Genomic DNA, 142,784 nt, shown 5'->3' on the forward strand with positions numbered 1-142,784 from the left:
AATGTCCAAATCAAAAAGGCGAGTTGACTAAATTCTTCCAAAGTCTTGGATGAGACGTTAGCATCTGTAGACATGCTCTTGAATCTGAGAGCAGTTCAATTCAGCTTCCCTCTTTAAAATCTGAACCTCATCCCTCTCCCACATCAATACGAATCAATTGCCAGGCACCTCACATGGCTTAGGAGAGCCAAAATTAAAGCTTTATTTTAACCTTTGCTTAACCACTGTTTGCTTCCTTCTCTCCTTCATAGGGTGACAGTGAAATGTAGCCAGTTCTAGCTCCCGGATACCTGGGTTTGAAACCTGACTGTCACTAACTGTGTGACCTTGGTCAAGTGACTTCACCTTTTAGTTCGTTCCTTCTGTAAATCAAGAAAAAAATAACAGCCCCTATATCGCAAGGTTGTTGGGAGAACTGAACGGGATCTGTGGTCAGTGCTCAAAGAATGCCTAACACACAGTAAGTGCTTTGGATGCGTTAGCTATTATTATAGTAAAAATTTGATGAACTCAAAGCGCTTAGCATGAGATAACGATTCTGTCATCATCGCCGGTTTCATGCTGGGATGCACGTTGAGGGCAACAGCGCAGAGACGTCTCCAAGATTAGGACAACTTAAAAGGATTTGGGGGGCAAGAGAACATAGGTTCTCACATCTTCTGAGATGCGAACGTTCGTCACCAATTAACAAGAAATCCGTCCCCCGACCCCAGAACCACGAAAAGTAAAAATAAAAAAAAAGCAAGCAAGGAAAGAAAAAAGCCCCCAAACCCGGTGGAACTCATACCCCCAACAAAATGCTTTTCGAGAGGACGAGTGCCACAAACTCCCCCTCGCAGAGGAAAGCACGGCACATGCCGTCCAGTAGGCTGGACTGGGGCCCCCCACCTTCTCTCTCCAGAGACTGGTCCAGTTTGCGGGGGGCAAGTGGATAGAGGCGGGAAACGTGGGGGTGGGGAGCGGAGTTTTCAAATTCCACGGCCCAGAGGAAAAGCAGCTACATCCGTATGCAATGAATGAGAGGAGCCAGGACGGTCGGCGGGTGGCGCCAAGTTCGGGACCCCGGGCGGCCTCCCTCCGGCTGCAGCCTCAGCCGGCGGGCCAACTCGCGGGGCTCGCTCCCCGCGGCGCTGCAAGCCCAACCGGCCTCCCAACTCCCCCGCCTCGAACCCCCAGGGCCGCCGGCCGCCCGCGGGCCCGACCCCGCCAGCCCGCCCGCCGCCCCCCTCACCTTCCAGCAGCCGTTGAATGATGCTGTCGATGTTGAGTTTATCTATATCCGCCATCGCCTTCCCACTGCCGACCCTCCCGCAGCGGCGCCGCCGCCGGCTCGCGCCCGGGACTCACGCCTCCTTTCCCACGCCACGAGCAGAGGCGGTGGTGGCGGCGGTGGCAGCAGCCGCGGCGGGTCCCCCCCCAGCCGCCCCGCTCCCTGCTTCCTCCTTCTCTCCCCACTGGAACCACGAGAAGAACAAAATGGCCGCCGACTCCTTAGCCAGCCTCGGGCGGCGCACGGATGCGCGCGGGGAGTGCGGCGCCCGGCCGGGACTTCTTTATGGGCCATAGGGCGCGAGGGAGGGGGCGGGGCCAGGGCGCGGGAGGGGGCGGGGCCAAGGCTTGGGGAGGGGGAGGAGACGGTTGAGCGTAACTGCGACCGCGCGCGGGATCCTTCCGCCAAACGGGTCGAATAAATAGGTCCCCTGGCCGGAGTGTGAGTTGCAAAGTTGCACGTGGAAGCTGGAGCCGGAGGAGTAAATGCAGCTGTGCACTGCGAGGATTACAACCTCCGCCGGCTTGTGTACATTGAGGCCAGATGTTTGCAGACTTGGCCATTTTGGAGCCCACCTAGGGATTTTGGGGGTCCTGGAATTTAAGCCTTAAAATAAACTTGGGGTGGAGGTGGAGAGGGAGAATAATAGCGAAGTAGGTTGACTTATTTTGGAATCAGATATCCTGGGACTTGGGAGACAAGGAAGGTTTATTTGGTGACTAAAAAGAAAAAAAAATCTCTTCCAGATAGGTCAAAGTGATGTTGTGCATTGTTGAATGGTGAGAATAAGGGTGTAGTTGCATATATTTTTTGTGCACTTCTGTAACTTTACCTTTGGGAAAAAATGTGCATCCTCAAAAAAAATTTTCATCATCTCTACCTTTGGATTATGTTTCTTGAACTCAGAAAGTTATATAATCATCGGAGCTGTTACCCTGGTTCCAGCCAGGGCGAAGTTGAACCAGCGCGTGCAGCAGATAAAAGGGGAAGTTGCAGATTTCTCGCGTCCGAGCCGGGGCGGGAAGAGAAGAGGGAGTTTACGCAGCCGGACTGTGCGGGCGGGCCCCGGGTTGTACAGACACCCCAAAAACTTCGGCGCGTTCCCCTCCGGCTTCCATGCGTCCCCAAGTGCACTCTTCTCCAGGGGGTCCCCAAATCTGTGACACCTTTGGGGGCTGCGCGTCACCTTTGGCTGGGTTTGGAAGTGCAGCCCACACTCTGCAAACACATCTGCTCTCTTTTCTGACCTTCCCATTTATCTGTTTCTTCCTGCAGCGCTTTACAGTTTGCAAAGCGCTTTCCCTCCCCGGAGAAATTCATTTTGTTTCCCAGGGCACGCAGGACGCACGAATTCCCGTCTCTGGATACCGTCCAGGTGAGCGCGCCACCTGGGGGCTCCGCGCCCGCTCACTCGTGCGGGCTCGCTGCTGGCACCGGGCCGCTGAGGCTCAGGGATCAGCCTGTAGCTCCACTCTGCCCAGCCACCACCTCAGTCTCCTGTGCTAATAATGCTCTGTCTACCAGAAGTCACACGAGAGTGCTGGTTGGTCAGGCCAAGGCACTGAGCCCAGGTGGTGACATTCGGAGGCAGTGCCCAGCACTGTGATCATCTGGCTGTTCAGGGCAGGATGGCTCTTGCTGGAGTCCCTGAGACCTTGGGCTCCTCCAGGGCCGGTTGCATCATGGAAATGGCATCCAGGGCAGAAATATGAAAGACAGTGATTCATTCGGCAGACAAATATTTATGGAGCACCTACTCTGTGCCAGGCATTGTTGTAGGCAGGGAAGCAGGCGTGAGCAAGACAGACGGGGCTTTTCTCCGCGAAGAGTCATTTAGTAAGCCTGGTGGACAATAAACAGAGATGCAAAAAATATCAGCTTCTGCTAAGAGCAGTGGAGAAAAAAAAAATACTACCGCCTTCATTTTCTTAGTTTGTGCCAAAATTCATCTCACTGAATCCCCAAGACAGTCCTAGGAACGATGTACTATTCCTATCACCCCCATTTTACAGATGAAGAAAGTGAGGCACAGGTAGGCCAGGCTGTTTGCTGAAGGTCACACCGCAAGTCACAGAGCCGATGCTGGAACTCAGGACAGCCAGAAACCACAGCCCTCGTTCATATTCAATAAACCGCATAGTGAAACGCGGGCAGCAACACAACCCTGGCACATACTGGGCGCAGGATCACTGTGGAACCCAATGGAATGATCTAAATGTGTCTCCGCCCACAACGGGAGTGCCTTAATTCCCATACGCAAAATGGCAGGTGTGTTGACCTCTGTCCACATCGTCAGGGCTGGAGGAGGACTTCAGACTGAGCTGGGACAGGGGAGACTCTGTCCTCGGCTGCTCTCCACTGGTCTGCCGGCACACCCTACGTGATCGGCTGGCTCCCGGCCCGAGAGTGGCGGAGCTGGCAGGAGTGGGCCTGCACGGCACCCGGAACCGGGCAGCAGCTCGCAGGGGAAAGAACTCAATGCCCATTGGCCTTCCCTGTCATTGTCAACACTAGTGTCTTCCCTAAGGACCAGCAGATTCTGCCAGAAAGGCTACTGCCTAATAGCTGGAGTGTCCCTTCCCCTCTCTAAGCCCCCGATTGTCTGTAAAGCGAGGAGAGTGGATTAAAATGTACTTTTCAAATGTGCTTGCTGTCTTCTTCACTGGCTCCACAGAGCTTTCTTGGGGGGCTGCTGAAGATCTCGGGGAACCGATGATTATAAGAGAGGGCCGGGGCTAAAATATTTGAAACCCACTAGTATCTCTAAGGATATTTAGGTGTTGAGGGGGATCCCAGGGCCTAAAGGGACCAGGATGGTAATATGCAAGAATTCCGCTGGCTGGGCCCGGCTGGGTGGCCGCATCCTAGCTCCAAGCTACTGGCGCCATGTGGGAAACTTGGGTCCCATGTGGCCAGATCCTCTGAGTTTTCAGTAGCACTTACAGAATTCTATGTGAAATGTTCCAATTTTTAAAAGGTGGTCATGAGAAACTCAAATTGTTCTAAAACATAGTGTGAGGCAGACAAGGCATGTCTGTGGGCTACATTTGGCCCTGGGCCAACAATTTGGAGCTCTGTTCTAGAAGGTTGGAGGTGAACTTTTTCCTTTCCCTGCCCACAATTTAGTGAGCATTGGGATTATTGTTAAATAATTGAAAGAAGTGTTGATGATGAGGTTTGCCCCCAAATCTGGCCCTTCCTGGACAGAGTAAAGGTTTTATACAAAGTAGGGAACCCCGAGGAAAAAATATGGGTGAAAGCTCTTTGACAAAGTCCACAGCAATTTCAATGTCCTGTGGTGTGACCAGCAGACACTGGTGTTCTTTTTGGCAAATGTTTTCGAGGCCTCACTTGGTGTCAGGCACTGTGGGGACACAGCAGTGAAAAAACCAGACATGGTCCCTGTGCACGTGGAGCTCCCAGACCAGCAGAGGAGACAAACAGGAACAGAGAAACCAATCAAAGAGGATAATTTCCGAGAGTGGTGAGTTTTATGAGAAAATGAAAAGAGGTCATGTGACCACATAGGCGAACTCTGAGGATTTGACATTTGAGTCAAGAACTACAAGATGAGGAAGAACAAGTCATGGAGGGAACTATTAATACATAGGGGAAGATCATTCCCAACAGAGGAAACAGCAAGTGCAAAGGCCCTGAGGCAGCAACAACCTTCCAGTGTTGGCTGGAGTGCAGTGTGAGGGGTGGGGGAAGAGTGTGAGGAGGGGAGGTTGGAGAAGGGGACAGAGACCAGACCACTCAGGGTCTTATAGACCATGAAAAACATTCGGATTTTTTTTTGAGACAGAGTCTCTGTTGCCTGGACTACAGTGCCGTGGGCTACTGTGTTGTCCGGGCTAGCTTGCACCACCATGCCCAGCTCTGATTGCATTTTTAAAAGACCCCTTTGGCCAGGTGAGGTGGCTCACACCTGTAATCCTAGCACTCTGGGAGGTCAAGGCAGGAGGATGGCTTGAGGTCAGGAGTTCAAGACCAGCCTGAGCAAGAGCAAGACCAAGACCCCATCTCTACCAAAAATGGAAAAAGTTAGCCAGGAGTGGTGGTACGTGCCTGTAGTCCCAGCTGCTTGGGAGGCTGAGGCGGGAGGATCGCTTGAACCCAGGAGTTTGAGATTGCTGTGAGCTGTGATGACACCACTGTATTCTAGCCTGGGCAACAGAGTGAGACTCTGTCTCAATAAATAAATAATTAATTAATTAAAAATATTAATAAAAGATCCCCTTGGTGTCTGTGAGGAGAATGGACTCTAGGTGGGCAGGAGTGGAAGCTGTCAGACCAGGCAGCAGATTGTTGAAAGATGTGACTTTACTGTTGACTCTTTTCTTATCTACAAAATGGGGACGGTATCACCTATCTGAGAAGCCTGTTTGTTGTGAGAATATACCTTCCAGTGTACTCAGAGAGCCACTAGGAACAATGATGACAGTGAGGATGATGATAATAATCATAGCTAGTGTTTACTGAGTGCTTACTATGTGCCATTCTCTGTGCTCATGGCCTTTCGTGCATGATCATATCTAACCTTTACAGGAGTGAACGTTAGGGGTTAGGTAAGAGTCAGAGAGGTTAGGCGGTGTGGCCAAAGACACAGAGCTAAGAAGCTCCAGAGCCTGGATATGAGCTTGAGTTTGAACCCACATTTGTTCTGACTCCAGAGGCCACGCTTTCTAGCCATTCCGCTGTGCTGGGCCTCCCAAGCCAGTGACGTCAGCAGATCTAGGAGGAAAAATGCTTTATAAACAGTAAAGAGCTGTTCGAGAAGCCACAGGGAGGAGGAGACTTGCTCTGGACTCACAGGCCGGAAAAGCCAAGTTCTAGCACAGAGTGCACGCGCGGCTCACTGTGTGGCCCTACCTGACTTAGTAGGTGAAACTCGCTCGACAAGCCCGGCCTCGCCCTCCGCAGCAATGGGCGAGATGGCTCTTTGAGCAATAGTGATACCGGCCGGGCTCAGTGCTGGGAGCTTCCCATCCATACATGTTCTTGTTTCATTTCATCCCCAATAACTCCAGGAGGCACAAGCTCTCCCCACTCCATTTTTTTTTTTAGACATTGAGGTGAAATTTACATAAAACTAACCATTTTAAAGTGTGCAATTCAGTGGCACTTAGTGCATTCATGGCATTGAACAAACATCACCTCTGTCTAGTTCCGAAACTTTTTCATCACCCCAAATGGAAATCCATGTCCCTTAGCCATCACTCCCTTCCTCCCAACTTCTGGAAACTACCAATGTGCTTCCTCTGTCTCTGTATTTGTTTCTTCCTGGTATTTCATATAAGTAGAATCATACAATATATGAACTTTGGTGTCTGGCTTCTTTCACTTAGCGTAGTGTTTTTTTAAAGGCTTACCAACATTATAGCATGTCAGGACTCCATTGCTTTCCAAGGCTGAATCATGCTCCTTCACATGATAGACCACATTTTGTTTGTCCAGTCCTCTGTTGATGGACATTTGGGTTGTCACAACCACCACCACCCCCCTTTTTTTTTTTTTTTTTTTTTTATCAGATGAGGGACCTAAGGCCCAGGAAAGTCCAATGACTTCCTCAAGATCAGAGAATAGACAAGGTGGCAACTCTGAATTTTAAACTACAAAGACCACACTTTTGCCTGGTTTACCTGTATTAGAAATTCCCTCATCCTGGTTGATGATGAAAAAAATGTAATGAACTAATTAAAGCTTAGAGCAAAGTACCACACATAGATGCTCCCATTCTCACTCGAGAGTTAACAAATGCTAGCCTGTGGCCATATTTAACTTAGATTTTCTTTTTTTTAGGTAACAAAGGAAACGAAGCATTATGACTGAAACTGAAGCATTACGATTGGATCCTTTCTCTGTCCTTTCTCTGTCCCACTCACTTCCCCTTCCCCTCCCCAGAGCTAGCAGCCAGCCAGCCCAAGATTGTTGTGTAGGTGGCTATGTTTCCACTAAGCTACAGCAATGCATAAACAAACTAACAGTCGACAAGGAAGAAATTCAACAACCTTAACCCCCAGGGGCAGATGGAATGGGTTTTTATAAAGCCAGATTTATTCAATTTCAAAGACAGTCTTTGATTCTGAGAGCAGGACTTTGCGACTTTATTTATATTTAAATGTCCTTCCAAGTATGAAATGGTGGTAATAGAGACAGATCGCTATTTTTTAAATGTCCCATTCGGCAAAAGAAAAAAAAAAATCCAAACATGGGAGGATGGAAAAATAACTTGTGGCATGTTTAGGCAATGATGGAAATGAATGAAACTGAGCTACGTGTATCAACACGGAGCCATCTCCAAGCTAATGTCAAGCCAGCAAAAGCCAGCTGGGGGAAGGATTAGGACTGTGTGATGCCACTTACATAAAAGTTTAATATGCCAAAACACTATTACATATTTAGGGTAGTGTTTTTCAAGCTTTTCTGGGGCCACGATGTGTTATAAGAAAGATATTTTACATTCCAACCCAGTACACATATACGCAGATGTAAAGGTTGAACCCAAAATTCACAAGACAATGCTTACTTTACTACATGTAACGCACTCTGATCATGTTTTAATCCTATCCTAGCTTTTGTAGAGATGGGGTCTCACTATGATGCCCAGGCCACAATAAACCTTGGTGTGTCACTCGATGTCTCTCTCCTGCTCACACTCCACACTCCCCATCCATCGGCCAATCCAAACGCGTTCCAAGTCCAGCCCCCTCGAGTCCCAGCCACCCCATCTCTTGCTGGCAGGACTAAGGCAAACTGTTTCCACTCTTGCCCTCCCACCATCTCTTCTCCACCCGACAGTCCAGAGCGATCTCTGAGAAACAGAAATGTAATGGCACTCCCTGTTCTAAAGCTCCAGTGGCCTCTTGTCAACTTGGAATACAATCCAGACTCCTGCCTGTGGCCTATAAACAGTGCTGTGCTGGCAAGTCGGCGCTCCAAGAAGAAGAAAAATCTGCCCGCCCTGATTTGTAGCTTTTGCCAATTTCCTTGTGTTAATGCTCCCACCGTGGTTGGTTTCAAGCTACCGAGGCACCATCACCCAGCTCTCGGGAGCCAGTAGGAGCTGCCTCCTAGGACAGAATTGCTCTTCTCCTCTCATTCAGGTCTCTGCTTACCTGTCACCCTGCCAGGGAAGCCTTCCCTGACCACCTGTCTAAAATATCCCCCCCCTTTTTTTTTTTAGAGACGGGGTCTCACTCTTGCTCCGGCTGGTTTCGAACTCCTGAGCTCAAGCAGTTCTCCCACCTCGGCCTCCCAGAGTGCTGGGATTACAGGCATGAGCCACTGTGCCCACCATCTTTTTTGTTTTCATATTCCACTTGGTACAACAAAAGCGTGGGGATAAACCAAACCAACCTGAATGTAGGTAGATGAGGGATCTTGCTATGGTGCCCAGGCTGGTCTCAAACTTCTGGCCTCAAGCAGTCCTCCTACCTTGGCCTCCAAAAGTGCTGGGAATTTATAGGCGTGAGCCACCACACCCAGCCTGAATTTTTAAAGTATCTGATAAACATTTCTTATCTAATAAAAATTTCGGGTTAAAATGTTGCTCATTATTATTAGTCTATCTTTTCAAAGTATTTAGCAGTTTACTGTCCATTTTTAAATAATATATGTGCTAAGGGCTGAGTTCTGTCCTCCCCAAATTCATATGCTGAAGTCTTAACCCCCAGAGCCTCAGAATGTGACTGTAGTTGGTGATGTGGCCTTCGAAGAGGTAATTAAGTCAACATAGGGTCATTGGAGTGGGCCCTAATCCTATATATATGGCGTCCTTCTGAGACGAGATTAGGACACAGATATACTCACGTAAGAAGAACCTGTGAACACACAAGGAGAAGACGGCCATGGACAAGCCAAGCAGAGAGGCCTCAGAATGAAACCAACCCTGTTGGCACCTTGATCTTGGACTTCCAGCCTCCAGGACTGTGAGCAAATAAATGTCTCTGTTTAAGCCACCTCATCTGTGGTGGCTTTATTATGACAACCCTAGCAAACTAATACAATGTGTTAAACATATGGAAAAATATAAAAACATGGAAAGGATAAAATGACACATAATTCTACCAACCCATAGGAAGATGCCACTTCTGACTGTGAATGAAAGCAAGGGGCTTTGGGTCGCCTCTCCTCACCTCCCCACTGGGGAGGGCACTTCTGGCCTTTTGCCTTCAGAACTCCTGGCTTCAAGTGATCTTCCCACCTCAGCGACCTGAGTGGCTGGGATTACAGGTATGAGCCACCAGGTCCGGCTAATAAATGGCACTTTAAAAGGGGGTGAAATCAATAATTCCCAGAGTCTCTGGACACTCTCTTTTAGGCTGAGAACACAGGTTCTTTCCCCTTTTATGTTCTATCATCTCAGAATATTTGCTGCCTTGTGGCCACAAGATAGCTGCCATAGCTCCAGACATCACAGAAAATTCCAACAATATTCAGTTGGAGGCATTTTAAAACATACTTTCTTTGTTTTTAATTTTTAACTTCTATATTGAGAGTCAGGCTCTGCCAGCAAGGGAGAAGGTGGGTAGAAGAAATATTGGGAATGGCTGTTGTGTGGGCAGCCCACCAACACTGTCTCTCACAACCGCACTGGCTCTGCTTCTTTCTAGCTATATGACTGCAGTCTCTCTGAACCTCAGTTTCTTTCTCTGTAAATTGGAATTATAGTGTCACCTACTTTGGTGGGGGATGGAAAATTGAATTCGACACGGGAATTCATTCAGAGGGCTGAGAGTTTCCCTGGCAACAGCAAGAGTTCAGTAAATATTAGTTGTTATGGTGACTGTGTTGTTCTGAGCAGGATAAAGGGAAATTCAGTGCAACATCATGTAAGAGCAGTGGACTTTGAGCCAAAAGCTTCCATGTAATTGTTAGATTATCCATTAATTAGGTCAGTCACTCTGGACACATTCAACTTCTCAGCCTCAGTTTTCCCTATCTATAAGATGGGGGTAAGTTCCAAATGAGGTTTTACGTATATATAGATATAGATATATGATAGTTCCTATTCAGGACTCTTTATTTTTCTATTCAAAAAATATTTATTGAGCACTGGCTACGTGCCAAGCACTCTTTTGGGCAGTAAGTAAAACAGAAACTACCCACCTCCAGCCCTGCAAAATAAAAAAAGAAAAAAGAAAAAGAAATAAAAAGTCACTGCCTTTATGCAGCAGTTGGGGGGAGGTAGGGACGTAAAAGAAAAATGACAAACTGTATAGAATGTTATATGGTGATGTCATGAGGGAAGGGGGACAGAAAATTGGGACTGTTTTTTGCAAGAACCAGGAAATCCAACTTCAAGTGGCTTAAGCAAAAATGTTAATTGATTGATTAATGAGGTAAAATGTGAATGCATAATGAGCAACATTCAAGTGCGGCTTGATCCAGGGGCTCAGATGATGCCATCAGGGCTCGTCTCTCTCCTCCCATCACCAAGTTCAGCTTCCTTCTGTGCTAACGCCACTCTCTCAGTCAGATCGTCTCCCCAGCTGGAAGAGGTGGCTGCTGGCAGCTCCCACCCTCGGTGAGACGGAAGTCACGGGCCTGCCTCAGTGGTCCAACCTGAACAGGCAATCTCTGTGGCCAGGGGCGTGTGGGACTCTGAGTGGCCAGACCCAGTCACATGACCACACTGGGCACCGGAAGTCAAATTGCCATCACCCAGGCCAAATGAACTAGTAATGGGGGCAGGGGATGTCCTGAGGACAACGGAGGTGTTGTGACTTGACGAAAGGCGATAAATGGGGCGGTGGGTAGTGACACAGAGTAGGTGGCCAGTGTCGAGCAGCTGAATTTGAAGGAAGCCGCTGGCCTCCTGTCTCCGCGTTCTAACCTGGCTGCCTTTGCTTGCATCAGAAAATTATTTCTGAAAATTGTTGGCAGTGCTGGCCTGGTGTTTCCTGCCAAAGAAACTCAGCCACCAGAATTAAAGGTCCAGCGGCCCGGCAGGAAGACGGGTCTGTCTGTGGTGAGCAGCATGGGTGCCGAGGCGCCTGGTGTGGGAGCAGCTCACAGCTGTCCTGTCTTTGGTGGCCTCAGGCAGGATCCGACTGGGACGGATGGCTCTGGTTCACGTCTTTAGGGAAAGCAGGAGCTTCCCAGGCTAGAGCCGAGCCAGGGTTGAGGGCTGCGACAGGAGACAGAGACAAGGGACGTAGCAGGGCAGCAGCACCCTGTGGGAGTCATCCTGCAAGCTGTCTTTTTTATTTTTTTTTATTTTGCAAAACTTGAGACCTGTCCTCTGCAACCCCCAGAAAACACAATTTTCCATCATGCCATGTCCAGAGCATTAAAAAAATATTCAAATAAGAAGGATGTATACCATAGAATTAATGTGGGCTGAATATTGATATAATAGAAACTCAAGCACATATTGGTTTGTTTTTCTCTTGCATTAAAATAAGTTCATCAGAGGCAGCTCAGCGCTTGTGTGGGAGATCCACAAAGCCATCAGGGACCAAGGGTTTTTTTGTATTTGCTTACGTGTTTGTCTTCTTTTGTATTTGCGTAGTTCTCAAGGTTGCTGGGAAGTTTTCATAGCCCACTCTAGAAAGGAACCACAAAGTCACCAAGCAGAGGGGATGGATGTGTGATTCTATTAAGGGAGGAATGGAAGATTTCCACTGCAAGGACCAAGACACAGTGCTAACATTTCTTTTCAACAGCGCTCACTTCCCATCGTAGTGCCTTGCGTCTTGCAGGTGTGCAAGAAATGTTGCTGACTGAGCTATATCCTCCCGGCTGCTCCAAGACGGCAGCAACTTCCTGCTCGCGTGGAAAATCAAAGATGCAACAATCGGACCTCTGATTTATTGCACACTCGACTTCAAGCCGGGCACAGTGCTTAGGGAAACACCCTGCGTGCATCTTTTCATTTTATTTAAAACATTTTAAATTATGGCTAACCATCTTATTATTGAATTATTATTTTATTTTATTATTTATTATTTTTTGTTTGAGGCAAGGTCTTGCTCTGTTGCACAGAGCTGGAGTGCAATGATGCCATCATAGCTCACTGCAACCTTGAACACCTAGGCTCAAGTGATCCTCCTGCCTCGGCCTCCTGAGTAGCTGGAGCTACAGCATGTACCTTCATGCCTAGCTAATTTTTCTATTTTTGTAGAGATAGGGTCTTGCTACATTGCCCATGCTGGTCTGGAACTTGTGACCTCAAGTGATCCTCCCACCTTGGCCTCCCAAAGTGCCAGGATTACAGGCATGAGCCACTGTGACCAGCCTTAATAATGATTTTAAACATTAGAGACTTGAAGCCCAGAGAGGGTAAGTGACTTGCCCAAGGTCACACAGTAAGTGGTAGCTGGGGGACTTGAACCCTCATCTGCCTGATCAAAAGGCCCTTTTCTTAACCGCTTCGGTACGGCACTCACCAGCCACTAAAGCTTGCTCACAGCCAGCACTCATAGTCTGCACAATAGTTTGTGCTGTGCATTGGTGACGAATCTGTTTTGCTCTTGTGTGATGAGGAAAGCTTTAAAGCACTGAAAGCTAGTTTTACTTTGCAGGCAGCTTTACTTGTAATGTGAATCAGAATAGGTAACATATACGTATATGTTTTTATTACGTTATTTTTAAATGCTCACAATTTTATTTTGATAAATGAAAAATTAGAAAAGTCATATCACGGCTGTCGGCTAAAGTCGCCGTGCGCGTTCATCTGTGGCTGTCGCCTATAGTCGACGCTCGTACCGAAGTGGTTAAACATTAGGTGATCTTGCTTCCTTGATTTTCAAGAAACTGCCAGGATGGTGCACTGTGATGCTCACTGCAATGTCATCAACACTGACACTCATGGGAGGCTTATTTTGTGCCCAAGTCTGTTCTCAGCATTGTTCCCGAGCAGTCCTGCAAACAGCCGTGTGAAGTTAGCACTGTGATTGCCCCAGGGCACGCATGTGGACGCAGAGTCGCAAGCGAGTTGCGTGAGTGGCCCTCGAGTGGCTGAGCTAGGATTCAAACCCCGGCTGCTCGGTGCAAACCAGCCTGATGCCTCAAACTGCCCACTCTGCACCTGCGCAACTCCAGGGGTGGGCGCCTCCTTACGTTTTGCACCCTGGACACCTCCCTGGACGCCTCTGTCTGTCCCTGACCCGCTGCTGGCACCTGCCCACCCAGGGCCTGCTCAACAAGTTTGGGAGCAGATCCGGAGTGCCAGGAAATTAGCTTCCCGGGGAGACATCCTTCAACCACTGGCAGAGGGAGTCGGTGGAGAAATACCCTAGCTCGCTCGCCCCCCGATGGGGGATTCTGAGTGGTGTCCTACACGGTCCCCGGCGGGACTGGGCCCTCATTGCCCCCAGCGGTAATTGGCTTGATAAAATATACCTTTGCCTTCCCTGTCTCTCCTCCCCATTCCTTTCCTGATCTTTCCTGGCATCACCTCCCAAATATACAACCTGCAGTGCAATCTTTGTCTCTGAGTCTGTTTTGGGGGGAACTCAAGCTAAATTAGAGCCTAAAGTCCCAACCGCTACACATACTGCCGACAAATATCAATGTCGTTTGTAACTGCAAACGAGACAAGCAACTTAGCAAAAACCTGGAAGTCCCCTGAACAGGGAACTGGCTACATAAATCTGTGTGCGAGCATCTAAGCGGTTGTGTACGCCCGCCTGTGTGTGTGCATGAGTGTGAAGTTGTGTGTGTGCACAGACCTCTGGGAGGGGCCCCTTTCATGCCATAAAAATATGCTTGAAAGTTCAAGGTTATTCAATCAAGCCAAGAGCAGGCAAACTTTGAAGCGTGGATCAATTTCTCCTTGCAAACAGCCTAGCGGGAAGCGCATCTATTGATAAGATCAACACAAACGAATCTGGCGTCTGCTGTGAATCATCAGAGTTCAAGGCAGCCTTGAGCAGCATCGCAAGCTGCAGGATTCTGTTCTTCCCAGGATTCTGTTCTTCCGGGGATTTTTTTTTTTTTTTTTGGTGGGGGAGGGTTTCCTTCAGAGGCCTGAGGCTGGGAGGAGGAGTGTGGAGGGGAGAAGCTGATGCAGCTTAAACTGGAGGCTGTTGCAGGTTCTTGTCAACCTAAATTATATTAATGTGTGCATGTGTGTATTTTAAAGTGACTTAGCCCGGATAACTCAACAAGGCTACAGTCCCACTTGGAGGCACAGGATCAGGCATTGGTCGGGCCTGAGATCTGAAATCTAAGTGGAATTGGGTCTTTCGCCTTCTATTAACAGAGCCAGCATTAATGGTCAAGGTCACCCAGCATTAGATTAGGTCTACCTTGGTTCGAATCCCAGATCTGCCTTCCTTGACAGCCCTCAGCCCTTTCTGGCAGCCTGGGGTGGATGTGTCCGTCAGCTTTGCTGCATAACAAGCAGCCCGCACTCCCCGGTGGTTTACAGCAACACACACGTTTCTTGCCCTTGTTAATGTTAGTGGCTGCAGCTGTGGTTCTGCTGAACTCTGCTCCGCACGTCTTTTCATCCTGGGGCCCTGTGGGACATGCCCATTCTTGTGACAGAAGGGAAATGCAAGAAAGCAGGAGAAAACTCTAGCAATGCCTCTGACAGCCCCTGGTTGGACAAGACATGCGCCATTTGGACCCAGGCTACTCCATCTTACTTTTCTTCAACATGTGCCTGCCGTCTCGAGAAACAATATGACTACTGCAGTCCCTTCCATCACGTCTGCATTCCAGCTACGGAGAAGCTTGCCCAGAGAAAACAAAGGGTGTGTCCCTTATTTTTCAGGACATTTCCCAGAGCTTATACGTACCATTTCCACGTGCATCCCACTGACCGGGTGGGAATCACATGATCATATCGCTGCAATGAGGTGTCCCTGCTATTCTGGGTGGCCCTGTGTGGTTTTATTACTAAAGGAAGAAGGAAGCATGGACGTTGGGGAGCAAGTTTCCAGGGAAGGCCCCACCAGGCCTGCGGTTGTTCCAGACTGGGTAACAGAACAATCGCCCTTCCAGTGTGAGCTCCGCGTTAGTTCAGAGCAGAGGATGCGGCTTGAGGAGCAGGGAGTCGTCTGCTCGGTTTCTCCTCCGGTCCCCAAACTCACAAAACAAAACCCCTCCTTAGGAGGTCACAGGTGTCGTGGAAGGTCTCCCAGACGCCCCAGCAGCGCCAGGCTTTAGCTCTATTACCCAGGAGGAAGGGAAGGAGGGAAGTTGCAGGGAAAGAACTTTGAATCAGATGACATTAAAGGACACAAGCGGGGGCTTGTGCATAGGGTCCCACGAGGGGACATACGGGTGCACACACGTGTGCGTCCTCAAATAGACATGCTGTGTGAGACGCCCCGGCGGCGGGCGGGCGTTCCAGGGAAAACAAGAACGTTGTTCAATTATCCAGCTGTTCTCTCTGAATGTGTTGCACATCTGGTGGCCTGGAAATCTCTGGGTGACCTTTCACTTTCTATTTACTGTCTTGCGGTCTGCACCCAACCGCAGGGCTCTAGAGGAGGGAAAAGGGAGGAAAAAAGGGAAATGGGGGTGGATTGGAAGCAAGAGGTAGGGGGGGAGGGAAAAAAGAAGATTCACAAAGAGAGAGAAAGAGAGAGAGAGAGGAAGGGGGAGAGGGAGGAGAAGAGATTCAAATAGGGAGACAAAGAGAAATTGACATGGAGAGTGAAAGAGAAATACAAAGAGACAGAAAGATAGAGAAAGTCACAGGCTGGGCATTCTGGGAGGTTGATATGGGAGGGTCACTTGAAGTTGGGAGTTCGAGACTACCCTGAGCAAAAGTGAGACCCCGGCTCTACTAAAAATAGAAAGAAATTAGCCAAACAAATGAAAAATAGAAAGAATTAGCTGGGCATAGTGATGCGCATCTGTAATCCCAGCTACTCAGGAGGCTGAGGCAGGAGGATCACGTGAGCCCAGGAGTTTGAGGTTGCTGTGAGCTAGGCTGATGCCACGGCACTCTAGCCCAGGTGACAGAGTGAGACTCTGTCCCCCATCCCGCCCCCAAAAAAAAAGAGGGAGAGAAAGAAATTCATACACGGATACACAAACATAGAAAAAGAAAGATAAGATAGACTCACATGGAAAAAGTCGGTCGGATGCAACATACAGCAGAAGAGAGAGACGTAGACAAAGGCTGAGAGCGAGAGACCCACATACAGAGACGGAGACAAAGAACACACACACACACACACACACACACACACATTCCCAGCGGGAGACTCACTGGAAGTGCCGCCTGCCAGTCCCCCAGGGAGAGAGGGACAGAGAAAGAGACAAAGAGACTGAGACTGACAGAGACACACACATTTGGAGATATCAAGAGAAAAAGAGAAAAGAAAGAGGGAGAAACAGAGCAAGGAAAAGGCACAGAAACAGATCCACCCAGAGAAGGGAAACAAACCATTCCAACAAAAAGAGCCATCGGGATTCTTTGTTCTGCCAAAAATCCTGGGATTCAGAGTGTGTTAGGCCTTAATGCAAAACATCAATCTCTTCAGAGGAAAGAGTGGGGTTTAAAAACGTGTTGTTTTTTTTTTTTTTTTTGAGACAGAGTCTCACTTTGTTGTCCAGGCTAGAGTGAGTGCCGTGGCGTCAGCCTAGCTCACAGCAACCTCAAACTCCTGGGCTCGAGTGATCCTTCTGCCTCAGCCTCCCGAGTAGCTGGGACTACAGGCATGCGCCACCATGCCCGGCTAATTTTTTTTATATATATATATCAGTTGGCCAATTAATTTCTTTCTATTTATAGTAGAGACGGGGTCTCGCTCTTGCTCAGGCTGGTTTTGAACTCCTGACCTTGAGCAATCCGCCCGCCTCGGCCTCCCAAGAGCTAGGATTAGAGGCGTGAGCCACAGCGCCCGGCCATAAAAACGTTTTTAATATAAGTAATTGCTTCCCAGATGGGAAATTATTTTATTCGTTTTTTTTTTCTTTTTATAACATCAGAACTTTCTGAGCAGCACCAAAAACACTATTCGAGGGTTGTTTACCCACTTTCTACAAACATCTAACGTCAGCGGAAACAGGAGAAGAAAGTTTCCGATCAAGAATGAGGCTTCTTGATGAATGTTGTGGGGTGGAGAGCAGGCTGCCACGTAGAAAGTGCTAGAACAAGGAAGGAAGTCCCCTTGCACCTTCTGTGCCGATGGTTGATTAGTAGTGGCTGCCGGGGGTGCTGAGAGAGTAGTTCTGAGGCCACACCTGGGGGAAAGAGTGCTGTGATCCATTATTGATGCCTGCCGTGATCTGGGAGGGGCAGTCATGGTGGGTTTGTCATATATTTGCCATTCCTGTACCAGAATCCCAAACCTGTCTGAAACACCCTCACAGTCTGGGATAAGAGTGCCAATGGAGCTCCACACAGCATATGTGTAAATATATAAGTTAGAAAAGCTGGAAATCCAGTTATTTCCATGGCCTGGCCTGGGCTCTTGCTCCGTCCCCTGGGTTTTCTCCCGGCAGTCCAAGGAGCTGGGCTCCTCCCTGGACCGGCCTTGTGCCCCAACATCCTGAGTGGTGGCTGGATGCACAGAGCAGGACAGGGCAGGACGGATGCTGGGTCCAGGCCTGGGATTCCTGGGACGCAGGGGCCAGACTGTGGAATCCAGTTGCAGTGACTGCACTTGCAGGAAGCTGCCATGGGGACCTGCCATGACGATTAAACTCAGGATTTCCAGACAGTCCTGAATTATACTCCCTGAATAGAGGTGAGGAAGCCAGCTTTATTATTTTATTTATTTATTTATTTATTTTTGAGAGAGTCTCACTGTTGCCTGGGCTAGAGTGCTGTGGTGTCAGCCTAGCTCACAGCAACCTCAGACTCCTGGGCTCAAGCAATCCTCCTGCCTCAGCCTCCCGAGTAGCTGGGACTACAGGCATGTACCACTGTGCCTGGCTAATTTTTTTTTCTATATATTTTTAGTTGGTCAATTAATTTCTTTCTATTGTTAGTGGAGACAGGGTCTCACTCTTGCCCAGGCTAGTTTTGAACTCCCGACCTTGAGTGATCCACCCGCCTTGGCCTCCCAGGAAGCCAGCTTTAAATTGAAGGAGCCACTTTCCCCTCAGTGTGCAGCTCAATGTCCGTCCGGCACATAGTAGGTGCTTAGTAAATATTTGTCTGAAAAATGAAGGAACCCTTCAGATACATTTCTTTGTACAGGAGCTCATTTGGGTCAACGTCAGGCCCTGCAACCCCATCGATTCCTCCCAAAGGTGAGGGACCAGGCAGTGCCGACAGGACGGGGGTGCTGGTTTTATTTCCTACCTAACTTCCTACCTAACTTCTACCATACCTACCTGTTGCTCCTCAACCTCACCAGTACTTGAGATTGTCTTGCTTTTACCTCTTTGCCAGATTAGAAAATGTGTTCATCCCCTTGTACTGATGGCTCTTCCGTACCTGGCCCAGGGCTAATCACGGGGACACAGAAATGAGTCAGACAACGATCCTTGACCTCACGGAGCTCACGGATGGATGGGCGAGATGGGCACATGAGTCAAGTGCTGTGACAGAATCGATTCTGGGGTATTTCTGGAGCACTTGACCCAGCCTGGGCAGGTCAAGGTGGGCTTCCTGGAAGAGGTGACACTTCAGTTGAGACTTAAAGGATTAAAAGAAGTTAGGTAGGAAGGAAGAATTGAGGACATAGGAGTGAGTGTTTCGGAAAGAGAGACCAGCAAAGACAAAGGCCTGGAGGTCTGGGACAGCTCGACCCAGCTGAGAAATGGCAAGTAGCTTAATGTAGTTGGAATGGAGGGTGGAGTAGTTGAAGAGTGAAGGCTTTCTTTGTGTGATCCGCCAAAGAGTCATAAATAAAATATGAATTCAAAGCATATATATTTTTAAAGGATTCATGATTGAGTGCTTGTAAAATATTCAAATATATTACACACTGGAAATCAAAAGCCGACCCCCATAATCCCAGCTGTCCCAGAAGATGATCACTTTTTTCCCCAAATTATATACACCTCAAGATTTATTTTGAGATATAAATGTACCCATTTAAGAGATAACATTCTTTTTTTAATTAATTAATTTATTTATTTTATCGTATTATGGGGATACAAGTGTTAAGGTTACATATATTGCCCATGCCCCCTTGCCCCCCAGAAGATGATCTCTAAGCATATTTTGGGATATATCTTTTTTCCTTTAAAAAAATTAAGATATCACTATATATACGAATATGTCTGATTCTTAAGTACAAATTGATGAATTTTTACCCATGCCGACACCCATGTTTACACGACCACCACTAAGATCAAGAGGTAGAACCAGCAAATTTGGGGTCTTTCTAGGTTTTTTTTTTTTATTTATAAACCAGCAATCTTGTGCATATCCATGTTGACACTGATATATCCGTGGATCTATACCTGCATATGCTAATATGCAATAAAATTTTATGTAATTATCTTATTTTTCAAAAATGAGATCACCCTTGACATAATATTCCATACTTTTCGGTATCAATACACAAAGATCAAAGACTAAGATCCCATTCATTCACACATGTATTAATCTACTCATTCCATCAACGAATCCTCCTTTTGAGCTTATCCAATATGCTCAGCTGTGTGTCACCAAAAGGATTTCAACAGAGGAGCACTGTAACCTGCTTTCCTTTTCAGAGAGAACATTCTGGAAGAAATGTGCCATCCCTCACCTTCTTTAGCGGAAGAGGAGGGATAAAGCAGTCCCCGAAGGTGGGTGGCAGCTGCATTTTCCTCTCTTTGTTTTCTTTTCAAGTTTTGAGTATTTCTTTTTGAATAGGTGTGACATGCAAGTGACTCAACCTTCACAAGGGATGAAAGGACATTTTAGTGAAAAGTCTTCCTTCCATCCCGTCCCTCAGCCACTCATTTCCGCTCTGGGGATGCAGCCGCTGTGACACGCTCCTTACACACCCTTCCGGAGAGGGTGGCGGTACACACAAGCAGATGCACGTATCACTTCCAAATTCATCTTTTCCCACTTCACAACATGCCTCCGAGCCCACTCGTATCGGTGCGTGAAGAGCACCCTTATTGTTTTTTGCCACTGCACAGTATTCCGTTGAACGGAAGGACAGCTTCCGTTTCAAACCTGCCTGGCAGCCTGGTGTCTTTCAGTCTCTGCCAGGCTCCTCTCTGTCCGGCCCAGGCCACGCGCAGGTGGGCTGGGAGAGGTGGCTCTGAGGGTTGGCCACATGGCCCGACCTGCGCGTCAGCCTGCCTTCCCGGTTATTTGCCCCTGCGAGACATCCTGTGTCCCTGGGGCTGTTTCCACACTGTCATTTCAAGAAGCTGCCCTGGCTTGTGTCTGGTCCTTTTCTCCCTCGTTCCTGTGGCCAAGTGGGTCACCAGCTGGCCTCAGGGTCCCCCGCCCGCCCCACATCCGTGCTCAGTCTCCCCCACACGCAGGCTTGCAGCTGTCCGCAGCTGTGCCAGAGCCCCCAGGCCTGTGCCCACACTTTCCGGGGTCACCCTTAGCCATGGGACAAAGGGGCATTTAATGAGAACCTACTGTGTGCCAGGCTGTCTGGTGGCCTTTTTTGCTTTATTTTTGCAAACATGTTTAATTCTCATAAGGGTATTGTTCTCATTTTATGGGTGAGGGAACAAGCTCAGAGAGGGGAATGTCAGAGCTGGGTGACAGTGGAGCCTGAATTTGAAGCCACTGATGCCAGAAGTCTTGGTTCCCTGAGTTACTAAGCAGTGAGCCTCAATAACTACGTGCAGATTGAACGGATGAGTGAATTTGAGAGATATTTCCCGAGCAAGTCCCTTATGTCAGGAGCTGGTCTAGGGACAGCCTTCTCGGAGCTGAAATTCCAATGCCGAAGACAATCTAAACAAATCAGCAAGCAAACAAAAGTGAGGTAGTGAGAGTATCTGTGGGGGAAATGTGACAAGATGAGGTAGCAGCTAGAGCTGGGTGGGAGAGGGCAGGTGGGACAACTTTAGATAGGGATGGGGTCTCTAAAGGGGTGACCTTTGGACTGATATCTGAATGGTTAAAAAAAAAAAAAAAGGAGCGAGCTACAAAAATAGGTGAGAACATGGAGAGGACTCCAGTTAGCAGGAACAGCACGTGCAAAGGCCCTGGGGTCAGATCAAGCTTGGTGCATAGAGGGAGCAGGAAGAATGGCAGCGTGGGTAGCACAGAGTAACAGGGGAGAGCGAAGTTCGAGATGCAGGCAGGGGCCAGTCCAGCAGGTGCATGTCAGCTGCACACAGACTTCGAGGGTTTAAGCAGGGGAACACTATGTTGTCAGGTGGCTGTGTGGAATAGACTGTGGCGAGACCAGAGAGGAAGCAAGACGCACAAGAGGGAGCGTAGTGAGGAGGTTACTGCATAGGCCTGGACCAAGCTGGGAGCCATGGAGACAGAGAGAAGGAAACAGATCAGGGAGCCATTTGGAAGGAGCCAGTAAGCTTTGCTGATGGGCAACAGCTGGGTGATGGGAGCAAGAGAAGAATCGAGGAAAAGCAGCACAATTCACAATTGCAAAGATGTGGAAACAACCCAAGTGCCCATCAATACATGAGTGGATTAATAAAGTGTAGTATACATATACCATGGAATACTATTCAGCTATAAGAAACAATGGTGATATAGCAGCTGTTGGATTTTCCTGGGTAGAGCTGGAACCCATTCTACTAAGTGAAGTATCCCAAGAATGGAAAAAAAAAGCACCACATGTACTCACCAGCAAACTGGTTTCACTGATCAACACCTAAGTGGACAAACAGGAATAACATTTATTGGGTGTCGGGCAGGTGGGAGGGGGGAGGAGGGGATGGGTATATAGATACATAATCAGTGCGATGCGCACCGTCTGGGGGATGGACACGCTTGAAACTCTGACTCTGGGGGGGAAGGGGGAAAAGGCAACACACGTAACCTAAACATTTGTACCCCCATAATATGCCGAAAAAAAAAAAAGAGTGGAGGATAACTGTTGGTTTCTGGCTTGAGCAACTGGGTGGGTGGCATGGAGCCGTTTGTTGAGAAGGGGAGGAGGGGAGAGGGGGCTCCATTCTGGAGGTGGGAAGCTCGCTGTGCCCAAGGCACACCCCAGGGCACGCATCAGTTAGCAGCTGGATAGTGGGTCAGGGGCTCAAGGGAGAAGGCAGGACAGGAGATTGATGACTCCTCTTATGGGAGATATTTAAAGTCACGAGACTGGCTGAGACCAAAGAGTGGAGGCCTGTCACTCAGGGTGGAGGGCTGGCCTCCACGACGGTGATCCGGGAAGTCCAGCCGCTCAGCCTCATACCCACTCCCTGAAGGGCCCTAAGGAGCCCTGGGTGGGGTTGCTGTGGTGTTCTGGAAGCTGGATGTTGGGGACACTGCCCGCAGGGTCTTTGACCTTCTACTCTAATGCCCTCATTCTGAGAGGCCTCAGATGGGCATTATCTGGATTTGCTGTTTACCTTCCACCTTCCTCCAAGAAGATCAGAAGTCTGGCTGGGAGCTGCTCTTCTCCCCTAAGGGCCTTTGCCAGAATGCAGGACAGGAAACTGGGACAGCAGGTATGTCATTCAAGGTCACAAGGGCTCGGGTGGGGCTGCTTTGAGAACCAGGGAGGACAATCCCTCTTCCACCCACACTCACGTGGGTTTGGTTTCTCCTCAGGCTTTTGTTGTGCCAAGTGGAATGTGAAAACAGAAAGGATGGCCTGGCACGGTGGCTCACGCCTGTAATCCCAGCACTCTGGGAGGCCAAGGTGGGAGGATCACTTGAGTTTAGGAGTTCAAGACCAGCCTGAGCAAGAGCGAGACCCCATCTCTACTAAAAATAGAAAAATTAGCCTGATGTGGTGGTGCCCACCTGTAGTCCCAACTACTTGGGAGGCTGAGGCAGGAGGATCGTTTGAGCCCAGGAGTTTGAGGTTGCAGTGAGCTAGGAATGCCATGGCACTCTAGCCTGGGCAACAGAGCAAGACTCTATCTCAAAAAAAAAAAAAAAAAAGGCCGGGTGCAGTGGCTCACGCCTGTAATCCTAGCACTCTGGGAGGCCAAGGCAGGCCGATCGCTCAAGGTCAGGAGTTCGAAACCAGCCTGAGCAAGAGTGAGATCCCGTCTCTACTATAAAATAGAAAGAAATTAATCGGCCAACTAAAAATATATATAGAAAAAACAAGCCAGGCATGATGGCGCATGCCTGTAGTCCCAGCTACCCAGGAGGCTGAGGCAGGAGGATCACTTGAGCCCAGGAGTCTGAGGTTGCTGTGAGCTAGGCTGACGCCACGGCACTCCAGCAGGGCAATAGACTCTGTCTCAAAAAAAAAAAAAAAAATAGAGCTTGAGGACAGAGACGTTTAGTACAGAAGTTTAATATCATTTGGTTGGTGCTATGTGATGTGATACCACCCTTGGTCTCCACTCTTGTAAACCATTGCTTTGGGAGTTATGGGACAGCACAATGTGCTGAAGCCAGTCCCCGGAAGGTTCTGGAGTCTGAACTTCATATGGGGTATGTTGGCAGCAGTCTTGAGGGAGCTGATGAATACCATGGGGTGCTTCCTGCTCCAGACCAGAGCTCTGGGTTGGGGAACACAGGAGTCCCCAGTAACCAGCATGGGACGTGAACAGAGCAGGGGATCAGGAATCGCTTGCGGAATGAATGAATGAGTGAACAGAGGAGCAGGTGAGTGAATGAGTGAAGTGTAGAGAAGGTTATACATGGGAAATAGAGGGAAGAAAAGCAGGGACACAAACCAGATGGGCACAAAGGAAAATCTCTGACAATGCTAAGTTTTGGTAGCCACTCTCCAGCCCCCGATAATTCTTGCCTCCTGATACTGACGCTGCTATTCATTTTCTACTGGTATGTAGCAAATTATCATAATGTAGCAGCTTAAAACAACACCCATTTATCCTCAGTTTCTTTTTCTATTTTTTAGTAGAGACGGGGTCTCCCTCTTGCTCAGGCTGGCCTCAAACTCCTGACCTCAAGCGATCCTCCTGCCTCAGCCTCCGCGAGTGCTACGATTACAGGCTTGAGCCAATATGCCCGGCCCTATTCTCACAGTTTCTACAGGTCAGAAGTTCTCCTCGCAGGGTCTCGCCAGGCTAAAACCAAGGCGTCGGTGGGGTTGCAATCTCATGTGAGGCTTGAGGGCCACTTCTAAGCTCAGTGGTTATTGGAGACGTTATTTCCTGTGACTGTGCGATGGAGGTCCCCATTTTCTTGCTAGCCGTCAACAGGGCAACAGTCACCGCTCCCAGAGACTGTTCCGGAAGCCTGGCCACACGCCCCTCTGTAGGCAGCTCCCACATAGTTATTTGCTTCCTCGAGGCCAGCAGGAGAAATCCTTTTTGGCTTTGAATCTCTCTGACCTTTTTTAAGGGCTTACTTGATTAGGTCAGGCCACTGGGAGTATTTTCTCTTTTGATTAACTCACATTTAACTTATGAGGGACCTTAATTAAATCTATAAAATCTCTTTTCTTTCTTTATAATGTAACATAGCCATGAGCGGGATATCCTATTAAATTCACAAATCCCACTACATTCAGGAGTGGAGACTGTACAGGGTACGCATACCAGGGGCTGGGATCTTGGGGGCTATCTTACAATTCTGCCTGGCCTGGTGTAGCACCCTCCCACACAGAACAGGGCTGACCTGTGTGAGGAAAGGGACAAAGCAGACATGATGGTGTGTGACTTCCAACACTAGGTCATAAAAGACATTGTGGCTTCCACCTTGCTCCCTCTTTCTTAGATCACCTGCTCTGGGGGAATCCAGCCACCATGTTGGGAGGATACTCAAGCAGCCCTGAAAATCGCAACCATACACACACAAAGAAAGAATTTATTAAAAAACACATGGGGGCCTTTGTCACTCAGAGTCTCGGAGCCTGGTACCCAGGGCTGTCATAGCACAACCTGGAACCCAAAATAGCCACTGTCAGGACTGATACCGTTCAGACCGCAGGGAAAAGCTTCTCCACGTCCCTTAGACTGCGTCCTGGAAATGACAACTGTGTCCCAATGCAGTGAAGGTTCGCGGCTTGGCCTGCTGCCAACACCGGAGATAGACGCTCTCGTAAGGCAGGGCTAATTTGAGAGTTGGAAGCACTTAGATAAGAACCAAGACCAAGACCAGTGAATTAACTTGCCAAGTCCTTCCTCTCTGATAGCATAAATGCACAAGGAAGCTGAGGCTCTCAGTCTGGCAGCCCGTAAGGAATTAGACCCAGAACAAAAACTAGAAACAAATCCTTCCCCACGCGACGCTGTGATGAGACCCCAGCCCTGGCTGACACCTGGTTTGCAGCCCTGTGAAACCCTGAAGCAGAGAACCTGGCTAAGACATAGCCGGATTCCTGACCGCGGAAACTGTGAGATAGGAAATCTCTGCCATTTTAAGCTGCTAAACTTATGATAATTTGTTACACAGCAATATGTAACTAACACGGCCACAGAGGATCAATTTGAAATATTAAACAATTTATATTACTCTTAAATTTGAATATATGTAGATCGGAATGTAAAATGCACGAAATGGGATACATTTTCTTTACATTGACTACTAGACACTGAACGCTAGAACTGTTAGTCATTGTATTTTTAAATATTTATTAAGATCTAATTAAATTTTTAAATCAAATTAATGTTTACAGCTTTACTTAAATTGTTTTAGAAGGTTATTTTGAGTTAACCATTTGTATTTTGCCTTCTGCTAAAAGATAATTTCAATTAAATAGATAATTTAACTTTAACAGAAACAGTTAATAGCATATTTTGGGAGAAAAATAACTTTTAAAAGCATAAAATAATCTTAGTTAATTTTTTACATTTCCTTTAATTTACATTTCTGATGAAAATATGTTCAAATTTTGCATACTTTGAGCTGATTACGATTATGTTTTATTTCTTATTCCTTTAGATCATCAGTGTCAATAGAAGACAAATTATGTAAAAATCTTGATTATAACAACACGAGTGATTTTGATAAAATGAAGGCAAGAAAAAGAAATCATATGAGTAAGTACACAATAATTTATTAATATGTATGTCTTTAAAATTACTCATTTTGACATCCCTGGCCCATCAATGAAACAGCCAGACATGCACAATCGTAATTTAATTTACTCATCTTTGATATTTTGCCAATTTTCAGACATATAAAAGCTATAAGAATATACATGTTTTTTTACTTTGTTGTGATGAAGGTCTATGTGTTAAAAGAGGAGGTTGGAACATATTTTTTTTGAAAATTTGTGAGTTTGATTTATGCCAAGGTGATATTTAGACACATGGCCTGGGAGCCTCCATTTGCTCTCTCATCCGGGGCCTTGTGGAGGTCGAGGCAGGCTGGCCCAAGCTCTCACAGGGCTCTTGTGCCCGTGTGAGCTACCTTGCCTCCCCTCTGAGTCAAACCCAGGTGAGAAGGCCAGTCTCGTTGCTGTCTTTAGGCAGAAATCCACTCACTCTCAGCATTTAGTATGCATAGCAATTTTGCGGAAGCTTTGAAAGGTTATGGAGAAGGATCACGAAATGCACAAACTCCCACTGTATTTATGGCCCCACTATTCTCCCATTTCTCTCCAGAGACAGCACGGAAGGCTTCCTAGGAGAGGTGACCTAGGAGAGGTGACATTGGACTAGATCTTGAAGGCTGAGGACGCGTCAGGCACAAGAGAGTGGCAGGTAAGAACATTCCAGGCAGAGGCAACAGCATTGGGCAAGTGAATAAACGCCTGGTATAGTTGAAAAAACGCACGTCGTTGGCCTGGCTGGAGTGGAAGACATGAGCTGGGGGATGAAGCTAGAATGTTCCACGGGCCCATGAAGTGGCTTCTTCTGTGTCCAGCTAAGCTAGAGCCACTTTTCCAGAATTCCCTTCTACATATGGTTCTGGGTTCAGATCAGCCACGTGAGAAATTCATGTGAGATTTGGAAGGTGGGAAGGAAACTGAGTTGTAATGTTTATGCCCTGAAGGTCAATGCAAAGCCCCAGGCCCTGCGGGCACAGCTGCCATTTGGTCCTCTCAGTTGTCCTTGTAGCTCCAAGTTCATCCTCAAGATTCTAATTTGTCCTGGCTCTCTGTCCCGTGCACCCTCCTTCTTGACAACCCATCTAAGTAACCCAGAGACGACGTCAGTGAAGAGACTCCTCTACCAGCTCCCACAGTTGTGTGAGGTCGAAGCCCTGCAACGAATCCTTTCTCCTCTGCTGCCCACAGCGGTTCTCTGATTCTACACGGAGGAGTTTGGGCTTCCTCCTATAGACTAGTTTTTTTTCCTCACATTTCAAGTCATTCGAGGACTGCTGTGGCAGAAGTAATGGGAAGAGCCCACCAACCGCCCCTTCTTCCTGGGCATGTGGCTTTAGTGCCCGCCTCCCTTGCAGCTAAGTGGAACCGTGTGATGAAGTTCTAGCCAAAGGAACAAGGGCTGAAGTGAAGTGTGTGTGTCTAGGCCTGGCCCCCAAATTCTTCCGTGTGACACTGCAGCCTCTCACTGCTCTCGTCCGCCAGCTCAACGTATGAATAGAAGGTTCCACCGTGGATTCCAAAGCCTGGGGGCGTTTCAGAGCCTCTAGCTGGGAGGAGCCTGTGTTTCCGAATGACTCCTGGGGACAGAGGCCTCCGCTGATGTGCATTGGGCTGTGACTTGAGAAAAAGGACTTCATTATGTGAAGCCAGTGACATGTGGAATTGTTTGCCAGAGCGGGTGGCCAAGCCCAGTGATGACAGCCACCTTCACGGTTTCAGCCATCACCTTTCATCATCCGTACCATAACTGATGTAATCACTTTTTTAAAAAAAATCAATTCACTTTTTATAGCCTTATTCTATTTTTTTTATTTTTATTTTTTTGAGACAGAGTCTCACTTTGTTGGCCAGGCTACAGTGAGTGCCATGGTGTCAGCCTAGCTCACAGCAACCTCAAACTCCTGGGCTCAGGCAATCCTTCTGCCTCAGCCTCCCAAGTAGCTGGGACTACAGGCATGCGCCACCACGCCCGGCTAATTTTTTCTATATATATTTTTAGTTGGTCGATTAATTTCTTTCTATTTTTGGTAGAGACAGGGTCTCGCTCAGGCTGGTTTTGAACTCCTGACCTCGAGCAATCCGCCCACTTCGGGCTCCCAGTGTGCTAGGATTACAGGCATGAGCCACCGCGCCCGGCCACCTTAATCTATTTTAAAAGAGAATTTTGTATCACTGTCCACACATGGAGAAGCAGTGTCACTTGTGCTAGAGTGAAGGTAATGGCAAAAATTAAAAACAATGAACATCAAACACCGATCTGATATTCTTGTTGTATTTTGTTCCTGCTAAGAGCTTAGAGCCAAACCTGCTGTCACTCTGTTACGAAGGGAGATTAACAAGGGCTTGACAGGTGTTAAAGACAGGATAGCTCCAAACTGAGACTTTCTCTGTAATGCTCTTGAACTACCACGTTATTATGATTATGTAATCACACCACACTTTATGAAACTATTAATACATGAGGAAAAGAAAGCTGATGAATAATTTTTAAAGATTTCTCATTATGGAAAAATCGAAACACACTCACTTAAATGTCGTGAGAATAGCATCATAAACTCCCATGTATGCATTTCCCAGCTTTAGCAGCTACCAACTCTCTGCCATTCTTATTCTATCTCCTACCCCTACACATACCCTACTTCATTTTCCTGCTGGAATATCTTTTTTATTTTTATTCTTTGGGACGGGGACTCACTGTGTTGCCCAGGCTGTCCTTGAACTCCTGTGTTCAAGTGATCCTCCCTCCTCAGCCTCCTGTGTAGCTGGGACTATAGCCTCTTGCTGGGATATCTTTAAATAAATTCCAGACATCATATAATTTCACCCACATATACTTTAGTATGTTCTTCTAACAATAAGGGCATTAAAAAATATTCACAATATCATTATGGTACTTAAAGAACTAACAATTCCTTATTACCATTTAGTATTCATTCTATGTTCAGTTTGCCCTAATGACTACAAAAATGAGGTTTCACAGTTACTTTGTTGAAGTCAGGATCCGAACAAAAGCACACATTGCATTTGGTTGATGGGTACTTAATCTCTTTCAACCCTGTGGTGAATTGGTTGCCAAAAATGGCCTCTGTCTGTCTCCTTGCCCTTGGTAAGGTGACCTTGTGGCTTCTCTTGTTGAGAGGCGGAGACTATTTCCAACCTCTCAGGCTGGGTCATGTGACTTGCTTGGGCCAGTAGGATTCGGCGGGGGTGAAACTGAGTGATTTCTGGGTCCAGGCCTTGATGTGTCTTGTGGAATTCCACACGTTCTCTTGGACCCCGGCCTCAGCCACGACAGCAAAGCCATGTGGAGGAGAGCTGTCCCAGGTGAGGCCATCCTAGACCTGCCCATCCCCTCTGACCAGCCAGCTACCCATGGAGTGAATGCAAGTCTGGCACAGTTCAGCTGAACTTGGCCCAGACCAAAAGAGCCATAGCCTCATGCGTAGTCACAAGTTGTTATTTTTAAATCGCTAAGCTCCAGTATAGTTTATTATAGCTTTACTGTGGCAAATAGGTAATCAATACAAGTCTGCAAAAGTTTTCCTCTTTTTAAAATGTCATTTACTTGCTGAAGACCACGGGTCTTGGTCCTCTAGTTTCTGACATGCTAGATTTTGCTAATTACATCCCATGTGCGATGTATTGTTAGCACTATTCCTTGCAAACTGTTAGTTAATCTGCAGGCTGGATTAGATGCACGTTGGATTGTTGGCAAGAATATCTTGTAGGGACACTTCCTATATCACAGCAGGAAGCACACAGTGTCTGATAATCCCACCTGGAGTGTTGTTAAGTTTGGTCAACGGGTTCAGTGAATATGTTAGGCAAGGTTGGGATACCCAGGGGAGACTTCTTGGGGGAGTCAGGCTTGGGTGGGACCTCTTTGAAAGACACGGGTATTTAGATAAGTAGAGAGAAGGAGGAAACGTTCCAAGTGAGGAGGGAGGGATGGGCAGCATGAGTCAGAGAATGTTCTGGAAGTTTAGAGCAATAGCTAGTCAACCCTCACTGATATCAGTTTCCTTTATCTGCTGGTATAGAGGTCAGGGCAGGAACCAGATTTTATCTCAGGTTCTAACTCTAATGAGTTAGTAATGGGTACATGGAGTCCTGCGTTGAGATACCTTGTGAAACTGCATTCCTGCTTGCCGCAATCGACTAGTGATGTCTGTCCTGGATCCGGGATACTGGATGGCAGTATGATTGCTGTGACTCTGCCTTGGAGCGATGACTCTGCCCCCACTTCAGGGTCTTTGACATGAGACCCTGGAAGGAAATAAGGGCTGAATAGGATTATCTGACATGGACTGTGCAGACCTTTCCAACATTCATTCACCTTTCTGTTTTTGCTAATGGAACCTTAGGTCTAGGATGGCAGAGATTGGTTTAGACATGAATAATGACCCACTTCTGACCAAGGAGACATATGGGGAAGTCTGCTCCTGGGGCTTCTGCAGAATTTTTATTTTTTTCTGAATTAAAAGAAATGTGTGAAGAGGTGCTCTCCACCCCTGCTTCCTTTGGAAGTCCTTGTATGAGTACATGATGCTTGGCAGTGGCAGCCATCTGTGACCGTGGCCAGCATGTCAAGGATGTCGGAGAAGAAATACAAAAAGAACCTGGGTCCTTCATGAAGTCGTTGAGTCACGAACTAACTCTGCAACCACCTGTTGCCAAATCTGTTGTTATGCAAAAAATGAACCCTTCTTATTTAATCCATGTTACCTGCAGCCAAAGACACCCAAAGGACACACTGCCCGTCCTTCATGCTTCATGGGTGTAGCCCGGGCTGGTGTTCTCAAACCGACGGCTGAGTGAGTCACGAAATCCACTTAGCAGGTCGTGACCAACATTAAAATACATGAAACAGTATGGATAATATGGATGCATGACAGACAGAAAGGATCAGTATTGCTTTGTGTCCGTGTCTCCCGGGTTAGGTTCCCAGGAAGCAAGCCCACTCTGAGACAGAATTTAGTGCGCAGGAGGTGGCTGGGGGAGCACTCCTGGGGAACGGAGCAGGAGTGAGCAGGGGAGAAGCCCACCCAGGGTGCAGGTCCACCAACTCCCTTAACTAGCCCCACAGGGCCCCTGGGAGTTACAATGTTGCAATGGCTGGGTGGCCCTCTGCAGGTGGCACAGGGCCCAGCCCAGGGGCTCACAGCTGGAGGCTCTCTGGGGACAACATTCCCAGCAGCTGGGGCAGTAGGGTCCTCCCTGAAAGGAAAGGGAGCACCGCAGCAGCGTGTGGACTGTGTTGGGATGCAAATGTCTTCTGTATCGTGGGTCCTGCTCAAAGAGGTTTGCAAGAGCCTGGGTGAGCTGTGTCGTGCCTCTGCCTGACATGTTTTTCTCCTAATTGCCCCATGGGGTCTTGTCACTTTTTCTGAGGCTTTGTTTGAGAGAAGCAGTCCTGTCTTGGTGAGACTGCCCCTGCCTGCGCCCCCCCTGTCCGCCCCCCCTCCACCCCGCCTCCCATCCCTGGCAAGGCGTATTTGAACTGCGACCCCAAGCAGAGCTATTGGTGCCTCCCATGTATTAAGAAATGGCAGCTGCTGCCAGTGTCCCCAAATGAAAATGACTAAGGAGGATTAAAGCCAGCAGTGTCACCATTATCCCTGGTGAATACACACACAGGAGCCCTCTGGTCTTCCGGGGTCCCCCTCTGACATGTCGTGGCTGCCTCCTTCTTTACCCTCAGTTTCTGTCTTCCTGTCTCCCTCCCCGGAAGATTGTCTTTAGCAAATTGTATTTTAAGTCATGTCATTATGAGCGGGTTACAGGCTCAGAGCAAGCTCTTCTGCCTTCGCAAAAACCTGGAAGAGCCCGCGGTGCTGCTGGTTTGCAAAACCCTCCATCAGCGGCTCTTTGTTGCCTGGAACAGCAGGAAAGGCGTGTAGGAGCCACAGGGGCTGTGCTTCTGTCCCCTGATTGGAAACAGAGGCCCAGGTTTCTGCAGAGCTGGAATGAGTCAGGCTTCCCGTGTGCCAGCGTGCCCTGGGGAGTTTGCTACAAATGCACATTCCCGGGCAGCTCCAGAAGTCCAGTGAGTCAGGTTTGCCAAGAATCTGCATTTAAAAAAAAAAATCTCGGCGGAGCACGGTGGTTCATGCCTGTAATCCTAGCACTCTGGGAGGCCAAGGTGGGCAGATCGCTCAAGGTCAGGAGTTCAAGACCAGCCTGAGCAAGAGCGAGACCCTGTCTCTACTATGAATAGAAAGAAATTAGCCAAACTACTAAAACTAGAAAAAATTAGCCAGGCACAGTGGTGCATGCCTGTAGTCCCAGCTACTGGGGAGGCTGAGGCAGGAGGATCGCTTGAGCCCAGGAGTTTCAGGTTGCTGTGAGCTAGGTTGACACCACGCACTCTAGCCTGGGCAACAGAGTGAGACTCTGTCTCAAAAAATAAATAAAAAAATTTTAAAAATCTTATCACTGAAATAATTTCTCTTTTACAAAAGTTGCAAGAATAGTTCAAAGGAGTCACATATACACTAGAGTCCTGTGTGCTCTATGGTTTCTCTTTCCACATATAAACATACGGATCATTTTTTTTTTCTGAATCATTTGAGACATTCCAAACACGATGCCCCTTTACCTGAGCTTACCTCCTGAGAACAAGCAAATTCTCTTACATAACTCAGCATAATTATCAAATTCAGGATATTTAGACTCAACACAAATACTGTTTTCTAACCCACAGGACACGGTACATTTTCTTAGTAAATTTTGCCATAATAACTTTTCCTCCTCCCCTTTTTTAAATGATCATGCTGTGCTTTTTGTTGTCTTTATATTAATTTATTTTTTTTGGTCCCTTTTAATCTGAGAGAGTTTTTCAGCCTTGTCCCCACTCCCGTCATTCATGACCTTGACGTTGTTGAGGAGTCTGGGCCAGCTGGTCGGGCAGAATGCCCCTCGCTTGTATCTGTCTGGGGAACAGGGCATCGGCCTCGAAGAGGATCGGGCAGTCCTGTCTAGGTACACACATTCATGACTCTCACCTCTCAGGAGTTCAAAGGACTTTATTGAAAAAAAAAAAAACAAACAAAAACCCAAACCCTTTGCAGGGCACCAGCTTTAGTTTCTCAGAGAGGTTTCAAGTTGGGGACTGTTTTTTTTTAAGATCGGATTTGCTCAGAACTCAAATCCGGGAGATTCTTAATTGCCTGGGTTGCTAAGCTGGCTGCGTTTTAAGGGATCCCTGCTGGGCTTTTAATTTCTCTGACTTTGATCCTCTGGAAGGCGGGAGGGTTCTGGCAAGGTGGAGGAGCAGGCTGGTGGGTGTGGAGCAGAGGGCAGACAGAGGTCAAGGTTGAGTGGGGGTAAAAACTGCAACTGAGGCCGGGTGGTGGCACGCGCCTGTAATCCTAGCACTCTGGGAGGCTGAGGTGGGAGGATCGCTCAAGATCAGGAGTTCGAAACCAGCCTGAGCAAGAGCGAGACCCGTCTCTACTATAAATAGAAAGAAATTAATTGGCCAACTAAAAATATATATAGAAAAAATCATCCAGGCATGGTGGCGCATGCCTGTAGTCCCAGCTACTCGGGAGGCTGAGGCAGGAGGATCGCTTGAGCCCAGGAGTTTGAGGTTGCTGTGAGCTAGGCTGACACCATGGCACTCTAGCCCGGGCAACAGAGTAAGACTCTGTCTCAAAAAAAAAAAAAAAAAAAAAACAAAGCTGCAACCGAGTGCAGGGCCCTCTGGGCAGATCTGCTCCCTCGGGACTCTCGCCTTCTTTGTGGTGTGAAAAAGCATTAGGTCCATTTCACAGATGAGGTGACTGAGGTTCAAAAAGGTGGCATCACTTATTCCTCATTGTTTAGTTAAGAAGTGGCTGAGCTGGGATTTGAACCTAAGCCTGCCTTACTACGAAGCCTGTGTTTGCCTAACCGTCACGGCACCTCTCTCACCAGGGAACAAGTAAGGTCCAGAAAGCTCTGGAAGGAAGCCGAAGTTGGAGGCTAAGGAGCATGCAATTAGACGCAGCCACGGTGATGTGTCAGTGTCGGGTGTGTCCCCAGTCTGGCAGGTGGTCTTTAGACCTGGCCATCTGCAGCTGTCGTGGAACATGCTGGAACCAGGCAGCTTGAGTTTGAATTCTGGCTCTGCCACTGACTAGCGGGGTGACCCTGGGTGATGATGTCAAGCAGAGGCGATAAAGTGTCCCTCTTGGGGCCGTTGGAGGCATGGATCCATGTAAAAGCCTCAGCACGTGGCTGGTACTCCATATCACCAGAATTGCTTTGTATAAAAAGGGATCGGCTCTGTGCCCTGGCTCCAGCCTTTCATAAAACTGTTCTCTGGGGCTCTCTGGCCAGAATCCTTCCTTGATATGAGAACACAGAAGGCCCCAGGAAGCCCACTGGCTCCCAGACTTACGCGAATGCACCCTCTGGAATGCTGGGGTCTGTCTGACTTCACAGCCCCAGGCCTGTAACCACCACGTCCTCCTGCCAATGACCGATTTACCAAATCTGCGACAGTGCAGCCTCCATGGCTGCTTGGGTGTTGGGAGACTGTTGGCACAGTGTAGTCCCCCTTACTCCCCAGCTTGCCCCACAACAAATGAGCTCGTTCCTGCAGAAATCTCTAGCACAGTGCCTGGGGTGCGGTGGGCATTGGGCTGAAAGTGGATCAGGGTGGAGGAGGAAGCCGGTTGCTGGGAGGTTGTAGCCCGCCCTGAAGCTCAGTGTGAGAAGGGAAACCCTGAAAGAGAGGTGACAACAGCACTTTCAACAAAAGGGACATATGAGTCCTTGGGCCTGGGCAAGAGCAGCCCTCTCAAAGGGGCTGAGAGGGCTGCTCAGCTCTTACAAGGGCTGCGGTCCTCCTGCCTCAGCCTCCCAAGTAGCTGGGACTGCGGGCACGCGCCACCACACCCTGCCAATTTTTTCTATTTTTAGTAGACATGGGGGGTTGCTCATGTTCAGGCTGGTCTCGGACTCTTGACCTCAAGTGATCCTCCTGCCTCGGCCTCCCAGAGGGCTGGGAGGCGTGAGCCACTGCACCTGGCCTAGATCAGCTTTTATTTTCGGGGACATTGAATTATATGGAATTTGATGGAACTTTAAAATGATGCAGAGTCAGGGCAGGGTGGGTGGCTGGGGACGAAGGGTGAGGCTTCGGTTGTTTAACTACAGGTGGCCTCGGTGGTGTTCAAGCAATAGATGCTCCCAGATGGTGCCCCCACACTCCCTGCTGTTATTAATCAGCAAGCATCCCAGGAGCAGGTGCGCATGAGTGAATTTTGGGGTCACGGAGGGTAATCCGGTCTGGCCAGGCTAAAGCAGGTGACCCGACTGTCCGCCTGATCCTGCACTAGGCTTATCGGATAAGGGGATTAATCTAAACCTGTCTGAGGATGGCTTTTCGAGAAAGCCTGGGACCCAGAAAACGAAAGTTGAACTTTGGACCTCAGGCTACATTCCCAGCCCTCAGGCCGGTGTGATGTCACACTTGCGCGCCTGGGGTCCTTTGGGACCCAGCGTGCGGGGACAGAAAACACAGCCCGAAGGGCCCTGGGAGGAATGGAAACATAAAATTGGGGTATAGAACCAGACAATCTGCGTTTGGGTCCCGGCTCTGCCTCTTACTCATTGCGTGATTTTGGGCAAGTCACTCTCCTCCTTGTGCCTCAGTTTCCTCATCTATAAAACCAGACAATAACTGAGCCTCTCTCATTGAGTTGCTCTAAGGGCTAAATGAATGAATAGATGTTTGCAAGTGCTTAGGATAGAACTCGGCACACAGTGAAATGTGCTATATATAAATGTTTGCTGGAGAAATGAGGTAAATAGGGACGTGAGTCTTTTGTCGCCAGATTTTCCAATCTTTCAAGGAAAGTAAAGCTGGAAATCCAAGTTTTAATCATCATATTAATGGCAAACAGGCAGTTCCGAAACACCTTGAGGTGTTAAATATCAATGCAACATTATGAGGTAGATACTGTTATTACCCCATTCTACAGATGGGGAAACTGAGGTACAGAGGGGCCATGTAACTTGCTCTGAAGTTACACACTGGTGAGTGGTAGGATTTGGATAAAGGGTTACCAACTGTCCCAATTTTCCTGGGACCGTGCTGGTTTTAGTGCTGTAAGTCCCACGTCCCAGGAAACTCCTCAGTACAGGAAAACTGTTCATCACCCTGGATTCAAACCTGGTCTGGCTCCAGCACCGTGTTCTGGAACACTGTATCCTGTTTTCTCTCGGACGAATGCACAGAATTTACAAATGTTGGCCATTGTGGGCCAATTTACAATTCCTGAAAGAATCCGATGCTCCATGGTGTCAGATTCCCTACTTGTTATAGAGATGTGCCTCAGTTTCCAGCCTTGTAAAATGGGAAAATAATAACACAGACCTCACGGGGTTGTTGTGAGGATTGAGTTCATAGTTGCAAAGCACTTAGAGCCATGCCTGGCACTGGAAAAGTGCTATAGAAATGTTTGTATTTATGATTGGTATTAAATACACATTCTGAAGACCCCCCAGAATTCCTGTCTTTTTTTTTTTTTTTTTTTAGACTAGTCAAGTGCAGTAGTGACGAGGGGGGAAAGTAGTAGAACAATGAGTTCAGTCTGTAACTGACTGTGAACAATCACGTGAGATAACTCACTACCTTCAGACCAGCTCTGAATCTCCTTTCTTGGGATTCAGGCATCTGTTATTATTGTTATTTTTATAATCGTTTTTTTTTTTTCTCACTCTGTTACTCAGATTGCAGTGGCATGATCATAGCTCACTGCAGCCTCAAACTCCTTGCCTCAAGTGATCCTCCAGCCTCAGACTCCAGTGCTAGGACTACAGGTGAGAGACAACAGACATGTGCCACCGTGCCTGGCTACATTTTTTACTTTTAAAATATTGTAGAGACAGGGGTCCTGCTATGTTGCTCAGGCTGGTCGCGAACCGCTGGCCTCGAGCGATCTCCCTGCCTCAGCCTCCCAAAGGCAAGAGCCACTTCACTCAGCCTATTGTTATTTTTAATACCAAGTTTCCCAGGCAACCAGGTTTGGGAGTCAGGAGTCCTGGGGTCAAGTCCGAATTCTGCAAATAATGCACTGTGTGACCTTGAGCAAGTGCTTCACCTCTTTGTGCCTTACTTCCTCCTTGCAATGAGCCAGGGCTCTGCCCCTCTCACAGGGTTGATGTTTAGGGGTTTAGAGGTTTCGAGAGCCTCTCAGGAAGGGACAGCATTCGATCTGAGGCAGGCGAGGAGGTAAAGCAGTGAGGAGGGGAGCCCCCTTCGGACTTAAGAAGGACTCGAGATGCAGGCTGGAGGGTGAGGCTACGGGAGAGTCAGGATGGACTTGGCCATGCCGAGTAACAAACAGCCCCGGTGCCTCGGTGGCTAGACAGGGCGGGCCTTCTCACTGTCGCTCCACGCACCTGTTGTCAAGCTGCCGTTCTGTTCTCTGCTCTGCGACGCTTCGCCAGCTGCTCCCTGGCTGGCTCTGCGAGGCTGCAGCCACCCGGGAGGCTGCAGGCTGGAGGGAGGGGACAGGAGGACTGTCCTTTCCTTCTGTTGTCTGTTCCGGTTAGTGTCACCCGGTGGCCATTGGTTCCAGTCTCCAGCTTGTTGACACGCTCTCTTGGAACCAGCCTCACGTGTCCCTCGGAGACAGCAGCACGAGCTGGGCCCCACCGCCACTCGGAGTCCGAGGCGCCTCCTCCAAGGCACCAGGGTCTGACACTCTGACCTTGACCCTTTGTTCCCCACCAGCCTGGGGACAGCGGCTGCTTCTTGCTGTCAGTGTCTCTGTGCAGTCTCATCACCACTCTTTGCTTTTTCAGTCGTCCACATCTGTCGCAATGCTCTGTAATAAATTCTCTTTGTTAAAATGACTGATGTGGTTTCCACTTTCCTGCCAGAAGCTCGGACTGGTGCCCTCCGCGCCGGGAGCAGCGCCGCCCGGCTCCTCTCTGCCGCCCACGCGGGAGGCCGCTGCTCGCTGGGGGTTGGGGGGGAACATCTCGCCATCACACGTGCCGGCTCTTAAAGCATCTGCCAGAAGGGACATGGCTCTTCCGTCACGTTTCATTGGCCAGAGCAAGTCACGTGACCACTATGAGTCCAATAGGAAACAGGAAGTGAATATTTATGAGCATCTACTAGTTTGTCCTTGGGAAGACCCGGAAACTGTATTCTGCTTTCCTTCCTAACAGTCGACCCTAATGTGATTTTCCTGAATAATAATAACCAGCAAGCTGTGGAGCACTTACTAAGTGCTAGCCCAGCATCAATTTGCGGAGAGTGCACAAGGTACGTAGCTATTACCCCTAATTTCAGAAGAGACTGGGGCCCGGAGAGGGGCAGTGGCTTGGGTAAGGCTACACAGCAGTAAGAGGCAAAGCTAAGGTTTGCACCTGAGTCTGCCGGCTTCCAGAAGCCCAAATTCTCCATCTCCACACTCCGTGAGGCGTCCTGCTCTGATTCCAGAAACCTGACAGTGAGGGAATAAGGAAAAGCGTCTATTTAAACTGGCTCGGCCCCTGTAACTGGCAACCCCACCTCACACTGGAGGTCGCAGGTGCCTTTGCGTCCATGGCTCAACAATCCAGAACACCGGAGCCTTTGCTGGTCTGGCCGTTCCCACTCTGGCCTTGGGACTGGGTTTGCACCTGTTGGCTTCCTCCGCCCAGTACCACGCTCCACCTCAGCCTGGCTCAGCATTCTGCCCTTCCAGCTGTCTGGGTGGAGGAGGGAGATGCCCAGAGCCTGGGGTCCCATGAGTCTGGCCTCTCACAGGGCTCTGTCACCCCTCACCATACAGGAGACACTGCACTGTGCTTGTGGCAACAGCCACTTGCATCTTGTCCCAACATTAGCTCTTAGAGGTTGAACTGCATCTTTTCTATTCCCCCCTCCCCCGAACAATATTAATGACAGCTGATGACCTCAGGCACCCCATGCTAGGCACCCATTTTAGTGTACCTGGGATTTATTTTGATCAGGTAGGTGAAAGGACGGCATTGCTAATAAACTATCTAATGGAGAAAAAAATAAACTCACAGAAAGAAAGAGGAATAAACTCACAGCTCATAATTGCCCCTTTGAAGAGAAAGATCACAGCACACAACAGCCCCTGTGTTTGATCAGCCACCTGTGGCTTAACCGGTTGTCTTTAAGATTAACCACCTGTGGCTTCTAAGTTTGTTTTCTTTCTCACCACAGGGCATTTCTCCCTTGCATATCTTTCTCCTTGGGCTCTGATCACCATATACCCTTATAACTTCCTGCCCCCTCCACAGAAAGCCAAAGTATCTCTCCTCCATAATAATGACAATGGTACTACTAATAATAGCAATGGTAACATCTTTTGAAGATTTACTCTGTGCCAGGCACTGTTGGAAGTACCTTTCATACAATAACTCATTTAAAATTCTTACCATAACCCTATAGGGTAGATACTCACACTATCTCCATTTTACAGATGAGGCAACTGAGACGTGGATAGGATAAGTCTTCACTCCCTGCTCTCCTGGAGCACTCCAAAAATCAAAATCCTACTTAACGAATTATGCTGATAAATTTAACTCTTTTCTTTGTCTCATCCTGCTAGACCAGCCCAGAGAGAATGGAGGGAGAAGGGCCCACCTCCAAAACTAAAAAGTCCCATCCAGATGGTTTCCTAAATAACAGCAGTTTTCACCCTAAGAGAGATTCTTCCATATTTCTCACAGACAACATTAAAAATGATCATCTCTTCCTCACTTTGTTTTAAAAAATGCATGCCAAGTTGTTTCTCTTGATATATAAGAAGAGATTTTTCCAGCCCTCCACGAGCATAGCTCTGGGCCAGATCTTAGTCACATGACCAGCCATTGCTGCAAAGGAGCCTGGGAGATAGAGTTTTTAAAGTTGGGCAGGTGCCATCCACAGTGAAAGTAAGAAAAGGAAAGAGGGAAGGAATGAGTGGCTATTGGAGAGGCAAACAGCAGAATCTGTCACGCTGAAGCTTGTTTCCCCTTGAAGAGGAGGCCAGGCAGGCCCAATCTCTGCTCAGAGCAGCGGAGTGCACGGCGGGTACGTATACTGCTTGGGGCACCAGGTCTCTGCTGCCACCTCCAGATGGGCAGCCATTTGTTCCCCAGTCCCTCACAGGGTAAAGAAATGGCACACGGAGTCTTCTCTTTCCCTCTCTCCCTCTCTCCCCAGCTCTGTGAGCTCTACCTGGTCATAGTCTCAGCCAGGAAGGTGGGACGATGACAAGAAGAGGAAGATGGCACACACAGGGAGGGGGAGGACCTGGTTATTTACTTTTTCAGAAAGACGGAAGTTTCTGGCACAGCTCCTGGAGCTCAATCGAAATGAATGCTGGCTCCGCTCCCAGGCTGGTGCCCGCCGTCCTCCTGAGGGCACAGCCTCTGCAGCACTGAACCCAAGAAGGTCACTTGCTTGTCACACAGGAAGGTGGGGGAGGGACTGTGACAGTCGGAGCCTCAGAAGAAAACTGAATCCAACTCAGATGGATCAAGAGACTCCTAGGAAGGGCCTTCTTCCCGCGTGCTCGCAGGGTGAAGGGGACAGGGAAAGGAGGGCAGGGGACTGAGGTTAGCAATGGAGGCGCGTGTGATCGAGCCCAGCGAGGGCTGGGGAGGGGGGTCATTCAGACAGAGGCTGCAGCTGCGGACGACATAGCTACTGCCAGGGACATGATGCCAAAGCAAGGAAGGACTTTAAAAGAAATGTCCCCGCTCTCTCTCACCCTGCCTTCTGGTCTCCTGCTGGCCCCTTCTGTAGGTCAAACCCAACCAGAAGGAGCCCACAGGTGATGGGGACCATGCTCTCCACTTCTGGGGACACAGGGCAGGCAGAGAAGGGCAGAGAATGAATTGGAGGGAAGTGGACTGCAGAAAACAATACACACGCGCTATGGGTACTCTCACTACATGTGGTTATTTTTACAATGATTTTTTCAATACTCCAGAATGTCTCATTAATAGATATGTCACAGTTTGCTTTAAAAATCCTCCTCTTATTCATCTTTTTAGAAAACGTTTTTTATTGAAGTACAATACACATGTATAAAGGGTCCGTATCAAAGGTGTATGTATATCTTGATGAATTTTCACAAATGAACTTAACCAGATCAAGAAACAGAATATTCTCAGCACCCTGGAAACTTCCTGATTTCCCTTCTAGTTATTCCTTCTCCAACCCCCTCTACCAGATAACCTGTATGCTGACTTCCAAGAGTGTAAGTGAGTTTCCCTCAATTTTGTACTTTACACAATGTCATCTGTTAGTACAGGCTCTCTTGGGACTGGCTTTCTCCTTATTTACTTATTGCCACTGGTCCTATAAAAACAGTGTTACGATAGGCATCTCTGTGCATCAGGATTTTGGGTTTTTTTGCCTTTGACTTATTTTCTTAGGACGAACCCCCACATTTAGGTTTCCCGGGTTGAACAGTGTAAACATTCTTACAGCTTTAGCTGTATGAGGCCAAAATGCTTTCTTTAGGATGTACACACCCTCACCACTTCTTGTCTCCATCTGTCACTCAGATTGTAACGGTGACTCTAGCTTTCACTGGCCAACAGGGGTGCAGTTCTGGACGGCCGTGGGGAGGAATCTAGAACTCTGAATGCCGACGGTGCCACCTCTGTCCGTCCCGGATGGTTCTCGGTTGCAAACCACAGCACCCTCGCCACTGGGGCAAGCAGTCGTGCAGCGCACGGGAGGTGGCCGGGCAGTGCATGGGTTATCGTGGCGGGCTTGGAGGCGCTGCGGCAGTGACAGAACTTCAGCTGCCACCCCACGGGGCCCAGCGACTGACTTCGGCTCACACTGCAGACACTGAGCACTGGAGTTCAGCCGGCATCTCCGTCCCACCGTCCCCCAGTGGGTCTCCTCTCATGTCTCATGGGCCGCCCCAAGATCGCAGGTAGACCCTGTGAGGTCTTGGGATCTAAGAGATTCCGAGTTCTCCACTGAAGCCTGGAATAAAAATCAGGATTTTATTAGCAAGGGAGATGCAGGGGAAAGGCTTTGTGTGGGGGCCACCTTTGTGGCCACGGCAGCGTGTCATCTGGTGGAAAACAGCTACCCCGGCTGTGACTTCACACGATCTCTTGGTTCCAGCACCCAATACCCCATTAACCTATTGCTCAGCACTTTGTTTCTCGGGGAAGTTTGTGTCCAAATTCCATTTCTTGGGAAAGAAGCTCTGATTGGTCTGACCTGGGTGGGGTGTTCTCTTATCATCAAACCAGTCACCGTGGCAGGGGTGGGGTGGGGGGTGGTGGTGGTGCTTAGGGGACATCACATGCCACAAGCACGGAGATTAGGCCACTCAGCCAGGCTGAGGAAGATAGAAGGGGCTGGCGTGGCCTCCTTGGCTGAGCAAAGACAGTTTGCAACCTAAAAGACAAACTAAGCCAGTGCCGATGGCACCAGTGAAGTAGGAACACCTAAACTTTTTTTTAACAAAATGATTTGTTATGTCATTATAAAGACATGACAGCAGAAGTCAGGATCCAGTCACACGGCCTGACATTTATCTTATGGATTAGCACTGGTTTTATTTTCAGTGTCATAGATGGGGTGAAACTTTTCACAGTCTTTGCAGGCTGTGAAGTTCTCAATCTGGTCCTGGAAGTAGCAAGAAATCGAGGCTCAGAGAGGTCCACTGACTTTTCTAAGGGCACACAGCAAATTAGTGGCAGATCCAGGACTCTAGTGTTCTCTCCACTACACTACTGTGCCCTCCCTGCCTGTGCCCCCTTTTCTGGGGATTATTTTCACAGTCCCTGTGAAGGGGCTATTGTGCCACTTGCCTGTGGCCCCCGGGTCCCATGTGATCAGGCCAGGACATCACATCTAAGCTGGGACAGTTGCATTCTTTTTCCTGAGAAGTTGAGATTAGGACATTGATTTTTTAAAAAAACTGGGCTCTTAAAGGGGAACACCTAAGAAGCAAGCCGGGGGAATGGGGCAGAGCAGAGCAAAGAGGCCAGGTTGAGAGACCAGGGGGTTCCAGACAGAGCTTGAGAGAGGAGCTGCCTTGGCTTCTGAGAGCTTTCTAGTTCTTGCTTTTTCTTCATGGACATCTGCCTCCAGCTTACACAAGACAACCCTGGTATTCATGTAACTCAGTACACACTTTTGGCTGAAAGAAGCAAAAACTGCAATTAGGACCAGCTTAAACAATTAAAAAATACTTATTAATTCACATATGAGGAAGTACAGAACTAAGGTGGGTTTCAGGCATGATACAATCAGGGTGCCAGCTACACTGTTGTGTAATTCCCTCTAGGCTCTTGCCTCCATCACATATTAGCCTTGATCTCACACTGGTTTCCCTCATGGTTACAAGAAGGCTGCCAACAACATGCTTCCTTGTTCATATCCCTGGAGGTGAAAAGCATCTCCCTGCAACTCCGGATTATATATCCTTCCTTTCTGTCTGATTAGGCCCCTGTCAGTTACATGCCTATTTCTGGAACAGTTGCAATCTCCAGGAGACGGCTCTGCATTCATTGGCTTAAACTTAGATTCGGTGCAATCATTGGCAAGGAGCATGGGATGGCAGTGATTGGCTAAGACTGACAGAGATCTACCTGGGAGGTGTGTGTCACGTGGGCTGAGTGTGGGAAGGAGGATTACCTGAACAAGCTGGGATCTGCTGGGAAGGAGGAAGGGTGAACAGATGCTGGGACGCAGAAAAAATAATCATTTTGAGTTGGTTGGAGTGGGTTTCTGATCCTTGTAGCCAAAGAGTCACTTGGACAGTCAGCTTCCTGGGCTGTGTCCAAATGCCTTTGCCCAGCCCCTCTGAGCTTGGCTCTAATTTCCTCCCGCATTCGGTAGACACTGCTGTCACCAGTGTTCCTCACCGCTGGCTCATCGCCTTGGCAAGCTGGCATCTCACCCCGCTCCAAGCCCCGCTGATGGAGCAGAAGATCCCGTTAGCAGAATTGATTCTGGCATGTTCTAATTAAAAAAAGCCTTGTATGTCTCTGCATGGGGGCTGCTGAGATCTGCACCCAGAAAGGCAGAGAGAGTAAATTCTTCTGAGGAAGGCCTATTTTTAACAAGTCCTGAACCTAATTGAATTTAATCATTTTTCAGTCGTTGACACTTGAAATGTGTGAGTCACTGGGTTGTGCACAGAGCTGAGGACTGGAGCAGTCCTTTAAATGTCAGGGAGAAGGGAGGGACACCAGCCTGCAGAGAGCTGCTCGGGTCTGGGGCTGTGGTTCCTCTCGGGCTTGGGCTAAGGCACAGGGCTCTAGAGACAGCCCGCCCCAGGTTCAAGTCCTGGCTGCCCTGCTTACTGCAAAATGCTGTTTCTCCAAGCCCCTGTTTCTTCCTCTGTAAAATGAGGATGGTAATATATGTAGATCCAAAAAACTGCGTATAAGTCATTTGGAGACAAGGCTTGACATGAGGCTGTTCAGCATCTATATTTATCTCACTTGGCATTTCCTTGCAGAAACATTAACATGTTAATTTTTACATGTTGTCCAAACCCTATACGTGATGTCCTGTGACACTAACTTTCCTCATGGTTACAACGTGGCTGCCAGAAACGTGTGGGGCAACATACTCCCTTGTGTACTATGTTACCTTTCTGAAACCAAAAATATGGTATGTTCTAAAACACTTCTTGTCCCAGAGTTTAGGCATAAGAGGGTGGAGACCTTAGCAGGGCTGAGCTACAGTTCACTCAGGGAGTTAAGGAGGAAAGTGGAAATAACGTGGAATTGAAGTCACTCCAGAAAACTAGTACCCCGTGGCTGGTTGCTATAGCTCAGCCTGTAATCCTAGCACTCTGGGAGGCCAAGGCAGGAGGAACGCTTGAGCTTGGGAGTTCAAGACCAGCCTGAGCAAGAGCAAGACCCCATCTCTACTAAAAATAGAAAAATTAGCCAGGCATGAGGACACAGCTCTGTAGTCCCAGCTGCTGGAGAGGCTGAGGCAGGAGGATGACTTGAGCCCAGGAGTTTGAGGTTGCAGTGAGCTATCACGGCGCCACTGCACTCTACCCAGGGTGACAGAGTGAGACCCTGTGTCAAATAAATAAATGAAAAAAAATAAATAAAATTTAAAAAGAAAAAATTAGTACCCCAATAATTTCTCCCCAGCTCTGTAGACTGTTCCTTGAGTTTCGCCCCAGAGGAAGCAGGTGACTTATGTTTCAAGGCCTTCTGTATAAAAAATGTGTGTCTTTAAACTACCAGACTCTTGTTAGGGCAGCAAAACGCTCACGGTGGTCACACTTGACGGGCATCCGACTGGGGTTCCGATCTCACGCTCACGGGGGCCGGGGGTGTGGGGGGTCCTGAACCCCACTCCCCAGCACTGATATAAGTGATTTCTCTCCTTTCTTTTTTTTTGCAGAGCAGGCAGAATTGGGTCCCTTGCATTAGCTGCGCGCAGTGTGTCCCCTGCCGGCCGTGAGCTCAGCGCGGGGCGCGAGTGGCAGCGACCACGGTCGGGCGCGGAGGGCGCGAGTGGCCGAGGGAGGGACTGGGGCGCTGCTCGAGTCCAGACGTCACTCAGCGACGGGAGGGTCCGGGGCTAGTCTGGTAACGGGTCTGGGGGAGCGTGTCGCCCTGTCCCCCTCTCCGGCTCCCGACAGCGTCCTTCTTCGCACCAGCTGCGACAACTGTCCCCTCCTCCTCCCGAGGGCCCGGCGCCCTCCCCGCGCCTTCCAGGGCGGAACGCCCGGCCCGTGCGGGTCACAAAGGCTCCGTTCCAGGGTCCCGAAGGCCGGGTGGGGCAGCGGGGGGCTCGAGCAGTCCTCCCAGCGCCGCGGGACACGCGCCGTCGGGCGGGCCGCCCCCTCGGTGAGTGTCGCCGCGCGGCTGCCCCGGCTCCCCGCCCCCACCCCGCGAGGCACAGGGAGGTCGCGGCCCGCACGGGCCGGGCTCAGCGGCCCAAGCCTGGAAAACATCACGGCCCCCTAGGGTTAAACATGAATAAACCACCGCGTGTAAAATAGCTCCAAAACGGTCCAACAAATTTCTATTTTCCTCCCATAACAATCCTTTTAAAAAAAAAAAAATCAACAAACCTGCATATGTGTTCCCGTGCTCCTGCTTGGCTGGTGCCCTAGACACAGGTTCCATTCTGTCGCCAGGTTGTACAGCCGGGCTCAGCGAGACCCACATGGCTGCCTGTCCCAAGTTCCCCGCAGAGCCCGGCCCAGGCAGGCTGATCGACCATTAGACCATAAACACGACCTCTGCTGGGAGGAAGCTTCATTCGCTCAAACTGCATTTGCCAGGACAAACTGACACTTGAAAATACTGATTTACAAACAAGCGACATTCGTCCAGCGCCTGTCACGTGCTGGGCACCCTGCTAAGTGCTTTATGCTCAATATTTTATGCTGAGACATGGGTGTGGGTATCCCCATTCTACAGATGAGGAAACTGAGGCTCAGAGAAGTAAAATCACACTGTCAGTGAAGGTCGGGTATACCCACGTCATGCTTTTAAAATGGTGCATTACAGGCCCAGCGTGGTGGCTCACTCCTGTAATCTTAGCACTCTGGGAGGCCGGGGCAGGCGGATCGCTCAAGGTCAGGAGTTTGAAACCAGCCTAAGCAAGAGTGAGATCCTGTCTGTAATATAAATAGAAAGAAATTAATTGGCCAACTAAAAATATATAGAAAAAATTAGCCAGGCATGGTGGCACATGCCTGTAGTCCCAGCTACTCGGGAGGCTGAGGCAGGAGGATTGCTTGAGCCCAGGAGTTTGAGGTTGCTGTGAGCTAGGCTGATGCCCTGGCATTCTAGCCTGGGCAACAGAGTGAGACTCTGTCTCAAAATAAATACAATAAAATAAATAAAATGTTGTATTACAGATCCACTTAGAACCAAAAGGGCCCTGGAAAATAGAATGGCTCAATAAAAATAGTTGGAGCTGCACACAATTGCAGAGTTGAAAGAGGTCCCAGAGTGAGTACACTTTGCCCAAACCTTGTCAGTCAGGTAAACCCTCCTATGGCTTCTACACACACCTTGAAGGCTCTCCAGAAATGATCAAGATATAGCACCATTGTCTTGCACCATTTCCCTGCCTGTAGGAATTTTCCCTCAGATGAAGATTTACCAAAATTCAATTGGCCCCTAAACCCTATAGAGTATAACATGGAAAAAGCCAAACCTTCACACATTGCCAGATACTATTGTCATATCACCCATCAACTTGCGAATCATTCTCAAGGTAGTGAATTCTGTAAGTTAGAAATGCTTTAGGCTATAATGAACAAAATGCTTAATGAGTGCCTTAGACAATAGCGGCACTTGTTATTTCACTTAACAAGGAGCCTGGAGGTAGGCATTTTCAGGGATGGGGCAGTAGCTCACAGTGTCAATTAGGACCTAAATTTTTCCCATTTTTCCTCTTTGCTGTCCTCAGTGTGACAGTGATATTTCTCCTCATGGTCATGGGATGGTTGCCACGGCACCAACCATTATGCATGTCTCCATAATAATTTCTAAGAGCAGGAAGGGAGGGGAACATGGACAAGCTCTCACTTTTTGTCATTAGGTCATTTGTCCCAATAGAATTCTCCTTATGTCTCATTGGTCAAATATGGGGGTCACATGCCCATCCTTAGACCAATCATTGACAAAGGGCAGTGGGGTTACCATGACTAGTGGGAACCAATCATGTCAAGCTCTGGAGCTGGGCACACTGAGAGAGACACAATCAGAATTGTGTTAGGAAGAAAGAGGTCGGGGTTACAGTCATGCTAGCTGCCGGAACACATACATCTGCCCGCTTCACTGGCTTAATCCAAGTTAATGTCTCATTTATGTCACAGCCCAATGAGGATGTTCATGGTTGGCAGGTAACTGCTTCTGCAAGTTGATTTGGGGAACTGTTTTGTGACTCTGCCCTCCATAAATGTCAGATGGGGAGGAGAGGATGGAAAAGTCACATCTCTTTCTTAAAAGTCAGGATCCCATGTGGCCAGATGCTCTGAGTTTTCAGTAGAACTTATGGATTTCTATGTGAAATGTTCCAGTTTTAAAAGGTGGTCATGAGGCCGGGTGCGGTGGCTCACGCCTGTAATCCTAGCACTCTGGGAGGCCGAGGCGGGCAGATTGCTCAGGTCAGGAGTTCAAAACCAGCCTGAGTAAGAGCGAGACCCTGTCTCTACTATAAATAGAAAGAAATTAATTGGCCAACTAATATATATAGAAAAAATTAGCCTGGCATGGTGGTGCATGCCTATAGTCCAAGCCACTTGGGAGGGTGAGGCAGGAGGATTGCTTGAGCCCAGGAGATTGAGGTTGCTGTGAGCTAGGCTGACGCCATGGCACTCACTCTAGCCTGGGCAACAAAATGAGACTCTGTCTCAAAAAAAAAAAGTCAGGGTTTGGAAGTGACACATTTCCCCTCTGCTCACATCCCATTGGTGACAGTCCATTACAGGACCCTGCCTAGGTGCAAGAGGAGCTGGGAAGTGTGACCCCTGGCCAGTTAGTGACCTCAAGCAACTCCACACGAAGAGGAAGTGGCCACTGGGGAGGCAATGAATCAGTTTCTTCTCAGCTGATCTTATCACATCCTTGCTTTTAAGGGACATCCAGTCTTTCCCAGACCTCTTCGCTAGTCACTTCCCTCCAGATGCTGCCACCTATTCTAGACCACGAATCATTCTCTGAACACTCCTTTTATTCACTTGCTCCTCAGCCTTTGCTCAGGCAGTTCTCTTAGCCCAGAATTCCCTCCCAACTTTTTCTTCTCTGCCTGTAAACTCCTATTCATCCTTCAAAACCCCAAGTGAAAAGTCATCTCCTTTGTGGAGCCTTTTCCACTGTTTTACCCTGGGCAGGCTTCATAGCACCTTGAAGGCTGACTCACCACTGAATTCCCTACAACTGTTAGCTTTCTTCTCAGGCTACCTGCAAAGGCAAGGTGGCTGTCAGCCACTCCCAACCTCACTCACCTAGGCTCAAGTGCAGCAGGAAACAAAGTCTCTCTCTTCCTGAGTGTTGAAGCTTCAGTTCCCTCTGTGCACTCTGCCTGGACTAGCTAGGGCCGCGTGCCCATCCCTGAACTCATTACAGGTCAGGGAGCTGGCACTCTGATTGGCCCATCCAGAGTCATATGCCCCAATCCTGAAGCTAGTGGGGTGTGGCCAGCCCCTGGGGAGCAAAAAATGACCAGGAGGGAGGGCGGGAGGGCCTGGCTTCCCGCAGGAAACTCAGGGTATTGGCACCAGGAGACAGAGCGTGCTGAACACCCCTCAAACCCTTGTAAACATTGACCGCACTGGATCTCTGCCGTGTTAGACCACCTGTATCGTACCCTAGAAGTGGCTTCTAGAATGTCTCCCATTTTCTAGATGAGGAAACTGAGGCTCAGAGAACCGAAGTGACTTGCCCAAGGTTAGTAAGCAGCCGTGGAGGGATGCAAGCGAGGTCTGATGGGGGACACAACCAGTGCCCTAAACCCCTGCGCCACAGGGCCACTCGGGGGTTGCAAAGCTGGAACTTCTGCTTTTGGAACCCGGCCCCTGCCGACTGAGAGGGGCAGTGCGGTGGCTCTCATGGCCCTATCGCGCTTGTGGGGTTAATGTTGTCCCTTCCTCTGAGTACCCACGAGCCAGATGACGTTCGAATTGTGACGTGATAAAAATGCCTCTTGGGACCTCCGCCCTGCTGTGGGCCGGCAGGGCTGGGGCCTCCCACAGCTGCAGCTGGGTGCGTTTGGCTTTAACCCCGTCTGGGGACAGAACGCCCTGATGCCATTTTGCCCCCTCTTTGGGAACACAGGGAGCAGAAGGGCAACTGACACGCCGAGACCATCTGCCCAGCTCCTAATAATAAGTGGTGAGAGGAACAGGTTCCAGGCGAACATTGCTTTAAACAACAACAAAAAAAGTGCCTCTTCTCACACCCGGGCAGCCATCTGCGTGTCCTCCCCGTGTGCCAAGCTGTGGGCGGAGGAGGGAATTGGGGACTGGGGGGAGGGGAGGAGGTGCCCGTTCGGTCCCGCTCCGCCAGCCGGGGTGGCTCACGACGTCTTTTCCCTTTGCCAGCGTGGACAGGGCATTGCAGAGAGAGAGAGGCACGCGCGTGGCTGTGACCCTCCTGGGGACAGTGTCTGAGCAGAAGGGAAGCGCGATTCCTTCAAGATGCCGATGGTAGGTGACACACACATTCGCTCCTCTAACCCTGACGACAAATCTACGCACACCCATTTCAGAGATGGGAGGCTGGAGGCTCAGAGACCTCCAGTGACTCGCCCGAGGTCACACAAGGTGGCAGAACCAGAACGTGAACCCAGAACGCCTCCTCCCCACACAGCAAAGCTGCCTCCTCAGGATGCAATAATGAGGCCAGCCTCCTCTCCCCAGCGACCCAGGGTGGTTTCCGTGTGACAGGCAGGCAGCTGACATCACCCAGGGTCTCCCAGCCCCAGCCCCAGCCCTGCCCCACCCCAGCCCTTGACCTGCGCCCGCCCGGGGCTTCTCTAGCCGCGGACTCACTGCTGCCTCCCTCCCGGCCCTGTAGCACCAGTCGAGGAAGCACCGGAGAAAATCCTCTGCTCCCCAGGAACTTCCGGAGAGGGTCAGGGAGCAGCAGGCCGAGGCAGAGCTCCGCAAGCTGAGGCAGCAGTTCCGGAAGATGGTGGAGAGCCGCAAGTCCTTCAACTTCCGCAGCCAGCAGATGATCATGAGCCAGTAGTAAGCGAGCGGCGCGGCCCGCACCCAGCGGCCCTGGCGGGGTTTGGGCTGGCCTTTCCCGGTGCTTGTCTACCCCCTGTGCCAGGCAGCCACCTCTGAACCCAGGGTGGGGACTCATGTTCCCAGCCGCAAGAGAGACCAGTGGCGAGGGGGAACTGAGGGAGCGTGTCTTGGGGACCCAGGAGAACAGGACGCCCACATCTCAGGGAAGGACCTATGCAGGAAGCATTTCTGATTCCTGTTTCTCTCTGCACATGAGTTGTGTTCTTTTTTTTTTTTTTTTTTTTTGAGACAGTCTCACTCTGTTGCCCGGGGTAGAGTGCCCTGGCGTCAGCCTAGCTCACAGCAACCTCAAACTCCTGGGCTCAGGCAATCCTCCTGCCTCAGCCTCCCGAGTAGCTGGGACTACAGGCGTCCGCCACCGTGCCTGACTAATTTTTTCCTATATATATTTAGTTATCCAGCTAATTTCTTTCTATTTTTTTCTTCTTTTTTTTTAGTAGAGACAGGGTCTTGCTCTTGCTCAGGCTGGTCTCGAACTCCTGAGCTGAAACGATCCTCCCACCTTGGCCTCCCAGAGTGCTGAGATTATAGGCTCACGCCACCGCGCCTGGCCAAGTTTTGTTCTTTTCTCTCTGAATTTCAGCCCTGGCTTGAGGGAAATGGCTGCTCCAACTCTTGAGCTTACTCAGCTATGCAGGGAGGCTGTCTTAAAATCAATTCCAATTCCCAGTGCCCAGAATCTGGTTGACTCAGTTTGGGTCAGGTGTCTATTCCTGGGGCAGTCAGCTTGGGGGTGGGCAGAGGACATGTGGCTTTGGCTGTCACTCCCGAGGTCCTGCCACGGAAGTAGGAGAGCTCCCAGAGAATGCCAGAATCATGTGGCTGCCTACACCCCAAGGACATTTCCTGTTGGCGTGTCCTTAGAGCACTGCAAGATAGAATATTTAACATTGGGTTGCCCTAGAAATTCTGGAGCACACTATTTATTTGGGCAATAGAAAGGTGTTCCCTGGGGTTGAATAAACAAACGTTAAACAAGCATTCTTAGATTCCAGGGAAATGTAATTCCCCAGCCACATCCACTTTGTTTATAAGAGCAGGAACAACTGTCGGTTATTAGAAAGAAAATCTGACTGTTCGATGATGTGGGGAATTCAGAGGATGGAGAAAAGGAATTCTTTAGATTTTCCATAGATTCAGTTTACTCAGGGCCAGGACTAGTTCCTATGGGACCTCTATGTGATTTTTTTAAAAGGCACCCTTTTCTCAAGACACTTTACTGCCATCTGTTGGAAAAATTGTCATTATGTAGGGATTTTGCTAGAAGGAGAAAAAGTGTCCCCTAGAAAAGAGTAATAAATCAACAAATCAAGGGTGAGTTTTCAAGTAATGGCACTTCTTAGGGCTGTGCAGTCTACAACCTGCACATCTGTGCCTGGCCACCCTGATTCTCAGCCTACCTCTGGTAGGCATCAGGAAGTGCCTCATTCTTGGTGTGTCTCTGACAGTTTTTTTTTAATCTTACCCTTCCGCACTCCCACACCACCCCACACGCAGGTTCTGGCTCCAAGTCAGTCTCTTTGATCTAATTTCACTTTGATGGAACTGAAAAGGAGGGAGTGGAAAAGTGGAGATTTTAGGTTCTTTAGAGTGAAACACCATTAAATAGAAATAGGCCCAGAACTGAGGTGCGGTGCCTAGGGTGTAATATTTAAGGAGGTGCTTTTCCCCCAGCGCTGACCCTGTGCTTAAAGCACCCTGACAATGAGCGCCTCCTTAAATTTGGGGGCTTCTTGCTCCCTTCATCCCAGCCCCAGCCCTGCATACAAGACACACAAACCTCACCGACCCTTTCTGAAAGCCCAGCTCTGGTAGGTAGAGGGTGGCATTGTCTCTCGATTTCTTCTTTCCACTTTAACAAGGACCCCCTTCCAGGAGGGGCTTAAGAGGGGACAAAAGTCCCAGCAGGCAAGTTGAGAAGACTGGGTGCTCCTGGTCACTAGCCGCATGTGGCTATTTACATTTATAATTAATTAAAATAAATAAAATAAAAAATTCAGTTCTTCACTTGTACTAGCTGCATGTCAAGTGCTCAGTGGTCACGTGCCTAAGTGGATGCTGGCAGACCCTGCAGACAGAGGACATTTCCATCCCAGAGATGGTCAGCAAACTATGGCCCACGGGCCCAATCTGGCTGGCTGCCTGTTTTTGTAAATAAAGTTTTTTTTGTTTTGTTTTTTTTTTTTTTTTTTTTTTGAGACAGAGTCTCGCTTTGTTGCCTAGGCTAGAGTGAGTGCCGTGGCGTCAGCCTAGCTCATAGCAACCTCAAACTCCTGGGCTCAAGCGATCCTTCTGTCTCAGCCTCCCAAGTAGCTGGGACTTACAGGCATGAGCCACCATGCCCGGCTAATTTTTTCTATATATATTAGTTGGCCAATTAGTTTCTTTCTATTTATAGTAGAGACGGGGTCTCGCTCTTGCTCAGGCTGGTTTCGAACTCCCGACCTCGAGCAATCCGCCCGCCTCGGCCTCCCAGAGAGCTAGGATTACAGGCGTGAGCCACCGCGCCCGGCCTTGTTTTGTTTTTTTGAGAGAGAGTCTCACTCTGTTGCCTGGGCTAGAGTGCTGTGGCGTCAGCCTAGCTCACAGCAACCTCCAACTCCTGGGCTCAAGTGATCCTCCTGCCTCAGCCTCCCGAGTAGCTGGGACTATAGGCATGTGCCACCATGCCCGGCTAATTTTTTCTATATCTATTAGTTGGCCAATTAATTTCTTTCTATTTATAGTAGAGACGGGAGTCTCACTCTTGCTCAGGCTGGTTTCGAACTCCTGACCTTGAGCAATCTGCCTGCCTCGGCCTCCCAGAGTGCTAGGATTACAGGCGTGAGCCACTGACCTGGCCTGTAAATAAAGTTTTATTGGCACACAGCCATACCTATTCACTCATACATTGCCTGTGGCTACTTTCCCATTGCAAGGCAGAGTAGTTATAATAGAGACCGCATGGCCTACAAAACCTAAAATATTTACTATTTGACCCTTTATAGAACAAAGTTTGCCAATCCCCACTCTAGAACATTCTTTTTTTTTTTGAGACAGAGTCTCGCTTTGTTGTCCAGGCTAGAGTGAGTGCTGTGGCATCAGCCTAGCTCACAGCAACCTCAATCTCCTTGGCTCAAGCAATCCTCCTGCATCAGCCTCCCGAGTAGCTGGGACTACAGGCATGCGCCACCATACCCAGCTCATTTTTTCCCAGCTCATTTTTTCTCTATATATCAGTTGGCCAATTAATTTCTTTCTATTTATGGTAGAGACGGGGTCTCGCTCTTGCTCAGGCTGGTTTTGAACTCCTGACCTTGAGCAATCCACCCACCTCGGCCTCCCAGAATGCTAGGATTACAGGCGTGAGCCACCACGCCCGGCCCTAGAACATTCTTTACTGTTCTAGAGCAGTGATTCCAAAACTTGAATGTGCACATGCAGCACTTGAGGCTCTTGTTGCAGAGCAGATTCTGACCCAGTCACTCCCCAGGCTGGGGCCTGAGATTCTGCATTTCTCCAAGCTTGCAAAGCACATTGAGGCAGCTGGTCTGCAAACCGCACTGAGCAGCGAGTGTCAGTTCCCAGAATTTTCCAGAAACTCAGCTCTGTGCCATTTCCCATCATTCAGTTGTTGTCATTCAGTCTTCCAAGCCGCCTTTTCTCTTTCGAAGTCCCCCTGTTTTCCCACGTCCCCCACCCTGTCTCTTCTCCAAAGCAGACAGAGGAAGGGGGAGGAGGAGGCTCAGATCAGCCCACTTAATAAATCGTTAGCACCCCAAGTAGAGAAACCAGCGCATCTGTGTTGATGCAAACTTGAAAATCCTGCCTGATGGGTTTGCTCCTCATTAACCAGAGATAATTGGCTGTAGAGCCTGGGAAGATGGTCTGCAAACTCAGACAGATGCCAGCCAGCCGCTGGCAAAAGCGAACTTGAGGGCTTCCGCCATGTCTAGGTAATGGATTTTGACAAGGACAGCTGCAAACTGTTCCCTAGGAAAAAAAATACCCCGAGGAGCAGTGGAATTTGCATCGAACTGGGTCTTAGGTGATCAGGGTTCCAGACCTGGATCTGAGGCTGTGGGCGAACACTTTTCTGCTGCTTGGGCGGGAGGTGCCCCTGTCTCTGCCAGTCTGCTACGGTGCCTGGCATGTGGGAGCAAGGTAAGCGCAGGGGTGCAGGCTGAATCGTGGGCTGCTTTCCCAACAGCAAGGAAATCAAGACGCTGAAGGCAGAGCAGGATGAGATCAGCCTGCTTTTGAGTCTCACGAAGTCCTCAAAGAACACAGATCTGAACCAGAAAAACTACATGGAGCTGCGCTTCCTGCTGCAAACCAAGGAGGACTACGAGGCCTTGATTAAGTCCATGAAAATGCTGTTGGCCGAGCTGGATGAGAAGGTGTGGTCTTTCTCGTAAAAGGTTAACCAGAACATAGAGCACCTGGAGGAGTGGGAGGTACCCATGATGCCTCAGGCCAGACCTGACACCCCAGCATCCTTGACTTCTTGGGAGAGCCCTCTAAATGCCACTGTGGCTACTGTCTCCGCTACCCTTGTGACCTCTGGGCTCCCAGCATCTAGGCTCAGCCCTATTAATGTGTCCCTCCTCCAAGCTCCCCCTGCTCTCAGGACAAACCCCACATCCTCATCAGATCAGATCAAACTCCACCCCCTCCCCCAATTGCAGCGGTTTAAACCAGTAAAGTTTTCTTCCTTGTTCATGCCACATACCTATCGTGGGATGCCTGAGGGCCCTTATGTCTTCTCGTTCTGGACAGGAAACATATCGGCAATGTGTTTTCAAGCGATGACACTTCCTAGGGTTGTGCAGTCCACAACCTGCACATCTGTGCCTGATGACTCAGCAGTGTACTTGGCTCAAGACTTTTTTTTTTTTTGCCTTAGGAAAAAGTTGAGCTCCTGCCCTGAGAGAGAGAACAGATTGTTGACTGGCTCTCTGGGGGGAAATGGGGTGCCCCAAACCTATGGGACCAGAAAATATCAGGTGGTTTAAACCATCTTGAACATTGCCAGGCATTATGGCAGAGAAAACCAGTTCTGGAGGGTCTCACACTGGCAATTGAATGCTCCAGTCACTTCTGCTCCTGACTCATGGGCTCCAAATAGTCATGTGACCCTACCCATCCACAAAGGGGTCTGGGAAGTGTGACCCTCCCATCCATCTGGAAGGCAAAGAACTAGAGACATTTGCAGGACAGGGTTCAGAATCACATCCCTCACTGTGGCTGATCTAGCCCCTGCCTGCCCGGCTGGCTCACCTCAGGGCCTTTTTTCTCCCACTTGTCCTTTTTCCTCCCACTTGTCCTTCAGGTCTCAGCTTCAATGGGACTTTCTCAGGGAGGCTGTATGTACGTCTGTCTTGTTCCCACAATACCGCCCCCGCCCCCAGCTCATGCCTGTCTCAGTGGCCGGCACACAGTAGGTCTTCCATAAATATTTACTACTGCATGAATCTGGAAATCTCATTCCATCTTTCCTCTGCATCAAGCCCTGCAGTAATTTCTTCTTGTTCTTTTGACAAAGGCCAAACCCCTCACCGGCTCTGCTGCGTCCTTCCCTGCCTGCCCCTCCCAGAACTGAATCCTGTCTCTGATCCACCCACGGTGGCCTTTGCCATGACCTTTGAGCCCACAGTGCCGTCCCTCACTTCCAGGCCTTTGCACGTGCTGTTCCCTCTGCCTGGAGTGCCCTTCCCTGTCCTCTCTGCACGAGGGGAACGCTTATTCATCCTTCAGGTCTCAGCCCAAATGCTATTTCCGCTGGGACTTCATCTTCGTCCCTGCTAGATGCCCCTACTGCGCATGCCCGAGGTACCTTGCATGTCCCCCCCCAAACTCATCATGGCTCTTCATGGCTTGTTTCAAGTCCTAGGTTGTATGTTCTCTCAGGGCAGGGACCCTCTGTCTCTTACCATCATCATCACAGCCCTGCGGTCTGGCACAGAGCAGGTGTTCGCTGAACACTGATAAATGAGTGGATGGATGAATGAGTGAGTGAACGAATGAATGCAAAAAGAGTCTAACAGTGAAGAAAGAGGAAAATCGGAGACAAGCGGGGACACGGGTCCTCAGAAGCATTAGGAAAAGGCAACACAGTTTGGGACCCTCAAAAGATTACGGGGCTCCCTGCCCAGTGCAAGCTGTCTTTGCCCAGTGTCACTGGGGGGCGCAGGTCCTAGACTCCCCTCCTCCTGCGCCCACCGCTCTAGGAGCAGAGCCGCGCCCGTGCAGGCCCTGCCCAGCCCCACAAAACAGAAGACAGCACCTTGCTGAGGGAACACTCTTCCCCGACCACGCAGCCCTGGGCAGAGGGCCGGTCGCTCCCAGCGTCACAAAAGCAGCGTCTGACATGGAGATGCCAAAGGCAATACGACTCCGAATTTAATCACAAGAGGCACCGGGAGACGCTGACGCGGCAGCCCCCTCTGACAAGGACGCTGGGGACCAGCTGTAGCAGGGCTGGCCTTGCCTTCCCAGCAGGCGGTGGGGTGGCGCAGTCTGGAGGTGCCGCCCCGGCGGATGTTAAAACCAGTCGCTTGTGTCATGTCCCAGGCGGGTCAGCGAGGTTTGCCTTGAGGCCGCTGCCCGTGCACAGAACGGGAAAAGAAAGTTGAGCGGGGGCCGCTTGGCTGTGCGTCCGGGCTGGGGAGGCCCTCTAGTCCTGCCCCGAGGGACCTGTGCTGTGTGTGTCTCTGTGGCCCAGCTGAGGCCCAAACCCTGGCGGGTATCGACTGCAAACAGCATCCATACGCCTCCCCGGTGGGTGCGGGGCCCCGCGCTTCCCTTGACGCCTGATCATCTGAGCTGCCACCTTGCCTGATGTCCCAGTGAGAATGAATGCGTTGGGCAGCAAGGAACGGACTTCTTGACTAGAAGCAGCTGAGCGAGTAGAAGCTTGTTTGTTCGCATAATGAAACATTTGACTGGAAATAGAACATCCCAGGGGTGGTTTAGCGGCTCCACAATGATGGTTTGGTCTTTTTCTCTCTGATCCCCTCGCCCGGCCTTCTCCTCATGGTCACAAGATGGCTGCCAAAGCGTAGCTGGTATCAGCTCCTCACATAACCACATTCATTCTAAGCCGCCAACAAGGGATGGGAGAGACTATTTCACAGAATCTCTCCGGCAGATTTCCTCTCGTCGGCCAGGACTAGGGTGTATGCCCGCTTCAGGGTCAGTCACCGGCAAAGGGAAATGAACTTTCCAAAATTGGCTTAGAGTAGACCAGGGGTAGCAAATTATTATATAACTCCAGGGCCAAATTTAGCCCGTTTATGGCCCTCCAGCAGAGAATGGTTTTTACATTTGAAATGGTTCCATTTGTATCGGTTAAGTGAGTACCTGCCTTGTAGCCTCTTAGTCCTTGAAGCTTAAAATATTTGCTCTGTGGCCCTTTAAGAAAAAATTTTTCTGACTTTTGGCTCAGACTGATGACGTTTTCTTTAGCCCCCGGGGCTGGGGTGCAAACCAGCTCAGGGGCAGTAAGAAAACGTTTTGTCTGGCGTGACAGGAAGTGCAAAGGTAAGACCAGCCTCAGGGTGGGTTGACCAGGCCGCTCAATGCTGTCCTCAGCTCCGTTGGGTTTCATCCTCTGCCCGGGGACAAGATGGCGGCCGCCACCCCAGGAGCCACATCTGGACGTGACACTGTCTTCAGGAGACAAACCGTCTCTTCCTGTGACTCTCTTTGAGGAGTGAGGAAACTTTTTCCAGAAGCTTCCCTAGCAGACATCCTTTCTCAGTGCAGGGGCCCCGGCTGGTGAGCCCTGCTCTTAATATTAACAAACCACAGGGAGAAGGGATGAAGACCATGGCTGCCTTGGGGCCGTCTTCTGGGGAGACATGGATATTGGGGAGTCACCACCCACTGTGTCCACCACAGTGCTGTTTGTCACCTCTGCCAGCTGCCAGGCTCTGGACCACTCTTCTGCCTCCCGAGTGGCACCTCTTGCTGCCATCGTGCCTCTGTGGTTCCTCCATGTCCCTAAGTGTGCGTATAGACCAAGGGTCCCAAACTGGTGGACCTCAGGATGGTTAAACTTGACAACATGGAAGCTTCGGCCCATTCCATGTTAAAATTTACTTAGTTGACTGCATGTTAAAAATTGGGAGATTTCATGTAAAAATTCAGATTTCTGGCTTCTCTTTTTAGAAAATACTAGAAGATCTGGCAATATTGGGCCTGAATTTTCATGGAGCAAATGTAACTAGAAAGTGTTGTGAGTGATGCTACCAACTGTTTACCTCTTTTCTACTTCCTCTGTTATAATGGATTTCTGATTTTATTCAAAGTGGTCATGTGCCCAGCTAAAAAGCTCCTCCCATGCTCCTTTGCTGCAAAGAGTTGACAACGAGCTATAAGGGGAAGTCTGTCAGGGATTTCTGAGAAAGTTTTGCTTTCCAGATTTAGGTCCTACCTCTTTATCCATACTGCATCTCTACCTTCCTCCCTGGAATATGACTGTGAAGTGTGAAGGCTGGTGCAGTGGCAGCCATCTTATAACCATGCAGGAAAGGCCAGGTGAATTATAGAGCTCTTGTCTTTAACTTCCTTGAGCTACCAAACTTGAGTCAGCAACCTGTTATGAGAAAAAGATAAACCATAATTTGTTTAAGCCTCTGTTTAGTTGGGCTTTCTGCAATTTGCAGTTGGCCCACTTTACATTTCTATGCCACCCACCTGGCCACATTTTGCAAACCTTAGAAGAGATTTTTCTCTCAGTGTCCCCCTGGTGACAGCTGAGACTGTGCTGTATGGACTTTCTGAAGACTTGGGGATAACTGAAGAGAATTAAAACTCAGTGATGCCGACACAGGATCCTAGATGCAACTGGTCCCAGAATTCGCCAAACTCTGCACAGGGCCCTCTCGCTCCTAGCGGGCCTCTGTGTGGCTGATAAACTTTATACGTCACCACACTGAGCACTTAAGCTTTCCTCATCCAGAACTTCTCAGTTCCAGAGCAGGACTTGGGCTTCAGACTGTCCCCCAAGGCGAATTCAAGCCGCCTTCTCTAGACAAACAGGAACACGCCAGGTTGCTTCAAAGAGCAGGGTCCCCTCCATTCCCCTGCTGCCTTTATCCACCAGGGTTCCAAAAAAAAAAGTCTCAGAGCTTAGTCTCAGCTCAAACCCTAAGAAGAAAAGTACCTCTCGCTTAGGATCTGGTACTCACCAGTCTTTGAAGGGCACTTTTCTTTAGATGAAACTGTTCAACTAAGGCAACGTTTCAGGCTGGTTCTGTCACAGCGGGCAGTATGTGGAAGTGACTTGTAGGAGAAACCTAGGAGCGAGGTCCCCGGGCAGTGGCTGGGGAGCGTTTGGGCCTGGAGGACAGGGCTCGAGTTACACGGGAGGGGAGAGATGCTAAGGTTCTTTCCTGCCAGCCACAGCCGGTTGTATTTCACTTATTTGAAGTCAGGGTCAATTATCATAAGGGGCAAAGCGGCTGGTGTGTCGGTTAGAAATGCTTTTGGCTGCAAGTAACATAATATCCGACCAGGAGATGCTTGGACCAAAACAATACTTATTTATCAATTTTTTAAAGAAACCTCTTATCTTGGAATACTTTTAAATTTATAAAGATAGCACAGAGAGTGTCCACATACCTTCACCTGGCTTCCCCTAATGTAAACATCCCACCATACTGTGGGACATTCGCCAATACTAAGAAATGGTTGTTATTTTTACCTGAACTCCAGTCTTTGTTGGGATTTCACTAGTTTTTTCCATTCATGTCCTTTTCTGTCCCAGGATCCAATCCAGGGCACCACATTGCATTTCGGTTATTTGTTTGTTGCTTAACAGGAAGTCCTCTGGACATGGGTGACCTCAGTGTTGTTCCACCTGCTTTCAAAGATGTGGCAGCCACACCTTCCCCTTCGCTTGACCTCGCATCCCTCCCTCCTCTGCTTCTCTCCCTCTGCCTCAGGGGGAGAGCTGCCTGCTGCCCTTCTGCAAGGCCAGGCCCCTCCTGTGCGAAGCCTCCCTCATCCCCGTCCCATCATTAGATGGAGCCCTCGCTCCATCGGTGACACCCTTGTCACTCCCGTCTGCCACCCTCTTCCCAAGGCGTCCTTTCCTTGCCTCCTTTATCTTAACCTAAAAACCAAGCGCAAACAAAACCCAAAACAACATTCCTGCAATTCCAAGTTACTTTTCCCCTTTCTAGAAGTTTCTAGAAGTCCTCGTCTGCTTTCCCTGCTTCCCTTTCTAGGGAAGGCACTGTTTCCACTTCCACCCCGAGTGATGGAAGCAATGGCGCTTTCCCCGAAACTGCTTTCTTTGGGGTCAACAAGGACCCTGACCTCTCTCAACCCAGTAGCCTTCCCTCAGCTTCCAGCCAGAGACTTTGAACTCCCAAACACAGAGCCCAGGCGTGGATCTCTTTAGGACAGTGGGTCTTACACCTATCCCTCCATTCTTGTCCTTTCTTTCTTCCTCCCGTCTTCCTCCCACTGAGATGTTACTCAGTCAAGAGCACACATCTTCAGGGTGCAGCTCAAATGAATCCTCACTTGGGGGTACACCCACGCAACCGTCACCACGATCACCACATAGAGTCCTGCAGCACTGAGACGGCTCCCTCAGTCCCCTTCCATTAACTATCCCTCAAGGAACTCCTCTCCTGACTTGAGCATCGTGGATTTGTTTGGCCTGCATGTAGCCCTGTGTTTAATCGCCTCTTCTAGAATGAGCTCTTCATGCCTGGCCTCTCTCAGTAACACTGTATCTGTCAACACCCTTTTTCAACAGCAAATAAATACCCCTTTACAATGCTGCCATGAAATTCACAGAAGGTAGAATCCTTTAGCCTTACTTATTCTTTTAAATCAATATGATGCCCTCATTATAACATAAAGGAGAAATAAAAGTTATTTGCACTAAAAGTTTTATTTTGATATGTGAACATTCTGGTCTGACTCACCTACAGCAGGGCCAGCAAACTGTCTCTGCAGAGGACCAGATAGTAAATATGTTGGCTTTGCGGCCGCATGGCCTTTGTCACTATTAATACTTAACTCTGCCTTTGCAGCAGGAAGGCAGCCATAGACAATATATCCACAAATGGGTGTGGCCATGTTCCAATAAAACTTTATTTATAAAAGCAGGCAGTGGGCCAGATTTGGCCATGGGCTGTGGTTCGCAAACCCCTGGCCTAAAAGGTGTTATCAGAGACCTGGAATAATACATAAAATCGCCAAGGATCCCACAGCCGCACTGCAGGCTGATTCAGGCTTGTTGTATCCACGACCCAAAGAACGTGGTCTGGGTTGTGTTAGTGACATGATTTCTGGAATGGTGACCAACTTTTGGTAAAGTTCCAAACAAATCAAAGAATAATCTTCTCTTGATTTATGCAGTGACTACAGTCATGGATAATTCAGTGTCCATTAGAAATGAATGAAAAATATGGGTGTATACATATAAAAGATAGTTTTATTCTAGGTACAGGAAATTATAAAGAGGGTTTTCACCTACATAATGCCCAGAGGGACATTGGGAGGTCACAAGGGATGGGGGTGAGTCTTAGATGTCTGGTGCTGTTCTACATGTCACAGGGTGTGTGGCATCTCATGACCCACATATTAAGTGGCACTAGTGCCCTCATCATTGCAACAGCCAAACACACACACACACACACACACACACAAACTCCAAACACCATAAGGTTATAGATGATCCCTTGGGGACAATGTCATTTATGCTGGAAACCAGAGGTGTAGGGAGACAAAATTTATATCCACATGTGAGCAAAATTTACCTGCACAGGTGAGAGCAAAAACTCTAACTTGCCTCATTTTACCCCAAACTGGCTAAGATTAAGTTGACTTGAGCAGGCCTCCCAGAGATAAGCGAAGATTCTATTTATAGGAAAAGAAAGAACACTGCAGGTTTTGTTTTTGCACACTTGAGTGAGCGCGCTGTATGTAGCGTGAGTACTGTGCAGATGTTAACACAGCTGGGCTTTCTCCCTTTCTCTTTTTCAGATCGTTCAGATGGAAAAAAAAATCGCAAACCAAAAACAGATCTTCTTAAAAATGCAGGAGGCCAACAACCCCCAGAAACTTCAGAAGCAGATCCATGTTTTGGAAACCCGTTTGAATCTCGTACGTAAGGTGTTCTCGGCAGCTTTTGCCAGCAGCTCTGCGGCCTGAGCTGAGACTAAGAACAGTGTCTGCTGAGCTGTTTAGCAGAATGTGCCCATTTCCCTGGTCGGCTCAGGAGAAAGTTAACGCATGGTGGACATGTAGACCAGGAAGCCTTTAGAATTTACCGTCCACCCTGCTCCACCCACGCTGTCCCATCCACCTTAGCAAATGCTGTTGTCCCCTGAGCCCTCTCCCCAAGCCCCCACGTCACCTGGGATGCCTACTCCCAGTTCCCTGTCTCAAAAATTCTTGTTTGTTTCCAAGAAACAGGTCACCAGGCAGAATTAGTTAGACCTTCTTCCTCCGTGGCAGTCTTCTCATGTCTCTATTATGGCTACTGTCTTTCTGTTGTCGATGTCGTCTCTAAGATCTCTAAGGCACAGATGTGTATGACTTGAGGACGGGAAAAGTGACAGCTCCTGATTGCCCTCAATTTACAGTGACTTTTGCATTAACCAAGATTGTCTAAATTGCAAAGTGGCCTAAGCAAAAAACAAAAAGAGAAAAAAACAAAGGGACTATATTGGTCATAGAACTGAAAATACAGAGGAGGAAGTGGGGCCTTCAGGCATAGCTGGATCCAGGTGCTTCGGACATGTCTTTAGGACATAATCTCTGTCCATCTCTCCTCTGGGTGGACTTCATTCTTGAGTAGCTCGCAATGTGAGCAATTGCCAGCAAAAAGGAAACATCTCTTTCTTGACACAGTATAATTTTATTACTCATTGTCCTCATGTTGTACATTAGCTCTCTAGACTTGTTCATCCTACCTGTCTGCTACTTTGTATTCTCGGACCTACATCTTCCGATTTCTTCCTCCCACCCCGACCCCCGTTCCTGGTAACCTCTGTCTTATTCTCTATCTCTGTATATTTTACTTGTTTTTTTTAGATTCCACATATAAGTGAGAGCATGTAATATTTTTCTGTCTTTGTTTAGCTTATTTCACTTAGCATAATGTCCTCCATGTTCATCCACCTTGTGACAAATGGCAGGACTTCCTTTATTAAAGGCTGAATAACATTCCATTGTGTATACAGACAATGTCTTTATCTATTCCTATGTCGGCGGACACTTAGGTTGTTTCCAAATCTTGGCTGTGGTGGATAATACAGCAGTGAACATGGGAATGCAGATATCTGTATGAGGTGGTGATTTCATTTATTGTGGGTGTATGCCCAGAAGAAAGATTGCAGGGTTGTATGGTAGTTCTATTTTTAATTTCTTTAGAAACCTCCATATTGTTTTCTATTATAGCTGTGACAATCTACATTCCCACTAATAATGTAACCAACAACATCATCTTTTGGTCATTTATTTTTTTGGGGACAGAATCTCACTCTGTTGCCCAGGCTAGAGTGCAGTGGAGTCATTGTAGCTCACAGCAACCTCAAACTCCTGGGCTAAAGTGATCCTCCTGCCTCAGCCTCCCGAGTAGCTGGGACTACAGACATGCATCACCATGCCCGGCTAATTTTTCTATTTTTAGTAGAGACGGGGTCTCGCTCTTGCTCAGGCTAGTCTCAAACTCCTGAGCTCAAGCAATCCTCCTCCCTCCGCTTCGCAGAGTGCTAGGATTGCAGGTGTGAGCCGCCACACCTGGCCCTCAAAAGGTAGAACTTTCTACAGGACAACTGACTTGGACTCTTCAACAAATTGATGGCATAAGAAAAATTGGGGTGGGACTATTTTTGTGAAGTTTCTCAAATTTAGCACTATTGGTATATGGGCTGGATAATTCCTTGTGGTGAGGGGCTTTGCTTTGTGTTGTAGATTGTTAAATACCTACTACTACCCACTAGACGCAAGTAGCACCCTCACCTCCAGCCCAGTTGTGACAACCTAAAATATTTCCTTTTGCAAACAATGTCGCTTTGGAGGCAAAATCAACCCCCAACTGACAGTCACTATTCTGGTTTGTTTGTTTTTTTAAATTTTTTTCTAAATTCTTCTGCTTTTTTCCCCCCCAGTGTAACACAGTCAATAGGTTTGAAGACAGCCACTATTCTGGATTAAAGACATTTAAGATACATAAAAATTATGTAAGCTTTGATTGGATTCACCTTTAAAAGATATTTCTGGGCCAGCCAGAGAAATTTTAATATGGACTTGGTATTGGGTAACATTATGAAAATATTATTAATTTTGTGAGGTGTGATACCAATCTTGTGATTATGAAAGAAAAGGTTTAATTTTAAGAGATGCAAACTAAAGTATTTCAGGGTGAAATGTCATGACACTATGGCACTCTAGCCTAGGCAACAGAGTGAGGCTCTGTCTCAAAAAGAATAAAAAAAAAAAGGAAGTTCTCCAATTGGATTTTGTTATTTCCTATGGTGTCATTTAGCTTGTTCCTCTCTCCCCTGGACATTAGATCTAAAAGTAGCTGAGAAATTGGTTGGTGGCCAACTCCAGCCTCTCACCCAGTGCTCTGACCACTGTCTTGTGGCCCTGGGGTGGGAGGTGGGGTGAAGGCCTTCCAGCCCTCCAGCTGCCTCCTGGAAGCTCGTCTCATGCCCTACGAATAAGCCTTGTTTTGAAGCACAGCCTTTCCAACAGGTCACTGTCCAATTTGACAAGATGCTGACCACCAACGCCAAGCTCCGGAAGGAGATTGAGGACCTACGCTTTGAGAAGGCTGCTTACGACAACGTCTACCAGCAGCTGCACCGGCGCATGTCCATGCAGAAGAAAACGATGCAAGCGGCTATCGAGCAATCTACCCAGGCCTACGAGCAGAGGTGCGCTGGGGACAGGCCCGGGAAGTGATGTCTCTTGGCCCCTTGCTAAGCATCTAGCTTCCTGCTCTGGGCCACCTCTGCCCCCAGTGCTTCTATGTTGGGGAACCTTAAATTGTAATAATCGTAATAGTAATAATTCTGAGCACTGTGTGCCAGGTATGATGCTAGAGGCTCAGGGCATTATTTTAACCTTCACAACTTGCCCTAGGGGTTATGATACCCATTTTACAGGTCAGGACAGGGAGGCTTAGAGATGCTAAAGTACTTACCTGAGATCCAGCTAAGTGGTGGATGTCGTGGAGCTGAGATTCAAACCTCTATACAATACCATCTCTTCCAGGGGTCCTCAGGGACCCCTCCTCCAAGGGGTCTTTCTCAGTCTGGTTCTCTCCTGGCTTCACACTCATGGGGACAAAAGGCATATAGTTTGGCTGCGAAGAGCCTGGGTTTTAGGGTCAGACAGATCTGGGTTTCAATCCTGCCTCCATCACTACTATGTTGTTGTAGGGTCTCTTTAGATGGCAGAGAGGATTAAATAATATATGTATGTAAGGGAGTGCTGGGACATAGCAACTAATAAGTGGTGATGGTGATGGTGATGATGGTGATGGTAGTGGTGAAGATGATGGTGGTGGTAAGGATGATGATGGTAGTGATGATGGTGTTGGTGGTGGTGAAGATGATGGTGATGGTGGTGATGATGACGGTGGTGGTAAGGATGATGGGGGTGGTGATGATGGTGTTGGTGGTGGTGATGATGGTAATGATGATAGTGGTGATGATGATGATGGTGGTGGTGATGATGATGATGGTGGTGGTGATGATGATGATGGTGGTGGTAATGATGATAGAGTGGTGGTGATGATGACAATGGTGATAGTGATGATCATAATGGTGGTGATGGTGGTGGTAATGATGATAGTGGTGGTGATGATGATGGTGGTTGTGGTGATGATGATGATGATGGTGGTGGTGATGATGATGATAGTGGTGGTGAGGATGGTGATGGTGATGATGATAATGGTGGTGATGGTGGTGGTGAAGATGATGGTGATGGTGGTGATGGTGATGGTGGTGATGGTGATGGTGGTGAGGATGTGATAAAGATGATAATGAAAATAATGATAGAAAAATTTCCCGGGGGTGGTCTAGAGCTTATGTTGTTCAGGTAGCTCCTGTTGTTCAGGTAAGGAGGATTGTTTTTCTGCCCCCAGAAATCTTCATGATTAAAAAAGTGATGGTCAGGTGGGCTGGGTGGCTCACACCTGTAATCCCAGCACTTGGGGAAGCTGAGGTGGGAGGATCACTCTAGGCCAGGAGTTTGAGACCAGCCTGGGCAATATAATGAGACCCTATCTCTACAAAATATTAAAAAATTAGCTGTAGTCCCAGCTACTTGGGACGCTGATGTGGGAGGAGTAAGCCAAGGCATTTGAGGCTACAGTAAGCTATGATCATGCCACTGCCCTCCAGCCTGGGTGATAGAGTGAGACCCTGTCTCTCAAAAAAAAGAAAGACAGGCATTGGCCAATAGGAAGTCTCTCTCTCTCTCTTTTTTTTTTTTTTTTTTTGTGACAGAGTCTCACTTTGTTGCCCAGGCTAGAGTGAGTGCCATGGCATCAGCCTAGCTCACAGCAACCTCAAACTCCTGGGCTCAAGCAATCCTCCTGCCTCAGCCTCCCGAGTAGCTGGGACTACAGGCATGCGCCACCATGCCCAGCTAATTATATATATATATATATATATATATATATATATATATATATATATATATATATATATATTTAGTTGGTCAATTAGTTTCTTTCTATTTTTAGTAGAGACAGGGTCTCGCTCAGGCTGGTTTCAAACTTCTGACCTTGAGCGATCCACCCGCCTCGGCCTCCCAGAGTGCTAGGATTACAGGCGCGAGCCACCGCGCCTGGCCAGGAAGTCTCTATTGATTGGCAGGGAGAAGGAAGGAGAAGGAGGAAGCTCTGAATACTCAGGTTCTGCATCCCCTCCTCCAGACTGGAGGCCATGGCTCGAATGGCTGCCATGAAGGACCGCCAGCAGAAGGACATCTCACAGTACAACCTGGAGATCCGAGAGCTGGAACGTCTCTACGCCCATGAGACCAAGCTCAAATCCTTCCTGCTCTGCAAGCTGAATGACCGCACCGAATTCGAGGAGCAGTCCAAAAAGGAAGAAGGTACACGGTCTAGGTGCACGAGCAGGTGTTCCTGCACTCTCTCACTCTCTCCCCCTCTCTAAGGTGCCGAAGTCTCCTTGTAGTAGGGTTGCTAAATTTAACAAATAAAAACACAAGATGCCTAGTTAAATTTAAATTATAGATAAACAATCAATTTTTAGGGTATGTCCTATATAATATTTGGGACTTATAATAAAAATTTATTCATATTTTATCTATAATTGGGACATGTTGATACTTTAAAAATTGTATTCCTTGTCCAAAATTCAAATTTAACTGGGCCAACCCTCACCTGTAGGATGTGTCCTCAGTCTGGGCTCTCCTATGGTTTGGGGGGGGGACTTGTGTGTCAGGGGTTCCTGAGATCGTCCCTAGGTTTGATGATTTGCTAGGAGGACCCACAGGATTCAGCATATAGACACACTCATGGCTACGATGTATCACAGTGAGAGGACACAAAGACAAAACAGCACAGGGAAAAGGGGCATGGGGCGAAGTCCAGAGGGAACTAGGCACAAGCTTCCAAGAGGAGTCACACAGAACACTCTTAATTCCTCCAGCATCTAATTGTGACAATGTGCATGAAGAGTTGTCCACTAGGAGAGTACAGTAGGGACTCAGTGCCCTAAATTCTTACTGGGGGCTGGTCACTTAGGCATCCTCTGTCCAGCCCACACCAAAATTCCAGACTCCCAGAGGGAAAGCAGGTGTCCAGCCTAAAGCACACTGTCTGTACAGCCCAGACACAGAGAACCACTCTTATCACTCAGGGAAAGTTCTATATCAGTGTAGGGAGCTGTTTACCAGTCAAGTTCCCGGATGCCTGACAAGAGTCAACCTCACAACTAGGCCTTTCTAAAGACAGCAACCTCAGACCTGCTATGTTAACTCTCTTCTGAACAGACTGAAAAACCTGAGCTCTTCTGTGAGCCCCTCTGTGCGGCTACATTTGTACTTTCTGTCTCTGCTGCCTTTTCCTGCTTTATCATTTGGGCCAGCATTGCTAGAAGTGTGTTGCTGTGGAACTCCCATCTCTTACTCTCTAAAATAACAAAAACCATCCAAGCTTTTTATCCTTTTGGACCTTTCATCCCTCCATCATTCCATTAACTCAATCATTTATCAATCCATTCATTAGTCCATCAGTCTAGTCATGTAGTCACCTATTCTTCCATCCATCAGCCATCCTTCCATCCTTCAATCATCCATCTCTCCATCCATTTACTGAGCCACTAGCTCATGCAAGCTTCTATTCTAAGTGCTTTGTATGCACGGTTTCCATTTGGTCCTCACAACTCTAAGAGGCAGACATTATCATTAATATGCCCCATTTACAGATGAGACACTGCAGCTCAGAGTGGATATATGACCAAGCCAAGGGGCAGGGCAACTTAAGCAACAGGCCCAGGCCCCATCCCAGATGTGTCTGCCTTCCAAAGCCAGAGGTCCTGTCTTCTCTCTCTATCCAGTGAGCAGCTTCACAACTCCACCAGTTTTGTTTTTTCTACATCTTTTTGATTCTTGAATCTCACATCCATTCTCCCTCTTCTCACACCTCAGTCTTGGCATTGTCCCCACTGCCTTCCTCCTGGCTGCTTCTGCTGGGTCTCCCTGTCTCCAGCCTCTTCCTGCTTCAAGCTTCCCTCAAAGTGATCCTTTGGGGCTACATTCTCTGCAACCTGTCGACCCCTTCATTCATCCATCCAGCGGATCCATTCCTAGTCATTCAGCAAATTTTAATGGTTCCTTACCCTGAAGCTGGCAGCACGCTGAGAGCTGGAGACAGCAGTGACCAAGATAATGCTAGCTCTGATGTCTTGGAGCTTCCATTCTAGATACAGAGACCTAGAAAAAAATAAACAAGCAAATAGACAAATGCAAAGACTTCAAGTTGTGATAGAACCTTCAGAGGGAGAAAACAAGGGACTGAGATGGAATGCTTTTAGACAGAGTAGATGAGGAAGGTCTCTGAAGAAGGGACATTCAGCCTGTGACCCAAAGGACTCTAGTTGTGTGGGAATGAGACATCCCAGCAGAGGGACTAGCAAAGACAAGGAGAAGAGGTGGGGATGGGCTAGAGCAGAGTGCAGAGGTGAAGCTACAGAGACAGCAGGGACCACTCCAGCAGGACCATTGCTTTATTCTGACTGTGGGCCAGGAACTGGGTGAGTTGTGAGGGATACAATGGGGAATAAGACAGAGTCCTGCCCTCCCAGTGTTGACTTACTGGGGACACAAGAAATAAGCAAATGCAGACATGAATCTGACATCTCGGGAACCATTGAGCATGATGAAGAAAATAACCGATGGACAATGAAGGGGGCTGCTTCATCCAGGTGGTCGGGGTGGGCCTGCCACTCGGGCAGAGGCTTGAATGACACGAGGGACCAGACTGGGGAGAAGAGCAACCCAGGCTGAGGGTGCAGCAAGAGCAAAGGCCCTGAGGTGTGAATGGGGTGGTGTTCTGGAAAGAGAGAAGGCCAGTGTGGCTAGAATGCGTTGATGCTGGCAGGAGAGTGGCAGGAGATGAGACTGAGAAGGGGCCATGTCACATAGGACCTTGTAGATTGTGTTGCGGAGCACAACAGTTACCCTAGTGTGGCGGGAAATCATCACTGGATTTAGGCAAAGTAGTGACAGTCTGGCCGTAACAAGTTGCTAAGGGTCTCAAATGATGCTGAGAAGCTTTAACTTTATCCCAAGGACAGTGGGAAGCCACAACATGTAAGGTGGCAGGGGTCACGTGGCCAGATGTGCCTAGAAAGATCCTTCCAACTGCTGTATGGAGGCTGAATCAGAGAAACGAGAGTGGGTTCAGGGGAGTTGGGGCTGTTGCAGGCGTCCAGGCTGAAGAAAATGCAGCTCGGAGAACTTTCTTGGTTCTAATTGTTTGAATTTGCCAAGTTCTGAGCCTTCCAAAGGCCCTCTGCCCCCAGGTCTTCCTTGGCCACTTCTCTGACCTTCATCCCCCTCCATTGTCACCTCAAAGAGGTGATACCCATCTAAAACAGAAACCCCATTACAGCATGTAATGGTCCCCTTGCAGCCACAATGGTGATCACTGGATTTCTTTTTCTGTTTACTTGGATATCTTCCTCTCCTCCCCTCCCCTCCCCTCCCCTCCCCTCCTTTCTTCTTATCGGATTCCCCCACTAAAAGCTCCGTGGGGCAGAGATTTTTGTATCAGTGGCGCCTAGCACAGTGTCTGGCATGTAATGAATGCTTAATTCAATATCTGTGAATGAATGTAGCTTCTGCCCATCTCCTGGAAAAATCGAGCCTACTCCCCAAGGCATAATGTCATCATATCGATCACATCCTAGCTGCCTGGCAAGGGTCCGAGGGGCTGCCTTTTGAAACTCACTGTGGCTGGTGTTTCCTTCCCTAGCTCTCAAGGCAAAGAAGCGCGGCAAGAAGAGCAAGGGAGAGAGTTTTGAGAGCTACGAGGTGGCCCACCTCCGGCTGATGAAGCTGGTTGAGAGCGGGAACCTGAACCAGCTCATTGAGGAATTTCTGGCCAAGGAGGAGAAGAACTTTGCTCGGTTCACATACGTCACGGAGCTCAACAATGACATGGAGATGATGCATAAGAAGACCCAGAGTATCCAGGTGGGGGCAGCTCTTGTTTCCCTGGGACCCCCTGTGACGACAGCAGCCTTTCCCAGAACAGACTCCTTAGAAGCCTCCATGAGACACTCTGCAGAAAAAAAGGGCCTCAAGGTCAAATCCATTTGGCAAACACTGCTATATGCCCCCAGCCTTCCCCTACACATTACCTTTTCAATTTATATGTGCATTTAATCTGTTCATGTCTCCCCTACCCCCAACAGTGACATTTATAATCCATAGCATGTTTTATAATCCATGGTTCAGTAAACTACAGCCCCTAGCTGTTTTTGTACAGCCCATGAATTAAGAATGATTTTTACATTTTTAAAGTATTGTAAGAGAAAGAGAGAAAAAGAGAAATATGCAAGAGACCTGCAAAGCCAAAAATATTTCTAGCTGGCCCTTTGCCTTAAAAGTTTGGCCCCCTGGTAATCAATAGCTTCCTAGAATTAAAGGAGAGATGGTGAATTCTCATCTTGGAGAGAGACTTGATGTATATGAGCACAGTAAAGGCTCTGACAAGTCCTGCAGTAAAGAAACCTGTTTACCGTTGTTGAACCCATAATTTCCCAAACTTAATTGGCTCCCTGGGCTACATACTCCCCAGAACAGAAACAAACATCCTTTGGAACTGTCTGCCCAGAAAAGAGACTAAACTCCTAAGTGTGACACCCAAAACCCTTTCAAACTTTGGCTTAAAAACCTGCCTTTGAAGGCTTAAGTCACATTATAACCCCCTGGGCACCCTCTAGCCAAGGCACCAGCTGCCAGTCCCAGCTGTCCCAGGCATTTCCCTCCTCTGATGCTCTCCTGGTGTTGTTACCTCTCCGTCCCCAACCCTTCTCTACTGATGAAATCCTGCTCATTAGTCCTGACCCAGCACAAATGTCACCCCCTCTGGGGATTCATTACTCCTTCCTCTGAGGTCCCTGTCCTCTGTTTATATGACAAGGGGAGCTCTGCTTTGCAATATGTCACTGTTTCCAAATGGGGGGGGGGGAGTGTATGCTTGCCATATGCAAATCGATTGCAGCTAGAATATAGGCGAAAACATTTTCCTTTACTAGCGATCAACTAATCTTAATGAGTATCAGGAAAAATACAGGTTGCAGAGCAAACTTGTGATTTAATGGGTGCTACTTAGGGTAATAAGTAGTAACAGTAAACACAGAATAATAAACATAAAATAATAAAACTGGCTGATTTCAAGAGAACTCGTAATAAATAATCCTAGATATTTATAGATAATAATAGTCCAGGTGGGAGGAGACAATGGCAGCAATCAAGGTGGTTCTATCAGTTGGGGTTGTCACAGGAAACAGATGGGACAGTCGAAAGGAGGAAATGGAGGGCAGTTTTTTAAAAAAGGACTGTTTACTAAGGTCCAGGGAAATTGAGACGCAAGCAGGACCAGCAAAAGCGGGCCCCACAAAGGGTGAGGGGTGGGAGAAGGTTCTGGAACCGGGAGAGAGGTGTGTGGAGAAGGCTGCAGGCTCCTCGCTGCAGTGCCCTCCCTGGAGGGACGCGGCCAAACGAGGGAGCCGCCAGGGGGGAGGGCGAAGGCCCCCAGCCGCCACTCCTGCCACCCTTCAAGCTGGTGCCTCCCATTGGCTGTGCCCAGCCGGAACCGGAACCAGAGCTCGAGGGGCCCTGTAGGTCCCGGGGTGGTGAGGGGGGATCCGGAAGTAAGTGGGGGATCCCCGCTCAGCGTGGGGGGGTGGGGCAGAGAGCTGCGCTCTGTCCGCGTCCTGAAGGGGAGTGTTCCAGAGGACACGCGCAGCGGCGGCTCCCAGTGTCCCGGATGCCCCTGCGCCCTGCAGGAGGCCCCGGAAGTGCTTCCTCCGCGGGGCTGACCTTGACCTCCCCTTCGCCGCCGTGGGGTGCTCTCTCCTTTCCTCCCTCAGCCGGGCAGCTGCCCCCTGCGTTAGGACGCGTGTGTCGGCCCCGGCCTCAGTCTCCCCATCTGTGGAAAGACACGCGTGTGTGGACTGGAGGGGGAGCTTCCAGGCTTCTCTATAAATGCTGCGAAGCACTTTCGTTTGAACGGATGTTATCCGGAAACTCTAAAGTATAAAGCAGAGGACATGGGGCGGTCCTGACCCCGTCTCCCTGCCCTTGTGGAGCCTCTGCCTCACTGGGTCCAGGTTCTAAACAAGCTTTTTTTTTTTTTTTTTTTTTTTAATTAAAAACGATTAGGCTCTAACATCTGACTTCACCCCTGCCTAGATGGCTGGGGTCGGAGGTCACAGCTGAATCCAGCCTTCTTTCTCCTCCATCCTCGTCCCTTCCCCCCATTTATTTGTGTGTTGCCAACATGTAAATATCAGGATATTCTACATGAAAATCTGAATTTCTGGTTTCTCTTGGAAAATCAGATCTGCCAACTCCGGCCCACATTCCCGCGGGCATCTGAGCCCCTGTGGGCGGGTCAGGCCCGGGCTCCCCGTCCACCGCCACCCGCGGGCTGTGCCGTGCCCGAGGCCCGCGGAGCCCCGTGGGCCCGAGTTCGCGCGGCGGGTTCGCGCGGTCCACCGCTGCCCTCCGGTGGCCATCTGCGGTATTGCAGGGAAGGTCTTTGCGCCAAAGCGCTGGAGCTGAATTCTCATTTTCCAGGAGGTCACTGGTCCCAACGGGATGCCAAGGACAAGCCTTGGCACAGGGCTGTGAGGGCGCCAGCTGAATTCTCCGACCTAACCAGAAAATGTTCCTGAACCAGAATAGGTCTTGGTTTTTCCCATTCCCTGTAAGGGGACCTTCTCCCTTAGCTACATGACATGTCTTCCTCATTAGACAAATGTGTCTGATGAGGGAGGGGCAGGTCCGCGCCCTTTCTGGGCCTCAGTTTCCCAATCTGTGGGCTTATGTTTGAGCCAGAACAGCAGCTTCCAAGCTCTTTGTTCAAGTTACAGAACCGTACCTTTTTTGGGCTTTAGTAGAAACGCAAATGCCTATGGAATAAGTCTGGAAAGCCCTGATTTCCAATGGGAAGATCTAGTTAAAAAAAAAAAAAGTAATAAGAGGCACTCATTAAAGAAAAATTGGAAACTATGTAAGGATAAAAGGAATTTTCCCCCATTGCCCAGAGACAATCATAGGTGACATTTTTTTTTTTTTTTTTTTTTTTTTTTTGAGACAGAGTCTCGCTTTGTTGCCCAGGCTAGAGTGAGTGCCGTGGCGTCAGCCTAGCTCACAGCAACCTCAAACTCCTGGGCTCGAGTGATCCTTCTGCCTCAGCCTCCCGAGTAGCTGGGACTACAGGCATGCGCCACCATGCCCGGCTAATTTTTTATATATATATCAGTTGGCCAATTAATTTCTTTCTATTTTATAGTAGAGACGGGGTCTCGCTCTTGCTCAGGCTGGTTTCGAACTCCTGACCTTGAGCAATCCGCCCGCCTCGGCCTCCCAAGAGCTAGGATTACAGGCGTGAGCCACAGCGCCCGGCCCATAGGTGACATTTTGAAATGTTTTTTTCTAACCTTTACTTTGGGTTGTGCTTTTAAAACTTAACATAGTGCTCATCACATATAGTACATAAAAACTTGTATGTTCTGATTGGAAAAAAACATTCTTTTGGTTATTTGTTAATCTGGCAAGTATTTATGGGGAACCTGCCACGTGTCAGGCACTGTTCTAGACACGGGTGATGTGCAGTGAGCAAAATGACAAAAAGCTCAGCCCCCATGGAGCTTCTGTTAATATCCTGGCAGGGAGAAACAGTAAACAACAACCCTAATAATTACATAAATTATAAAGTAAATTAGAAAGCGAGAAGTGGTGCAGATACAAACATGAAGTAGAACAGTGTATGATGGGTTTGGAGCTGTTTGAGGACATGGGCGGTTGAGGAGTTAAGATTTAAGCAAACTTGCAGGTGGAGTAGTGAGCTGCCCAGATGTCCAGAGGAATAATGTTCCAGGCAGCGGGAATAGCAAGTGCAAAGGTCCTGAGGCACGAGAATGCATGCAGGTCAAGGAGTGGAGAGAGAGACATAGGGTGGGAGGGAGGAGATGAAGTCTGAGAGGTGAGGGATGTGGTGTGCATTTCCAGAAGGGTTTTTGGCAGTTACCCTGAGGGACAGGGGCTATGGGACAGTTCTGGGCAGAGGAGCAGCACCATCTGAATCCATTATTTACACAGTTTGGAAAACACTGAAAAAATATAAGTAGGAACCCCAAATCAGGAAGAATCCTGTCACCTGGAGATCGTATTGCTTAATCTTTTTGATAGGGTTCTTTTTTGCTTGTTTTCCTCCTGAAAAGATTGGAAGACTCACTTCATTTAATTTTTTTCCAAAATAAAATGATTTTATTCTAATTAGAAAGATAACAAATACACACCTGTGGGAAAATATAGGCAATTCAGAAAAAATATAAAGAAGTAAAAGTCACCAAGACATCACCACTGGGAGATAATTAACGTTTTGGTGACATTGATGAAGGCAGCGTGCACTTACACATGTATACACTCGTGCACCCCCCCCCCACACACACACACACAGATACCCAGATGCTTATTTATAGTCCTAGGATCGTACTAAATAGTTCATGGTGTTTCGTACGCTTTTTTTTGCTGATTTACCATGGATACCTCCCAACATCTTCCATGTTCCTTTTAATGGCTTCTGGGGACGCCAGATGCCCTGAGGTAGAATCATAAGATGCTTCTTAAAAATTCAGACCCCCGGCCGGGCACGGTGGCTCATGCCTGTAATCTTAGCACTCTGGGAGGCTGAGGCGGGTGGATCCCTCAAGGTCAGGAGCTTGAAACCAGCCTGAGTGAGACCCCCGTCTCTACTATAAATAGAAAGAAACTAATTGACCAACTAAAAATATGTATACAAAAAATTAGCCGGGCATAGTGGCGCATGCCTGTAGTTCCAGCTACTCGGGAGGCTGAGGCAGCAGGATAGCTTGAGCCCAGGAGTTTGAGGTTGCTGTGAGCTAGGCTGATGCCACGGCACTCACTCTAGCCTGGGCAACAAAGTGAGACTCTGTCTAAAAAAAAAAAAAAAAAAAAAAAAAATTCAGACCCCCCAGGCCCTGTTTCATACCTACAGTCCTAGATTCTCTGTGGAAGGGCCAGGAATCTGCATTTTAGCCACATTTTTATTTGAGATCTTCCCCTATCCCCTCCCCCTATGAATGTACCATCATTGGTTTAACTGATCTCCTATCAGCAGACATCTGGATTGTCCCTAACTGTGGACCCTTATAAACAGTAACACAACAGGCAGCATGCAGACCCCATCTGTGCCCACTTGTCCTCCTATTTCCATGGGACAGATGCCTGGGGATGGTCTCGCTCAAAGGGCGTGTGTGTCGTTCAAGCCCAGTGGTCCCAGAAGGTGGTCTCCAGAACAGGAAAATTGGGGTCACCTGGGAACTAGGCCCCCACCTCAGACTTTCTGAATCAGAGTCCCGTGGTGTGGGGCTCAGCAATCCATGTTTTCACAATTTTCCAGGTGATTCTGAGACTTGCTAGAGTTTGAGAACTCCTGAGCCGCACGAGCCTGTGCTGCAGCCACTCTGCACCTGTCGGTACTTAAGTTAATTGAAATTAAACCCAATTCCAAGTGTTCAGCACCCACGTGTGGCCAGTGACTGCAGGGCAGATAGGACATTGCCACCAACGGAGAAAAGCTGTATTGCCCGCACTGTTCTAGACAGTTTGCCAGGAAGGAAACAACCCCCCTACCACCCCCTCACCCTCCTTTTAATTAAGAAACACTAGAAAGAACCCCCACGGGCATAAGAGGGGCCCAGGGTCTGGGGCTCCCTGAAACAGAGAATTGAAATCCTCATCAACTCCTCGGGGCGCAGACTGTTTTTAGGCGTGGCGGGGCAGGGGCACCCTTGCTTTTCTTCACATTCTGACTCTCTCCCTGGCAGAACGAGATCATTGGCCTGCGATCGCGACAGCAGTCGTCCCACGATGGTGGCCGCTCTGCCCTGAGACAGCTGGAGGTGAGGCCAGGGTGCGGAGGGAGGGACGCAGGGGCCTCCTCTCCGTCTGTCATCGGGCATCTGTCAGCCGGTTCTCAGGGTAGGAAGATGTCTGCCCCATGACTGAGACTGGCCTGAGTCACATCCAGAGGTGTCCCGACCCTTTGTCACAGGCAGCCTCTGCTACCGGTATTGCTGCAGAATTTTGTCCCTAGACCCCTGCCCCCATTTCAGGGAGTCTGGCCCAGGCTGCTGGGCCTGCAATTTCACCCCCGACAGGCTTCTTCCAGACAGATCTCTGCCTCAGCCTCTCTTTTTCTCTCCCCCTTGTCCCAGCTATGTCTCAATCAGTAAGAGCAAGTGCAAACATCTCTTGAGCAATTACGATGTACTAGGTTCTGGGCTAAGTGCTTTGCTTGCAGCATCTCATGGAATCCTCACAGCCACCCTGCGAGGCAGGTGTATTGATCTGCCCATTTCACAGATGAGGAAACTAAGTTCACACAGAGAAAGTCATGTGGCCAACATCAAGGAGCTGGGATTTTATATGAGCTTTGAATTATATTCAGCTGCTAATAACAGGAACCTGAAATGACAGTGGCCTAAGCAAGACAGAATTTTAATTACTTTAAGAAATAAGTCTGAGAATAGATACTTCAGGGCTGCTATGGTGCTTTCCTGATGTCCTCAGTGGCCCAGGTGGCATCTATTTTTCTGTTTTGCCACCCTTAGTGTGTGGCTGATAGTCCAAGGTGCCTGATTGTTGCATTGTAGCTGCCCCCGGGACCACGTGGGGCCCCAAGCATGTGCCCAACTTCGGGAGGGTCTCCATGGACCTGGACCCCACCTGGAAGTCTGTAAGCCCCGCCCCCACGATTCCTGCCAAGTGTCTCTCTGAGCCTGAGCCCACAACAGGCAGTGTGTGCCATGGTGCTTTGCTGCCACCCAGTGGCCAAACAGAGTTTTACACCACATCCCTGTCTACCAGGTGCAGGTGCCAAGGACAGAAATAAGCCACTGGGTCATAAGAGAATTTGTCTTACTAGCAATGGGCTCACAGGTGGTCCAGACATCACATATACATTCCAGACAGGAGCAAAGCGGGGCAGGGGGAAAAGATCTTGCTAAGTCAGCCAGCTTAAAAGGTGTTTCCCAGAAGTTGCGGCCAGTGACTTCTGTATTTATATCTCATTGGCCATCTCTGTTGCAAGAGAAGTTTGGAAATGTAACTTTCAGCTGGTCACATTGTCACCATAAATAAAATCAGGGTTTATTAAGGCACAAAGGGGGATATGGATAGCAAATATCTGACAAAGATACGAACTCAGAGAGTTTGACTGCAAAGCCCTGTTCTAATCCAGTAGTTCCTGGCCCAGGAACTGCGCTCCTGGGTCATTTCCCTTCCCCTGTTTGTGGCTTATTTCTGTCCTTGGCCTGCACCTGGTAAACTGGGGTGGCGTTGTCATTCTCTGTTTGGCCACTGGATGGCAGCAAAGCACCATGGCACACACTGCCCGTTGCCGGCTCCGGCTCAGAGAGACACGTCGCAGGAATCAGGGGCGGGGCTTACAGACTTCCAGGCAGGGGCCAGGGCCATGGTGACCCTCCCGAAGTTGGGCACATGCTTGGGGTCCCACGTGGTCGCAGGGGACTGCCCCGAGTCCAGATTCTTGTTGGGGTTAAGACCGGTGCTGCTGTCTACATCTTGGGGTGTGGGAGAGGCTGCCCAGGCAACCTCAAGCATCCCCCCAACCTCTGCCTGAAGTCCCCCATTAGCTTTTTGTTTCCTTGGTTTGGCATGACTTTTGGGGCTTCTTTCCAAATGCAAATACTCTAAGCAGGAGAATTTGTCTCACTAGCAATGGGCTCACAGATGTTTCTTACCCCATGTTAAAGATCGCTTCCACTTGCTCTATCCCGGCAGCCCCATCTACACCTCCCATTTCGTCATCGCCTGCCCACTGGGAGAAGTGGTGGGACCGCTCCCATGATGAGAGGGTTTTGCGTAGGAGTTAAGAAGCCAGGCCCCAGGAGGCTGGGTATGACTGTCACAAAAGTCACTTCCTAGCTGTGTGACTTTGAGATACTAACTTAGCCTCTCTGAGCCTCAGTTTCCCCCTCTATAAAATAAGGATATCATCGTGCCTGTTTCCTAGGACTGCAAAAGTTGAATAAAATCATGCATGAGGCGGGGAGTGGTGGCTCACGCCTGTAATCCTAGCACTCTGGGGGGCCAAGGTGGGTAGATTGCTCGAGGTCAGGAGTTCGAAACCAGCCTGAGCAAGAGCAAGACCCCGTCTCTACTATAAATAGAAAGAAATTAATTGGCCAACTAATATATACAGAAAAAAATGAGCTGGGCATGGTGGCGTGTGCCTGTAGTCCCAGCTACTTGGGAGGCTGAGGCAGGAGGATTGCTTGAGCCCAGGAGATTGAGGTTGCTGTGAGCTAGGCTGACACTATGGCACTCACTCTAGCCTGGGCAACAAAGCAAGACTCTGTCTCAATAAATAAATAAATAAATAAATAATAAAATCATGCATGTACACACCTGGCATGCTGCAGCACAGAGAGCAAAATTATCATTTATCTTGTAAGTCAGAAAACCTCAAATCACCGTGATTTTGTTACTAAATCATTGCTCAAGTAGAGCTGAGTTCAAGGTCAGGTCCTTAGATGAGCTCAGTACAGAGAAGCTAAGCACAAGTTCACTTTTCTTCTCTGGCTTCAATATTCGTCATCGGAGGCCTGGGCCAGTTGTGAGGCCTAGATGAGATGATTCGTGTTAAGTCCCTGGAATATTCTGGGAGCTGGACATGTGTCACCACATAAGGTTGACAGGGACCTTTTTTTTTTTTTTTTAAAAATTAATACTGTGACTAAAAAGAAAAACCTGCGTGATCTTTTAATGCATCTTCACAGAGGGCAGCTCTGGGAAGAGAACATCCCAGCAGCTGGGCAGAGGAAGCCTCCTGATGTGGCTGAGAGACCGAGTCCAAACCTACTTCTTCTGTCTGCTGGCTGTGTGCCTGGGAGTGGGCTTTCTTCAGTGAAGTGGGGGCCTGGGCGGGGCTGACCGCTCGGGTCCCCACACTTTGAGAACCGCTGCGCCAGGGCAATGCGTTGTAAACTGGGGGTGGCGAAATCAGCTAATGGGATGGCAGCCAGCGCTCACAAGCAGTGAGCTGATAGGCCAGGCACAGAGGCCCATGCTCGTGATCTCCGCACTTTGGGAGGCCGAGGCAGGTGGATCGCTTGAGGCCAGGAGTTAAAGACCAGCCTGGGCAAGATAGCGAGATACTCTCAACCCCATCTCTATAAGAAATGAAAAAAATTAGCTGGTGTGCTGGTGGTGCCTGTAGTCCCAGCTACTCAGGAGGCTGAGACAGGAGGATCGCTTGAGCCCAGGAGTTCAAGGCTGCAGGGAGCTATGATGATGCCACTGCACTCTAGCCTGGGCAACAGAGTGAGACTCTATCTATAAAAAAAAGAAATATATATAATATTAATTTGTGAAACTTTAATTTGATTAGATAATATATATAAATATGCACACACATATATATTTGTATGTAGTAGATGGCAATGTATCTATTTCTGTGGGCTTTAAAAAAATGAGTCAGGCCGGGTGTGGTGGCTCAAGCCTGTAATCCTAGCACTCTGGGAGGCCGAGGCGGGCGGATTGCTCGAGGTCAGGAGTTCGAAACCACCCTGAGCAAGAGTGAGACCCCGTCTCTACTATAAATAGAAAGAAATTAATTGGCCAACTAATATATATAAAATTAGCCGGGCATGGTGGCACATGCCTGTAGTCCTAGCTACTCGGGAGGCTGAGGCAGGAGGATTGCCGGAGACCAGGAGTTTGAGGTTGCTGTGAGCTAGGCTGATGCCACGGCACTCACTCTAGCCTGGGCAACAAAAGCGAGACTCTGTCTCAAAAAACAAATAGTTTTTTTAAAATACCATGATCTAGGACACATGTAGATACACATACATCTATGTAAGTGAAACAAAACTTCCATTAAACATTTATCCTTGTGGCCCTTAATGCACACTAGTATTTCTCTCCCTTTCTTTACTGTTCTATTTTATTTCAATGTTTAAAACACATGATGGAAGTCCATGGGATGGATCTCATGCCCCCTGAGGGGTTTGAAAACCTGGCCCCTGAGGGTCCTCTGAGCCCCTTTCCCCTGAACATCCTCCTGGGAGGCTGACCGCACTGGGAACTGGGTTCTGCCACCAGGAGAAACTAAAGAAGACCACGGAAGAGGCAGACCAGCACGAGACCAAATGCCAGGAGATCAACAAGACCCTGGAGCAACTCAAGAACTTAGTGGAGCATCTGTTTAAGAAGATAAACTGTGACGCCACCAAGATCCTGGTGCAGTTAGGGGAGACGGGGAAAATCACTGACATCAACCTTCCTCAGTATTTTGGTGAGTCACGCTGGGGCCTGTTGGACTCTTGGGAGCCATTTCCAGAGCTTTCTGTGACCAGGCATGAGGACTTGTTCTTTTGGAGGTAGTGAGCCTGGTGGTGACGTGTGCGGCACCGAGGCCCACCTGCCTGGGTGTGAATCCTGGTCCTACCTTTGCTAGCTGTGGGGCCTTGGGGAAGTTTCTGAACCTCTCTGTGCTTCAGTTTTTTCATCTAAAAAAACCTGGGTCTCTTTTGATGCTTTTGGTTAAAAAAAATAAGGTGTAAACCTAGAATCCACATCATAATATTAGTGGGAGGATTAACTAAAGGAATAGTTCTTACAGAAAAACTGTATGATCAGCTCAGTAGATGAAGAAGCATTTAATAAAATTCAGCATCCATTTATGATGTTTAAAAAACCCTTAACAAACTAGAACTAGAAGGAAACTTTCTCAACTTGATAAAGGGTGTCTACAAAAACAACAACAAAAAGGCTGCAGCAGCCATGTGCGGTGGCTCACGCCTGTAATCCGAGCACTTTGGGAGGCCAAGGCGGGAAGATTGCTTGAGCTCAGGAGTTCGAGACCTGCCTGAGCGAGAGTGAGACCCCGTCTCTACTATAAATAGAAAGAAATTAGCCAAACAACTAAAAATAGAAAAAATTAGCTGGACGCAGTGGCGCGTGCCTGTAGTTCCAGCTATTCAGGAGGCTGAGGCAGGAGGATCGCTTGAGCCCAGGAGTTTGAGGTTGCTGTGAGCTAGGCTGATGCCACGGCACTCTAGCCCGGGCAACACAGTAAGACTCTGTCTCAAAAAAAAAAAGAAAGGAAGGAAGGAAGGAAGGAAGGAAGGAAGGAAGGAAGGAAGGCAGGCAGGCAGGCAGGCAGGCAGGCAGGCAGGCAGGCAGGCTGGCTGCAACTAACCTCCTACTTTATGGTGGGAAGCTGGACATTTTCCTCCTGAGATCAGGAATGAGGCAGGGATGTCTGCTGTTACCATGCTTATTTAACGGTGTAGTGGCGATCCTAGCTAATGCAATAAGGCAAGAAAAAGAAATAAAGGCACGCAGATTGGAAATGAAGAAATAAAGTGTTCAGAGCAGTGCCTGGCATGTAGACCATCACACACATTTCTAGGCATAGACCCTCAGCTCAGAGTGGAGAAGGAAGGGTACATCTACACAAATCATGACAGTTTGAAATGAAGGGCTTCTGTTGCTCTTAGAATTAAACCATCTGTATTTGGGAGGTTCCCAAAACACCCCACAATCCTCCCACCACATTGAGTGATTTGCTAGGAGGACCTCAGGACTCAGCATAGAGTTGTACTCATGGCTGTGATTTATCACCATGAAAGCAACATCAGAAAAGGGAAAGGGGGAACGAGGTGTTTTACATAGACTACACGATAAACCACATCATTTGTGCAAACAGTTTCGGCATGGTGAGCCCCTTATCAGTTGATGGTTGGTGGGAAACCTCCTGGAATCCAAGTTCCCAAATGCCAGCCAAGGGCCAACCTGGTCAGCGACCTTTCAGAGCAGACAGAGCCTCAGCCCTGCCACGTTAACTCTTTCTGCACACAGCCCGTCAGATTCTTTGTCACCTGGCCTCTGCTAACATTGCTCATCTCCTCTAGCCCTGCTGTCCCTTCCATGCTCACCACCTCTAACCACACTGTTCTCCTGTCTGTCTTCCAGTCTTCCTCGCTGCTGCCACATCTCATTCCCGCCTCAGGGTCTTTGCACAGGCTGTTCCTGGAAGACTTGTCTCATGCCCCAGTTAGTTCCTCCTTGTTCTCAGATCTCAGTTTCATCATCCTCTCTCCAGCATGGCCTCCTTCCTCCGCCCCATCTGAAGCTGTTTCTCATAGCTGTCCTATCATTTGTCTCTTTGCTGATAGCTTTCACTGCCTGAGTCCATGAGGTTCCTGAGATCCGATAGCAAGTTTCACATGCAAATATTCTTGTCCTGATGTTTAGATAGAATGGCAACAGTTGGATAGTCTGAGGTTTATTTTGTTTAGAAAATCCGAATCCAGTAGTTGTGGAATTCAGAAATGAACATCAGGGTGGTGAGGGATGCCTGTATTTATCTGCTCGCTGGTTTAACTTGCCTTTCTCTCCTTCCCTCCGTACACACCAAAGCTTCGTTGGGGCCAGGACAGTGTCTTTGTTGCTGTTATTGTCATAGTTTTGTTTTTCTGGCATTGCATCCTTGGCATCTAGCACAATGCATGGCTAATCATTTGTGAATAGATGCATGCATGCATGCATGAATGAATGAGTCTGGTGACTGCTTGGGGCTATGGAAACACAGTGGGGAGGGCAGCTTTCCCGAAGAAGGCAGATCAGGGAAACATCCCTGCAGGCCCGACACCTGACTTAAGGCTTAAAATACCAATAGGGGTTACTGGGACAAGGGTGTAGGGAAGGGCATTCTAGGACTAAGGAACAGCATGAACAAAGACCTGGAGGCCTGAGACAGAGGGCTTTAGGGAAAAGCCAGTATAGTAGTGTAGGGCTGGGCTGTCCCCAGCTCCCAATTTTCAGTGTCACCCAGTGTTTCTCAACCTTCTTTTCACTGTCACCCTCCTCCCTCAAGAAGCCTTTCTATTCTTTTCCTGATTGTCCCTTCTCACAACATTTTAATCCCATGGATATAACGTGTGTCTGTTTATGTCCTGTATATAAACCTGTGCTTGATACATTAGGAGTCAGATTTTTGCCTCCCAAGAGAACCACATTTCACCCTCTAAGGGAGACGTCTCCATGAGAATGTCCCGTGCAAAGCAGCCAGGAGAAAGCCCATGTCCTTGTTGGAGCCTGTGACCTTCCCCCGCACTCCTGTCCTTCCCATCCTGTCCAGTGGGGGGGCAGCACCCCCAGGAACTGGTCTCTGGGCAGCCATCCTGGTCCTGCCTCTTGTTTTCCAGCCATCATTGAAAAGAAGACCAACGACCTGCTGGTGTTAGAGTCCTACAGGCGGATCCTAGACACGGACAGGCCTGAGACCAATATCATGACGCCCTTCGTCAACCCCTTCTGGGGCGGCTCTGCCCTCCTCAAGCCCCCAGAATCCATCAAGGTCATCCCGCCCATTCTTGGGGCCGACCCCTTCAGTGACAGGTTGGATGATGGTGAGTTCTCTCTCTCTTTCCCCCACCCCCGGCCCCCCGCATTGGTACAGGTCTCTGGGTTGAGATTCCCAGAAAACTTGTGCCTTTAGGGCCGGGGATGCTGTGTCCAGGTGCCTGAGATGGCTGCAGTGTTGGGCCTCAGTTTCCCTGACTTGATGAGCCCTCATGGGCCTGTCATTTCCCTTGGGTGCCGTCTTGGCTGTGGCCACTTGACATCCTTCGCTTGCAGACTCTGTTTCCTATAGTGCAACAGTGACCTGGCCCCAGATCCCAGAGTTTAGTTATCCTGTGTATTTTCTTAAAGATCATAACTGCTTTTTAATAATTTTAAAGGAACCTTAAGGCCGGGCGCGGTGGCTCATGCCTGTAATCCCAGCACTCTGGGAGGCTGAGTCAGGAGGATTGCTTGAGCTCAGGAGTTGGAGACCAGCCTGAAGAAGAGTGAGACCCCATCTCTACTAAAAATAGAAACATTAGCCGGGCATGGTGGCATTTGCCTGTAGTCCCAGCTACTTGGGAAGCTGAGGCAGGAGGATCACTTGCACCCAGTTTGGGGTTGCAGTGAGCTGTGATGATGCCACTGCAGCATTTCAGGGGTGCTCAGGATGGAGGGAGCAGACCCCCACCACACATGGGTTTGAAAGCTAAGTCAGATGTCACATACCTTAGCATGACTCCTTGGCCCTTTGGAGTTTCCTAAAAGGGCAGGGCTGGGGGTGGGGTGGGACACAGGTGCTGGGAAAGCTGTCCTCACAGGATCAGGAACTTGCAGATAACACCCTCACTTCTGTTCAAGGTAAACACTGTGTTCTCCTATAGCCCCCTAGCCCCTGTGGCCTGTAGGTGTGAATTAGAAGAGGTGCCACTTCTGGGTAGCTTAGGAAAAGGGGTCTCCTCTGGGTAGACATGACTTCACAGTCAAGTGGGGGCTAGATTTCAGCCCATCTATTCACCTCTAGGTGTCCTTGTGCAGTGCACACCCTAAACAACTGTACATGGGCCCTGTGTCCTTGATATTAAACCAAACATCCTTCACTTCCTTTTCTGGGAGAAAGGACTGCTACGCAGCGACATCAAAGCAGGCTCGGACATCCTGGCCTCGGGCAGCCAGGAGTAAGGCAAAGAGACCCAGTCCCTGGGAAGGCAGCCCCGGGGCCAGGTCTGAGATCCCAAGTCCTCACACAGAGCTTGTCTTGGTGCAGTTGATTATCCGCTGGACCACAGCAGCCTTCGGCAGCTCGTGCTGGAAAATCTGCTCCTGAGAGAGGCCCGGAATAAGGACATGCGCTTGGAAAGTGTGCCGGAGAAGGCGGACGACAGCAGGACCAGGAAGAGGCTGACGATGTGAGGTGACGGGCCGCATTTGTACCATAACCGGAAAGAATAAATGTTTTGTTCGCAAGCACAGCGCCTTTCCACGCTCGGTGCCAGGAGCCGTGGGGTGCGGAGCGCCTGCAGTGGCTGGGAGGAGGAGGGGGGCTCAACACGGGCACGGGGGACACAGATTGCGTGGGGGCCACACCGGTCACCCCTCACCAGGGGCCACCCGAGAAGCAGGGACGCGCAGGGAGCAGGGCCCACGTGGGAGCCAAGGTATTGCCCTGCGGCCCCAGAGCCACGTGGGGGCGTGGCAGGCACGGGCAGGGGCGCCGCGGAGGCTCCGTGTGTGTCTCTGTGTCTGCACTTGTGTGTGTCTGTCTTCTGAGGGCGAGCGTGTCACCACGGAAGTGTCTCGCCCTGAACCACAGGCGGCCCTTGGCCAGCGTCCTGACTCAGCCTCCCCAGGAGCCCCAGGTATGGGGTTCGGGCCAGGCCGTCCCTGGAGCGAATGGAGGCTGCAGGCCATTGTGGGGTGGGGGTTATCTGGGGTCATTGGGGTGGGGGCGCTGGCTCCCCTGGGTCCCTGTCCCCCCAGGGCCCCAGTCCGCGGCAGCCAGGGGGCGAATTCATCAGCTGTATGAATTCAGCTGTATGAATTCAGCCTGGCCTGGGCGCCTCCCCGGGGTGGCGCTCCTGGTTCTGGCTCCTCTGCCCCCCCTTCCTCCCTCCCTCGTGCCCCAGCTCCACTCCCACCCCCAGTTCCGGCTCTTTTCCCCCAGCAAGGCGTTAACTTCGGCATGTCCTGGGTTCCTGGGATTCTCTTGCAAGCTCAGCGCCCCCATGCCTCCTCTCCGCTTCTTCTCGGGTTTCCTTGGGGGCTCCCCCCTCCCACCTGCCAGCATGGTCGGGAGGGGGCTGACCGCAGCCCCAGGGTGAGGGCGAGCAAGTGACCCAGGCCTGCCCACAGAGTGCTGCCCCTCCCAGTCCCCAGAGATTGGCTGGCGTGGCTCAGGTCCCGGAGAGACCACGGGAGCTCCTGTTCTGATGCTTGTGTGGAGATGGAGGGGGGTGCCCTCTTTGCACTAGGACCTCTGAGGGGACAGAAGGCAGCCGGGAGCTGTTGTAGCCTTTTTGCCGTGGCGGAGAGCAGAGCAACATGACCGAAAGCAGGTCAGCTTCTGACCGCAGTGTTTGACCTGGATACAGCCGTGCCTGAAGCCCTTGGACTTCTTAGTTTTGTGAACCCATTTGTTTCCTAAGTTGGGATTCTCACATAGACCTGAATATAGACCTGAATGCTTCAGCTATGACTTTGGTTACTCAAAATCAAGGGTCCACTCATCCCCAGGCCTGGACCCCAGAGAGGGTCAGAAATCAGTACCCCTCCCACAATTTGCCAGGAGAGGAGTACAGGCAGCTTCTGCTTTATCTGAAACTAGAAATCAACCTCTTGCGATTAGCAGATGTGATTTTTGTCAGATGAGCCACATCTTAGCGTGTGTGTGAGGCCACCTCCTTTCATCGTCATGGGGCCCAGGTTTACATACGTATGGGAGAAACATCCTGATGGTGTCCCAAAGGAAAGGGTGTCATGGAAGCTAGACCTACACACGCTTGAGCCCTCTGGAAGGGAGGGCTGTGTTCATCCAGGTAACATTCCATTAAAATGTGGCCCGTGAGAGAAACAGTGCTGAGTGGCTGCAGAGGTCTATATTAAATAAAGAGTCACTAAGATTCAATAATAATGATGACAGCAGGGGCATCACCGGCTTATATGCCGCCTTTGCTTTTCTTACTCAAGGTGCTTGTATCTGCCAGAGGAGCACCGTGACCATTTACACGACCTCCTGTTTATTTGAACTTGGGCTCGGGTGGATTTCCATCTGCAGTACGTGTGGCCACATGGCATCTGTAAGCCACCCCAGCTGCAAAGAACAAGGAGGTGGATAAATGGGTGCAGCTGCGTGGCTAACAGGCAGGGCTGGGGCAGAGAGAGAGGAGGGCAGAGCCCACCCTGCAAAGATGAGCCCAGGCGGGGCGGCGAGCCCCTTCTAGTCCTTCTCTTCTCCGTGCGTGATGATATGCACCAGGTTCTTGTAGTCCAAGTTGCCAGTCACGTCAGGGGGGAAGGCGTTGAACATCTGGTCGACCTGCAATCAACCAGCAGGGCGTGCTGGGGACGAGGGGAGGGGGACTGGGAGGGTGGGGCCGAGTGGAGAGGCAGCTGGGGCATGGGGTGTGGGGACGGCCACTCAGAGCCCCTCCAGGGAAGGACTTGGTGACCAGCTGCTGCAGAGAGACCCCTCTCCCAAGGTCATGCCCTTCCAGGGGCAGCCATAGCCAGGGGTGTACGGGCCTGGCCACCTCGCCCAACTTGGGGCTTCTCAGAAGGGCTCTGCCGGCCCCGGCTCCCTGGGGCGTCGGCCATGGCTGTCTTGGAGCCTGCACTTGGCTCACGCGGCCCCGCACGCACTCCTTCCCTGCCCTTCCTTCCCCAGGCACGGACGCCGAGGGCCCTCCCAGGTAAACGCCCTTCAGGGATGTTCTGGAAACCCAGCCTTCGTCCAGGGGAAAGCGGGCATCGAGAACTCGAGTGTTCCGAGCGCAGTCTATGTAAGGGACGAAGACGGGCCTGTGGGCTGTGGCTAAATGGAGACACGGGGCCCATCTTCAGAGGTGGCAGCTGCTTGTGGCCACATGCGCAGCGAGGTCAGAAATCTAGATTCCTTTTTTTACACGCAGTTAAAAAATGCATTGGCTGTTACTAGTTAACACTTATATTGCCCTCACACGTGTCAGCACTTTAACACAGATTAACTCGTTGAATCCTCACAATACACTATCACGCAGTTCTATTATTATCCCCGCTTTACAGATGAGGAAATTGAGGCACAGAGAGGTTAAGGAGCTTGTCCAAAGTCACACAGCTGGGGGAAGGTGGAGGCAGCTCTTTTAACTGCTTGAGTTTTGGGAAGGAGTAAATCTAAATACAATTTTTGGTAAAATGTGGAACTTGGAAACGGGCCCAAGAGGCTACACAGGGACTATTTTAAATAAACTCATTAAGGTTCACTAGTAAGGCCGGCAGGACTATTGCTTACTCATGTAGAACCTTGGCAAATTAGCAAAAGTGCCCCTTCTTCCAGACACATTACTGCCCCTGCCAGAAAAATTTCATATATACTGATTTTTAAAAAAAATTATAACAAGACACTTTGCTGCCACCTGCTGGAAAAACTATTGCAAAGGCCGGGCGCTGTGGCTCACGCCTGTAATCCTAGCTCTTGGGAGGCCGAGGCGGGCGGATTGCTCAAGGTCAGGAGTTCAAAACCAGCCTGAGCAAGAGCGAGACCCCGTCTCTACTATAAATAGAAAGAAATTAATTGGCCAACTGATATATATATATAAAAAAAATTAGCCGGGCATGGTGGCGCATGCCTGTAGTCCCAGCTACTCGGGAGGCTGAGGCAGAAGGATCACTCAAGCCCAGGAGTTTGAGGTTGCTGTGAGCTAGGCTGACGCCATGGCACTCACTCTAGCCTGGACAACAAAGTGAGACTCTGTCACAAAAAAAAAAAAAAAAAAAAAAAAAAAAAAACTATTGCAAAACTAAATATACAGTCTGTGATGAATTTTATGAGACTGGCATCCCAGAGGGTTGTGCAGTGCACAACTTACACGACTGTATGTGGCAGACCCTCATGCCATAGTAAACTAATTCTCTAACCAGGTCTCTATGCATTGTGAGGAAGGCAGAACCTGGAGTCAGACAGACCTGGGTTTGAATCCAGGCTCTGGCGTTTAGCACTGGTGTTGATATTTTTGGCAAGTGACTTTACTTCCCTGCGCCTCAGTTTCCCTATCTGAATAAAAGGACAATAATATTAGTCCTTACCTCTGAGAGTGATTGAAAGAATGCAATGAGCAAGTGTTCAGTAAATGATAGCTAGTTATCTCGCTGGGGGATCAGGGGCGATTTAGGCAAGAGAGGGAGGCGGAGGCCCCTGAGGGTGAGCCCAGGAACTGGGGTGCAGGGAGTGGACAAAGGACCCCATTACCTCATCCTTGGAAAACCTGTCCGCCTGGGTGGTCAGCATCTCCCGGACACTGCAGAGAGAGAGCAGGCGTCGGTATCCGGTGTGTGTGTGGGGGGGAGGCAGGAACCCCCCTCCCCCCAGACCCCACTCACTAATCAGCCTTCAGCACCCCCTTGCCTTCGGGGTCAAACACTTTGAACGCGTTGAGAATGGTCTCCTCGGGGTCTGCCCCTGAAACAGAAAACAGAGCTGACGTGTGCTGTGGGTGGCTGGGAACTCAGGGCACCCCAGTGGCAGAGCCCAGGTCCCCCCAGAGGGGAAGGGGCCAGCGCAAGGCTGCTTTGCTTGGAGGAAAGAGCACTGGGTCTCCGTACGTTGAAAGAGAAGGCTGAGGACCTGGTTATTTCTGAGCAAACCAAAAGTCAAACATGATCTAGAGTCAGAAAGACTAGGGTCTGAATCCTGACCCCGGCACTCCCTGGCTATGTGGCCTCAGACCAGTGACTTTCTGTCTCTGAGTCTCAGTTCCCCATCTGTATACTGGGGATAAGAATAGAACCTGCCTCCTAGGTGCTGTTAAATGAGGGCATGCATATAGAGTGCTGAGGGTAAGCCTTGGAGTAATGTTAGTTGCTGTTTTTAGGGTTGGTTTGTTGTTTTTAAGACAGGGTCTTGCTCTGTTGCCTGGGCTAGGGTGCAGTGGCATTATCATAGCTCACTGCAACTCAGACTCCTGGCCTCAACCGATCCTTCCATCTTGGACTCCCAAAGTGCTAGAATTACAGATGTGAGCCACCATGCCCTGCCCTGTTTATATTCTTTTTTTCCAAGGGTACTTTGTCTCCTTGAAAGCGATCCATCTTCGGCCACCCCCAGTCTGTTCTCTTAGTGCCTTAATTCACGCCCAAAGGTGAAGACACACAGATACACACACACACACACACACACACGCTTACCCTTAAGTTTCTCCCCAAACATGGTCAGGAACACAGTGAAGTTAATAGGACCTGGAGCTTCCTTGAGCATATCGTCAATTTCTTCATTTTTCACGTTCACACGCCCTAGGGCAGGAAACACACACTCAGGGACTCTGAGCTGGGAGAGAAACAGCTATTAGCACACTGGCATTCCCTGGAATTCCACTTCAAGGGATCTAGCGTAGGAACAGTCAGAGATAGGGTGGATAGAGTCAGCGATCCCTGTGAGATGTTCTCACCAGCGGTATGCATAATAACCAGGTGACTGGAAGCGACCCAAACATCTGACGTGCAGAGACGATAGCTATTTTTAAAATAGTGTCTTCAGAACCTGGAACGTTTTATACAGATACGTTAATGTTTTACTCCAACGGGAAACACTCATATCGTAAACTAGCCCTTCTCAGTTGGAGGCGGGAGAGACAGATCAAGCATCTCCCGAAGAAAAATTTTCAAGTAATACCTGCTGTAACCCACAGCCTTGGAGATTCTGGCATACCTGCTCAGTCCTACCACAAGCCACCCACTTTTGTGCAAATTACAAAAAGGTACCTCTTATTAAGACACTTTGTTTTTATACAAAGCGACAGTAGCTACAAATGTGAGTGGTGTTGTACCCTGTAGAATTGTGCAGTGCACAACCTGCACAGCTGTGTATGGTGGCCCTGGGTTCTGAGGATGGGAGTTGGTAGTGGTGTTGGGTGGCAGATTGGACATGTTTATCTTGAAAAAGCTCCATGTACTCATGCTCACACTGTAGAGATGATACATTTTAAAAGGCAAATTCAAAGTAGAATGATTCTAATTATTTAAAAAAACAAAACCAAATGGTTGTGCCTAGAAAGACTAAGAGGGAAGAATCTGCAATGTTAACAGAGGAACGTGACCTTGTGGGTAATGTTTTGCCCTTTATACTTTCCCGAATTTTCTAAATTTGCTATTGAGAGCTGGCATCGCCTTCAAAATCATACCGAAAAAAGGTGCTTCAAGAGAAAAATAAAAGATATGGGAAGACACTCAAAGACTAAACATTTCTTTCCCATCCTCTAAAATTCCTGTTACAGGCCAGTTATGGTTGAGCTGTTTCTTTGGAAAATGAGACTTTCTTGACCCTTTGGGATGGTCCCACCTCCTGCGTCTCGCGGGCGGGGGTAAGGAAACCCTCGCGCAGGGTGACGGGGGCTCAAAGGGGCGACGTACCGAGAGCAGCGAAGGTGTCTCTCAGGTCGTTCTTGTCGATGAAGCCGTCTCTGTTCTGGTCCATGATGGTGAAGGCCTGTGGGAGGAGGTGTCTGCGGGTCAGCGCGGGAGGAACTGGGCGCAGGTGCCCTAGTGTTTGGGCCAAGGACCAGGAGACATGACATTCTGGGATCTTCAAGGGGCAGCCATCATAGGGCATCAGATCAAGAGTCAACAATTGAAAAGAGCCCTGGCCGGGCGCGGTGGCTCACGCCTGTAATCCTAGCACTCTGGGAGGCCGAGGAGGGTGGATTGACCGAGGTCAGGAGTTTGAAACCAGCTCTGAGCAAGAGCGAGACCTCGTCTCTACTATAAATAGAAAGAAATTAATTGGCCAACTAATATACATAGAAAAAATTAGCCGGGCACGGTGGCGCATGCCTGTAGTCCCAGCTACTCGGGAGGCTGAGGCAGGAGGATTGCCTGAGCCCAGGAGTTTGAGGTTGCTGTGAGCTAGGCTGACGCCACGGCACTCACTCTAGCCTGGGCAACAAAGAGAGACTCTGTCTCAAAAAAAAAAAAGAAAAGAGCCCGTAGTTCCTCCAAACGACAGGCGTAGTGTTACTATGTGCACCCAAGAGCACTGGAAACATACGTTCACATAAAACCCACACGCGGCCGTCTGTGGAGTGTTATTCACAATAACCCCCAGCTGGAAACAGCCACAGACCCATCGACTCCGGAATGACAAAGAGAACGTGGCTTGTCCGCACAATGGAATATTATCCAGCAATACAAAGGAAGGAAATTCCGACACATGCCACCACGTGGATGGACCTTGAAACGTGACATTCAGCAAAAGAAGCCAGACACGCAAGGCCATGTATCGTATGATTCCATTTGTATGAAATGTCCAGAAAAGGCAAATCTATAGAGACAACAAGAGGATCAGTGGTTGCCAGGGAAGGGGGGAGGGGAAAGAGGAAGTAACTGCCAATGGGTGTGAGGTCTTTTTCTTTTTTTCCTTCTGTCACCTTTAGAGGTGACAGAAATGTTCTGAAATTAGATAGTGGTGATGGTTATAAAATTTTGTGACTATACTAAAAACCGCTGAATTGTACACTTTAAAAAAGTGAATTTTAGTGTATGTGAATTCTATCTCTATAAAGCTGGGGTGTTTTTTTTTTAAGTTAAGAACTGGGGTCTCATCTGGCCTCTTCACTCTCAAGCCTGGGCTGTCTGTAAAATGGGGCCAGTGATCTTTCCCCACTCCCAGGGACGCTCCCAGCGCTTTATAGATGCCGAGTATTTTACAAACGAGGTATCAGGGCTACATTCTTCTGCGATCTTTGCTGCGGCTGGTTCCTGGAAGTCTTTGCACTGCCACCCACACCCCGGCAGCGGATCTCATTCCAGAGATTGGGGCAGAGTGAGGAGAAGAGGTGGGTGTAGCTTTCTCCCTGGAAAGTGACTATTTCAAGTTCAGATAGGACGCTTGTCCCAGGAATTTCTCTCTCCCTGGCGGCCTAGGAGATGTGGCATCCCGGCAATCTGAATGCTAAGGGGGACAAAAGGTGCAAGTGTCCACGTTCTGTTCGGAGCCCCCAAGTGGTTTCCCCTTTGATAGCGAACACACTGGCGTCTTTGGCATAGCTGGGGCACACTTTCCTCTGGACGGCCGAGTGCGGGTGCGGGTGACTCAGTGTGCGCCGGCAAGACTGCCGGAAAATTAATTCAGAATCTGCCCTTTCAAGTCCATGGGCAGTGGCTTAATTTTGCCTAATTGGTTCTTAGGTTTGCTTAACAATAAGGCACATTCCCATCGAATGTGACGGGTTTCAACTCGGCTGGTGTTCAATAAAAGAAAACTATAAAATTTGAAATCCAGAAGATGCTGTCTTACACCTCTAGATTGCAAAAAAAAAAAAACCAATTATTTTAACTATTAATAATACTCAATGTTGATGAAAATGTAGGAAAAAGATACTCTCTTCTTGGGGCTAATGGGAGGAGGAATTAGTCCAGTAAATCTAGAGGGCAATTTGGACCAGCAGTTTTGGTTGGTTTTAGTTCTTTTTGTTTGTTAAGTTCCTGTGACCCAGTGGGTCTGCTTTTAGGAAGCTACCATGAGGAAATAACCAGAGATATGAGCAAAGTTGTGTTATTTATAACAGTAAAATATTAGTAACAAATGTAACATCTAACCACAGGAAATGGTTTAAATAAATGATAGAAATTTTGATGCTGAATTTCTTAAAAGAGAAAATAATGCAGGTACTAATCAGTGGACACAGAAGACTATAACTTTGCTTAATTCAGTGTATAAATAGATAACAAAAATAACTTGAAGGGTATATACTAAAATGTGAATTGATTCTCTCTTGGGAGTAGAATTGTAGGTAGTTTTTATTTTCTTCTTTGCACTTTTCTGGAAATGTTTCCTACATTTTCAACAAGGAGTATGTTTTACTTTGATAATCAGCCAAAGTAATTAAAAAATAATTTCCTTAAAAGGTTCACACATACATTCAGACTGAATTAGGGATTGCTGGGAGGATAAAGACATCTGATCAGAAGGCCCCTGCTGGGAGTCTGAACAAAGGAAAGGTTCCCTCTGCCAGGCGGGATGTCCCTGCCCCTGCAGGCGGGGGACTGAGCAGGGGCACCCACCTCCTTAAATTCCTGGATTTGGGTCTGTTCAAACATGGAGAACACGTTGGAGTTGGCGGTGCCCTCAGCTCTCTTCTTAGCTTTCTTAGGTGCCTGGGGAGGAAGAAGCATTGATTAAAAGAGTTGGAGGCTAGGAATTAGAAAACTAGGTCAGGCCCCTCTCTGGGTGGGTTAGTCCATCTTGCAGGGGCTCAGCGGCTCATCTGTGAAATGGGTGATGGTGCTCACATCACATCTCGAAATGATGAAGCCGGAGGGATAAAAAGGACACAACATAAAGTTCTTCCAGATAGCCCGGGTCCTGGTGAGTCACAGAGATCGTGGCTTTTGCAGCGGCTCCGTTGCAAATGACAAGGTGCATGTGCGTCTCTGGGGATGGAGGCCACACCTCCACATCAGCCCCCCGGGCAGGGTCCAGCCGCTTTTGTTCCAGGGCATTGCACAAAAAGCTTAGTAATGCACTGAAGGAGAATTGATTGGAGGCAAAGAAAAAGTCGGGCTCGCTAAGCCGTGATGCATGCCAAGACAAGAGGACGGTTTTTCAGGATGTTAAAATCCAACTGCTCCCCCCATCCCACAACTTTCCCTTGATCCTAATGGCAGTGTAATCTCCTCTCTAAATGTCCTGTCTTTGTGCCACATCAACAGAGCAGAGCAGGGTGAGGTACCCTTTCTCCCCAAGCCCACTTCTCTCTGAGCTTAAATAACAGCAAATGCTTGAGCACTGTACAGAAGTTATTATTTCATTTAATTCTTGTAACTGCTCTGTCCCATAAATGCTATTATTATCATCTCCATTTTATCGGCGGGGGTGGGGGGTGGGGTAGGGTGGCAACCAAGGCTCAGAGAGGTTGGGTCCCTTGCCCAAGGTCTCACAGCCACAAAAAGGCAGAGCTGGAGTTGAACTTGGGCATTTTGACTCCAAAGTCTGTGCCCTAACCTCCCTCCTGAGCTGACCCTGGTTTGGGGGCTGCCTGCTTTAGGAGTCGGGGGACACCTAACCAAACATCACAGGAAGAAAGGTTTTGAAATTTGCAAGTTCAAAAGGTGAAAACAAAAAGATTCTTTTTCCCAGCTGCCTGAACTAGAGAAAAGAATTACAATTTGATCCTTAAAAGCGTTCAATCCCATTTTGCAAGCCCCGGGAGTTATTGATTCCTCGAGAGGTCAGTAGACAAGCCATAAAAAAGCCAACTCTCTTATTTTGTTTTTGTGAGTCCCCGGGAGCTGCTGTTATTTGTGGCCTATCGGGGCATTGATTGGGGTTCCTCTGCGCACGCACAGCCAACGGTGCTTTCTCCGCGACGGGCGGGGGGCCTGGAAAGCCGCCTTTCCTCCCCACTCCGCGTTGGTCCTTTGCTTGTGGGTGGCTTCCCCTTGTCACCCACCCGACATCACCAACTCACTGAGCCCTTGCTACTCACCATGGTGGAAGAGACCCAGCACTGCTTCACGAGAAGAATTCAACACGCTGCCCAGCCCAGGAACAATAAATACTTCCTCCTCGCGGTTAAAAATAACCCCATGACCACTTTTGGCAGTAATAGGTGAGGTGGACGCCACCTAAGGCCCCCCTATCCCATGCCGTTCTTCTGAAGTAAGGGCCGCTCACTCGCCACCGGGTGACACGTGAGCCCCCAAAAGGCATTCAAGGTTAAAGAGACAGCGGCCGGGTCACGGTCACGGGGAGAGATACGGTGCACTTTCTGCAGGCTTGGGCTGGAGACATTTGTGCCTGTCAGTTTTGAGAAAGACAATGGCAGGGAGAGGAAACGGTGAAAATTCTCTACTCCTCCGGCCCGGGTCCCACCGCAGGGCCTTTGCATCTGGGGGGGTGGGCCCTGCCTGGGACGCCTTTCCTATGGTCAGAGGCGTGGCTCTCTCTCCCCTCGCCTATTTGACACCCCTGTGCTCAAATGTCACCTGTGGGAGGCCTGCCCAGCCACTGTATTGCAAATAGCCTCTCACCCCTGCCTCCCATCTCCCTTTTTTGTTCTGTTTTTCTCTATGGCATTTGTCACTTCCTAACACATCATGCAACATACTTGTTTATTTTGTTTGGTGTCAGGGGACAGTCCGCTTGAGAGGGCAGTGTCCTCTTTAGTTTTCCTCACTGCCACCTCCCCAGCACCTATAGCAGCAGCAGCTCACCTATAAATATTCGCTGAATGAGTAAAGAAATGACAACTTTGATTCACTGAGCACTTGCTACGTGCCAGGCGCTGTGTCCTTGGGCTCATGTTCACATTTAATTTTCCAACCACCCTATGGGGTAGGGACCACATTCTCATCTGTGCCCCCATTTTGCAGATGAGAAAGTGAAAGCTCAGAGAGGTGATATGAGCCCCCGAGGGTCACACAGTGGTGGAGCCGGGGGTGGCCCCATCTTGAGGCCCACTGCGTGCAGTCCAGACCCTTAAAGGGCCTTGCAAACAGCAGCTCACTCTCCAAGTGCAAGGCACTCTTATTCAATACTCCTTCCCAGTATGGTTTTGGGAAAACCAAAGACAGCGTTGGGATTTAGGGAGCAAAAACTCAGCGCTTGGAATCGTCGTGGAAGGAGAATATCCCCTCGCCCCTCCCTGCTGGTGGGGACACTAGGCTGATGCTGGAACAGTGTTCATTCCCCTTCCTGCAGCCCTGCTGGATGCTGGGTGCTGCCCTAGCTCGGGGGAGACTGCCGCAAAGCGACAAACTCCCTGCCCTCCTAGAGCTCACATGCAAGCGGAAGATGGATAAAAAGAAAGTAAATAAATGCATAATCCAGATAATTGCAGGTGGTAACAAACATGACATGGGCATGAGAAGTGGTGGACTGTGTCAGCTGCCTCAGATGGGCTCGGGGTGGGTCCCTCTGAGCAGAAACTGCAGAGGGGCTCCTGGCAGCGGGGACCACAAAAGCCTCAAAGGAAGATGAATTTGGAGTCTTTGAGGAACAGAAGGACCCATGGGGCTGGAGTTTTCTGGAATGTAAAAAAAGAAATAAGTTTTCTTATTAGGTTTTCTGGAGGGTGAAAGGAGGTGAGGGCCCGGCGAGCCCTCAGTGAATGGTAGCTATCTCTCACTTCCCTTCTCAGGTGGACAGAAAAGTCGCAGTTCGGGGGCACACAAACCAAGGGCTATTTATTGCTGTGACAAAAGAAGGAGTGGGTTTTGTTTTTTTTTTCCTTCTCTCTGGGTTGTAACCCACACATGGCTTAGAATTACCAAGGAGCCTCTTCTAACAGAATCTTTAATCACAAAAGATGTGTTTTTACGTGTGTGTGCCCACACCAGTGTACACACACACATGTGCGGGCACCACAGGCATGTGTGCACACGCACACTCGTGCTCGCACAGACTAAGACTAAAACACACCCATGCACGCACGCACACGCATGCATCGAGACACACACACACATGTGCACAAGTCAAGAGGAGCTTTTCTGTCCAAGATTCTCTGACACCAGAATAAATGCTTCCCCAGCTAATAGGCACACCATGGATTTTCGTTAAAACGCCGTGGGAGCAGTCGGTAGCTATGAATGGCCAAGCGCAAAGGTTGCTGCGACCGCGCAGATGAGGAGAAGGCGTGACCGGGGTTGGGGGCCCAGGTCAGGGCTCAGGATGGCTCAGGCCCCACAGAGGCAAGTGGATGTGTGTTCCCCGAGGGGCCCCTGCACAGCCGGGCCTATGAAAGGGGCGCCAGGAGGAGAGTTCTGGCTGGTGGCGAGAGGGGTGGGGTGTCAAACAGGGTACTAACCCTCTCCGGGCCTCAGTTTCCTCATCTGGAAAACGGAGACCGTAACAGCGCACACTCCCATAAGGCTGTGGGGAGGACTGAGTGAGGCCATCGCGGGGGATTCTGGGAACATGGCGGCCGGCACAGGGCACGGAGCCCGCGCGCCGCCTCGGCGCCCACAGGCTGTGGAGTAGGCCTTGCGCTCTGGTGGGAGACCCGGAGACCCACAGTCTCCTCCCCAGCCCTGTCAGTGGGCTGGGCGGCCCCTGGGGAGCCCCCAAGACCAAGACGAGGCCCTCGGAGCGGCGAATCCAGGGAAGACTTGGGGTCCGTTTCAGCGTCCACCTCAAGAGCGCGTGTGGAGGAGGCGAGTGGCCGGCGGGGGCTTCTCTGCCCTCGAGGCTGGGAGGCGAAGGCGTCTTGCCTGAGAACTGCAGGCCTACGGGCCCGAGACCCCTTCCTTTCTGCTGCCTGTAGGATTCCTGGAGCTAAGAAGTCTCCAGCAGCCAGACCTGAGTCCCATTGCACCAAAGAGAAAACTACGCACCTGAGGCTCTCAGAGGCCAGAGAGAAGCACACTGGGACGATCATTCAGAATAGCAACTTCTAGAACAACCAGAAAGCAAACCAAGGGTATTTGCTTCCCATTGCTGCTGTAAAAATATTACCATAAGTTTGGTGGCTTAAAACCGCACAAATTTCTTATCCTGCAGTTCTGTAGGTCAGACATAGAAAACAGGTGGGCAGGATCGTGTTCCCCCTGGGAGGGTCTAGGGGAGAATCTCTTCCCTGCCTTTGCAGCTTCTAGAGGTGCCCACGTTCCTGGGTTCGTGGTCCACATTACTCTGACCTCTGGATCCAACCTCTCTGACCAGCTGCTGCTTCTCCATCTTTTAAGGACCTCTGGTTAATCAGGAGAGTCCCAAGCTCCCTAATTTAATGTCATCTTCAAAATTCCTTTTGTCGCATAAGTCACATATTCCTGGACTCCAGGGGTTAGGACGTGGGCATCTTTGGTGCCGAGTCAACAGAGCAACAGCTGAGTAATAATCAATGCAACAATAAAACTTCTCTGTATTAGAATTCATGGAACTATCCACCAAAAAAAAAAAAAAAAAGAAGAAGAAAGAAAAAAGGTCAGTTTTATTGAACAGCAATTAAAAAAATTACTCATTGGCAATGTTGTGAGCAATCCCTCTATATATAGACTGCTTTTAAGCAAGAATGATTTTGACCCCCAATTCAAATTAATTTAATTTTTGACCCCCAATTCAATTCAATTAATTAATTCAAGTATAGGGCCTTGTGTACATCCGTAAAGCTTCATTCAGAGGAAGGGGAGATGCACAGGTGTTAAGCTTCAATTTGAGGAACGTGGGAATTTATGTTCAACTGTAATGTGTACAACAATCTTTAATTTTGAAAGTAGAGCAGTGTATTAATTTCATTATTATTTTAAAGCACAGGTGTTGGTTTACTCCATAAAACAAAACAAAACAAAAAGAATGCCTAAGGGAAATTCACGTAAAACCCCAAAATGACTTTCTGGAGCTTTAAGACCTGATTTCAGAACTAAAAATTAAGCAGATGACCTGCAGAAAATGTTAGTTCTTGTTGCAAGTCGAATCGTTGCCTAGAAGATGGTATCTCGGGAATATATTGAAGCAAAATAAGGAAGGAATGCAAATAACAAACGTTCCAGAAACACAAACCTCAAGTAAGCAAGTAACACAAGGAAATGAGGTTCAGCCAAGAAGACAACAGAAACTGTAGATTGAAAGGATTCCCGACCTCCAAGCTGGAAGGATGGGGAAAAAAACATAAACCAAGGTATATCCTGGCAAAATTCACAAACTCCAAGGTTTAAGAAAAAGTTTGACATTCTTCTGGACAGAGAGAACTTAACTCTAGTGGAAAAATTCAGACGGGCTTCTCAGAGCCAATGTCTCCTTCTGAACTTGGATCTGACTCTTTTGCTTTTACTGGGTGCATGTGTCGCTTGGAATGAAGGGATGCAGGTAAGGAAACTTGGGGTTCCTATAAACCTCTGATCCCTGCTTTGCTGATCATAGCTGGTGACATTTTTTAAAGGAAACATTGATTTTTAATTTCAAAACGGTATATGCACAAACAGGCAAAACAAATCTGTGTTGTGAGAGGCCGGGATGGAGGGAGGGAGTGACTGGGCAAGGACAGTAGGGGTGGGGTTGCCAGGTTTAGCAAAACACATCAAAAACAGCAAACATCCGGTTAAAGCAGAATTTGAGATAAATAATTAGGGGATCTTTAAGGGAGCCGGAATGTTCTGTATTTTGAACTGGGTGCTGGTTCACAGCTGTGTTACGTTTGTGAAGATGTGTGCCCTTGTGTGTGTGTGCTACAGGTTCAGAAAACATCAAATTAATACTATGTAAACGAGCACATTCTTATTATAAAACAGTTCAAAATGTTACAGATAAAGGCTCCCTTTCTAGCATTATAATCAAATCCTCCCCATAGGGAACCAGTGTGTGCAGTTTGGTGTGAAGTCTTGCAGACTATGTTTTAATTTAATTTAATTTCTTTGCTTTTGAAATTTGTTATACCTGTAGCAAAGTGCACACACCTCTTAAGCATCCAGCCCCCTGAGCTTTTACATATGCATGTGGACCGTGTGACCACCACTGAGCTCAGGACACGGAACATTCCAGGCTTTTTGCAGGCAACCCTCCCCAAAGTAACCACCTGTTCACCTTCAGCCCCATGGATTCATTTTGCCATTCCAGAACTTCTTCAAATGCCTTCCAGACTTTTTTTAAAATAAATTTTTTAGTTTAGAATTTATAGAAATGCGGCCAAGTTCTTCCTTCACCCTGGCTCAGCTTCCCCCAGTGTTAGCGCCTTGCGTGACCATGACACATGGGTCACAATGAGGAAACTGACATTGGTACATTACTATTGACTAAACTCCAGGCTTGACTCGGATTTCACTGGTTTGTGTCCACTATTGTCCTTTTTGTGTTCCAGGATCTAATTTAGGATATCACATTGCACTCAGCCTTCCAGACTTCCTCTCTCCCTCTCTCCCTTTCCTCTCCCCCCTCCCTCTCCCTCTCTCTCTCTCACACACACACACACATACACACTGGCCGCCTGGGTTTTTACACTGCACTGTGGGCCTTGGAGACCTTCCTTGAAGTCCCCAGCCCCCACCTCCGTGACAGTGGCCCCGTGTGGTGTCCGCTCTGTGGTCAAGCCGGGCTGTGTGGCTGGCGTGCTTAATGTTCTGGGCAGGTGAGCCCAGAGCAACAACAACAAAAAACCCAACAACCTTTTTTGGGAAAAAGTGAATATATTTTTTTAAAGGGTCCAAATAGTGACTATGAAGCAATATCAGAGCGCTGTAGGATGCTATCATGCTAGCTGGACCATTTAGCACTGTTTTTATCTTTCATTCAATATGAGGCAATGAGACCAGCATCTCTTCAGTCTTTGCGGCTTTTAAAGGTTTTAATACAGGCCTGGCTGGGGGCATAGTTTAATTCATTTCTTTTGCAGGGGCTTTTTCTGCTTTAGCTCCCAGAATTCAAGTCTAAGCCATCCGGTCCCACATTGGGGAAAAGGAAGCCCTTCTCTGTGTGGGTATTTTATAAAACTCATCAGCAAGTCACATGAGTATATATGTTAATATCAGTAGATGACAGAGGTCATCTAGGACTGATATTTGTGACAGAGTCTGGCACAGAAAAGTGCCACATGAAGTGTTCACTGCGATTTCTGGTGGAAGTAAAGCAGGACAATGGGTTAACCTGCCGTGGGGCATAATGCCCCTTTAAGGAGGGGATGAAGTCAGCCACTTCCTGATAGAACAAAGGCAGACCTGGCTCTGCCAGTCCAAAGCCAGAAGGCTGGTGGATGTTGTCACCAAGTGATAGCGACTATCTCCTCATGTCAGGGCCCCCGAGCGTCAGTGAGAGCCACCAAGCAGGGAAGGCAGCCTCTCCAGCACGTCAGACCTGGGTGGACCAGGCCTTGTGCCCACTGGAGATGAGTCAGGCACAATGATGGGGCGCCCACTGTGTACAGGGTACAAGCAACATCAGTGCTCTGTGTGTCAGTTTCCCTACCTGTGACATGAGAATATATAATAGTGGCCCTTACTGCAAAGAGTTATTGTGAAGTTTGAATGAGTTAATTGATACTTATAAAGTTCTAGAATATTGCTGGACATGATGATGTTCAGAAATGTCAGCTCTTATTCCAGACTGGGGCCCCCATGTCAGGGGAGACGGAGGTCAAAGAATAACATGTTCAATGCCAATACAAAGTTATTTTTTCTCTTGTCCCTCCCCCAAACCTTTTTCTATCAATGACTTCATGCTTCTCTTAGGTTCCCAGACTAAAATCCTCAGCCCTCTTGATTCTGCCCTGTTAGTGACAAAGTCTATTCTGCCTCTAAAATGTCTTACAAACATTTACCCCCGTCCTGCTCCAATTCTGGCCTTTGGTAGTCAGGCCCCATTGGTTTAGGGCCCCCCCTCTCTTGCCTTTCTGCCCCTGCCCTCCACCCACCTCAGCTCCAAATCCTTTCCCCAGGGCCCCACTCTCATGATGACCTGCACATGCTTCAGAACCCTCAGTGGCTCCCCACTACCTCATGAAGATGTCTCTCCTCCTTGGCCTGAGAGTTTTACCTGACAGTTTTACCACTTGACCCTGACCTACCAGAATAGTGCAATGATTTGAAAGCTGGGTTCCAGGTCAGCTCCTCCACTTCCTAGACTGTGGGGCCCTGGACAAGTGACTTAGCCACCTTGAACCTCAGTTTTCACTTGATACATGGGGGAAACAATGATGCTCATCTTAGAAGAGTGCTATTAAAGTAAAACTGGGTAACTGTGACCCTCATGATAGCAGTGAACATGGATCGTGTGCATATTCCGTGCCAGGCCCTATCCAAGCACCGTCTACACGGTTGCTCACACGATGAGTACAAGTGGCCTTGCACAGTGCCCGCCACAGAGCACATGCACCACGAGAGAGCGTGTGCATGCGTGTGTGCATGTGGTTATTACTGGTCACCTTCCCAACCTCCTTTCCTATCCCAGCCTCCACCTCGCCCTCCAGGCCTGTCACAGAGAGCCCTTGCACAGATGCACTGAGCTGGCAGAGAACAAGCACGCATGTATTGGGTCCTCCAGGGGATTTTTTCTTTGAAGTTAGGGTATACTTTATTTTTGTTTCCTTTATTTTTTATTTGTATGTATTCATGGGGTACAAGTGCAATTTTGCTGCAGTGATATTAACATGTTGCGTGGTAGTGAAGTTGGGGTCTTCAGTGCGTCCATCACTGGAGCCATGCATGTGGTACCCACCAAGCACCTCCCACCGTCCAGCTCCCCTGCTCTCAAGGGGACATTAAGGCTCATACCCGATCCTTAGGGGTGGGTAATAAGGACTGGGGAAGGCCAACCTGCCCACCACAGCCACCACCCAGCCACTGCACTGTGAGCTTGCCAAACAGGTTCCGAAAGTAATCACATCATCATCGTCTCACATACCTAGAGCTCCCAGTGTGCCAGGCACAGTGTAAGTGCTGTAGCCATCATCCTACTTAACTCTCACCACAGTGTGAGGAAGGGACTAACATGAGGCACATTTTCCAGATGAAGAAACTGAGGGTCAGAGAGGAGTTGTCACTCCTCAAGTCTCCACTGCTAGCACCTGGTGGCTCTGGGCTTCGAACCCAGATTGTCATGCTCCATTACCCACACTCCCCCCACCCCTGCTGTGCCATTCTGGTTTTGAAACTTGGGGATCCCAAAACTCGGGGCCAGCCTCAGGCAGCCAGGCAGCCCTCTGGTGGCTTTCTCTTCGCTGGTATTTTTAGCCCTCAGTCATCTGCCTTGCCTAAGTGGGGAACAGAGGCACCCAGACAAGCCCATTTTACTGGTGCCCTTCAGATGCCCGTGGGCTCAGCTGTCTCAGTGGCATGCCTGGCATTCCCAGGCCATTGTTCCTCTCCTCGAGGCCCAGATTCCAGCAACAGCTGCTGCCCCGGCCTCCCCCGCCGGCTTCTCCTGGCTCTCCTCTGCCTGCCTGCTGGAGCACCTCTGCTGAAGAACATGGCATGGTGACAGCTGAACCCAGGTCTGGAGCTATATAAAGGTCACACTCGCCGCTCATTAGTCATCCGGCCTGAGATTGTCGGGTGAAGGACCTTTCAACGAGTCTTCAGCTAACACCCAGCAGAGCTCTGCCCGGGCAGGGCCCCGCCCCTGCCCAGGAACAGACACAGGCGTTTATGGGCCTTTGACCGTGGAGTGGTGTTCTCAGCCTGGGTTCCACTGCCATTGGGCTATGGGGGGGGGGGTTCTGTGCATCACTGGACACTGAGCAGCATCGAGGGCTTCCACCAGGAGCTACCAGTAGCAACTCCCCCTTCTCCAAATTGTGACAACCAAAATGCCTGAAGGCATTGCCAGCTGTTGGGTGGGATGGGGTGGAGGGCAAAATTGCCTTCATGTGAGAAGCACTGGTCTAGTTACCTTCTGTCCATTCTTCCCAACTCCCCAGACCAGGTTCCCCAGCACTGTGTTCCTCTCTTCCCTAACGTTCAGCCTTAGCTGCAGTCTACGTTGGTTTCTCCAATTTTCTGATGAGCATCCTACTTCCTACTGGACTCCCTGCTCTACAGTGGGGCAGCGACCAAGCCTATCTCGCTCGCCATGGCGTCCCCCGGCACCCTGCACATGCTTATTGAATGACTGAATGATGCTGTCTTGTAGCATTCATTTGTTTTGTCAGTGTGTCTCTTCTGGTAGAATCTTCCAGGCCAGGGGCCAGGATTCATTCATCTTTCCAGGGCCCTCAGTCCTGGCACATAGTAGGTGATCATGATAGGCTTGTTCCATGGAACTGAATTCAACAGGGACTGAAGATGGTTCTGGAATGAGTCCACGACACATGTGGGAAGGGCCTGGACACATTGCCTATGCCATGTCTCTGGGGCTGAAGTCACTGATTCTTTCATACCTATCCCTGCCCGTCTGAGGCTCTCCAGACTAGCTGGGTCCCCCTCTAGCTGATGAAGAGAGCACCAGGGTGACAGGTCCCAGGGGAATCTTCTTGAGTTGAGTGTGGACTTTACTCTTTATCCCCCACCCCCAACCATGTTGAAGAGCTCAAGGATATCAACTCTTCTTCCCTGCCAACTCCAACTAAGCTCAATAAGAAAGAGTGCTGTGATTAATTAGCAATGTCTGCCATGGCCCTAGATGTAGGAGAGGTGGCATGCATGCCATGTGCTGTGTATCTGCTGCTCCTCCCTTGTAAGTATCCTCTGAGACAGAAAGAAAGTTCTAGGGCCATGTATGGTGAAGAGAATGGAGAGAATTTGGGGTTTGGGACACACAATGTAGCACTTCCATTTCCCCCAGGAAAAGCCAGGCCCCAAAAAAAAAAAAATCTACATTGGCTTTGTTCTCCTGGGTGACTTTGGACAAGGGAACAGTAGCCTGAGGGATTAGTGGGGAGGGTACACTAATACCTCTATATCCTAGTTGTGGCCAAAAGACAAAAATAGACAGGAGAGAAGAGAAAGACAAAGAGGGATGGATTATGGAATCCTCTCTGGAATGAAGGTATGAGGCCAGCAAGGGTCTGTGAAGTGAGTCATGGTTTTACAAAGGGAACAGTCCCCAGGGAGGCTGGTACAATGCCTGGAGGCTGTCCTCAAGGTGAACCAGAGAGTATTAAGACACATGGAGAAAATCAGGATGATTTTAATTCTGAACAGAGAGCTGGGACCCTGGGTTAGTGAAGAATGCTCTGGGCTGCAAGTAACACAAAACCACAAGCAGCAGCTTAAACCAGTGGGGGATTAGTTTTCTCAAAAGGAGTTTGGGAATAGACGGTTCCAGGCTTGTTCAGCAGCTGGACATGACTGGGAATCCTGGTGGTGTTTCTGCGATTCCATTGGCCTTTCCCAGATCTTCGCAAGATGGTGGCCCCAGATCCAAGTCCTGTTCCCACAGCAGCACATTCAAAGCAGGAGCTGCGGTTGGTGGGGATGGGGGCATGTTTCTTTACGTGCGTGTCTGCTTCTTATCAGGGAGGGAAACATCTTCCTGGGGAAGCCCCCAGGGGTCTTTCCATACATTTCACTAGCCAGAACAGGGTAAGGTGCCTATATCAAGACCACACCTGGCCTACCTTCTTTGATACCAAAGGCTCTTTGGCCTGATCCTGAACATAATCAGGTTCTGTTAACAAAAGAAAAAGATGGCAGATGGATTTAGGCTAGGCAATAAATAATGTCTGCTCAACCCCTCCCCAAACTGAAGTAATATTTCCCAAATATATATGGTGGAGCACAAAATACTCAGCAGCAAAACATTTCTATGGCCTAACAGGGAATCTAGTTCAATAGGTTCCTCAGTTGTAGACCTTAGAGCCTTTAACATTAATGTTTATTGAATAAGTACTACTTGCCAGGCACTGTATCAATAGTTACATTTCTATAATCTCATTAAATCCTTATAATAACTTGGGACAAAGGAAGTAAAAACTAAAGAACGGGGCAGAGCTGAGATTTGAACCCAGGACTCTGATTCCAGACCCCTATGCTGTACTTTTTCTGCAGAGCAAACATTTACTAAAATGGACAAATGACTCATCTCTGTGGGGATATCTCAAGACTGAAAGCCTGGAAACTTCCAGTTTCTCTCTTGCTCCTCCTTCCTCCCCCACCAGACTGCCCCTGGCTACTGGGAGAAGAATTCAGATTAAATCTCCTGTCTCCAGAGTAGATTCCCCAAGTTGAAGTCTGTTCCTACTTACTCTTTTCCAGAACACCCTATTCTCTTTCCAAGCACTCACCTCAGTTTCTAGTTAGATATTTGCATCTATGTGTTTGTCTCTCACACTAGAACATCAGCTCTGCGTGGGCTGAGATATTTGTCTATGTTTTTCACTGCCATGTCCCCAGCACCTAGAATCATGCCTGGCACGCAGTAAACGCATGCTAAGAACACTCAGTCCATGAACAATCTTGACTTGGCCAGCACATTTCCTCTTTCTGAAAGTGAACTTGCACATTCATTTAAAAGTGTGGGTAGGCCAGGTGCGGTGGCTCACGCCTGTAATCCAAGCTCTCTGGGAGGCCGAGGCGGGTGGATCGTTTGAGCTCAGGAGTTCAAGACCAGCCTGAGCAAGAGCGAGACCCCGTCTCTACTGAAAAAAAAAAAAAAAGTTAATTGGCCAACTGAAAATGGAAAAAAATAATAATAAAGAAATAAAAGTGTGGGTAAAAACTAAGTTTGAAAGTCTGGTTATGTGGTGTGGGTTGGATAAAAGAATACACGTTAACCACAAAACCTGAAAGAAACCCAGAGAAGCCAGAAGTTCCAAAAAGGATCCCTTGGGAGCCGGCCTTGAATTGCAACCGATTTTCTTCAAGGTCAGTCTTGGCCTCAACTGGAGAAATCCATCCATTTGTGGGAGTGGACTCCACTGAAATCTGAATCCTGCAGCTGGAGAGAATGGGCTCCATTTTATTCTCGACTCCTCTTTCCTCTTGAAAAGACGCCCACAGACCCTTCTGGATGCTCAGAGAAAAACACAGGGGCCTTGCCTCCGGTAACCTTTCCACTCCTTTGCTGTCCAAAATTTCCAGGTTTAATGGTTTGAAACGTGTCCGGTCCCGCAGCTGAGCGCCTGCGCTGCAGTTCCTCAAACTTGCCAGCAGGGGGCGGTGCTACTTTAGGGCTCAGCCCTCCGTCTTGTCGCCGGCGAAGGAAGGAGCGGAATCTGGAAGGCGAGAGGGACATCTTTTCTCCCACCTGTCCCCCGCCGGGCCTGCCAGACCCGTCTCATCCATGCCGCTTCTTCTGCAAATCAGAAGGGCGAGGATGGAATAGAGTCCTCGTAAAGGGAAACGGTTTGCTTGCTTGTATTTCATTCATTCATTCGTCCCTCAAATATTTATCGGGCTCCTGCAATGCGCCAAGCCCTGCTGGAGGCCCTGGGTGTCAGTGGGATGCACAGCAGACAAAGGTTTCCGCGTTTCTAGAGCTGCCCTTTGGCTCGAGGGGGGTGGTTGGGAGATCAGAGATGATAAACAAAATGAATAAGCAAACGGCATGGCAGGTTAGAGGTTGGTAAGCTCTTCAGTGGAATAGAAGGGGAAAATAGGACAGGGTAAGACAGAGACACAGAGGGAGTGGAGAGAGAGGGGGTGAGAGAGGGAGAGAGAGAGGGGTGGAAAATTTTAAATCCAACAGAGTCAGAAAAGCCCCCTGGATAAAATGACACTTCAACAAAGGCTTGAAGAAAGTGCAGAATATTTGGGGAAAAGCATTCCTGGCAGAGGCAACTGCCAGGGCAAAGGTGAGACTGTGCTGTGAGTATGTTAGTTTTTAGTTTTAAAAAGTGCAAAATAATATCCATATTGTGAGAAAATTAGATACCGAGGAAGATAAATGTCACCTGTAGTCCCTCTACCTTGAAACAATCACTGTTAACATGATGGTGTATGTTTTTGTGGTCTACTTTTTTTTTTTTAAAGACAGAGTCTCGCTCTGTCACCCCAGCTAGAGTGCAGTGGCGTCATAATAGCTCACTGCAACCTCCAGCACCTGGGCTCAAGCGATCCTCCTGCCTCAGCCTCAAAAGTAGCTGGGACTACTGACATGCACCACCACTCTCGCTAATTTTTCTGTTTTTGGTAGAGACGGGGTCTCGCTGTTGCTCAGGATGGTCTCAAACTTCTGACCTCAAGTGATCCTCCTGGGTCGGCCTCCCAGAGTGCTAGGATTACAGGCAGGAGCCACCTCGCCCAGCCTTTGTGGTCTATTTTTAAGCATACACACATAAATACTTTTCTTTCTTTTACAAAACTGAGGGTCATGCCACACATACAGTTTCATAACCACTTATTTGCTTAATAATATAACCAGGTGATCATACCATGTCAATAAATATTGATCCACATCATTATTGGAACCGCTGTAGAATGTCCCATTGTATGGATGTCCCATATTTTACTCCATCGTCCCCTACTAATGGGCATTTAGGCTGCTTTCCGTTTTTCCCAATTATAAATGGTCATGCAGCCACCATTCTTGCAACATTTTTGCTCTGAGTATCCAATTATTTCCTTAAGATGTGCTTCTAGAAGTGGAAATGCTGGGCTGAAGGCTGTGCACTCTCTAAAGGCCTGTGAGGCCTGGCTGGTTCTCAAGTGGGCCTTTGGGAGAGTGTCGGGCGCCTATAGCAGCCTGGGAACGTTCTCCTTGGCAGGAAAGCACCTTTTCTGCAGAGAAGCGAGTACCCTACCACATTTGCAGGCCTTGTCTCTGGGAGCTGGCCGTATGGGTAATTTTAATTCTCTTCTTTATTCATTTTTATGTTAAATTTTTTCTACATTGGACATGCATTGCTTTTTATATTAGTTTTTCTCACAAAAGTGATATGAGCTTGTTATATAAACCCGACACAAGGTAAGTATGGACCAGCATCCGGATCTGAGGCTCTCCTTGCTCCCTCCTGCCCCTTTGTACTTCACAGGTGTCTCTCCCTCGCCCCCATAAATCTCTTGTACGGCCAATTCTATCTTGGCATCTGTTTCCTAGAGAGCTGAAATGCAACATCAAGAGAACGAGGACCTGAACTCAGACCTTCCTGAGACCACAGTCTGCGCTCTTCACAATTGTGCTATTTGTTAAGCTTAAAGCACAGGCCTAGGTTTGAGAACTCTCCATAGGCCCAAAAAATGGCCTAATTAATGACAGCAACAAACTATTAGCACGGAGGCTTGTCCTCTGCCCTTGTCAAATCCCTCTGATGTCATAGGAAAAACAATTAGGAACCAAGAGTCCTGCGGTTACAGTAAGCTTAGATAAGTCACTGATCTTGGAGCCTCAGTTTCCCAGCTTTAAAATGGGGATGACAATTGTATCTCTCTTGAGGGTTGTTAGGAAGATTAAATGAGATGAGCATAGACAAAAATTGTAATAGAGAGAACAATAATGCTACTAGCAGTTGAAAAGCCCCCCCCTCCCCCCCAGCCAGGTCATCTACACTCAGGGCCAAATTCAGGTGTTGGGGCATGACAGAAATGCCAAGGGATCAGTTAGGATCATGTTTGCCTGTAAGCCTCAGAAAATCTGGCTTAAACATATGAGAGTTAATTTATGTCACATAATAAAGAGTTTGGGGCAAGCAACCCAAATCTATACAGACTATCAGTGAAGCTACCAGAGACATGAATTCCTTCTGATTTCGTGCTCCATTCTCTTAGCATCTGGGGTTTCCTCATACCCACAAAATAGTTGCTGAAGCTCCAGACCACACATCCACATTCCAGGTAGGAAGAAGTCAGTGGGAAGAGCAAAAATAAAAGTGTTCTCCCCTAATGAGAACCTCTCCAGAGACTTCTACCTCTAGCTTGATGAGTTTCAGCTTTCTTAGGGGGCAGCTGAATGCATCCAGAGAAGGTTGCTTCTGGGAGCATGATTTGATCATCTCTACTCTCTCGAGGAGACTTCCAGGCAGAGCAACCTAGACAGGGACATCTTTAGGGTCTGCCAAGCCCTTAGCAGATGTTTGTGATGTGCTTCGAGATCCCCAAATGAGAACAGCAGTGGGATTCTTCACTCTCCAGCCAGAACCACATCTGTGCTTTCCTGTAGTTGTGAAAAAAAAGGTCTTTCTTAAATTTTCTGATAGAAGTAATATATACTCATAGCTAAAAGAGAAAACAAGAAAAAGAAAAGAAAACGCAGGCAAATTTAAGGGAGAAAAAATTATCTGGAGTTCCACCACCCAGAAATGAGCGTGGTTAACATTTCTTCTAGACTTCTAATGTATTCCGACACATGCACTTCCCGCCCCCGTACTGTACATATTGCCTCTTAATCTGCATCTTTTTCACTTAAAATTTGGCATGCACACCTCGCATGCCAATAAATATAGCAGAATGTCATCCCTTTTAAAGTTTGCACAGTAGTCTACGAATGTACCAGCATTTATTTACAGACTGCTTCTTAATGGACCTGTAGGTTGATTCAAATTTTTTATCTGATTTTAAACCATTCTCTATTGCTACCGTTGCATCTTATTTGACTACTTTAGAATTAATTCCTAATAGTGCAATTGCGGGGTCATGGAACTTTTAAAAATAGAATTTGTTACATAGAACTAAAGATGCTGCCTTCCAGAAAGATGCTAATTTACACACTCACCAGCTATATATGAGGTTATCCCACACACACACCACTCAAACTGCTCACTGGAGAGATTGGATATATTTCCAAATTGCTTTTTAGCCATTTTTATTTCGCCTCCTCATCCTAATTCTTATTTTGCATTGCATGTTTCTATCTTTGTCCATGTTTTTTAAAACTGGCAATATATTGCAGTTATTTTTGCAAATACACAGCAAATATTTTTCCAGTTTTTGTCTTTAAATTATTTTATTTTTTATCGTGGTAAAATGTACACAACATAAAATTTATGCTTTTAACCATTTCTAAGTGTTTGGTTCTGTGCATTAAGTATATCCCATCTTTGTGCAACCATCACCACCATCGATATCCAGAACTTTCTCGAGATCCAAACTGAAACTGTGTACCCTTTAAACAACTTCCCATTCTCCTCCCCACCAGCACCTGGTAACCTCTGTTCTACTTTCTGTCTTTATAAATACGACTATTCTAGAAACCTCAAATAAGTGGAATCATATAATATTTGTCTTTTTTGTGTCCGGCTTATCTTAGCACAATGTCTTCAAGTTGCAAGCATGTTGTAGCATGTGTCAGAATTTCCTTCCCTTTTAAGGCTTAATAATAATATGCCATTGGATGTACATACATTTTGTTTATCCACTTATCCATTGATGGACACTTGGGTTGTTTCTACCTTTTGACTATTGTGAATAATACTGCTATGAACAGGGTTGTCTGTTCCTTTAATCCCTACTGTCAATTCTTATGTGTGTACATATACACAGAAGTGGATGTCTTTAGCTTTTAATGTTGTCTATGACTCTTTTTGGCATGCAGAAACTTTACATTTTAAAGCACTTATCTATCAATCTTTTTCTGATTGCTTTGGATCTGGGTTTATTTCTATATCACTTTTAAAGACCTCTAGGTAAGCATTCTATTTGTTCATTGCTGTGTAATAATCCAACCCATCATTTAGTGGCTTGAAAAAAATAATCATTTATTTTGCTTACGAATCAGCAATTTGGACGGGATTCAGTGGGGCCAGCCTATCCCTGCTCCTACAGGGCTTCAGGTGAGGCAGCCGAAGAACCACTTCTGAGATGGCTCACTCACATGGCTGGTATCTTGGTGCTAATTGTTGGCCACGAGCTTAGCCAAGGCACTTGACTTAGAAATTTGGCTCCTTTCCATGAATACCCCTTCAGGGGCTGCTTGGGCTTCCTAACAGCATGGAAGCTGAGTTTCAAGAGTTAGCATCTCAAGAGATAAAGGCAGAAATATATGGTATTTTTGTTACCTTGCTTCAGAAGTCACACCGTGTCATTTTTGCTGTACTATTGGTCAAGCAAGTCATAGAGTCCAACCCAAGTTCAAGAGGATGAGACATAGATTTCACCTGTTGATGGAGGAATTGAAAAGTTCTAGAATAGCATATGGGATGGGAAATATTGTTGCAGACATTTCTGGAAAATATAATCTGCTCAGTCTGCTCTTTGGCCACAACAATTCACATCCCTCCCACATGCAAAATACACCTCTCTGAGACCTCCCCCAATTTTCTTCCCATTATAGGATCAGGCTCAGTAGCAAGGCCTAGGATCTTATTATTTAAATCAAGTCCAGGTGCACATGAGGTTCCTCAAGTGTAATGTCTTGGGGACAGCTCCTTGAGTATCATTCCTGGGTTTGTATACATATCACTCCAATCCCTGTCCCTGTATTCACATGGCATTCTCTTTTCTGTGTCTTCACGTGGCCTTCTTAAGGACACCAGTAACTGGATTTAGGGCCTACCCTAACCCAGTATGACTTCGCTTTAACTAATTACATTTGCAAAGACTCTACTTCCACATATGGTCACATTCTGAAGTTCCAGTGGATATGAATTTTGAGAGGACACTATTTAACCCAGTGAAGTCAATCTCTTAAATTTAACCTTTCTAATAGGTATGTAGTGGTGTCTAATTATGGTTTTAATTTGCATGTCCCTAATGACCAGCAATGCTGAACATCTGTTCATGTGCTTATTTGCCGTCTGTATATCTTCTTTTGTGAAATGTCTGTTCAAATCTTTTGCTTTCGATAAAAAAATGGGCTATTTTCTTATTATTGAATTTTGAAGAGTTCTTTATGTGTTGTGGATACAAGTTTTTTTTTTTAAAGAAATCAGATATATGACTTGCAAATATTTTCCCTTTATGCCTAATTTAAAAAATCTCTCATGTCCCATAATTATTTAATACATTTCCTTAATTTGTTTTTCTTGAAGCTTCCTCTGGGGATTTAGGTGTCAAAACCAGTGGTATGTTGGAGGTAGCTTACACTGGCTCATGAAAACTAACTGTTAAATTTTTAGGAATCTTGCAAGCTAGTTGTTAAATACAGCAATTATTTTAAATTAAATTATATAATCTCATATTGAATAGTTTAAATTAAAAATAGTTAATAAATAACACAATACTCATTACTTCCTGATTATTTTATAAATTTTGCTATTTTCTATGCTTTTGAGGTTAAAGTCTATTATATCTGCCTGGTGGAAATATTAATATGTGTCAATACTATTAATATGTAAAAAATAGTGTGTCATTGTGTATGTCTTCCCAACTTCACACTGAGTGACTCTATTGGGAGCTTGAATTTGGCCATAGAGTGAATATTTACACCAGGGGTCCTCAAACTTTTTAAACAGGGGGCCAGTTCACTGTCCCTCAGACCATTGGAGAGTGTGGACTGTGGGCCCGGGACAAGTCGGCTGCTAAGCAGGACAGGCAGTGGTGGCAAAAACACGTGGAGGTCCGGATAAATGTGCTAGGAGGCCGGCATGTGGCCAGTGGGCCGTAGTTTGAGGACGCCTGATTTACACCAAGGAAATTGGCAGATGCTACCAATCATGGCTTTATTTGGTTGATTGTCTACTCTAGACCTAAGAAGGAGATAGAGAAAATGCTAATACTACGGATTAAATTTTAAAATGTGTTGTTTATATATGCATTATATTGTGAATAGCACTCAAAATTGGAGGAAATAAATTCTTCCGGTATTCAAAAACCATTATCTAACTTAGTGAAGAAGCTGATGGCTGAGTGAAGTTCTGACATATGTCTTCATTGTTTCACTTTCATCTTACTCATTAATGTAAATGAAAAAAATCAACCAACATTCATGTCAGAACTCCTCTCATGGTTGGGGTGCAGCTCCATTTGTCAAATCATGGTTAACTCGCAATCACAGGTGATGAATACAGGGTTGGGCAAAAATCAATGAAATTTTATTATCTGTAAGTTTTGTGCCACACATTATTTTATTTTATTTTATTTTATTTTATTTTATTTTATTTTATTTTATTTTATTTATTTAGAGACAGAGTCTCACTTTGTTGCCCAGGCTAGAGTGAGTGCCATGGCGTCAGCCTAGCTCACAGCAACCTCAAACTCCTGGGCTCAAGCAATCCTGCTGCCTCAGCCTCCCGAGTAGCTGGGACTACAGGCACGTGCCACCATGCCCGGCTAATTTTTTGTATATATATTAGTTGGCCAATTAATTTCTTTCTATTTATAGTAGAGACGGCCTCGCTTTTGCTCAGGTTGGTTTCGAACTCCTGAGCTCAAATGATCCGCCCACCTTGGCCTCCCAGAGAGCTGGGATTACAGGCGTGAGCCACCGCGCCCGGCCCACACATTCTTTATATCAGTAAAATTCATCATACTAAAGACCTATGTACATACACATTTATTGTTCTGTTCATCATAACATGTACATAAATAATGCACACATTGTTTTATCATGACTTATGTGCCTACATACATGTGTGCATACATGCATTCATTGATCAGTTGTTACTAGCCCATAACTGATCAAAACCCACTACCGAAAGAATGATATTTATCATTTACTGCCAAGTTAGTATAGCTAATATTGTATGCTTTTCTAATCCCTCTACATGTCTTATCTTATTTAATCCTCACAACAACTTGTGAGGTGGATACTATTATTATTACCATTTTCAAGATCATGTAACTGAGGCACAGAGGGGTAGAGTAACTTGTCCAAGGTCGCATAGCTGAGAAATGAAAGAGCCAGGATTTAAAGTCATGAAGACTGGATCCAGAGCCTGTGTTCTTAGCTCGTACTCTATGCTGCTTCTCCAAGGGCACTGTGTTAAGTGTTTTGGGGAGTCATAAAATAGTTGTAATGGTTCCAAAAATAGTCATAAAAACAATGGCTAATTTAAAAATATTGTCTGGGTACAGTAGTTCACACCTGTAATCCCAGTACTTTGGGAGGCTGAGGCAGGAGGATTGCTTGAGGCCAGGAGTTTGAGGTTGCAGTGAGCTATGATCGCACCATTGCTTCCAGCCTGGGCAACAGAGCAAGACCCTGTCTCAAAATGAATGAATGAATGAATAAAAACATAAATAAAAATTTAAAAATCAAGTGCTTCCTTTGTGTCAGGCTCTGAGCTAAGCAATTTCTATGTCCTGTCCTCTAACTCCCAAACCATTTCTGCTATTATTCCCATTTTACATGATAGGAAACTAAGACCCACAGAGGTTAAGGTCACTTGGCTAGGAATGGGTGGGCTGGGACTTGAAGCCAGGTCTGTCTGAATTTAAGGCCTCAGGTCTTTCTCACACATTTTTAGCCCAGAATCAGGCTGCGTATAAATGATGTGCCCCCAAACAGGAAGGTACAGAGAATAGGCCCTTCCAGAGAGCTCTGAACCCCATCTTCCACCTTGATCCCCTCCTTGGACTGTACCTCTTTCCAAGGTCTGCCCATTTGGGTTAACCAGGAGCAGAGGCCAGGCTCAGCACAAGGACTTCACAAAATTGGGATTGGATGAGGCAGAGCCCTTGTTCTAAGGGCTGCACAAATCCAACTGGAGCCTTCTGTTCTCTCTCCTCTCTCTTTCTCTCTCCTCTCTCTCTTCCCTCTCCTCCTTCCCTCTCTTTCTCTCTCTTCCCCCAGCCGCCTCCATTTGAGGAGCAACTGCAGAGGCTGAGAGAACGCAGGGGGCTGGGCCAAAGGGAGGCGAGACAGGATCTCAGCGGAGTTGGGGAGGGAGGGAGCAGCCAGGCAGACAGGCGCGGGGCTTCGTTAATTAATTGAAGGAGGGATGTAATGCGGGTGGAACCCACAGAGGGAAGCCGGCGCTCCGTTTCAAGTTTATGGGTCATTTTTCTGGTGACGGTTCAGTTACCCCAAAGAGGATAGCGCCTCGGTCTGTCGCCTCCTGACAAGCACTGCCGGCCCTCAAGGCAAAGTGTGACATGCCCCCTCCTGGCTTACAATTGAACAAACTCCCTGGATTCCAGGGACTGGGCTTGGCAACACGGGGTGGCCATGGTCGGCTGCTCTGGAGGCACTCTGCAGGTTCGAATCTCGACTGCGCTGTGTAGCAGCTGCGTGACCTTGAGTGAGTTAGTTGACCCCCATGGGCCTCAACAGCCTCCCCTGTGAAGTGGGAATAATAGTCCCTTCCTCACAGAGTTGGAATAAAGATGAAACGCTTGAAGTGGTGGCAGTCACATAGGAAGCATTTGACAACTGGCGGTTGCGATGTACTAATAACGGCGGGATTCTTGGACCTGGGAAGGAGAAAGAAGGTGCCTCCGTTTACCACGAATTCCACATTTGACCCAAATGTCCACTCCATCAATTCCACACACTGCCAACTTCTGGCAAATTCCTGGGTTCCTCTTCTCCTCCGCGGCCTCCTGGGCTCAGTCTTTTCCATACGCCACCTCTGTTCCTCCCTGCGTCCCTACGCAGAGCCCAAGCCCTTCCCAAGCCACATGGATGCTTGCAGTTACCAGTTTCCCAACATGCAGTGCACTGCTCTTGGTGACAGGGGCCTTTGGGCTTTTGGGAAGTGACATCCTCTTCTGAGGGTCTGAGCCAATCAGGATAAGCCCCACCCATTGGCTACAGTGATTGGTCCGAGGATGGGCATGTAATCCCAGCAGGTTCAATTGGAGTAAAAATGACTATTTTCTACAAGTGGAGGGAAGAGACTCCTTTTCTTGCTGGACTGAAAAAAAGGAATGATCTTTCTGCAGGTGCCTCTGACAGCCATCATGTGTTGCGGAGGAAGACTGCTTGAGAATGGAGCCATTAAGGAGGAAATGGGGCAGAGAAATAGCTAGAAATCAAATCCCATCTTTTTAGTCCTGGATAAAGCTGCCTCCCTGTATCCCTCATCCACTCTCCCTTGCAGACTATTTAATTGTGCTTTTAAAGTTTTATTCTGTTTTTGTTTTTTGCTTAAGACAGTTTAACTTGTTTGTTTTTCTGTTGCTTGCAGTCACAACGTTCTAGTGGATATTATGAATTTACTAGACTTTATACAGGATTTTATTAAGGGAGGAGTCGGATTGGACAAGGACTTTCTGCTAGCACACTATCTTGCTGGCTCTCTCACCTCTGTATCCACCTTTTGTCCCCCATTTTGTCCCTAGAGGGTGGGCATACAGCCCAGTTTGGCCAGCAAGGTGCAAAGGCCAATCTCTGGAGCATTCTGGGGATGTTCTTCTTCTTCCCTGATAAGAGGAAACCATTATAGGAGAATCCCTCTGGTTACTTCCTTCTCCAAATGCAGTTGTGTGAGGATGTGATGCCTGGAGCTGTGGCAGCTATTTTATGACCATCAGAAGAAAGCCAAGCATATAACAGAGACACAGTACATTGAGTATTGTTCAGCTATTAAACCAACCTTGGGGATCACCTCCTTCAGACTTCATGCTATATGAGAAAAATCAACCCCTGTTAATGTTTTCTATAAAGGGCTACATAATAGCTATTTTAAGTTTGGCAAGCCATAGATTTCTGTCATGACTACTGAACTCTGCATTTGTGTCATGAAAGCAGCCATAGACAATATGTTAACAAATGAGTGTGACTATGTTCCAATAAAACTTCATTTTCACCTGTAATCCTAGCACTCTGGAAAGCTGAGGCAGGCGGATTGCTCAAGGTTAGGAGTTCGAAACCAGCCCGAGCAAGAGCAAGACCCCGTCTCTACTATAAATAGAGAGAAATTAATTAGCCAACTAAAAATATATATAGAAAAAATTATCAGGGCATGGTGGTATGTGCCTGTAGTCCCAGGTGCTTGGGAGGCTGAGGCAGAAGGATTGCTTGAGCCCAGGAGTTTGAGGTTGCTGTGAGCTAGGCTGATGCCACGGCATTCTAGCCCAGGCAACAGAGTGAGACTCTGACTATAAAAAGAATACAACCCTTCATTTTCAAAAATGGGCAAAGGACCAAATTTGTTCTGTGGGCCATAGTTTGCCAACCCCTATTTTTGGCCAAGTTACTGGATTGACTATTACTTACACTCCCAGAATTATTAACAGCATGTATGGGCTGCCTTGGCGGGCAGTCTCTCACCCAAAACACAGCTGTGCTTACAGGCCCTCCTGCCCCTTGCAGACAGCATCAGCTTATTTTTTTCTCTCTACCAATATTCATGTATTCAACAAACATCTATTGAACATCTACTATGTATCAGAAATTGTTCTGATGCTATAATAGAGAATATTGAACCCTGCCCTTGGGAAGCTGTCTTTATATAACCATGGGATTCAAGGAAGGCTTTCTGGAGGAGATGATAACTGAGTTATTGCTAAAGGCTAAGCAGAAGTTGGGAGAGTGGAGGGCAAAGCATTTGTGGTTGGGCGAGTAGGAAGGCATTCCAGGCAAAGATCCTAAAGTAAGAGGGGACATGGCACACATGTGGACAGAAGAGGGAGAGTGAGGAAACTCATGGATGCTGGAGAGGTCATGTGGAACCAGATCATATGTGACCTTGTAGACCATTAGCTTTCACGCTGAGTGAGATGGCGCAACTGGAGGGCTTTGAACAGAAGAGGACATCAGCTATCAATGGCTGCTTGAGCGAGGGTGGTAGCAGGGGAGATGAAGAGGAGATGGCTTTGAGAGATTTTGAGGAGGTAAAATAGATAGGACTCAAGGATAGGTCAGATGAAGGATGTGTCAAGGATGACATGCAGTGTTCTGATTCTTGACAATTTGGTTACATCTCTATGTACAGAAACAGAAATAGGACAAAGGTGAATTCGGAAAGTATTGTTGAGGCCTTTGTGCAGTAGCTTTGTCAGAAAGAAAAGAGCAAGCAATAGACAGGATCCCAGGCTCCACCCCCCCACCCCCCCAAAATCAAGCTTTGCTATGTATTTGTCCTGGAAAACTCACTGGATTAATTTGACCTCAGCACAGTTATCTTAATTTATAACATTAGGTAAAATCTTTAAACGTCAAGATGCAAAGTATAGGAATATAAGGGGAATTGTCATAGAGGCCACTACATCTGCAGTATTCTTTTCTAACTGCCTAAGGGGTGTTTATCTGAAGATTGTGGGAGGACGTGGCTCAGGAGCTACATGGGAACTAGAAAGGTAACTAGTTCCTCAACCAACGTAACTGGGCCTCTACCAAAATATGATGAGAACCCTGTGTGTGCCAGGTAGTTTCTGAGGCAGGGTCCAGACATGCTACTAACCTATTTTAAAATCTAATTTTAATGTTTATCAAATGTTGCAGATACATTGATTTAAAAAAAAAAGCCAAGCAGTCCTTATATCTGCTATGGATTGCACTTTATCAGGTGGTCATATACCTCTGCCATCTTTCCTCTCATGCATTTCCATCCAGCCATGGCCTGGCTGCCTGTGGCCAGTGTAAAATGCCATTCTGTCTCAAGCTATACACTTTTAGTGAGCACCTACTATATGCCAGGTGTCGGGCAATATCTCAGTGTTTCTCAAACTTCAGTCATTTGAGTTCTGCTTCACAGTAATAACTATTACAAGCCGGATGCAGTGGCTCACACCTGTAATCCTAGCATTCTGGGAGGCCAAGGCAGGAGAATCACTTGAGGTCAGGAGTTTGGGACCAGCCTGAACAAGAGCAAAAGCTCCATCCTGGCTCTGAGGTGGCATGAGGCCTTTCTGGCCAGGTGCCTGGGCAACTGGTGCATCAACTCTTGATTGGTTGACCCAGAGAGTTTGAACAGGTCCCTTCTATGTCACCACAAACCTCAGCCAAGGAACAGCCCTTGGGCAAGGAGAAGATTTAGACACAGGGGCAGGAGGGTCCTTATGCTTTTCTGTCCTTATGCTCAGGACATAAGGACAGAAAAGAGGCTTGGCTGGGGTGCGGTGGCTCACACCCTGTAATCCTAGCACTCTGGAAGGCCGAGGTGGGCGGATCACTCAAATCAGGAGTTCAAAACCAGCCCGAGCAAGAGTGAGACTCCTGTCTCTAATAAAAATAGGAAGAAATTAATTGGCCAACTAAAAATATATGGAAAAAATTAGCCAGGCATGGTGGCCATGCCTGTAGTCCCAGTTACTCTGGAGGCTGAGGCAGGAGGATGGCTTGAGCCCAGGAGTTTGAGGTTGCTGTGAGCTAGGCTGACTCCAAGGCACTCTAGCCTGGGCAACACAGTGAGACTGTCTCAAGAAAAAAAAAAAAGAAAGAAAAGAGGCTGGACAAAGAGATGGGGGAGTCCTCCCCCAACCCCATTCTCCAACCTAAATTCTCTCCCTCCTTATGAACAGCATCTTCAAATGGCCTCATTTTTAGGTCCCAGCACAGCCTGAGAAGCACCTCCCAAGCGCGATTCTTAGAGAGAATCTGATTGGCCCAGCAGGAGCCAGGAGCTCAGCCTGAGCCAATCAGCTCTGGCCAGGGTGGGATCATGTGATTTCCGGCCTGCGCCGGAAAAGGATTCCAGGTCTCCAGAAGCAGGTGATGCGGCCCAGACCACCATCCCAAGGGACACTGTTGAAATCCACCGGCATCAAACTTAAATTTAGTGACTTTTAACATTTTCTGTGTAAATCAGGTCTCTCTCAGGGCCTGTGTGGGATGGAAGGTGTGAGGTCTTCATTCCGAGCGGTAGGAAAGAGATTTAATAATAACACTAAAAATTTCGGAAAAGTGGCACAGCAGCCGACCTTCTGAGAAGACAAGCCGGCCGGAGCCACCCTGCTCCTCTGCTCCGAACTCCTGGGCCTGAGATAACATTTATTTGGGCGCTTGCATCACACATGTGCCACATGACGGATTGCTGGACGTTGACAGCATGGCTCCGATACTAAAAACATATGACTCCATATGGAACGCCGTGGTGTGGGGTGGAAATCCTGGCCTGCTCGAGGCTGCAGATGGCCATGTATAATTCACGGGATTTGTAAGACTCTGCATCTGCTCCGTTGCTCATTCTTCAGTTGTCAGACAGACATAATCCCGAGCCTCTTATTTTATAACACAGATCTGCCAACGGGAATGGGGAGGGGAGCCGGGGAGAGGCAAAGCCGCTGCCAGGAGAACTCAGAAATAATTTGGGGGAGAACATTCGGCATGTCAGCGAGGACAGAAGCACGCACCGCAGGAAGCCCAAGCGAAGTTGGAAACAAGCTGCTGGTTCCCCGGTCCCTCCCGGGAGGCAGGATTCCTGAGGAGGCTTCTGGAAGGGGGTATGTTTTGATCTTTCCTCTGCCTTGGGCCTTGCTATGGCATGTTGGTTCAACCCGGATTAGACTTGGGGATGAGCCAGCAGGTCAAATGTCAGGATATTTGGGCATTTTCTACAAGGAATCAGACTTTCTTAACGATTGTAACAGTATGAGGCAAAAAGAGATTAGAGTTTGCGTCACTACCTTAGAAGGCTTTTCCCAGCCCTTCACTAGGTTAGGTACCTGTGTCAGTCATTGCTTGGACCCCATATCTTCCCCGCCCACGCTGGAGTCACCTGCATTGTTTTGGTACAAGCCAAGGATTTCTTCCACCTTACTGCCTGGGGCTTTCTTTCTTTCTTTCCCTCTGTTTCTTTTCTTTTTCTTCTTTCTTTCTTTCCTTTCCTTTGCCAGAACTGGCTGTGCCATGTGTGGGGACAGGCCAGCATGCCAGGGAGTTGACACCGGGAGCAAATCTCAAGGGACTGGAGGTGGTGGCTAAACACCCCAGTTTCTCACCTCTTATGAGGCATTCTTGAGATGTGTTCTGCAGGTTCCCAGAGGGACATAAAACCTGGTTATTAACATACCCCCCCCTTTTTTTTGAGACAGAGTCTCGCTTTGTTGCCCAGGCTAGAGTGAATGCTGTGGTGTCAGCCTAGCTTACAGCAACCTCAAACTCCTGGGCTTAAGAAATCCTCCTGCCTCAGCCTCCTGAGTAGCTGGGACTACAGGCATGCACCACCATGCCCAGCTAATTTTTTCTATATATATTAGTTGGCCAATTAACTTCTTTCTATTTATAGTAGAGACGGGGGTCTCACTCTTGCACAGGCTGGTTTCGAACTCCTGACCTGGAGCAATCCGCCCTGCCTCGGCCTCCCAGAGTGCTAGGATTACAGGCGTGAGCCACCATGCCTGGCCTTAACATACCCTTTAACACATATTCTCGTCCCTGTTTAACTTCCTCACTCCTCTACCACCACTTCCAGGTATTACCTTCCTGAAATCTATTTGCCCCCAAATTCTTGCCTTAAGATTTGCTTTTGGGAGAACCAGAATAAAGATAGAGACCCTTTTGCATGTTTCCTCAGACCGCTAGGTTTCCTCTATCATAGCATTGATCAAGTGTGGTTGCCATTACTTGTTTAAATTTCTGTCTCCCTGTTACTCCGTAGAGACAGACTGTATCGCTTATTTCCCTTTGTATCCACAGAGCCAGGCACATAGTAGGTTCTTAATAAACATTTGTTGAGAGTCTCCTGGCTTCCCCACTTACTAGCTATAAGATATTTAGCAAGTTAATTAAAATCTCTCAGCCCCATCCATTCCCGGGTTTGTAACAAGTGGACAATAATATTTACCTCACTACTTTGTGGAATTATAGTGAAGATTAAATAAAAGGATGATGGAGGAAAATCTTAGTAAATTCTGAAATGCTCAACCCAAGTAAAGAACCTACTAGGTCAGAATTTCAAAAGTGTCACACTCCACTGGTTTATGTGAGCCAATTTCAGATGGTGCACGGAAGCAATTTTATTTGAATAATTGCATACTTACTTGAATTAAACTAGGAAAAAAAGCATGAGCAGCTCATCAAACTCAAATGTATCAGGGATGCATTTAGCTTCAACTAACTGAAAACTTGACTAACAGTGGCTTAAACAAGTAATAGTTACATTTTTTCAGTTTATAAGATTTTCAGACATCAGCAGTCCAAGGCTGGTATCCAAGGACAGTGTCAAAGACCTAGTCCTCTAGCTTCCTGCTCTCATCCATAGCATGAGGCTTTTATCCTTATGTCCTCAAAACGGTTGCTTTACCTCCAGGCATTGCATTTTCATGCCAAGAAGGAAGAATGGAAAGGGGGCAGGAAAATTGATATACCATTTGAGTCTGTCTATCACCATCACTACCACCATCATATCAATTTCTTTGATCACCACCATAATCAATTTCTTTGTTAGGAAAACAAAGAGTTGCCTGGGAACTCTACCGAACAGACTTCTGTTTACATTTCACTGACCAAAACTATATTCCCTGACCATTCCTGACTACATGAGAGTCTGAGAATATATTTTTACCTGGGCATATTGCTTCCCTGACAATATTAGGAAGGGTACTGTGACTTCAGAAAAAGCTCAGTAAAAATAAAAAGAATAGGTTTAAAGAAAAATATCAAATATTTAATACTGCTGGTACCAATACTACTGGTTCTAATATTGCTGGTTCCACTCTGTTTGCCCCATTCCTCTGTTCTTATCTTGATTATTCCAAATTATACTTTTGATTTTGGCACTTTCATTTCCTTCTGGCTATCACACATTGAACTTCTTGAGGCCCAGGGTTGTGCTTTTTGCAACACTGTATCTCAAATACTTGACATTGTGCCTGGCACTGAGCAGTTGGAACCAAGAATACTATTATATTTATCATATAGTTTATTTATTATTCATTATTTTCAGCAAGGTGGCAACTAAGTCTTATGGCTGTCTTAAAATAAGAGTGAATAAAAAATATTATTTTGGGTGAAAGAAGGCTTACACAAAAGATTACATACCACATGATTCTGTCTATATGGATAGAATAAGCTACACTAACCTATTGAGAAAAAAAAGGACAATGGTGCCCTCTTGGGAGAGGAGGTATTGACTGGGAAAGGGCATGAGGGAACTTTAAGAGTTTTGGTGATGATCTGTACCTTCACAGAGTTTTGGGTTACACGGTTTAGAGATTTACCAAAACTCATGCAATAGCATATGAAAGATTTGTTCATTTCGCTCTATTTCAATTTCACCTAAGAAAAAGGAATACAAATATTGAACTGTAGCTGATACACAAGATGAAGTATGTGAGGATGAAGTGTATGATGTCTCCAACTCATTTTGAAATGCAAAAAAGAGTAAAAGATGGATCGATAGATGGGGAGAAGGATGGAGAGCTTGATAGCCACATAGTAATAAAACACAATTAACATAACATAAAGTTAATTGTAGAATGCAGGAGGTGGTGGGTACATGGGTGTTCACAGCCCTTTATACTTTTCTGTATGTTTGGAATTTTTCATAATAAAATATTGGAGAAAAGACCAAAAAACAAACCCAACAACAACAAAATAAGATTGAAGAAGCGGCTGTATTAGTTTGCTAGGGCTGCCATAACAAAGTACCACAAACTGAGTGGCTTTTAAACAACAGAAATGTATTGTCTCACAGTTCTAGAGGCCAAAAATCTGAGATCAAAGTGTTGGCAGGTTTGGTTCTCTGTGAGGGCTGTGAGGGAGAATCTGTTCCAGGCCTCTTTCCTGGCTTCTGGTGGTGAGCTGGCAGTCCGTGGTGTTCCTTGGCTTGTAGAGGCATCACCCCATCTCTATCTTCATCTTCACTTGGCCTTCTCCTTGTGTGCATTTATCTTTGTGTCTAAATTTCCACTTTTTATACAGACACCAATAATATTGTATTAGGGCTTATGTTAATGACCTCATCTTAACTTGATTACCTCTGTAAAGGCCCCGTTTCCAAACACAGTCAAATTCTGAGGTCCTGGGGATTAGAGCTTCAAGATATGTTTTTTGGGAGGACACAGTGTAACCCATAACAGGTACATTTGCAGCTGGAACTCAATTTAGGTAAAAAGGGACTATAGGGACTCATAAAATGATTAGCTTTGTTCTTGGCAAAAACTTCTCTCAAGGTCTCCTGCCTGAACAATCTGCATATTGATAGGTTTAAGAGGTACTCCGAGGGTGCTTTTATTTTTATTTTTATTTTTTAAACATTTTTAATGGCTGTATCGAGGGTGCTTTTATACAGAGAAGGGTGATGACTGTCCTTGGGACCCCTCCTGAGGCCCTTCTCTGTGTCCAGCACAGTGCTAGACACTTTGTGTGCAGAGAACTAGTCAGGGTTATCATCAGCAAGCAGTAGACACCCATTCAGGCTGATTTAAACAGATGAGGAATTAATGAAAGGATGTGGACTAGCCACAGAAGTGTCTGGAAGCAGAAGCAGCCTCAGAAGGGAAGGGACAAAGGGCACCAGGCACCCACAAGCACAGCCAAAGCCATACCCCAGAGCCAGCCTGGAGAAGACTACCCTGTGCCAACCACAGACCCTGGCATTGCTGGCTGCTGCCTCTGCCCCTGCCCTTGGGAGCTGAAGGGCCCAGAAAATATTGACCCTCCCCTATCCTGGTTTCTTTCTACTTCAGCTCCTACTTCAAAGTCTGTGACCAGAGCCCTTGATTGCCTGAGCCCAGTTCCTGTGACCTCTGACATAGGACACTCCCACTGCCGGGGAGCCTGGGAGAGCAAAGATCAGGCTTCCAACTTAAAGGAGGGATGAAGGTTCTGTCTTACCACCCTCCATGACTGATGCAGGCAGGGAGTCCTAAAATGTAGAAAAGGACTCCAGATACCAAGTGACAAAAGAAATGATAAATGCCTACTCTATAAATTCTTATTCAACCCTCATAGTGTTTCAGTGAAGTAAGCATCATCATGACACCTATCTTATAGCCAAGAAAACTGAAGCTAATAGCAGTTAAGTCACCTTTTCTGGGTGGAACAGTGCAACAGTTGTAACCAGGATTGCAACCTAGGTAGTCTAACAGTAGTTCATACATTTTCCATGACATCATCCAAAGCTGCCACATTGCACAACTCTGAGGGGAGGAGAGGACACTCTCATTGATGCTGGAGTTGTACAACTTGGCAGCCACAATCCATCTCCCAGCCCTAGGGGTCTGAATGTTTTTGTTTATCAACCTGACATTAAAAGGTCAAAACACCTTGAAATTAAAGCAGGAAGTGTGTGACTACCCAAATAGTCACCATATTCAAAGTATTCCCTGACCCAGCCTTTGTGGATGGGGTCAGATTCCTTCAGATAAACAGAAGAATCCATATACATTATTTTCCTATTGTTTTGTGTATCTTCTTATTGTGTGAAACAGGACCCCAAGGCTTAGTGATTGAATATAGCAACCATTGTATTATATCAGACAATTTTGTGGGTTAGATACTTAGGCAGGGCTTAGTGGGGTGATTCTTCTGTTTTACATGATATTGACAGAGATCACTTGGGAGTATTCAGCTAGTGAGTGAGTTGGTCCGGAGGGTCCACTCCCAGGTCTGGTGCCTTGCTAGGGATGCCTGCAAGGCTGGGCTCTGTGGGTCCTCAACTGAAGCTCCAACATGTGGCTTCTCCAGCATGGTGACAGTCACAAGTGTATGTAGATTCAAGTGACAGAGAGACCCCACTTCTCAATGGCAAGCTGTCAAAGAGTTTGTAGTCATGTTTTAAAACCACCACTCCCATCTAGAGAGATGTTATTTGCTACCTAGCTTGTCCCTGTAAGCAGGGAGAAGAAACATGTTTCTCATCTCCATGTCAACAAAAAGATAAAATGAAATCAGTGAACACATTACTCTGTAACCTTCTTTGACTTCAGGCAGCTAGGGCTTCTTTGGCCACGAAATAGAGATAGGACAGCCAGCAGACACCAGATCATTACATTGGACAATTGCTACAACTGACTGTCCCCCTGAAGTCCCATCCTAGTCCCTGACCTTTTGACTTTGAATGCCCCACTCACCCTTTCACACTGTTCCTCCTATCCCTGCTCAGCCCAAGGCTCCGACCCTCAGTCTTGGGGCTGAACAAACTATCTTATTTGGGGACAATGGAAGCCTTTGTCATCTTTTCCTTCCTCATGTGGGCCACTGTCTGTATGAGAATCCAGATTACCCTTGTGGGCTGCGCTGGTGATTACCTCTGAGAATCTCTTCATACCAACCTCTCCTGGAAGTAAATCAGGGCTGCACAAAGGGAAGAATGTTATCACAGTAAACCAGGACGAGCCTGGCTTGGCTCGGTTGCAGAAAACACACTTCACTCATGCAGAACACGCCAAATTGAAAAGATCGTGGGTTAATCAAATCCTTTTCTCCTCTGTTTTTATCAAACTCAAGAGGGGCTGGCCTATTAATTAGAAACGCTTTTTCATGTAAAACACGAGCACTTTGGAGATAAGGAGGGAAGACCCTTGATTCTACAGTCACAATGATGTTTCAGTTATTTCATTACAAGGTGCCACATTCATCGCTGGCCCCATGGACACAGCATAGACCTCCCATCACTCTCTTGGAAAAACTCCCTGAGATTCAGAAAGTTTCCCTGCCAGCAGACAAGGGCAAGAGAGTTTCTTTTACTGGAGTCCATATGCATTGAAGATCTCACATTTCTATATAATGCTAATAGGAAAACTTAGCAGGCTTTTATTCTGTGTTGTTGGATAAAGTAGCTGCCAGCCTTGTGTGGCTATTTAAATTTAAATTAATTAAAATGAAAAATACAGTTTTTGAGTCCCTCTAGCTACATTTTAAGCATTCAATAGCAACATTGTAGCTGGTGGCTTCTATACTGGACAGCACAGATATAGAACATTTACATCATTCCAGCAAATTTTATTGGACTTCTCTCAATAAGCTCACAAAACCTCCTATTTGTCATTTGACAAAAATAAGAACAGAAAATCAGAATGGCTCAATATGATCCATCTCCTCTACTGGAAAAAGGAGAAAAACCTGCTGTATTTCTGTAGTGACGCTTGGTGTTCTCTGCCTGGCATCCATTTCTTTTCTTTTGGCAAAAGCACCCTGAGTTTCTTCTGAGAGTCACCCCTCTTCTACTCTCTGTGCTTGTGGTTCAGGTGGGTCCATCCCATGGCCCAGCCCCAGGGGCAGGCCCAGGACCTGTGCCCGACCAATCAGACTATTACTTTCCTTGGGCCATGGTGATTGGTTCAGCAAAGTTGCCCTATAGAAGTGAGTGGACTTTTGTTGGGAAGAGGTGCCCTCTTCCTGCTGGGCTTGCCAAAGTGGTAGGACACAAGTCAGGAGCTGCAGGGGCCATCATACCTTACTCTAGGGAGAGTCAGCCAGTCAGTGACTCCATGACTCTATTGCAGAAGAAAGCGGAGCAGGGGAGTGGGGAAGAAAGAGTCCTGGCAACATTGTAGGCCTCTAGCTGTAACTGTGTTTCATAACGGATCTATCCCTGAACATCCTAGTCACACAAGCCAATAAATACTCCTGTGCTTAGGCCTGTTTGAATTGGGTTTGTGTCACTTACAACCAAAAGAGTTCTGAGTGTATGTTCTGAGAATAGCCATCCATTTGCAAAGGAAAAAGAGGTGATTTTTTTCCCTCTTATTGCCACATTGTTATTCTCAAACCATTAAGCTCCACTTCATGTGATAGAAGGTTATCAGTTCCAGATGGGTCCCTGTGCTCCTGTCTGGCTGCCCATGATTAGATCAAGGAGCCATCTGACCCAGGGGAGCCAGTTCCATAGGTGGAGGCTCCACCTACCAGCTTCTCTCTTTCTCAAGACTTTGGATAAAGTTGAAATAAAGACTGATTGAGTCAATAGCAGAGTTCTGTCAATGGGAGTGTTAGATTGGGGGTCCATATGCTTTGGCTGCTGAGAACCCTGAAGTTGCTCTGTTCTCACCCTTCCCAAGGTCTGTGTCCTCTTTAGAAACCACCTTGAACTTGAGGTGGTTCAAGTAAGCATCTGTGCCTCACAACAAATGTGCCTGGTTCATAGAGTATTAATTAAAAACCTGAAACATGTTGGCCAACTACTTCTACTTCTAGGGATTTATTTCCAGAGAATAATCAAAGTATAAGTTCAAAGATTTAGTTATGAGAATATTTAATATAGTCCTCTTTATCCTAGTAAGATGTTGGGGAGAATCTATCTGTTAGTAGAGGCTCAATTAAATACATTCTGTGACACAGTGTTAGGCACTCAGTAAATACTTGCTGAGTAAATGAATGAAATATTAAATGACCATAAAATTATGTTAGAGAAATATATTTATTAACATAGAATATAGTTGTGATACATTAAATGAAAAAATCTTGAGAAATGGTATACTCTGCATGATCTCATTTTAAAAAGGAATCACCATTATTTGCATATGCATACAAGAAAGTTTGGAAGAATCATTAGCACCCAGGTGTTAATAGTAATAGCTTCTTAGTAGATGCAACTTCACTTTTCTTTTTAGCATTTTCTTCTTTTTGCTAGTTTGCTTAGATGTCATGTTGATTTTTGGTAATGAACATTGCTCTTACCATAGGGAGTATGAGCTTCCACTTCCCTTCTATAAATTAGGGAAAAAACATTGTGATTTCTCCCATGTCCCCAATACTTTTTCTGGAGAAAGATGAGCATTTGAATTATTTGAAATATTCGGAGCATTTTCTTTGCTGGTGTGTAAGTGGAATCTTTTTGCAATGGTTGGAATAGTGTTCCAGACAGAGGGAACAGCAAGTGCAAATGCTCAGAGGCAGAGTGGGGTTGGCTTCTCCTAGCAATTTCCCATCCTTGAGTGGTGAGATCACAAGAGGGAAGAGAGAATGGCCAAATGTGAAGCTGGATAGGTAAGCACAACCCAGTCATGAAGGGCCTTGTGGATCATTTGAAGAGTTTCAACTTGACCTTCAAGGCAATAGGAAAGTCAGTGAAAGGGTTTAAACTGGGAAATGACATGCTACAGTATTTTTAAAAAGATCTTCTTTGAGAGTTAACAAAATGAGATATTAGCCATAATGGCTAGGGAAATTGCTTTTTAAAAAACCCTGCAGGCACAATTTTTAACTTGACAGTGTTTCACAGACATTCTGGAGTTTTTTTTTTTTTTTTTTCCTTTTAATTCATTATGCTGACACTAACTATCAAACCCCGTTCCCTGGAGCTCAGCTGTGTTGTAGCTGAAAACTTGCTCAGTGTGTTTACTCCACACAGTACCCAATTTTCCAAATCTCTGCAAATTTGCCCTTAACAGTAAAATACTGGGTACAGAGCATCTTCCCACTCCACCCAAATTATCCCCCTTGGTGTGTGCTAACAGTCTGATGCTATGATTGTTGTTATGACGGAAGAGATTGGAACCATGTCTTTGTAAGCCTTTCTGGAGGAACCTGTGGGAGGTTTCTTGCTGTTTTAACCTTATTGACAGCACAGATTAGGGTCATTGGGCAATTCATTCACCCTCTGTAACAGTCAGGTGAGACTGGATTATGCTACAGTAAGAAACATCTCCTAAATTGGCATGGCTTACAAACACACAGGCTTATTTTTCTCCCAGGTTACATATTAGTCATGACATGGTAGGTTGAGGCTTTGTCTAGTGACATCTTCTTGTTGGGATCCAGGGCAATGGAGTGGCCTCTATGTGAGACATGATGGTCTTGTGGCAGAAGGAAAGAGAACATGGCAAACCACATGTTGGCTCTTAAATCTTCTTCTGAGAAGAAAACTGAAGTCATCATTTTCCAACCCCCTTCCCTCTGCCTCTATTGGCTTGCCCTTTAAGCATTCTTAATAATATCCTGAATAATTCTAGTGATAATGAAAATAATTATAGTGTCTCATTCACTGAGGACCTGATGTGTCCTAGACCTTATGAAAGTTCCTTACATGGCGCATCTTATTTAATACTATGTGACAGGTTGTTTTTTTTTTTTTTTTTGGACACAGAGTCTCACTCTGTTGCCCAGGCTAGAGTGCTGTAGTGTCAGCCTAGCTCACAGCAACCTCAAACTCCTGGGCTTAAGCAATCCTGCTGTGTCAGCCTCCCAAGTAGCTGGGACTACAGGCATGTGCCACCATGCCTGGCTAATTTTTTCTACATATTTTTAGTTGGCCAATTAATTTATTTCTATTTTTAGTAGAGACAGGGTCCCACTTTTGCTGGTCTTGAATTCCTGAGCTCAAACAATCCTCCCGCCTTGGCCTCTCAGAATGCTAGGATTATAGGCGTGAGCCACCGCGCCTGGCCGACAGATGTTTTTAATATCAAGAAGATAGAACCTTGAGAATTTTGCAAAGCTTCCATCTTCTTGTGTTTGAAGTGTTGCAATAGGTTAAGAGACTTGCCTAAAATCAATAGCTAGTACATGGGAAGAGCTGGGATTCAAGGCCAGGCAGTATCAGTCCGGAGCTTGTGCTCCCAACCTTCACGTCTTTGCTTTCTCCATCAATTCCTGTCTCCCCCTTGCTCTCTAAACCCATTGGTCACAATATTTATGGCATCTATTACCTCCTCTCTAGTTTTACAGCTATCTCAAGCCTTATTAATTTGTGCTTGGACCATTGCAGTATCCTCTTGCCTGGTTGTCCAGCCTTCGGGCATTACCTCATCTTGCACACACTGCCATATTTCTCTTTGGGAAGCATGGGCTTGATCACACTCCTCTGCTGCTCAAGAAACTCTCACAGCTTCACATTGTCTACCAAAACAAATTGTGGTTTGGCATCCAAGTCCTCCATGATCTGGCCCCAGCCTGGTAGAACCCCAATTTGTTCTTCCAATGATGTCATTAGGTTGGACTCGTTGTGCCGAGATCACCCTTTACACACTTGCTTTCATCCTTAGAGATTCTCACACTCCCCTCCAAATTCCCATCAGAACTCGCCTTTGTTGTTACTTGAGTATGCACCTTAGCTTCCCTTCTACATTATGAGTTCTAATGAACAGTACCATAATGGTGGGAGAGCAACACATAAAAGTAACATAACCATGCTCCTCAAAAATAAGTTGACAGAAGCAAAGAACGGCACTTTTCTGGTAACAAAGCAAAGCCAATAGTACAAAGGACAGCAGAAAATAGAGAAATTTTAGCACTAACTTGCATATGCATGTGTGGAAAGAAACTAGCTTGCATGTATTTTTTTAAATTAAGGTGTAACATGTATAAAGAGCATATCTCCTGAAGTGTTCAATTCAGTGAATGTTGACAAATGTATACATCTGCCTGACTGCTGCTCGGATCAAGAGAGAGAGCATGTCCAGCACCCCAGAAGGTTTTCTCCCGTCCCTTGCCCATCTATAACCACCCCACTTCCCCAGAGGGAATTATAATTTTGACCTTGATTTATTTTGCATGTTTCTACCCTTCACATAAATGAATTCATACAATGTCTGGCTTGTTTCGCTCAACATAATGTCTGTCTCACATGGTTTCGATTACAGCATAAAGCATAAAATAATTTGCACAAACTTAACAGAAAAACAGTTATTATTAAAATGATTTTCATGAAGAAAGAATGTGACAGACCCAAACAAGCCTAGGACATTTAAGTCCTCCCCAGAGCATGATGTTGCAGAGATGGAAGGAACCAGAAGTTTGGGTTTAATTTAATCCCAGGGCAAACAGCATGTTAAGACTTTTTCAAAGGAGGTTAAGGGTAGGAACCAGGTGGAGGGAAGAGAAGGGATGAAGGAAAGAGGGGCTTGTGGTTTTGTCTAAAAAGTACAAATCCAAGCATGGCCCAAGGTCCTGGGTTGAGGCATTTCCTCTACCGGAGCTCCCAACCCGTGTGGCTTCAGTAGAGGAATAAACTGTGGCCTGTAGCTAGAGTCAGGGGTGAGCTCTGGGGCCCAGATGGACCGGCCTTTGTAAAGGAGCTGGCCTCTGAAGTGAGTGTCTGACCCTGGCGTGCCAGAGCCTGCGGAGTTGTTCCAGGCCCGTCACAAAGCCTGTCTCCACGCCTGCTCACCAGCTCTTTCTTGAAAGTAATGACAGTATTTCAGAGTTGAAATTACGGAGGAGGCACAAAGTTCAAGGATCAGGTTAGTTTTCCAGCTAATTTCACGTGATTGTGTCTGGAGGATAATTGCCATTGGCCTCGCAGAAATTCACTGTACGCCTTTGCTGTGCAGCCCTGTCTCTGCAGATGGGGACGTGGGGAGGGGAGACAGATGAGCCAGCAGCCAGATGGGCGAGTTATGTCACACTCAGGACCTGTCCTGAGGAACATGCACACAGTAGGTGCTTACTAAGAGCTTGCATGGAAGAGAGAGAAAGAGAGAGGGAGAAATAGACAGAAGGGAGGGGGGAAGTTGGGTACGAAGGGAGAGAAAATGGAGGGACAGACACAAGGAAGTAGTGAGGCAGAGGGAGGTGTCCCCTCACCAGGGCAAGGGGCTATAGACCCAAGTGCCCAGTGGCAGGGCCCACCTCCACTGCTCAGAAACACCTCTGCTACGCCGAATAGTGCCACCATCCCTGTCAGCTTCCTATGAGAAGCTCCTGGAATGAAGAAGCTGGCCTGATTCAAACTGCTGTGAGACTTGGGGCAGGTTACTCTGCTCTTTGATCCTTTGTTTCCTCATCTGTCAAGTGGACATCTAGGGTCTGGGCCCCACATAATCTACTGACAATACCTGCTGGCCCCTAAAGGCAGTGGGGCTTGTGACCACTGATCTGGAAGCTTCATTATGTTCTTGTTCTCTGCTGAATGACAAGGTGTCATTTCTGTGCTCCATGAAGATGTGTGTCTGATTTCTGATGGTGTCTTGGGACACACGAGAGTAGTAGAGGCAATTCTACAGATTCTACAGCAGAAAGTTGTCAGCCCCCATTCGTTCTTTATATGATGGGCAGCTTTGTTATTCTTGGAAATACTGCCCTGAAACAGAGAATACTCAGTTCATTGGCTTTCCAATTCAGGCATCCTTTAATTTGGATTCCCTTTTTGGTTGAAGGGAATGTATCTTCAAGTAGCTTTTTCAAAAGATCACACGAGTATTACATTCTCTGAGCTCTTAACTATAATATCTGAGAATGTTTCTTAGTGCTTTCATACATGAGCAATAATCTAAGTATAAAATTATGGAGGGACATACTTTTGCTGCATAATTCTGAGGATGAGTATGTCAGTGTGTATAGAATCTTGTTTCCAAGATGGCCTCCAACCATTCCTTCTCTTTCTGTATATACAAGCCTTTCCCTGATTGAGAAGTAGAATCTTTTTTATTACTCCCCTAATTTGACCAGTAGAGTGAAATGGAAACGAGTATATGACTTCTTAAACTAGGTCATCAGAAGCCTTGAAGCTGGCTTCAGGACCTTTTATAACCTTCACTGTGGAGAAAGCCAGCCAACATACAAAAAGTCCAATAACCTTGATTGAGACAGCCATGCTGTGAGGAAGCTCAATCTGTCTCATAGAGAGGTTATGTGAAGAGAAAGAGATGCCCAGTCGTTCCAGTCATCCTAGCCCAGGTGTCAGACATGCTAGAGAAGAAGCCTTCAAATGATCTGATCCCCTCCACCAACTGACTGCAACTGCATGAGTGACCCTGAGCAGGGTCACCCAGCTGTACCCAGTGCATCCACTTAACCATGAGAGAGAATAATAAATTGATGGGATTTGTTACAAAGCAAATGATAAGGAGAAAAAATGTGTGCCTCTTCTCATTAATTGTGCCTGAATTGTGATCAGTTCCTTTTCCTGTATTCTTAGGCTATTTTTTTCTGGCCCACAATGCTCTAAGTACTTTCTGTCCATGCTTGCTGTTTTGTTTTAGTTCTTCTTTTTCCTTGTGAGTACCCATTTTCCTTAAGTTGGTAACACCCCTCATAAGTAATCTTTCTGTCATTAATGTTTACCATTTGTCCTTCTCGATTCTACAAGAGCTTCTCAAGTTTGTCTTCCACATTTCTGATCTTGATTTTCTACAAGGTTAGTTCCACACTTTAACCACCTCCACTGGGGATTTAAATTCTGTCATTGCATCTTTAATTTTCCCTTTGTTTTTTAAATCTCTGTCTGTACTGTTCTTAGAAATGTTTATTCCTGTTTTATTGAAGTTATGCTTTTTATAAACATTCTATTTAGTACACAAAACAAATTTTCATTTTTTTCTTCTGAGACACATAGCAAAAAGAAATGATTTTTTTTTTTTTTTTTGAGACAGAGTCTTGATCTGTTGTCCCAGCTAGAGTGCAATGGTGTCATCATAGCTCACTGCAACCTCAAACTCCTGGGCTCAAGCAATTCTCCTGCCTCAGCCTCCTGAGTAGCTGGGACTACAGGCATGCACCACCACACCCAACTTATTTTTCTATTTTTAAAAAAGACAGGGTCTAGCTCTTGCGCAGGTTGGTCTCAAACCCCTGAGCTCACGTGATCCTTCCACCTTGGCCTCCCAGAGTGCTAGGATTACAGGTGTGAGCCACTGTGCCTGGCCTATAACAATTTTTTTTAGAGGTTGGTTCTGTCTTCTAGGAAAACGTTTCCTTTCCCTCATTATGTAGTTATTTTTTCATACTCTCCTTTTGCTTTACTTTTGTTTATTCATCTTTGCATAAGCTGGTTATTATCCAGGTTTCGTGTTTGCCAATAGGCAGTGTGTGCGAATTGTCCTCTACTGCTCATTGTACCGATAGTGTGGTCAGCCTCTCCCCTTCCCCACCACCACTTCATAGTCTAAACCTGGAGCAAGAAGGCTGGCTGGTTTGCATAGCAACTAGAGCCAGAGTCAACCAGGCATTCATGTATTACACTGTGTTGAGCTGAGGAGGGGTCCTCTTGGATGCCACTGCAGAATTGCCTCCTTCGCATAATGAACTAGAAGCAGTACATTAGAAACTGCAATCCCTAGTGTGCACTCTGTCTCAGCATCTTCCCTGGCCTATAGCGCTTCTGAGAGCTATTCCTCTCAGGATACAAAATGCCTTTGACATGCTTCCTTTTATTCCAACTCCTCTGACCTATTGTCTTCTGGAAACTTTCATCTCTAAATGGTAGATCTGTGGGCCAGTAAGAAAAAGAATATTTTGCCTACACACTCCTCTCTGCTCCCCCCACATAGTGGAGAAAACTTCCTCCCTTCCCCTGACCCCAATTGTCTGGTTGGCACAGACTCGGGGCTCAGAGACTGGGTTGCAAGTGGGGAAGGGGCTGAGTATTTTCCTAACTCCTTTTGGCCTGGAGGGGTGCCCTGTTACAGGAAATAAAACTTGAATAGTCTCCTGACTGTTTATCTCAACCCAGCTCCATCTGCCTTGTATTTATGGAAATTCCTCCCAGATTCTGGCAACAGACACTTGTCAGTCTTGGGTGTCTGCAATGAGTTTTCAATTCTTTCTGCCTTCTTAGATAATTTAGTGGAAAGCTGGGACAATACATCTCGGGCTGCTACTTTGGTGCCAGTTTAATTCAACCATACTCAACCTCTTCCTTTTATAGCTTCACCTACTTTTTCACTCATTCACTCAATCAGCAAACATTTAGGGAGCATCCAAAGCATGCTGAGTATATGATATACCAAGCACTAGCAATGCGAAGGTGAATCAGAGCTTCTCCCTGTCCTTGGGAGGGGCTATAACCTGGAACAAGCAGATTTAGAACTATGAGAGTAGTGTGTGATGCTGAGACCTGTTTGAACCAGAGAGGTTAGGTGACTTGTGCAAGGCTGCACAGTAAATTGGAGCAAGATCCAGAGAAAAGCCCAGTTCTCCTGGCTCTCCAGTCCATGTTCTTCTCACGGTGCCTCCCGGCCCTGTACTTTCCATTTTCCTGACTTTCCTCCTCTAGCTCTCCCATTGCTGGGATAACCCACAGCCTTTGCTCGCTTCCTCACAGGTATTTACATGCAGAGTCGGATCTTCTCCCCAATTTTCACCCAGCTCTGGTCCTTCTCACCCTACAGCCTTTTCCAGCCTATAAAGGCCTCATACCACAAACTAGAGAAGTGTCTGGGGGTCCCTTCTGCCTTCTTCTTCAGTTGGTGGCCTCTGACTTAGAGCACATGGAATGCTTTGCTTTTCTCCTTGGACCAGGGAGTCCTTAGAGCACATGAGGTGAAGCCTGTGGCCTTGAGATTCAGAGAATCTGACCCAAAGCCCTACTGGGCTCTTTGCTGTGAGTCCTTGGCCAAGTTGCTTGCTATCTCTGAACCTCATGTCTTCGCCTATAAAATGAGAATAACAGTGTTCTCCCTATTGGTATGTTCAAATGAGCTTATTTAAGCATACATTTAGCATGGTACCTGCCATATAGTAAATGCTCAATAAATGATGCCTGCTATTATTATTGCTGTTATTTTTATTATTGCTAGTATTCTCTCCTGTTAGATTGTGTCCTTGAGGACAGGGACTATGTCTTTTGGAAGCTGCCTCCCCATCACCAACACATATAAGTCTTTGATACGTGTTCTTCTAGTGTTTTGATGAGCACATTTAAGCCCAGTCAAGATGATCAGGCTGCACCCTCAATTTTAAGAAGGTAAACTTGAAAAGGAAATTGTAACTCAGTGATTCCCAAAGTCAAATCCCTGGAACCTCAATTCTTTAGATTGTTCTGGGGGAAAAAAGGGTCCCCTGTGCAAATCAATCTGGGAAGCACTGAATTCTCCATCCCTTTATGGGAAAGTCAAATGAGCCATAGGATGTTAAAGGCTCTGACAATTCCTACATGAAATAGACCTGTGGAACTTTGTTGATCCCCTTGTTGCCCGTACTTAGTTGCCCAAGGAACTCTTTTCTCATGGAACATCTCTTATCAATCCACTAACTTTGTGTTCTAGAGGACATACTTGAAGAGCCCCTGGTGCACACCATTCCTGAATCCCATCCTGTAACTGCCACTCTGGTGGAATATACCACCAATCTGATTGGCTTCCAGAATACCTGACAGGGGCTCGTTGCACAATCAGTATATCCGCCATGGGAATTGCTATCAAAAACTGCCAACACCCTTCATGAGGCCAGAAGCCAGTGGGGAAGCCAACAGTACAGTGACTTCTTTTTTAACAACAGAACAGTCATCAGTGTATATATATATTTTAAATCCTCAGTTTATTGTACAACAATACAATATAATACAACAATACAATACAACAATACAACAACAATGTATAATTGGTTTTCTATAAGAACAGAAGAGAGTTTGTGTGCCCTCGCCAAGGGTTATTTTGAACAATGAAACATTTGCAACTGACCTGAAACCTTGTTCTTGTTATAGTCCCTTTAAAAAAATCATACATATTCAGGTTCCTGGCAGAACATCTGTTTTCCTTGTCTGATAAGAAACATAACATGAAAACTACGTATTTATTCTTTGCAGTAAATGTTATGGTCAGATGAGATCTGAGGAGTCCTGAGTTCCGTCCTAGCACGTTAAGTTGGATCTGGAGAGGGGCTGGTTTCTCCCACCTTCGCTTCGTCACACCCACCGGAGTCTTCTAGCCCAAACCCCTTGCAGTTTACAGCCCAGGCCATCTTCTGCCTACCTCTGCCTTTGCCATTGCTGGTCCCCTGGCCTGGAGCACCTTTTTCTTTACCTATAATGATAACAATAGCTGCCATTTGTTGATCACTTACTTTGAGCCAGGCTCTGCTATGAGCTTTAAGCTGATTTAATTGCCCCCTTTATTACCCGATTTAGTTCTTCTAGCAACTCTGTGAGGTCCCCAGGTGGCAGACGAGGAAGCTGAGGCACTGGGCGTTTAAGCAGTGTGCCCACACGTAGCAGTACACTCTCCTCTCCACGCGGCTTGGTGGCAGGGAGAGCTGCATTTCCCCTTTAGCGCCTCCAGGTTTTGTTTTTATTGAGGTGGAATTCACATAACATAAAATGAACCATTTTAAAGTGTGCAGTTCAATGGCATTTAGTAAGTACGTTCACAGTGCTGTGCAAACACCTCTTGTGTCTAGTTCCGAAACATGATTTCATCACCCCAAAAGAAACCTTGTACTCCTCAAGCAGTCACTCCCGTTTCCCCTTACCCCCAGCCCTGGCCACCTCCATTCTGTTTCCTTCCAGTTGGTTCTGCCTGTCCGGTATCCAATTCCCTTTCTGGATACCATCTTACTTTCCTCTGAGGAATCATCCCTTCCTTGCACAAAAACAGTTAGCACTTGCGTTCCTGGAGGACAGAGCTAGGTCCTGCTCCCTTCCATAACCCCAGCCCAGCATGGGCGCGACCTGTATTTTTTGAAATGATGCAAGCTTGAAAGGTGTACACTTTTAAAATGTGGATGGGTATTGCCAAATTGTCTCCCAAAAAAGTTGTTCAAATTTACCCCCATCATCTGTGTGAATGGGTGTGCCTTCCCACCACATCCTCACCAACAGATATTCTCACACTTTTTAATCTGATAAAGATGAAGCTTATTGTGGTTTCAATCTGCCATCTTTAATTGCAAGTACCATTGACTTCTTTCTCAGTTTAGTGGCCAGCTGTTTTCTTCTGTGAATGTTTATATGCTTTGCCCATGTTTATTTTAAGGAAGAGAGTTTTCTGTTTCCTGAAGGCTTTCACTTTCTACGTTCTGTTGTTTGATTTTCTTACTACAACTAGCTAGTTCAAGTCTACATCCCTTATCTGAAACCTTTGGGGAAGATATGTTTCAGAATTCAGAATCTGCTGGACTTTTGGAAGTGCATCAGGTCCATGTGCCTTATCTACCACTCCCAGCAAGGTCTGGGGCAGTACCCTGTAATCAAACACATTAATATTTCTGCAGTGAGAGGTGTAAACATTCCCACAAAGTGGGATGAATAAGGAATGTCAATAGCTTCATATCAGGTCGGATTAGATTTTGCCACCAAATGTGTAACTGATAATGACTTTCAGTTTTCAGAGCCTTTTTGGACTTTAGAATTTTGGTTAATGAATTATGGACTTGCATCACTTTTGTTTACAGAAAAGAAAACAAATAACTTTAAAATTAAATATTAATAAATTATGCCCATGTGTAGAAATTAATTGCAAGTGACAAAGTCGGAATTCCTTCCTTCATCTGCAGACTTTGAGAGGATGCAGGCAGGTGGGAGGGGGTGGGGATGTCTGCGCTTAGCCCAGGCTCTCAGGGATAAGCCTCATCATGGTCGGCTTTGGCTAACTAGCTTCAGCCTTCTCCCCAGCTCATTTTTGCCTTTTCCAGCCCAGCAGCCCTAAATCCACCCCCACCCCCATTCCTGATGCCTGCCTCCTGTGCATCGCGGCCCACCTGTGCCATCGAGGACCACCTTCCCAGCAGCTCTTCTCGCCTGGCTGCTGCGTGCCATCCCCTTTGCTCCATGCTGGAATGCAGATGAAATTAATTCAGTGCCGTGGAATACCCCAGCACAAGAGCCTCTTACCTCCCTGCCGTCCGAGAGTATAAGTTAGTGATTTCCACAAGGAGCCTCTGATGCTAATTCCTCCCCCAATATATAAAACCCAGGTGCTTCCAGGAACTGTAAATATGAATCTACTTTAGGCTTTTAGAGCTACTGTGGAATTGAATAATCATAAAAGATACTTCTTCCATGGAGATTTATGCCTTCTTTACACCCCCACCCCCAGTTCCCATCTGATAAAAAACCCATATTTTACCAAAATATATCTCCCATCAGCGGTCTTGGAACACCTCACTAACTGACTATATTTATTGGGAAATGATTCACATTAATTTCAGGCATCATCTTAATATTATATTTATGACAGACTGTGTGAGCGCAGGCAAGGGCCCTCTCGCGTTCCTGGCATACATTCTCTGTTTCTGCAAATACATATTGTAAACACTGCCTGGAGAGATAGAATCGTAAAACCAAAATAGGTTATCTTTGGAAAATCTGTTAATCCTAATCAAATAAGACAACTGCTTGCCTGATTGAGAAGCTGAGAGGCTTCACCCAAGGTCTGCGTGAGTATTTCTCTTGGAACTTTCTTATTCCAACTTCCCCCCTCCCCTGTTCCCATTCTCAGATGTGATGTGACTTTTTCATGTTGGGGAGACCCTCATAGTGAGTGAGGCTTGTCTTAAAGGCTGCCCAGTGAATAGTTGCTCAGTGTGTGGAAGGAGAAACTAAAGAGAGAGAAGGACCCCATGTGGAAAGATAAGACCGAAGCAGGTTTGTTCCATGAATTCATTTGTGCAGCCTGATGCAGTGAGACTAGACGTGGGTATGGATCCGCATAGAGAAACCACAAAACGCCTGCCACTGGGGTAGGATGCAGCCAGAGGCTGGTCACGGACAATTCCCTGATGCTGGGAAGGAAAGACCCAAGGGTTTTTAAGAATAGGGGGATATAATATTTAGTCTTAAATTGTGTTGTGCAGTGAGTGGGATGTAGACACACACACCATTGCAGCTGTCACGTCCGGTAAAACCACCATCCAACACAACCTTGAGTCGGGGGGTGCTCTGGGAAAGAGACAAAGGGCTTTGTTCCACTTTGGGGTTGCTGTCCTCTGAAGCT

General features: G+C 47.7%; 3 protein-coding genes and 1 long non-coding RNA gene across 6 annotated transcripts in view; 1 reads left to right on the top strand and 3 right to left on the bottom strand.

Annotated features, from left to right (window-relative positions):
- PPP1CC (protein phosphatase 1 catalytic subunit gamma) overlaps positions 1-1,529 on the bottom strand; it is a 21,142-nt gene extending 19,613 nt beyond the window's left edge. The window contains exon 1 of the mRNA XM_075996555.1: positions 1,232-1,529. Within this exon, the coding sequence (XP_075852670.1) occupies positions 1,232-1,286 (55 nt within the window). The 5' untranslated portion in view covers positions 1,287-1,529. The remainder of the gene's footprint in view (positions 1-1,231) is intronic.
- Positions 1,530-41,193: 39,664 nt separating this feature from the next.
- Positions 41,194-50,745, bottom strand: LOC105880932 (uncharacterized). The gene is made up of 4 exons (XR_012914242.1): positions 50,679-50,745; positions 46,242-46,793; positions 43,000-43,331; positions 41,194-42,160 (listed from the first exon to the last, which is right to left on the bottom strand). It is a non-coding gene; the product is annotated as an uncharacterized LOC105880932 (long non-coding RNA).
- Positions 45,909-86,532, top strand: CCDC63 (coiled-coil domain containing 63). Of its 3 annotated transcripts, none has more exons than XM_012782339.3 (12): positions 45,909-46,014; positions 50,238-50,333; positions 50,704-50,876; positions 55,129-55,318; positions 62,928-63,047; positions 65,649-65,830; positions 67,840-68,021; positions 71,410-71,630; positions 77,522-77,596; positions 81,822-82,014; positions 84,932-85,135; positions 86,338-86,532. In XM_012782339.3, the coding sequence occupies exons 2-12, from the start codon at positions 50,325-50,327 to the stop codon at positions 86,481-86,483; spliced, it is 1,695 nt and encodes a 564-aa protein (XP_012637793.2). In that variant the 5' UTR covers positions 45,909-46,014; positions 50,238-50,324; the 3' UTR covers positions 86,484-86,532. The 3 variants fall into 3 exon arrangements, with proteins under 3 accessions (XP_012637793.2, XP_075852671.1, XP_075852672.1); XM_075996556.1 differs by having other exon boundaries at positions 45,917-46,014; positions 50,229-50,333; XM_075996557.1 differs by lacking the exon at positions 45,909-46,014 and adding an exon at positions 49,853-50,019.
- A 1,728-nt stretch (positions 86,533-88,260) lies between these two features.
- On the bottom strand, positions 88,261-96,795 carry MYL2 (myosin light chain 2). Its single transcript, XM_012782341.2, has 7 exons — positions 96,743-96,795; positions 95,319-95,411; positions 92,670-92,745; positions 91,449-91,553; positions 90,645-90,723; positions 90,514-90,562; positions 88,261-88,605 (listed from the first exon to the last, which is right to left on the bottom strand). The coding sequence occupies exons 1-7, from the start codon at positions 96,743-96,745 to the stop codon at positions 88,507-88,509; spliced, it is 504 nt and encodes a 167-aa protein (XP_012637795.1). The 5' UTR covers positions 96,746-96,795; the 3' UTR covers positions 88,261-88,506.
- Positions 96,796-142,784: the final 45,989 nt, after the last annotated feature.

This window comes from Microcebus murinus, chromosome 22 (assembly GCF_040939455.1).
Source record: "Microcebus murinus isolate Inina chromosome 22, M.murinus_Inina_mat1.0, whole genome shotgun sequence".
Classification (NCBI taxonomy): domain Eukaryota; kingdom Metazoa; phylum Chordata; class Mammalia; order Primates; family Cheirogaleidae; genus Microcebus; species Microcebus murinus.

What these genes read in the sequence shown, in the direction of transcription:
- CCDC63 (XM_012782339.3), top strand. An exon ending in TGGAAACCCGTTTGAATCTC is followed by an intron (nt 63,048 to 65,648) that starts GTACGTAAGGTG and finishes CCTTTCCAACAG; the next exon opens with GTCACTGTCCAATTTGACAA. An exon ending in CAACCTTCCTCAGTATTTTG is followed by an intron (nt 82,015 to 84,931) that starts GTGAGTCACGCT and finishes CTTGTTTTCCAG; the next exon opens with CCATCATTGAAAAGAAGACC.
- MYL2 (XM_012782341.2), bottom strand. An exon ending in AAATCCAGGAATTTAAGGAG is followed by an intron (nt 92,746 to 95,318) that starts GTGGGTGCCCCT and finishes CTCCTCCCACAG; the next exon opens with GCCTTCACCATCATGGACCA. An exon ending in AGACACCTTCGCTGCTCTCG is followed by an intron (nt 91,554 to 92,669) that starts GTACGTCGCCCC and finishes TTCCTGCCCTAG; the next exon opens with GGCGTGTGAACGTGAAAAAT.